General features: G+C 41.6%; 3 protein-coding genes across 13 annotated transcripts; 2 read left to right on the top strand and 1 right to left on the bottom strand.

Moving 5' to 3' along the window:
* Nucleotides 1-9,700: 9,700 nt before the first annotated feature.
* Nucleotides 9,701-49,124, top strand: LOC125452191 (guanine nucleotide-binding protein G(I)/G(S)/G(O) subunit gamma-4). Of its 5 annotated transcripts, none has more exons than XM_048530297.2 (4): nt 9,701-9,939; nt 18,546-18,627; nt 26,721-26,824; nt 39,861-49,124. In XM_048530297.2, the coding sequence occupies exons 3-4, from the start codon at nt 26,738-26,740 to the stop codon at nt 39,987-39,989; spliced, it is 216 nt and encodes a 71-aa protein (XP_048386254.1). In that variant the 5' UTR covers nt 9,701-9,939; nt 18,546-18,627; nt 26,721-26,737; the 3' UTR covers nt 39,990-49,124. The 5 variants fall into 5 exon arrangements, with proteins under 5 accessions (XP_048386254.1, XP_048386255.1, XP_048386256.1 ...); XM_048530298.2 differs by having other exon boundaries at nt 26,700-26,824; XM_048530300.2 differs by lacking the exon at nt 9,701-9,939 and adding an exon at nt 18,263-18,426.
* A 2,857-nt stretch (nt 49,125-51,981) lies between these two features.
* On the top strand, nt 51,982-86,297 carry b3galnt2 (beta-1,3-N-acetylgalactosaminyltransferase 2). Of its 4 annotated transcripts, XR_007247487.2 has the most exons (13): nt 51,982-52,385; nt 59,088-59,205; nt 63,058-63,158; nt 65,059-65,252; nt 66,370-66,465; nt 68,810-68,920; nt 69,296-69,386; nt 71,154-71,337; nt 72,092-72,214; nt 73,518-73,677; nt 76,192-76,248; nt 76,762-76,962; nt 83,993-86,297. XR_007247487.2 is itself a non-coding variant. In XM_048530295.2 (12 exons), the coding sequence occupies exons 1-11, from the start codon at nt 52,277-52,279 to the stop codon at nt 76,952-76,954; spliced, it is 1,377 nt and encodes a 458-aa protein (XP_048386252.1). In that variant the 5' UTR covers nt 51,982-52,276; the 3' UTR covers nt 76,955-76,962; nt 83,993-86,297. The 4 variants fall into 4 exon arrangements, 3 of the variants coding, with proteins under 3 accessions (XP_048386252.1, XP_048386250.1, XP_048386251.1); XM_048530295.2 differs by lacking the exon at nt 73,518-73,677; XM_048530293.2 differs by lacking the exon at nt 83,993-86,297 and having other exon boundaries at nt 76,762-83,986.
* tbce (tubulin folding cofactor E) lies at nt 79,746-141,826 on the bottom strand. Of its 4 annotated transcripts, none has more exons than XM_048530290.2 (17): nt 141,756-141,826; nt 122,135-122,277; nt 115,206-115,290; nt 113,662-113,844; nt 111,138-111,226; nt 107,805-107,904; nt 103,896-103,998; nt 103,745-103,821; nt 103,170-103,265; nt 100,668-100,732; nt 99,441-99,505; nt 93,340-93,492; nt 91,536-91,689; nt 85,444-85,512; nt 83,748-83,807; nt 82,875-82,966; nt 79,746-81,487 (listed from the first exon to the last, which is right to left on the bottom strand). In XM_048530290.2, exons 2-17 carry the CDS (start codon nt 122,238-122,240, stop codon nt 81,398-81,400), a joined length of 1,587 nt encoding a protein of 528 aa, XP_048386247.1. In that variant the 5' UTR covers nt 122,241-122,277; nt 141,756-141,826; the 3' UTR covers nt 79,746-81,397. The 4 variants fall into 4 exon arrangements, with proteins under 4 accessions (XP_048386247.1, XP_048386245.1, XP_048386246.1 ...); XM_048530288.2 differs by lacking the exon at nt 141,756-141,826 and adding an exon at nt 140,213-140,407; XM_048530289.2 differs by lacking the exon at nt 141,756-141,826 and adding an exon at nt 140,219-140,407.
* Nucleotides 141,827-144,179: the final 2,353 nt, after the last annotated feature.

Here is a 144,179-nt window from a genome sequence, read left to right as displayed (position 1 = left end):
GAATTGAGTTCCACCATCTGCCAAGACAGGATTTGAACTTGTGTGCCCAGAATATTACAGTCCAGCAATAATACTACTAGGCTGTCACCCTTCATCCATGGAAATGGCCTCAAACCCACAGCAGTGAGTTCATGTGGATTTTGCATAAACTGTAGAGGGACAGATGTTACTAGTGATCACTCCAAGTGGCCTGAGGTGGCAATCATAAAGTCAGTATCAAGGGAATCAATGACAGACCAAGTGGATAAAATGTTTAAAATACAAGGTGTAGAGCTGGATGAACACAGCAGGCCAAGCAGCATCAGAGGAGCAGGAAAGCTGATGTTTCAGGCCTAGCCCCTTCTTCAGAAATGGGGGAGCGAAAGGGGATTCTGAAATAAATAGGGAGAGAGGGGGAGGCAGATAGAAGATGGATAAAGGAGAAGATAGGTGGAGAGGAGATAGACAGGTCAAAGAGGCAGGGTTGGAGCCAGTGAAGGTGAATGTAGGTGGGGAGTTAGGGAGGGGATAGATCGGTCCAGGGAGGATAGACAGGTCAAGGTGGGATGAGGGTAGTGGGTAGGAGATGGGGTGGAGCTTGAGGTGGGAGGAATGGTTAGGGAGGTAGGGACTAGCTGGGCTGGTTTTGGGGTGCGGTCGGCGGAGGGGAGATTTTGAAGCTTGTGAAGTCCATATTGATACCTTTGGGCTGCAGGGTTCCCAAGCGAAATATGAGATGCTGTTCCTGCATCTTTTGGGTGGTGTCATTCTGGCACTGCAGGAGGCCCAGGATGGACATGTCATCCAAGGAGTGGGAGTGGGAGGGGGAGTTGAAATGGTTCATGACTGGGAGGTGCAGTTGTTTGTTGCGAACGAAGTGCAGGTGTTCTGCAATTCTGCACCGTGTTATCTCAGATTCTCCAGCATCAGCAGTTCCTACTATCTCTGGATGAAATAGTTGCCAGGTTTAGGAGCCCCAAACAAGTTGTAAATGTTAATGCTCCACAGTATTTGAGGAGTACCTGGGTAATCATGGAATCAAGATGTACAAAATCTGCTCCATGTCACCTGGAGACAAGTGGCCAGAGGGAGAGATTGTACTAACCTTTAAGCAAGTCTTGAAGGCCTCACAAGGGAACAGTTTGCTAGGATGGTGACTCAACAAGTTCCTCAATATGTATGGGAACATACTATACACAGTGATCCAGTGTTAATGTTCAGCCACCAGCTGAGAGCTATGTTTGACTTACTGCGGAAGGGTGGTGCAATGAAACCATAAGGACAGATGGTCAGAAGAGCAGGAATGTGCCGGTCGATGGCATTCCAAAGAGGAGCGAAATGGGGATAAATGGATCCCAATGGTGGTGGTGGCAGTGGTCACTCAAACAGGACTGTTGTCACATATGGTGTGGTTGTCGTTCAGAATACCGAACCAGTCCAGATGGGACCCAGGAATGTCGACAGGATCATGTGTTTTCAAGCCAGGGTTGGCCATACCCAGGGAGGAGACAACAGCAGCATCAGAGGGCAACCACAGCCAATCAGAGAGGAACCTACGTGCAAACAACAGGAGCTTCCTGAAGCCTGGGAGACTACGTAGAAAAAGTTCCTGAGATAAGGAAACAGGTCTTTGAGGATTCACCATCATCCTGGGAGACTGATCATGTCACTGTAAACTACAGAAGTGTCATTTCCTTCTTCCATTTTTTTGTATACATTCCTGATGTTAGCTACAATACTTGTATAATAGTTATAATTGTTGTACATAGAGCTGGTCAAGTGACCTCCAAGAACAGAGGTTGTTTAGAGTCTAGAAGTGACTGTAGAGATGTGAGCATCATCAGTAGAGTGTTCCTGTTTAGATTACTATTTGGCTACCTGGTACATAATTCCTAGTTCCAAAGGAAGCACCAACATAACATTTGAAGTTTATAAATATCACAGCTGTCACTTACATGAAGCATTTTAACAAGTTAAGGTATCAAAGTAATGCAATGTTTTCATCTTTTCTGTACTCATTTGAACTGGTGCCCACATATGGAAGGATAGAATCTTAAAACTCAGCAATCACTCAGCAACCAATTACCTGCCTGCTCATCTATGTAATGCTTGTGATCACTCACTAGCTCCTGGAAGATTAATAAAAGGTTATTTTTTAAGCTAACTGGAACTGGAGAAATGTTAATATGAAGAGATGAGCTTGAGTTTAGAGTAGTAGCCAAATCAACCACATGAGGACTGAGGGAAACAAAGTTATTTAAACCAGATGCCATTCCTCACTCTATCGACTGACTGAGAAAGAACTGGGCTGTCTACAACCCTATCTGTCTCCATCCCTGCTTCACCTTTCCCTCCATCCCTCCCACTTTCCATCACTCAGCTCCCTCTCAAATTCCCTCTCTCCCTCCATCCCTCCCTGTCACAGTCTCCAAACTTCAGTTCCTCTATTAATGCCACCCTTCTCGCCTTCCTTCCTCCCTCCCACTCACTTTCACTCCCTTCCATACTGTCTCTTACCTTCCTACTCTCCCTTCATCTCACCCTCTCTTCTTCTCTTATGTCCTCCTCCTCACCCCTTCTTCTCCTGTTTGCTTCTGCCTCTCTTCCAACCATCTGACATCCTCCCACTCTCCATCTTGCCTCCCTTACAGCAACTTTCCCTCCCTTTATCTCCCTTGTTCTCATTCTCCTTATTTCTGTCTCTTGTGGTCTCTTTGTTGGCCCATCCCTCACTCACTCTTACTCCCTCCCACTCTACTCGGTCCCTCCATTCTTCCCTTCTTCATTCCCTGCTTGACTCTTTTTCTCCCTCACTTACACTCACTCAGTTCAACTCTCACTCTCTCACGAACACACGCCCTACAATTCTCTCTACTCCTCTCCCACTCTCCTTTCTACTGTTTTACTCTCCCACTGTCCCATCTCCCTCCCACTCACCCTTCTCTCCTCCTTCCATTTCCACCTCACTCAATCTCCCTCAAACACTCCCTTCCCTGTCCCCATCTATGTTCCCCTCCCTCCTTCCAACTCTCACTGCTCCCTCCCCACTGTCCCCGCTTCCATATTCAACCTTCTCCAACACTGTCTTATGTGCAATTATTTCACAATTTCAATACTTGAGGGGTAGGCGATGGACACCATGGCAGATGGTGGAAATGGACTTTTAAAACAAAATTCTAGAATTAAGAATCTACTGATCAATTGTCGGAAAAGCCTATATAGTTCACTCTTGTCCTTCAGGGACGAAATATGCCACTCTCACCTGGTCTGGCCTACATGTGATTCCAGACCCATATCAATGTGGTTGACTCTCAACTTCCCTCTGAAATGGCCTAGCAAGACTCTCAGATGTGCCAATTGCTATAAAGACTCAAAAAAATGAAACTTGATGCATCACCCAGCATCGACCTAGATAGAAACAGCCCTGTTAACCATGCAATGTCCTCCTCACTAACATAGAACATAGAACATTACAGCACAGTACAGGCCCTTTGGCCCTCGATGTTGTGCCGACCTGTCAAGCCCATCTAACCTACATTATTCCATGTACGTCCGTATGCTTGTCCAATGACGACTTAAATGTACCTAAAGTTGGCGAATCTACTACCGTTGCAGGCAAAGCGTTCCATTCCCTTACTACTCTCTGAGTAAAGAAACTACCTCTGACATCTGTCCTATATCTTTCACCCCTCAATTTAAAGCTATGCCCCCTCGTGCTCGCCGTCACCGTCCTAGGAAAAAGGCTCTCCCTATCCACCCTATCTAACCCTCTGATTATTTTATATGTTTCAATTAAGTCACCTCTCAACCCTCTTCTCTCTAATGAAAACAGCCTCAAGTCCCTCAGCCTTGCCTCATAAGACCTTCCCTCCATACCAGGCAACAGCCTAGTAAATCTCCTCTGCACCCTTTCCAAAGCTTCCATATCCTTCTTATAATGCGGTGACCAGAACTGTACACAATACTCCAAGTGCGGCCGCACCAGAGTTTTGTACAGCTTCACCATAACCTCTTGGTTCCGGAACTCGATTCCTTTATTAATAAAAGCTAAAACACTGTATGTTTTCTTAACAGCCCTGTCAACCTGGGTGGCAACTTTCAAGTATCTGTGTACATGGACACCGAGATCTCTCTGCTCATCTACACTACTAAGAATCTTACCATTAGCCCAGTACTTTGCCTTCCGGTTACTCCTACCAAAGTGCATCACCTCACACTTGTCTGCATTAAACTCCATTTGCCACCTCTCTGCCCAGCTCTGCAGCTTATCTATGTCTCTCTGCAACCTACAGCATCCTTCATCACTGTCCACAACTCCACCGACCTTAGTGTCGTCTGCAAATTTACTAACCCATCCTTCTACGCCCTCATCCAGGTCATTTATAAAAATGACAAACAGCAGTGGACCCAACATCGACCCTTGCGGTACACCACTAGTAACTGGTCTCCAGGATGAACATTTCCCATCAAGCACCACCCTCTGTCTTCTTTCAGCAAGCCAAGTACCGATCCAAACTGCTATATCTCCCACAATTCCATTTCTCCGCATTTTGTACAATAGCCTATTGTGGGGAACGTTATCGAACGCCTTGCTGAAATCCATATACACCACATCAACCGGTTTACTCTCATCTACCTGTTTGGTCACCTTTTGGGGGCTGGTGCCAAAACTTGGAGAGCTGTCTTACAGACTAGCCAAGCAACAGCCTGACATAGTCATACTCATAGAATCATACCTTACACTGTCCCAGACACCACCATCACTATGCCTGGATATGTCCTGTCTCACCGGCAGGACAGACCCAGCAGATGGGGCAGCACAGTGATATACAGTCAGGAGGGTTTTGCTCTAGGAGTCCTCCACGTTGACTCCAGATGCTTCAAGTTAAACATGGGCAAGGAAATCTCCTGCTGATTACCATATACCGTCATCCCTCAGCTGATGAATCAGTACTTCTCAATGTTGAACACTTAGAGGAAGCACTGAGGATGACAAGGGCACAAAATGTACTCTGGGTGGGGGAATTTCAATGTCCACCACCAAGAGTGGCTTGGCAGCAGGACTACTGATCGAGCTGGTCGGGTCCTAAAGGACATAGCTGCTAGACTGGGTCTGCAGCAGGTGGTGAAGGAACCGACAAGAGGAAAACATACTTGGCCTCATCCTTACCAATCTATCTGCTGCAGTTGCATCTGTCCATGACAGTATCAGTAAGAGTAACCATTGCACAGTCCTGAGGAGACGAATTCCCGCCTTCACATTAAGATCAAACTCCATCATGTTGTGTGGTACTATCACTGTGCTAAACGGGACAGACTTCACACAGATCTAGCAACTCAAGACTGAGCATCCATGAGGCGCTATGGGCTATCAACAGCAGCAGATTTGCATTCCAACACAATCTGTAACCTCATGGACCGGCATATCCCCCATTCAACCATTACCATCAAGCTAGGGGATCAACCCTGGTTCAATGAAGAGTGCAGGCGGGCATGCCAGGAGCAACACCAGGTATACCTGAAGATGAGGTGTCAACCTGGTGAAGCCACCAAGCAGGACCTCTTGCATGCCAAATAGCGAAAGCATCAAGTGATAGACAGAGCTAAGCAATCCCACAACCAACAGATCAGATCTAAGCTCTGCAGTCCTGCCACATTGTGAACGGTGGTGGACAATTAAACAACTCACTGGAGGAAGAGGCTCCACAAATTTCCCCATCCTCAATGATGGAAGAGCCCAGCACATCAGTGCAAAAGATAAGGCTGAAGCAAATGTAGAAACCTTCAGCCAGAAGTGACAAGTGGACGATCCATCTCGGTCTCGTCCAGTGGTCCCCAGCATTACAGCCAATTTGATTCATTCCATGTGATATCAAGAAACGATTGGAGACACTGGATACAGCAAAGGCTATGGGCCCTGACCACATTCCAGCAATAGTATTGAAGACTTGTGCTCCAGAATTAGCCGCTCCCCTAGACAAGCTGTTCCAGTACAGTTACAGCATTGGTATCTACCCAACAATGTAGAAAATTGCCCAAGTATGTCCTGTACACAAAAAGGAGAACACCCGGCCAATTACCGCACCATCAGTCTACTCTTGATAATCAGTAAAGTGATGGAAGGTGTCATCAACAGTGTTATCAAGCAGGCCCTGCTCAGAAATAACCTGCTCAGTGATGCCAAGACCGCTCACCTCCTGGTCTCATTGCAACCTTGGTTCAAACATGGACAAAAGAGCTGAATTCCAGAGGTGGGGGGGAGAGTAACAGACCTTGATATCATGGCTGCATTCGACCGAGTGTGACATCAGGGAGCCTACCAAAACTGGAATTAATGGGTATTGGGGGGGCAAACGCTCCAGTGTTTGGAGTCGTACCTGACACATAGGAAGATGATTGTGGTTGTTGTTGGAGGTCAGTCATCTCAGTTCCAGGACATCTCTGCAGGAGTCCCTCAGGGTAGTGTCCTAGGCCCAACCATCTTCAGCTGTTTCATCAATGACCTTCCCTCCATCATAAGGTCAGAAATGGGGACATTCGCTGATGATTGCACAATGTCCAGCACCATCTGTGTCTCCTCAGATACTGAAGCAGTCCATGTTCACATGTAACAAGATCTGGACAATACATGGGCTTGAGCTGACAAGTGGCAAGTGACAGTTGCGCCACACAAATGCTAGGCTATGACCATCGCCAATAAGAGACAATCTAACCACTGTCCCTTGACATTCAATGGTGTTACCATCACTGAATCCCCACTATCAACATTCTGGAGGTTACCATTGACCAGAAACTCAACTGGACTCACCACATAAACACAGTGGCTACAAGAGAAAGCCAGAAGCTAGGAATACTGTGGCAAGTAACTCACTTCCTGACTCCTTGAAGCCAGTCCATCATCTACAAGGCACAAGTCAGGAGTGTGATGGAATACTCCCCACTTGCCTGGATGGGTGCAGCCCCATCAACACTCAAGAAGCTTGACACCATCCAGGACAAAGCAGCCCATTTGATAGGCACTACATCCAGAAGCATTCACTCCCCTCACCACCAATGCTCAGTAGCATCAGTGTGTACTATCTGCAAAATGCACTGCAGAAATTTACCAAAGATCCTCAGACAGCACCTTCCAAACCCACAATCACTTCCATCTAGAAGGACAAGGGCGACAGACATATGGGAACACCACCTCCTCCAAGTCACTCACCATCCTGACTTGGAAATATAATGCTGTCCCTTCACTGTCGTTGGGTGAAAATCTTGGAATTCCCTCCCTTATAGTATCGTGGGTCAACCCACAGCAGGACTGCCGCAGTTCAAGAAGGCAGCCACCCACCTTCTCAAGGGCAACTAGAGATTGGCAAGAAATGCTGGCCGGCCAGCGACACCCACATCCCACAGAAAATGAAAAACAAAACTTACAGGCCTGTTTTTATTTTATACACTCCGTAAACTTCAAAACCTTTAAATTCATCCAAATCTCTGCTGCCCATATCCTATTTTTTAAATAAAATTCTATTCATCCATCTGCCCTGTGTTCATATATCTGTATTGGCTCCTAGTCAAACATTGCCACCTCTTGAAAATTCTCATCCTTGTTTTCAAATCAATCAACTTCCTGCAGACCAACAGTCTTCAGAAGTTTCAACATTCCTTCAATTCTGGCAGCTTAAACATTTCTGCTTTTAATTGCTCTCCCATTGATGACCATCTCTTTGGTTGATGAAGCCCAGAGTTCTGGAGTGCCCTAATAAAACCATTCCTCCTCTCTGTCTCTGCTCCTTTAAACATTCAATAAAACCTACCCTGTTGACCAGCCTCTCTTAATCTGTATGTTTTTGAGTTATGTTCTTCTTTATTATTCCGTGAAGTGTTTGGGGATGTTTTACTACATTAAATACATTATATACATGTAGGTAGTTATTGAAATAAAGTTAGCAAAAACCTTGACTCTGAAGTTCAGAAGAGATTAAGTTCAGATACTTCTTCTTGATTGTCCTGGTAGGATCTCTTCTAGAGTTAGCCCAGGTGACCTTAGTTAATCATGCAGAATTACAAAACTTGCTATTTTCATGTATTGCAGTACTGATCCATTAACAAGTACAGAGTCATTGTTTATCAGTCCTATCCTCTTTGACCTACTTTGGCTATCTGTGCTCCAATACAAGTAAATTTAGTCTTAGGTTACAAATCGTTGAATGTTTCTGCCTATCCCAACTTTCCTCTATCTTTTTGTCCTCTCCTAATTCTTTTAATTCCCTAACTCTGAATTTTCTAAATTCACCCCACCTAACTCAGCTTTTCATCTGACAATTGGTAGCAGAGTCTTCTGCTATTTTCAGTGCCATTATCTCAAACAGACTTTCAGCTCCTTTGCTTCTTCTTTCTCCATCGTGCTTCAACCTTTCTTCATTTTTCGTTTTCTTTGTGGAAACCACCTTTGGAAGCTTTCTACATTAAAGATGTTACATGAAGTTATTGGCATCTTTCTAAATGCTGTCTTTTCCAAGTATTTCATCAAAGGTCTAATAAATAAGATAATGTATTTAAGAAGTAATTTGCCCCTCTGACTGATCTGTTCACCGAATTTAACAAAACATTGTAGAATTTTTGTATGATTAACAAGTAGTCAGTAATAACGAGTTGTACACTGACTAATATATTCCAGAGGGCGGATGGATGATTTCCATCGATTCCTATACTAGAACACTCTCATATGCCTTAAAGTGCCTGTGGGCGTGAAAAATGTTTATGTGTATGCATTTCTCAATGTAGAAAACATCAAAGCACAATATACAACTCGGCTAAGGAAAATAAATTTGTAGGTGTGAATTCGCCCGCATTCTCCCCACTGACCTCAGCTTGCTGCAATGTTCCAATGAAACTTGAGGAACGGCACCTTAGGCATTTAGGCACCTAACGATTAGGCATTTTATAACCTTCCAAGTCAATAATAAATTCAACAGTTCCGTTCTGTATAATTCTATGAATCTGTGATTTCAGACGGTAAACTCTGCCTTAAACTAATTTCCAGACTTTTCCCCCTGTTGTTTGAGAACGAAGAGCAGCTTCTTGGAGTCATTCATCAATGAATATGGTTGAGAATATGGCCAGAGGAGAATTAATATGGGGTACAATATTAGCAACAGCCAAGGAGGTTGGTCAAAACAAAACATCTTAATGTGCTAAAGATCTACGAGTATTCCAATAAGGTATAAGGTGGGAGTTGGGGTTTCACTCTGGCGAGGGTGTTACTACATTAACAGTGTGGAGCTCGAGTCTGCAGACAATCTATGCTGATTTGAGTCCTATGTGGCTTGAGTTGTGCAAAAGCGGTGGTTGAATTCACATCCGCTTCAAAACCGAGACCACAGAGCAGCCATGGTAATTTCTTTATCATACTTCATGGACCGAAGAAGGCAAAATCAGCCAGCTCACCCTTAGAAAAGGGAAAACTTAATTTTACAAAAAGTATTATATAATAATATGGATGGTTTTAGGAATGTATAAATAACTTGCAATAATCACCCATTATATATAAAACTGGAAAATAATTGAATGCAAGAACTGATATCACACCCTCGCTGTGTGAGTTTCCCCCTTTCTCCTGAAGCGTTTGGAACATCCTCAGATGTAGATTTCCCCTGTTTGACTTGTGAGGATCTTCCCCTTCATCACAAACTGACCGAGATTGGTCTTAAAATATCCTTCAGGAGGAGCCAATAAAAGCTCGGAGAGAAGACGACGCCGGACAGACGTTGTGTGTTTGCAGAGTAAAACGGAGCAGCATGTTGATGTGAGACACAAATGTATCCATGATCGTGTCTCGCAGAAACTGAGTGAATGGACCACGGTGACTCGTACTGTTAATGTTATTTGTTAAAGAACAACGCTACTTTGGGACTTGGATTTCGGTGCACGAAACGTCCGTGTGTGCAAGCAGAACCTGCGAGATAACAGGTAAGCCTTAACTGAACGGGAGAGCGAGTTATCCCAACATCTGTGTTTATTTGCTGGTCTTCGGGCTCCTCGATCGCACTCTGCTCTTCGTAACGTTTCAACTGTTTTTTTTCTGTCAGGCAATTAATTGAAATGTAGGAAGAAGCTGTTCACAAACCCGTAACTGAAATTCCTGCTACATTTCGCTCCCACATTTCATCCTTAACAGTGATGCTGAAGAAGCAATTCTATGATTTCATTTTTAAATGATCAATGAAAAGCTGGGGATTCCAGACAGATGTGGGGAGGTGGGGTTAATAAGTGGAAGAAATCTTCCACATGTAAAAGAAATGTGGATAACGATGGAGCTGCCAGGTCTTTTCGTGTGCATTTTATCTTGCTGAGCAACTTGTGTCCCTGTATTCCCAGATGCCGGACCTCCTACTCAGCATTTATTGCTGCCTACCTCAGCATTACAATCATTTATCTCCGACTATTACTGCCATATTTATTTCCAATTACAGAAATAGGCCACATAATAAGATTTCAGTTTTCTTTGGATAGCTAGCGCTTGGTTTGAAATGTTGTTTTAGATAAATTCTGTGAGAAATGGAATATTTGTGCACTTCTGTGGGCCAGTATCTCCATTAAGCAACCCCGGGTCGCGCATAGCACAGGCCTCCGCCAGAACACAGCTGTCTCCCCTGCTCCAACATTGAAATGATACTGAAGAGGTAATCTGTCCATTCCTCACATTAACTTGGATTAATGGCTTCTCGGGGCAAGTTACATTATTTTTGAACCAGTTTATTGCTGCAGAATGGATGATTCAGTGTTGTGAACCCGGACAGCCCCCACCCCCCACAGAATGATGTTTAACAGTGCTGAATTCTTTAGCCACGTTGTTTTCCACATTAAAATGTTACATTTTAACATGCTGGATCTTACTGCTGGGCTGATCTTATCATTTTCATTATCTCCTTCCCTCCCGCCTTCACTTAATTCCTAGAAAATAACTGTCTAACCATCGACATTTGAAGCACATCGACATTTGAAGAGACCATTTGGCCCATTATGTCTGTCTCAGCTATTAGCAATGTCCAGCTACATTCTTTCATTCATCTAACAAACCAGTTCTTCCCTTTTTAGAATATTTAAAAACATGATGGTACAACAATAAATTCGATAAAAATGATGAGTGGATGTGAGACAGAATAGAGTGAAAACAGGAGATGATACATATAGTCATAGTCATACAGCTTGAAAACACTCTTCGGTCCAACCAATCCATGCCAACCATGATCCCAAACTAATCCAAACCCATCTGCCCATTCTTGGCCTATGTCGCTCCTTACCTTTCTTATTCATGTACTTATCCAAATATCTTTTAAACATACTTTTGTCTGACATACTGTTTGAGAGGTGCCAGAACATCTGGAGGACAATCAACAGAGTAGGATTGAGGCAGCAAATGGCATACCTCCCCAACCCCAGCCTCATCCCATGACCAATCCTCCCTTCTCATCCCTGTCTGCTTGACCTGATGCACAACATGTCCATCTTCTCTCCCAACTATCCGCCCTCCCACCTGACTGACCAATCCCCATCACTCCCTATCTGCACTCACCTATCACCATGCTACCTACCATCCCCAGCCCCAACCCACCTCTTCATTAATTTCTGAGCTCTCTTACCCCTCCCCATTTCTGCGGTCCCAGAAGAGTCCCAACACGAAACGTCAACTTTCCTGCTCCTCTGATGCTGCCTAGCCTGCTGTGTTCCTCCAGCTCCATGCTGTGTTATCTGTGACTCCAGCGTCTACAGTTCTTATTGCCTCTGATGGCATAGTTATCTGTGGTGGTGTAGTGCACTACCATTACTAAATGTCTTTGTCATGATTTGTTAGATATTTCAGCTCATAAATAGTCTCAGTATCTTTAAAGAAACACTGGATAAATAAATGAGCAAGAAAGGTTGTAATACTATGCTGATATGGTGAGATGAAGATGCTTATCTGGAGCATAAACCGGTGAGTTAAATGGCCTGTTTCTGTGTTATATGTTCAGAGTAATTCCTTCTAAAAGCCACTGCAGACTATCTCTCTAATATGTCTATTCAGACACAACATTCCTGTGTGTTAAAACAAAGTCTCCTGGCTCTTCCTTCGTTCCTTTCAGTGATTACTTATAATTGATTTCCTCTAGATACCCAATCTGGAAACACTATTTTTTCTATTTTGGCTATCAACATCCTTCAAATTCAACAACTCAATTTATTTTTCTAAAAAACCTGCTTTCCAGCTTCTCCAAATCAACATTTCTTATTCATAGGCTTATAGTGAATATCAATGGCATCATTTACATTGAGAAAGGCACCTAAAACTGAATGCAATAATCAGCAACAGTCTGGCATTATTTATATCATTCGACTAAGGCAGTAAGGTGTCCCAAGATTCTTCATTTAAATATGACTATTGAACAAAATTTGATAATGAGACAATTGAGAGAATGGATGTTAGGACAAATGACCAAATGCATGATCAAAGAGGTAGCTTTCCAAGAGCATCTGAAAAGAATTGGAAACATGTAGAAAGGGAATTCTAAATTTGGGCTTAAGTACAGCCACCATCAATGGGAACTGGGGATGTGTAAGTGGTCGGAAAGTATAATCCTAAGGAGTGAATAGGGTATTGCATGTGTTAGGAGATTGGCAACAAGGTTTTGGATTAGCTGAAGTGTTTGGAGGGTGGAGACTGGGAGGCCTGAAATGAGAAAGCATTGTGTCTGGAAATAACAAAGTCCTTGACAAGGGTTTCAGTGACAAATGGGGTTAATGTGAAGTAAGCAAATTTAGTAATAGAGTAGGTATGTGGTTGGGAGCTCAGTGTAGGGCTAATGAAAACACTGAAGGTTCAAATAGTCTGTTCCAGCCTCAGAAGACATCTTAGGACAGTGATACAGTTGGTGGGTCAGAATCAAACACCATGCCTTCTGAGTGTGGCCTGACCAACATTTAATACCAGTTTAACGTGACCTTTGTTTTTTGTACTCTGCACCCCTATTTTCAACATTTCATTCCATGTTTCTCTCTTTATTACCTTGTCTTCCTACTTTTAGAGCATATCTGAAATCCAAAGTTTTCTCTGCTCTTATAACACTTTAAAAGTGTCATTTAACATTCATTTCCACACATTTTGTGATGAAAAATGAATCATCTCACGTGTCTTTATAATAAATTTTATACAGCATTTTCAGAACTTTCCAAGGTAATTCACTGCTAATTACTCAATTTTAATTTGTAAGTCTCTCATGTGTAGAAAATATGGCAACGAAAATGTACATAGTGAACCTCCACGATCAGTGCTGTGATGACGATTATGTTATCTGTTTTAGTAAAACTATTTGAGGTATTAAATATTGGCCGGACACTGGCAAATACTCCCCAGTTCACCTTTAAATGATGTCATGGAATCTTTTCATCCACTCTTGATTGTGCAGCACTTGAAATCAGCATACTGACACAGAAGTGAAAGTGTTTTCAACAGTTAAGGCTGATAAGGTAACAATTGCATTGATCTGCACTCCAAAGCCACCTTTGCATAATTGATTTTGACCTTTCGCCTCATTTTATAGTATTTATGTCAAATCTGATCAAAATATTCATAAAAATACAGAGCAAAGGGGATGTATAAATTGGATCTGAAATGAAGCAGGAAATAACGTGCAAACCCAAAAATGCCCTTGATCTCTGCTCAGAGCTGCTATTTGCACTCATCCATCTGCCATTCAATGGGTAATTCAGGAGAAACGTCTATTCCAAGAGGAAGTGGTTGAGGCAAATGGTCTAGATGCACTCAAGGCAAAGCTGGATAAGTACATGAGAGACAAACAAAGGATATGCTGAGAGGGTTAGATTAAGTAGGATGTGAGGAGACTCAGATAGAGCATAAATTCAGAACTGTACCAGCTTATTTCATTTATTCATGGAATTGTAGGTGTCATTAGCTTTTATTGCTGAGCCCTGGAGAAGGTGATGATGAGCAACCTCTAAAACCACTGCAATTTTTCTGGTGAAGATATTCCTGTAGTGCAATTTGGTTGACAGTGACCCAGCAGTAAAAAAGGATCAGCAATTATATTTCCAAGTCAGAATGATGAGTGACTTGGAAGGGAACTTGCAGGTGATCATGCTTCAGTGTACATTGTAGTGGGTATACATTACAGTCACAATGCTTGTTGCCTAAGGAGGGAGTGGTTGGAGAGCCAATCAAGCAGGCTGCTTTGTCATGACTGGTGTTGCATATGAACATACAAAGTTGTAAGCTATTTGTTGCCTCTGAGCCATTTCATAAGATCATTACTGATCTAAATATGGTCTCTACTTCCATTTCTACTTGCTATATACTTTGACTTGCTTATTAGCCAAGAACCAACCTACCTCTGCCTTGACAATAGTCTAAGACCCTGCTTCCACCTTCTCTCGGCACTTTCAAAGACTTCTGACCTTCATAGAAAAATAAGTTCTCCTTATTTTCACCTTAACTGAAAGATTGCCACCTTATTTTTAAAACTGTACCTTTTCTCAGTGCCCTGCCACAAGGGGAAATACCATTTTGCATCCTCTGTCAAGTACCCTCGGGATCTTTGTTTCAATAAGATACTTCTCAATTTTCTACATGTCAATGGACATCAACTCTATCTTTCATCCTCAGATGAGCCTTACTAAGAATCAGGTCAGTGAACCTCCTCTGCATTGCTTCTCATGCAGTTACATACTTTCACAAATGTACACAGTACTCCAGATGTGGTCTCATCAATCCCCTGTTCAAGTTTGGCAAAAAATCCTTATTTTCATAGCCTCCTTGCAATAAACAACATTCCATTTTGCTTCTAAATCACTTGTTGCACCTAATATTACTTTTATGATCAAGCTGTATTATGGAATTTTGCAATCTCTCACTTAAATAATGTACTGCTTTTCTATTCTTACTGACAAAATGTAGAAATTTCACATTTTCCCACATTATACTCGATTGGCCAAATGTCTACCTATTCACTTTATCTAAATGCTTTTGTGCGTTCTTGAAAACTTACTATTTTACCTATGTCATCAGCAAATTAAGTATGTACTCAGTTCCTTAATCCATGTCATTGATATTGATTGTAAATAGTCATGCATCTTGAATGTTGTTGGAGCTGCACTCATACAGGCAAGCGAAGAGTATTAATTCCATTGCATTGTTGATGTATGCTTTATAGATGGGGGAATGGCTGTATGAAGTTAGGACAGGAGATGAAGGCACTCTGTGCACAGTAACCCTAGCTCTTATTTGGTCTTCTAGCTACAGTATTTATGTGATTGGACCCTAAACCTCACCCTGTTGCTGTTAGTTTATGACCATTAGTCACCTTCAGCATGTTGATCAGGAGATTTGATTATGGTAATCATAGAACTGTTACTGAGCAGAAAAAGGCCATTCAGCCCACTGTCACCATTAGCTCTCTGAAAGTTTTAACTTGATAACAATCTCCTGTTTTTCCCCATAACTTTCATATTTTTCTGCTTAAACAGAGTGGATAGAGCTGCAGAGCATGGAAACAGATCCTTCAGTCCAACTCATTCATGTCAACTAGATATCCTAAATAAATCTAGTCCCATTTGCCAGCATTTGGCCTATATCCTTCTAAATCCTTGCTATTCATATACTCATCCAGATGTTGTATTTGTACCAGCCTCCACCACTTCCTCTGGCAGCTCATTCCATACATGAAAAAGTTGCCTTTAGGGTCCCTTTTAAATCTTTCCCTTCTCACCTTAAACCTATGTCATTTAGTTTTGGACTCCTCCGACCTGGAGAAAAGACCTTGGCTATTCACCATATCCACACCCACCATGATTTTATACACTTCTGTAAGGTCACCCCTCAGCCTCCAATGCTCCAGGGAAAATAGCTCCAGCCTATTCAGCCACTCCCTATAGCTCAAACCCTTCAAACCTGTCAACATCCTTGTAAATATTTAATGAATCCTGTCAAGTTTCACAACATCATTCTTGCAGGAGGGAGACCAGAATTACCTGCAGTGTTCCAAAACTGCCCTAACTGATGTCCTGTACAGCTGCAACATGACCGCCCAACTCCTATATTCAATACAGTGACCAATAAAGGTAAGCATACCAAATGCATTCCTCACTATCTTGCCTGGTACTCCACTTTCAAGAAACCATGAACCTGCAATCCAAGGTCTCTTTGTTCAGCAACACACCCCAGGACCTTACCAAGTGTATATGTCCAGCCCTGATTTGCTTTTCTGAAATGCAGCAACTCACATTTATCTAAATTAAACTCCATCTGCCACTCCTTGGCCCATTGGCCCGTATGCCCATCTGATCATGTCCCGTTGTACCCTGAGGTAATGTTCTTCGCTGTCCACTCCATCTCCAATTTTAGTGTCCTCTACAAACTTACTAAGCATACCTCCCATGTTCCTATCCAAATGATTTATATAAATGATGAAAAGCTGTGGACCTAGCACCAATCCTTATGGCACACTGCTGGTCACTGGCGTCCAGTCTGAAAAGCAATGCTCCACCACCACCCTCTGTCTTCTAACTTCAAGTCAGTTCTATATCCAAATGATTAGTTCTCCCTGTATTCCACGTGATCTAACCTTACTAAGCAGTCTACCATGAGGAATCTTGTTGACTGCCTTACTGAAATCCATATAGATCACGTCTGCCACTCTGCCCTCATCAATCCTCTTTGTTACTTCTTCAAAAATTATCCAATGTTGTCTTGAATGCCTCAACCAAACTTATCTCCACCTCAGTTCCAAGCTGTGCATTCCATACCTAACTACACACTTGCAAAAAAAGCTTTTTCTCAACTTGCATTTGCTTCTTTTGTAAAGCACTTTAAAACTGTGTTCTTTGGTTCTTGATCTATTTATGAATGTGAACAATTTCTCCCTACCCATGCTGTCTAGACCCCTCAGGATTTTGAAAGCTTCCACCAAATCTTCTTTTAGCTTTCTCCTCTCAGATAAAAACAGTCCCAACTTTTTCAAGTTTTCCACATAACCAGGTATCTTAATCCTGGAACTGTTCTTGTAAACATGTTCTGCATTCTGTCTAATGTATTCACATCTTTCCTATTACATGGTTATAGAACTGTACACAGTACTCCAGCCAGGTTTAAAATGATCTCCCTTTGCTTGTCCTGTACACCCCTATTTACGACGCCTACAATACAGTATGCTTTATTAACAGCTCTCACCACCTGTCCTGCCCCCTTTAATGACTTATGTACATATATACTCAGGTCTCTCAGCACCTACATATCTTTTACAATCATATTCTTTATTTTGTTTTATCTCTCCATGGTCATTGTACCAAAGTCGTCCCCTTGCACTTGTGCACATTTGAAATTATTCTGCCACCTAATTGCCCACTCCACCAATGTGTCAACGTCTTTTTGAAGTTCGACATTTACAATTCTCATGAATTTTGTGCAGTCTGCAAATTTTGGAATTGTCCTATGCATATCAAAATGCAGGTTCCACTACAATTTTTCCAGCCTGAAAAGTAGCTATTAACCATTCATCTTTTTCTCTTATCACTCAGTTAATTTTGTATCCATGTTGCTATAGCTCATTTTATTCCATGGCCAATAACTTTCCTTAACAGGTTTGTTGTGTGGCATTGAATCAAATACCTTTTGGAAGTCCATGTCCACCACATCAACAGCCTTCCCCTCATTAACCCTTTCCATTATCTTTTCAACAAAACTCCAAGTTAATCAAGCATAACTTTCCCTTTAAAAACAGTTCATGCAAGTTCTTCTGAAGCAATCTACATTTTTCCACATAACTGTTAATTCTATCCCAGATAACTGTTTCAAGAAATTTCCTTACCACCAAGTTAAACTGACTAGTCTGTAATTGCTGGTTCAATCTTTCTTTCCTTTCAAACATCAGTGTATTGCTCTAAAGGGAAGTGGTTAGACTCACTTGGTGAAAATTGTCATTCATTGGTTCATTTGCGTGTTGCAAATGTTACTTGACATTTATCGTCATTAATATTGTACAACTGCTGCTGCAAGAGGACAGGGACTGCTTCAATATTTGAGGTGTTGTGAGTGGAACTGAATGCTGCACAGATATCCTCGGTTTTCATTTTACGGTGGAGGAAGAAAATAAGGAAGATGGTTGGTCTTAGGAGACTGCTATGAAGAGCTCCTCCAGTAATGTTTCAGGACAGAAATGATTGACTTCTACCAACACAACCATCTTCCTTTGTACCGGGTACGATTTAAACCCATGGAGAACACTACCCCTATCCTGACCCCAATTTCCATTGGCTTCAATTTTACACGGTGTCCCTTATGCCACATTTGATTCAACAATGCCTTCTACAATGCCTTTGTGATTCGGTTGCTTTGCCCATGTTTGGACTAAGATTGTAAAGATAACTGGCGCCTAGTGGCTTCAGAAGATTGCAAAATGAGCACTGGTGAGTAGATTACTGTTAGGTAATTGTCAGTTGATAGCACTGGTGATATCTTCCATAATTTTGTTGATAATTGAATGGAATGATAATGAGCTGAATTTGATTCATCCTGTGTTTTGTAGACAGGACGTAGCTGGGCAATTTCCAACTTTTCGATTGGGTAGATGCCAGTGTTAAAGCTTTACTGCATCAGCTTGGCTGGAGGTAAGGTTAGTTCTGAAGCACAAGTCTTCAGCCATACAAAAAATGTCAAGTTAGCGCCCGTAATCATTGCTGCATTCAATGTACTCCTGCATTTCTCAATAACGTAGTGAATCAGATTGACGGAAGATGCTGATACAGGTTTCAGCCTTGCCTTTTTCTCTCACGTGCTCTGCCACATTGAGAATGATTTATTGGGAGAACCTTAAACACAATCATTCACAACTGGATGTTACTTGACTGCAAAGAATTGATCTTGTGTGTTGATAATGGGATTGGTTAACTATGGCCAGCACATGTCTTTGCTATCTAGCAAACATATAGCCCCGTGTTGTAACTTCATCAGTTTGAAATCTCACTTTATAATATATTTTGTTTTGCTCCTGGCATGTTGTCCTACATTATACATTATTCTCGACGTTATAGAATGGCTGATCTGTAGTTCAGTGGTAGATTGAGGAACGTGCCAAATTTGAGGCTGCAAATTGTGGTTGAATACAGTTCTGTTGCTTCAGATATTGCATAATGCCTCACTGATATCTAATATTGAGTTGCCAGATCTGTTCTGAATCTATCTTACTAGTCACAGTTGTAATGCCACAACATATTCTATGTGATTCTATTTACTAGTAACAGAAATTATTATTTATTACCACATTAAAGAACTGGAAGTAGAATTAATCTGAGGGTTATTTTGTACAGAGCAAGAGAGAATTGAGGGTCCTCAAGCTGATGGTAGTGACAAGCCTCCATCCAAAAAAGCAGGATCCATCAGAACTAATCTAAACCCACATTATCTGAAACCTTTTGGGCACTAGTTCTTGATGCATTGATAAAAGGTTATTTAAAAAGAATCAAAACTAATGGCAGACTCCAGCAGTGCTACACGCCCAGCAAGTGATTCTTCCCCCTCACATGCTGCTCTTCCCTGTGGTGTTAATTGCCTCTTCTGACTTTAACACAATTCAAGGCAGATGTTTCCTTTGAACATTTCTGATGCCCATTTTAAACTGACAGTAATTGAATCTGCAGATTTGATAATGTCCTGCAGGGGTTCTGAGGGGAGGTGAAGAGCCCAGGAAAGGGCACATTTACATACAAAGCAAACCCTGTGTCTGTCTGCTCAAATTAGACTTGCCATTTGTCTACAGATAAAATCATAAGTAAATGTAAAATGTACATACTGAAACCGGCCATTCAGCCCAACTGGTCCGCTTCAATGTCTATGCATCTTTCACCGTTCTCCATGTAACATCATCAATGGGTTGTATATTTCAAATACAACCAACAGATTAATAGCCAAATGAACTCAATAATACTTAAATTAAGTTTAAAATACAAGTTTTTAAAAGAATATCTTAATAGTGCCTGGAGGTAGGGGGAGAGAAGAGAGATGGTATAGAGAGGAAATAATTGTCACCAACCCAGATGGCTTACATACAAAGAGACATTAAACGGCAGTCAAGGAGTTGGCAATGACTAGAAATGCTTATCTGCTGAAGCATGCAATTATTTTTATTTACTTTCTCCCATGTTGCCAGCAATTTTGACTATGGAAAGGCTGTAAAAAAAGGCCTGAAATTTGACTATTTATTTTGCACTTTACTACTGTGGCATCCTTGAAATGGTTCATGGTTGAGAGTTCCAGCTCTACAATAACATCTGTATGTAGATTCTGAAGGGAGAAAAACCAGTTCAATGACTTACATCTTCTTTCTCGCCATCTCCAGAGAAAAAGATCACTCATATGTCATACTTCTGCAAGATGAGTCACATCAGCAATTAGCAGAATTACTTGATTGTATTATCAAAGTGAAAAATCTGTTCTGCATCTGACCTAGGCTTTGAAGATGAAGGGAAGCAGGTTCTTTGGTATTCTCTTCTCAGGAGGTCAGGAAACGTACAACCTCAACTTCACTGGGGCAGCACAGTGGCTCAGTTATTGGCATTGCTGTCTCACAGCACTAGGGACTTGGATTCGACTCCACCCTCAGGTCTCCAGGGATGTGCAGGCTGGATGGGCTGGCCATGGGAAATGTAAGGTTACAGGGTTGGGATTGGGAGGGATGCTCTTTGGACGATCAGTGTGGACTCGATGGGCTGAATGGTCTGCTTCCACACTATAGGAATTCTCTGGGTGCACCAACCATATAAAATAGGAGCAGGAGTGGGCCATTTGGTCTCTCAATACTCCTTACAAAATTCCTACCCAGTTTCATGTCATCAGCAAACTTGGAAATATTATATTTAGTCCCCACATCTAAATCATTGTGATTGGACTGTGAATAACTATGGCTGAAACATCCTTGGTGTATCCCACTAGTCATAGCTTGTCAACCTGAGAATGAGTCATTTATTCCCTATTAACTAATTCTTAGTCCATGCCAGGATGTCACGCAATCCTATGTGTACTAAAATCACTAAATCATGTTCTATGCGGGACATTAACAAAAACTTCTTAAAATCAAATATACCACATTTACTGAATCTCCCTTATCAATTTTGCTAGTAATATCCTCAAAAAAAGTCATTTTGTCAAACATGATTTCATTTTCATTTCTTCATGTTGGTTTCTGCCTTATTCTACCGTAATTTCAAAAGGTTTCAGTTGTCACATCTTTAATCATAGATGTGAGTATTATCCTTGCTACTGATGTAAGGCTAATGGGTCTATAGATCCCTGTTATCTTTCCCCCTTATTTTTTTAATTTAAATTGTGAGGTTACATTTGCTGCTTCTCAAACCACATGAACAATTCCAGAATTTGTAGAATGTTAAAGATGAACAAGATATCTAATTCTATAGCCACCTCTTTCAACACTCTGGAATATAGATCATCAGGTCCATGGTGACACGGTGTATCAGTGGTTAGCACTGCTGCCTCACAGCGCCAAGGACCCAGGCTTGATTCCACCTGTGGGTGACTGTCTGTGCGGAGTTTGCACATTCTCCCTGTGTCTGCGTGGGTTTCCTCCGGGTGCTCCGGTTTCCTCCCACAGCCCAAAAGATGTGCAGGTGAGGTGGATTGCCCATAGTGTTGAGGGATGTGTAGATTGGGGGGGCGGTGGGTCTGGGTGGGATGCTCTGAGAGTTGGTGTGGGACTTGTTGGGCTGAAAGGCCTGTTTCCAAACTGTAGGGATTCTATGATAGATCCAGGGGATTTGTCAAGTTTTAGTCCCATTAATTTCTTCAATACTTTTTTACAAATTTTTTTTCAATACTTCACGAGCCCATGGTTCTTCAATATTCCAGTGTGGTTATTTTAACTTGCTCATTGAAGACAGACACAATTTTCTTTAGTTTAGTTCTTTGATGGAGTAGATATGGAAAAGAGGTTTTCTATATTGGATATAAAGTACTAGGGTCACTGTTTAAAAATTGGGGTCTCTTATTTAAGACAGATTAGGCAAAGTTTTTTTCTGAAGGTCATAGGTTTTTGGAACTCTTTTCCTGAAAATATGGTGGAAGCATGGCCCTTGAATATATTTAAGGCAAAGGTCGGTAGATTCCTGTGAAGGAAGGGGGTGAAAGGCTGTCCAGAATAGGTGGGAAGATGGATTTTAGGTTGTAATCGGATCAGCAGTGTTCTTATTGAATGGTGGTTTTGGTTTGGGGGAAAAAGCAACCAACTCCTGCTCTTAATTCATATGTTTGTATACTCATTATGATAAGAGTTCCTTACTTCTTTCATCTTGTTGCCTTCACAACCTCTAGCCTTATTTGCTGGCACATTCTTATATTCTGCCCATTCCTGCCACATTCAAACATTAATATTTTTGTTACTTCTTGTTATCTTGCACTCGTTTTGTCCTTTCTCAAATTTATCACATCTTTCTTCACTTTGTCCCTTTCCTCTGACTAGTTTTGCAGCAGTCGTGTGACTGCCAGCCTAGTTCTGTGACTCACCTGAACACTTGTCCTACCACAGTTCAGATGAAGAAATGCTACAGGTCCCACTGTCACCATTACTCTTGCCAGTGGTTCATGAATCAAAATGCTTTTCTCCCACACAAATATCTGAGCCATGCATTTAATTCTCATATTGGGTATTTTTAATCAACCTGTCCAGGGATGTTATGAACTGCCTGTGGAGTAGGTGAGATTTCAACCAGCAGCTCCTCGTTCCTGTTTGCTTGTGGATCAGGTAATAATGTAGAGATTGTTACCTCTGAGGTTTTGTTATCTTAATCTAGTCCATAGCTATGCATGCTTTTTAAGCAGAACCTCTTTCCTAGTCCTTCATACCTCATTGGCACCTACGACGGACTACAACAAGTGGATTCCTATCCTCCCACTGTATGTTTCTCTCAAGCCCAGAGCAGAGAACCTAAACCCTGACACCAAGCAGGCAGAACCACCTTCTATACCCTTGTTCTCAGTTATGAAGTTTATCTTCCTGATTATACTGGCCCCTAATATCACTACATTTGGATTAACTCCCTCTGATTGAGTGGTTTCCTGAGCCATGGCAAGTTCTTTGATACTCCCTGCAGACCCTGCTTTCATCCACATAGGCTGCAAGAAACTTGAACTGGTGGTCAAATGAAAAAGGCCTTTCAGCCCATTGTCTACATGTTTGATTTATTTTCCAAGAAATCTAAATCTGACCTAAAAATTCTTTGTCCAGTGCCTTGCTGTTTTTCACCGTTAAATATCTATTTACTTTCCCCTTCAAAAATGCATTGGCCTATGTCACAAATATTCATTGTGGTAAACAATGTTTGCTGCATCCTTCCCAGGTCAAAAAATTTTCCTGTTACCCTGACCTAAGAAAATATTCTTCTGCAATGCATCCTGTCAAAATCCTACAGAATAATAACTTTCTTTCTAATCTCACAAATCATTGCTGCTTCAGTAGAAACAACCCCAATACATGGTATATCATGTATTTTCCTCCTTAATTTTCCATCTGAGGCATGTTCTTGTACGTTTGTGTCAGCATTCATATCTTTTCTATAGCCAGTCTAAAAAGTGCAGACAATTTATCTTAAAAATTGGTACGTAGATATACTTCTTTAATTTTGCACTTTATGCTCCTATTCATAGTGTAACAGTTTATTTCACTGGACTCTAATCTAGAGAGCGGAGTTTAAATCCAAACCTTGTATTAAATTTACATGATAATTTTATACTTGTGTTAATACGTACCACTATAGGTCAAGCATAATTATTGCAATCTAGTATTTTTTCTGGTTAGCCATGTATGTAGCTTAACCATTCTTTCAGCAAAGTTCAACAATGGAACAGGAGCAAACTTGAAGGAAATTTTTGCAAGTTTTGCGGTGACCCCCAAAGTAGAATTGCACTGCTGTAAAATTCAAGCTGATTATAATGATGCTATTCTTCTCTGAATGTAATATGTAAAGAAACAGTAAAATTGTTTAATACTGTTGACAATTTTGTATCTTCACCCTTCCCTTGAAAATTGCTGCAAAATATTTAGGATTCACATACTTATAAGTCTGACATACTGACATTCTGACATACCTTACACTTGATTAATCCAATTGATATAGACTTCTGAAAAGCACTCTGTTTTATGCATTTTCACCAACTGTATGATCACAGCAGAGAGGTGAACCACACCTAGTGAACATGAAAAATCTTGTTGGTTGTCAATACACAATTCAGAACGTGAGCTTCAGTTTACACTCACCAGGATCCCTGAGGAGGAAATGAACCACACACCTTCGGATTCAGCAGAAGTGGGAGACTTTGAGACAATCACTTTGAAAACTGGGCCTGGGGATGAAAGCACAGTGCAATAATCCAGCCCATCAGCTAATCCCTGATCCAACATGATTTTGCTTATGAAAACTGTAAGCTAAATAACACGCTGCACTTGTAAAACTCACAGCACAGTCTTAATATTAAATGTCATTCTGCAATGGGACAACATTTGTTGCATAATCCTGAATGTGCAAGGAATTATGCTGACAACGAATTTAACATTCTCAATCAGTGTAGTACCCTTTTGTAAGCTACATACATTAATACACTAAACCCTGTTCTTTGCTGACAGAAAGAACATGTGCAGGCATTGCACCTGTGTCAACTTAACAAAATAAATGACAGATTCTCACTGGCTTTGTTCTTAGCAATAATACCCCGACCAATTAGTCAACCTGCCTGTTTTAAAATTAAACAAAGCTTGGCTGTTAACTTTAAATTTTTGGCAAAGATCTGTAGCTCCTTAGTGTCTGTTTGATGTATTGTTTGTGGCAATCCTTGCATGGTATTTTGTAAACCATGTTGGTTCTGTATGTTGTGGGAATGGGGTCTTTAATCTTTGTAAGTGTTTGTTGTAAAGTGACTGTGGCCTTGTGAGCTACCATGATTCCTAGTGGTCTTAGGAGGCTTGTTGTCAGTTCCGATATGTTCTCGATGTAGGACAGTGTGGCCAGTGTGTTAGGGTGTACTGTGTCCTCCTGTTGTTGTCTGTTTTGTAGGAATCTGCAGATGAAGTTGCGGGGATATCTGTTCATAGCAAAGATTTTGTATAGGTACTCTTCTTCTTTCCTCCATAGTTCTGGAGTGTTGCAGTGAGGTGTGACCCATTTAAATAGTGTCCTAGTCCAGCTTTGTTTTACGATGGTTGATGTGGAAGTTGAGGATTTGATCAGTGTGGGTTGCTTTTCTGTATGCTGAGCTTTGGAACTCCCTGTCAGTCATACGCACAACTTTAACAACCAGAAACGGAAGCTGATTGTTGTATTCTTCTTCCCTTGTGAACTTGATCCCTGCAAATATGCTGTGGATGAGTTCCCCCGCGTTAAACCTAAATTGTGGATCCAGTACGTAGAACGATATATCTTTTGTTATTAAACGCAACAAATTAGATGAGACCTAACACCTCATCAACAGTGTGTCCTCAGGGATTAAATTCAGAAGAGAAGAAGAAAACAACAATCAGCTTCCGTTTCTGGATGTTAGAGTTGTGCGTATGATCGACAGGGAGTTCCAAACCTCAGTATACAGAAAGGCACCCCATGCTGATTAAATCCTCAACTTCCACAGCAACCACCCTAACATCCACAAACAAAGCTGCATTAGAACACTGTTTAAATGGACCAGTACACACTGCAACACCGCGGACCAACACAAGAAAGAGGAAGAGCACCTTGCTATGAATGGATATCCCTGCAACTTCATCCACAGATACCTCCAAAACAGGAGGACACAGTACACCCTAACACACTGGCCACACTGCCCTATCTCAAGAACATATCGGGACTGACAACAAGACTCCTAAGACCACTAGGAATCATGGTAGCCCACAGTCATTCTACCACAAACACTTACAAGAATTAAAGACCCCATTCCCACAGCATGCAGAACCAACATGGTTTACAAAATACCATGCAACGGCTGCCACAAGCATTATATCAGACAGATAGGAAGGAGACTAGCCATCAGAATACATGAACATCAACTAGCAGCAAAACGGCACAGCAAACTCTCCTTAATGTCAGTACACTCAAACAATGAAAGCCATCAGTTTACCTGGGACAAGGTAATCATAGTAGCCCAAGCCAAACATAGCCACACCCGGGAATTCCTACAGGCATGGTTCTCTACCCTAATGCAATCAACAAACATACAGAATTGGACCCCATATACAAACCAATACAGATCAAAACCGGAAATGACACTACTCACCATAATGGACCAGACAGTATAAATTCCAAGTGGAATAAAATAATATTGCTTCATCGTAGGCTCCCATGATGATGTCACCTTGCATGGCAATGAAACGTCTGAACGAGATCAAGCCAGTTCAGCAAGCAAATCAACAACCTTAGCTGTTAACTGTCAATTAGCATTAATCTGTGCCTTCTCCATGGCAATACTTCTGTCAATCAGTCAACTTGCACTCTCCTTTCTCATGCATCATAAGAATTCTTGCAAAACATCATGATGAGTGCAAGACAGAAAGCATTAAAATGTTATTTTTCAGCAATATTTAAGGTCTGTGCTACTAAATATAAATAACAGTATTCACTTTCATATGGTATTATCTTAAAGAATGCAATTTAGATTGACATCTCAATACTTTACATCCCTTGAACTTCAGGACATGTGATTTGATTTGAAGGTTTACAGTGACAGGAAATGTCGAACAACAGCACAGCCAGTATTTCTCAGGCCAGAAAAGCAGTAGAACAGCTGAAGATGGAAGCCTGCATGGAAAGAATGAAGGTAAGTGGTACTTCCTGAAGTTCATATTTGGCCAATTTTAGAAAGGTAGCAGTTCTGAGGCCTTTTGAAGGTAAAAGGGAGCATCACCCTTATTTCATTTGCTTCAGATGAATGATATGTGGGATCGTTATACCAGAGTTGATTGCAAAGATAACCCTGAAGGAATAAACACTAAATGACACATAGTGGTTTTATTTTCTTCAAAATGGAGCTGCAGGATGATTAGTATGTTCATTTCCAAAGAATATTCTTTAACTTTTGTTTCACTTCCGAGAATCAGGATTAAAAGGTTTTTCTTCACTTCCAAAACTTACCATGGCCTTGCTGTTTCAGTATGATCTCTTCCAGCTACATATACAAACCAAGAACTTTGAGAATCGGACTTATTTTTAACTAGGGTGGGGATTGGATTACACCAAAGGAGAATACTAGAGGGTCCAAACCATGTACAATGTAATCTCCTGGACTAATCTCAGTCACCTAGAGGGTTTGAAGAGGAAGGTTTCAGATTTGTTGCTCATAAGTGCCTGGAGTTTCTGAATTGCTTTTTCAGTGCTCCCATTAGAAACATAGAAGCAGGAAGGGCCATTCAGTCAATCAAGCCTACTCTATCATTCAACATTGCCATACCTATTCCTCGAGTTTGTTCCTGATCTCGACCTATAACCCTTGACACACTTAGCCTCTAGAAATCTATCTGATTATTTTTCAACCATATTCAATGACTTCATCTCCACAGCCTTCGGTGGCAGAGAATTCCATTTCTTGCTACCCTGTGAACGAAAAACACCTCTCCTGATTGCAGTCTGAAATGGCCTATCCCATATGCTGAGACAGTGACTCCATGTTCTGTACTGCCCAGCCAAGGGAAATATCATTCCTGCATTCAATGTGTCCAGCCCAATCAAAATTTTATTTGTTTCAATTAGATGCCCTCTCATTTTTTCTAAACTTCAATCAATACAGGACAAATTAACTCAATGTATTCTCACATAACAATTCTGCCAGGTCAAACATCAATCTCGTGAACATTTGTTAAACACTCTCAATGGCAATTGTATCTTTTCTTTGGTCAGGAGACCAAATGTGCACACTTTACTATGGGTGTGGTTTCACCAAGGACATATACAGCTGCAGTCAGACCCATTCTTATATTCAACCCTCTTGTAGCACACCATTTGCCTTTCCAACTGTTTCCTGTACTTGCACGTTTGCTTTCAGTGACCAGTGTACAAGGACTCCCAGGAGGGAATCTTATGACATAGCAGGAGTTTCCCTACCTTTTGAATTAGAAGGCCCGGATTTAAGTCCCACCTGCTCCAGAGGTCTCTCATAACACCTATGAATAGGCTGTTAAAAAGTGCCCATAAAGTCAGTGAGGTCCCTTTATACATAAACCTTTCCCACACTACTACCACTTAAATAATCCTGTGGTCCGTGAACAACTTAACACTTATCAACATTTTATTGTACACAATGCATTTGCTTGCTCACTCAATATTCTAAATCACTTTGAAGTCACTTTACATTGTTCTCACCACTCTCAATCCCATCCAGTCTTCTGTCATCAACAAACTTGAAAATATTACATTTGATTGCCTTATCCAGTTGTTGATATTGTAAATACTTGGGGAATCAAGCACTGATCCCTGCAGTACCCAACTTGTCACTGCCTTCTACTCAGAGAAAGACTCACTTACTCTTCGTTTCTGCTTCCTGTATGCTTTCTAATTTTGAAGCCACACCAATGTATTACCATCAATCAACTGTGCTTTGATTTTGCACATTAACCTCCCCTCTAGATCTTTATCACAAGTTTTCTGAAAATCCAAATACACCACATCTACTGGTTTTCCTTAATCTATTTTACTAGTTATATCCTCAAGAAACTGCAGGCTTATTTGGCATGGTTTCCCTTTCATAAATCTACATTGAATTTGTGAAATGTTGTTGGTATATTCTGTGTGCAATATGACATATTTTACAATAGCATCAGCATTTTCCCATTACTGATGTTAGGCCAATTAGTCTATAACTGCCTATTTTCTTGCTTGCTTTCTTTTAAAAATGGTGGTGTTCCATCTTCCTATCTGCTGGAACTGTTCCAGAATCTACAGAATTCTCAAATCTCTTGAAACTGTTAATGAGATATCAGTTTGGACAGGCTGCTTGAAACAGCTAGTCTTTTCCTGTTTGACATTTTTTGCATGTTAAGATGTACCTACACAAATCTTTCATTCATCCACTTTAATTCTTGCTTCTCATCATCAGCAGTTCTTCGTTGCTATATTGCACCCATCCATTCTGATCTTGACCAATGAAATTTCCTTCCTTATCACCATCTCCCAGCTTCTGGAAACATGCCAATTCCCATTGCACTCTTTTTCTACATCCTCAGCTTCCTACTTAGAGCATAATGTCCAAGAAATCAGTTCGAATTGAGAGCAAATTCTTGTTAATATCAAGAATTACCAGTTAAATCTCTTTAAACCAAGGGTAAACATTGACATCAACCCAAGCTGATGTCATTCCTGAAGATTTTATCACACGACTTTCTGTACTCAACTGCTCTCTGAAGTGTCTTTGTGCCCTCCATCTCCAGTAAAGCTACAACTAAAAGAAATAATATTCAATGGAAAATTGAAAGCAACTTTCAGGATACCAATATTAGTTTTCTCCTTTTTGTTAAGTATCCAACAGGTTAATGTTTAACTACAGGACAATCCTGGAGGGTTGGCAACTCAACACAGGTAGAGAAAAAAAATACTAGATTGCAAAGCAGAAGAGTACCACTGAATCATAAAGTCTTTCCATGTCTCATTTGGGTGATAATGACACAGCATTTAATGATATATTACTGTATTCTTTAACACTATATGTCTTACACTAAGCTATGGTTGAATACAGACATTTTAATATAATGGTACACCCACCAGGCACTGAAAAGCGAGAGAAAATAATTTCATAAAATCCAAACCGCTTCAACACACTTTTTTTTTGCCTCATTAACCTCCCTGGTTGTATGAAAATGACTGTCTTTTAGTTCTTATGGCTAAATAAAGAGATTATACAGCCATTGCTTGTCTTTACAATTTTGAAACTCCCCAAAACGAGCACTAAACATCTTAATTAGATGCTTTTGCACTGCCAGAATTCTACATTGTCTGTGATAGTTTTTTACTTGCATGTTTGACACGTCCTTCAATATTCTGGCTGCGTTTGATTTGCTCTCACTAGGAGTTGACAGACTTATCATCAGATGACAGTAGGGAACAGAACAGGGTAGTTGCATATAGACACTTAGAACATGCAACACACAAAGCTGCATCTTTTCAGGGAAATTATGGTTTTGATGAGAAGGTTTTCCTACCATCACAGAAGCTTCCAGCATAATTATAGGGAAGCTCCCAGGATTTCACACAGGCTTTTTAAATCAACAATTCCCAATCTTTCCCAACTATGAGTACTCTGACAGCTCATCAACAAATCATATTTATCATAGCCTGTATTTTTCTTAATGTTGTAGTGAAAACAAAATCATTTTTTTGTAAATGATGCCCTACAAATAGCTAATTCTACCTGACACTGACTAGCTTATCACCATCTTTTCAAGGTAGGATGGGCAAGAAGTGCTGGTCCAACCAGTGCTGCCCACATCCTGTGAATGAATAAAGAACCTGATGCTATCAGTGTGGCATTTTTACAAATTGACATTGATGTAACAATGCCTGAAATGTGAAATGTTGTCCTTGTGTTCAAATCTATGCACAGCCTTGCCCCTTCCTAATTCTGCGACTGCCTTCGTTCACTCCAACTTTCCAAGATTTTGCATGACCCCGATTTCCACAAATTGTACCCTTGCATTTGGCTACCACTGCTAAGATGCCCAAATTCTGGAATTCCTTCCTTAAATTCCTCTGTTTATCTCTCCTGCCTTGAGGCAATCTGAAGCTTTTTACAATCTTTTGATCAGCTGTTCAAATATCTCCTTCTGAGGTTTCATCTCAATTTGCATCTAATTATGTTTCTGCATAGCCATGCTTTAAAGATGCTACATAACATTGTTTATCCTGCTAATCAGCAGTGATTTTTGACTTTCAAAAATGGGGAATATTTACATGTTGATTGCTAAAAAGACGCAGAAAGAATTGCCAGACTGTCAATGTAGTTTGGATTGCTTCATATATTTTGAGCTATAAAAGTAAGAAAGTTATACTAAATATTCGTAAATTGTTGATCAGGCCTTAGCTGGTGTATTCCATTCAATCTGGCAACACTGCTTCATGAAGGCTGTCAACGCCAAGATGAAACTGTGGAGTCTGTATTAACCAGGGAATGGATTGTGTCTGAGATAATGGGAACTGCAGATGCTGGAGATTCCAAGATAATAAAATGTGAGGCTGGATGAACACAGCAGGCCAAGCAGCATCTCAGGAGCACAAAAGCTGACGTTTCGGGCCTAGACCCTTCATCAGAGAGGGGGATGGGGGGAGGGAACTGGAATAAATAGGGAGAGAGGGGGAGGCGGACCGAAGATGGAGAGTAAAGAAGATAGGTGGAGAGGGTGTAGGTGGGGAGGTAGGGAGGGGATAGGTCAGTCCAGGGAAGACGGACAGGTCAAGGAGGTGGGATGAGGTTAGTAGGTAGCTGGGGGTGCGGCTTGGGGTGGGAGGAAGGGATGGGTGAGAGGAAGAACCGGTTAGGGAGGCAGAGACAGGTTGGACTGGTTTTGGGATGCAGTGGGTGGGGGGGAAGAGCTGGGCTGGTTGTGTGGTGCAGTGGGGGGAGGGGATGAACTGGGCTGGTTTAGGGATGCAGTGGGGGAAGGGGAGATTTTGAAACTGGTGAAGTCCACATTGATACCATATGGCTGCAGGGTTCCCAGGCGGAATATGAGTTGCTGTTCCTGCAACCTTCGGGTGGCATCATTGTGGCAGTGCAGGAGGCCCATGATGGACATGTCATCAAGAGAATGGGAGGGGGAGTGGAAATGGTTTGCGACTGGGAGGTGCAGTTGTTTGTTGCGAACTGAGCGGAGGTGTTCTGCAAAGCGGTCCCCAAGCCTCCGCTTGGTTTCCCCAATGTAGAGAAAGCCGCACCGGGTACAGTGGATACAGTATACCACATTGGCAGATGTGCAGGTGAACCTCTGCTTAATGTGGAATGTCATCTTGGGGCCTGGGATGGGGGTGAGGGAGGAGGTGTGGGGACAAGTGTAGCATTTCCTGCGGTTGCAGGGGAAGGTGCCGGGTGTGGTGGGGTTGGAGGGCAGTGTGGAGCCCTATTCCCAATTCCTCCGCCTCCGCCGCATCTGCTCCCACGATAAGACATTCCACTCCCGCACATCCCAGATGTCCAAGTTCTTTAAGGACCGCAACTTCCCCCCCACGGTGATTGAGAACGCCCTTGACCGCGTCTCCCGCATTTCCCGCGACACATCCCTCACACCCCGCCCCCGCCACAACCGCCCCAAGAGGATCCCCCTCGTTCTCACACACCACCCTACCAACGTCCGGATACAACGCATTATCCTCCGACACTTCCGCCATTTACAATCCGACCCCACCACCCAAGACATTTTTCCATCCCCACCCCTGTCTGCTTTCCGGAGAGACCACTCTCTCCGTGACTCCCTTGTTCGCTCCACACTGCCCTCCAACCCCACCACACCCGGCACCTTCCCCTGCAACCGCAGGAAATGCTACACTTGTCCCCACACCTCCTCCCTCACCCCCATCCCAGGCCCCAAGATGACATTCCACATTAAGCAGAGGTTCACCTGCACATCTGCCAATGTGGTATACTGTATCCACTGTACCCGGTGCGGCTTTCTCTACATTGGGGAAACCAAGCGGAGGCTTGGGGACCGCTTTGCAGAACACCTCCGCTCAGTTCGCAACAAACAACTGCACCTCCCAGTCGCAAACCATTTCCACTCCCCCTCCCATTCTCTTGATGACATGTCCATCATGGGCCTCCTGCACTGCCACAATGATGCCACCCGAAGGTTGCAGGAACAGCAACTCATATTCCGCCTGGGAACCCTGCAGCCATATGGTATCAATGTGGACTTCACCAGTTTCAAAATCTCCCCTTCCCCCACTGCATCCCTAAACCAGCCCAGTTCATCCCCTCCCCCCACTGCACCACACAACCAGCCCAGCTCTTCCCCCCCACCCACTGCATCCCAAAACCAGTCCAACCTGTCTCTGCCTCCCTAACCGGTTCTTCCTCTCACCCATCCCTTCCTCCCACCCCAAGCCGCACCCCCAGCTACCTACTAACCTCATCCCACCTCCTTGACCTGTCCGTCTTCCCTGGACTGACCTATCCCCTCCCTACCTCCCCACCTACACCCTCTCCACCTATCTTCTTTACTCTCCATCTTCGGTCCGCCTCCCCCTCTCTCCCTATTTATTCCAGTTCCCTCCCCCCATCCCCCTCTCTGATGAAGGGTCTAGGCCCGAAACGTCAGCTTTTGTGCTCCTGAGATGCTGCTTGGCCTGCTGTGTTCATCCAGCCTCACATTTTATTATCATGGATTGTGTCTGCTCTGATTTGAGAGACTGATGTCAGCTTTTTGCTAATTTGTGCACCCCGTATTCCCATTGAGGTTGGGAGGAACTGATATCTCAGCTGCAAAAATGGTTGATTTAGTCTTAAGGGCTTGTGTGTGGCTGGACATCTGTTGAACAGCTAATCAGAGAGCTTCCACATCAATGAGGAAAGGAAGCATGCAACATGAGAGGTGTTTAGCTCTTCATCCCTTCTTGACACATGGAAAGAGTTATCCAGTTAGTTGCATTCTGTTTTTAATCTTACATAGCCATGCAATTATTTCTCCTTAATTGTTCTTCTAATTCCGTTTTGAACATTATGCTTAAATTCTGCTTTTATCACCCTCTCAGGAATTACATTCTAGAACTTCACAATTTGATGTACAAATATTATATATTTTCCCCATTCACCTCTGTTTCTTTATGAAATACCTTGAATTTGTGTACCATTGTGTTCCCTCTACTTTCTCACCCAAAGACCCTTCAATTTTGAATTTTATTTTTGATTGTCCCTTGAGATTCTTTGTTTCAAGTAAAATGACTCTCGTTACTCCATATAATTTATTCTCTCATTACTAGCTACCAATGTCTTAGATACCTACTGCACCTTCTCCAAGACCTTCATATCCTTCCTAAAGTGTGATACTCAGATTGGACAAAATATGCCAGCTGAGAAAATAATTGATCAAAATTCAGTATCACTTTCTAACTTATCTAACCCATGCCTCTATTTATAAATCTTAAGATCCTCTATGGTTTTTAACTTTCAACGTTTCAACTTTCCTCTTCAAAGAGGTATTTGAACTCTCAGGTTTCCATGTTCATGCACCCAGTTTGAAATTGTACAATTTTGTTTGTATTGTCTCTTGTCTATTTTCTCCTAAAATATATAACTTGACACTTCTCTCCATTAAATTTTATCAGCACTATATATTTCCATTTAACCATCTACGTCCACCTAATATTTGTTACTATGTGCTTCACTGGATTTCCACAAACGTTTGTGTGAAGAAGTGCTTTCTGACAATGCCCTAAATAACCTGGCTTCAAGTTTAAGTTTGTGCCCCCTGTTATGGATTCTCCATCAGAGAGATCAGTTCCTATTAAATCCTATTATGCTTCAGACACTCACTATGATCACTTTGATATGCAAGAGAATGCAGCCAAATAGCAACCTGTTCTGATAATTTACCCTTTTGAGTATTGTTCCAGTTACATAAATGCAGGCTGTAGTGTGCCGTCCATCTCCTAACTTATCTCCTGTCTGGGTGATGCCTGTCCATACTGAACATCACTTGGGAGAAGTACTATGAGCAATAAAGCCACAAAATGTATTCTAGTTGGAGATCTTCAATTTTTCTCAACAAGAGTGGCTCAGCAGCACCAGTACTGACCATACTGGTTGAGTCCTTCAAGATTGGTGGTGAGTGAACCAGTAAGAGTGAGAAAAAACTACAAGTCTCAATCTCAACAATCTAGCAGTCAGAAACTCATCTGTCCCTGCAGTAATGGTGGAAATGCCCATGAAGTCTTGAACACAGAAGACATCCTCAATTGTTTTGCAGTGCAATACTTCTAAATGAGACAGATTGGAGACAAATGTGACGGCTTAAATATGGCATCCATGACATGCTACAGACCATCAATAGCAGATTTGTATTAAAACAAAACCTGCAACCTCCTGATCCAGCATAAGCCAGGACCAACACTGCATTAATGAGGCATGTTGAAGAGCACACCAAAAGCAGCATTATGCATGTCTAAAAATGAGATGCCAACCTGACAAAGCCACAACATAGACTTGCATAAACGTGAAGCAACAAAAATAGACCTGCACGGATGCAAAACAGCATGTTACAGCAATGGCTAAGTGATCCCATATAAGCAGATGAGGTCAAAGCTCTGCAGTGCTCCCATATTCAGTTAAGAATGGCAATGGACAATCAACAGGAGAAGGGACCCCACAAACATCTCCAGTCCAACAAATTAGGCAAAAGATGAGGCTGTAGTTTTTGCAACAATCTTCAATTAGAAGTGCCAAGTGGCTGATCCATCTTAGCCTCTTCTTGAGGTCCCCACCGTCCCAGTTAATTTGATTGCAAGATCAAGAAATGGTTGAATGCCCAGGATACTGCAATGATTATGAACCCTGATGATATTCTGGCTGCAGTATTAAAGACTGTGTGCTACAGAACTAGCTTAGCTCAGAGCCAAACTACAATGTATTGCTGTAATATTGGCATGAACAGGCAATATAGAAAGTTACCCACGTATGACTTGTCCACAAAATGAGACAAGTGCAATTCAGCATCATAACTTGTTCATCATTCTGCAAGGATCATTTGGCATTTGACCTCTTCACAGTCTTGACCTAAATGTGGGCAGAAGAGATAGACTCGAGATGAGGCAAGACTGGCTGTTCTTGACGTCAAGATAGTTTCTGACCAACTGTTGTATCCATGTGACCATTTGTGGCATCAAGAAGCCCCAGTAATCTTTTAATCTCATAATAAGAGAGCTAGGAAATGATGATAGTACAATTGAATTCAATACTAATGAAAAATGACATGCTGAAATCTCAAACAAGAATCTTAAATGTAAATATAGCCAATTAAGTAGATATGAAGTAAGCGCTAGGTAAGATTCATTGAGTGAATAAACTAAATGGTACAGTACCGAAAAAACAGTATGCAACAATTCATGTTTAATAAAAATATAGCAAGAGAGATCCATCTGTGATCTACTAAGGCAATTAAGTGTGGTGCCATGAGGAGCTTGAACAACTCATCAACTTTGCTAACACTTTTCATCCCAACCTCAGGTTAACCTGGACCATCTCGGATACCTCCCTCTCCTTCCTGGACCTATCTGTCTCCATCTCTGGTCACCGCCTCAAAGCTGACATCTATTTCAAGCCCACCAACTCCCAAAGTTACTTAGACTACACCTCCTCTCACCCACCTTCCTGCAAGACTGCGATCCCCTACTCACAATTTCTCTGCCTCCACTACATCTGCCACTGAGATGGGGCGTTCCACCCTGAACATCTCAGATGTCTCTTATTTCAAGGACTGCAACTTTCCCCCTTCGGTGGTTGAAAATGCTGTTGACAACATTCCTTGCGTTTCCCACACGTCTGCCCTCACATCCCCTCCCTGCAACAAAAACAAAGGGAGAACCTCCCTCATGTATCACCCCACTAACCTCCGTATCCCACATATCAGTTTCCGACACTTCCACCAGCTGAATCTGACGCCACGACCAAAGATATATTTCCCTCCCCACCCCATCTGCTTTCCATAGGGACTGCTCCCTCCTTGACTCCCTCATCCACTCCACACTCCCCACTAGCCCCACCACCCGAGGCACCATTCCCTGCAACAGTGAGAAGTGCTACATCTGCCCCCACACCACCCCCTCACCTCCATCCAAGGCACCAAACGAACCTTTCACATCAGAGGTTCACCTGCACATCCGTCAATGTGGTCTACTCCATCTGCTCCTCCTGATGTGGCCTCCCCTACATCAGTGAGACCAACTGGAGGTTCGGAGACCGCTTTGTAGAGCACCTGTCCTCTACTTGTGACAAACGACAATGCCTTCTGGTTGCAAACCATTTCAACTCCCTCTCCCACTGTCTGGGCGCCATGTCCAGCCTGGGCCTCCTCACAATGACGCCACCCAGAAACTGGAGGAGCAACACCTCATATTCCGCCTTGGAATCCTACAACCTAATGGTCTCAATGTGGACTTTACCAGTTTCAAAATCTCCCACCCCTGGCCTCATCCTATGACCAACCCTCCCTCTCATCCCCACCTCCTTGGCCTGATACAACCTCTCCATCTTCTTTCCCACCTATCCGTCCCTCCCACCTCACTGACAAATTCCCCCCACAGCCTATCTGCACTTACCTAACATCACTCCACCTACCTTCCCCAGCCCCACCCCTCCTCTATTTATTTTGGAGCTCCCTTCCCTCTCCCCCATTTCTGAAGAAGAGACCTGACCTGAAACATCAACTTCCCTGCTCCTCTGATGCTGCCTGGCCTGCTGTCCTCCTCCAGCTCCACACTGTGTTATCTCTGACTCCAGTATTGGCAGTTCTTACTATCTCTAAGTGTGGTATTATATTTTAAGTATCGTATATAATGTTGGAAAGAATAGTGGGAAGTCTGAGGACTTGGGAGTGTTTTAGAATCCAGAAAAGTTGATATAAAGGGAAAATACAGAATATGAGATTAGGCAGGAATATGAAGACAGACGGTAATAAAGAATAGCTAATATTTGTTATGAATTGTCATGGGAATAAGGAAATGGCAGAGACATTCAACTAATATTTTGAGTCTGTCTTTACAGTAGGCAATAAAAGTAATATCCCAGTGTATATGGTTACAGAGAGACAAACTAAGGGACTAAAAGGAGTGAGAAATCCTTGGTTATTACTATACAGAAGTGCTGGAGAAACATGGGAGACTAAAGTCTGAAAAATCCACAGGACCTCATTCCCCAAGGTCTACATCCCAGAATTCTACAATATATTGTTGCAAAGATGATGACTGTATAGGCTATGAACTTACATAATTCTCTACATTCTAGAACAATCTCAGCAGATCTTTTTAGGAAAGCAGAGTGTGAGAAGGCAGAAAACTATAGGCCAGTTAGCCTGACGACATCTTCTAGAAAGTGCTGGAAGCTAATATTAAGAGAGTCTTAACAATGCATAAAGAATAATATGATGAGAACAAGTCAATACGATTTTTTAAAACAAAACTCCTGTTTGGGAAATTTGTTTGAGTTTCTTAGAGGATGTAATAATTAGGATACATGCCAAATAACTTAGAATTACAAAACAAAAACAGAAATAGCTGGAGAAACTCAGTAGGTCTGGCAGCATCTGTAGAGAGAAAACAGTGTCAACATTTCAGGTCCAGTGACCCTTCCTCAGAACCCTTCTCCAGCTATTTCTGTTTTTGTTCCAGATCTCCAGTGTTCATTTTTTCTTTTTGGACCAGTAATTGCAGTATACTTGGATTTCCAAAAAAAATTAAAATGCCACATGAAATGTTAATTTAGAAAATAAGGTCTCATGGAACTGAGGGTGATAGATAACCATGAATGGAGGATTGGTGAATGAATGGTCCAGAAGCAGAAAGTAGAAATAACCAAAGTATTTTCAATTTCAGTTCAACTAGTGGAACGTCACAAGGAGCAGAGTTAATGTTCTAGATATTACAAATGAAAGTAACATCTCAGATGAAAAAAACCAAGAGTGATGCATTCAGGTTTGCTGATGACACAAAGTTAGGTAGAAATATAAGCTGCAAGGAAGACTTAGTAACTGCAAATGTATATATTGACAGGGTGAGTGACTGGGCAGCATGGTAATAGATGGTGTATAATATAGTGAAGTGTGAGGTTACACAATTTGGTAGTAAGAATAGAAAATCAGAATGTACTTTTAAAGGCATGATACTTCTAAATGTCAATTTTCAGAAGGTCATTAGTGCACCTGTACAAGGGAGACAAAATTAACATGGAGCTACAGCAAGAAATTTAAAAAGGCAAATAGCATGTTAGCTTTGATTGCAAGGGGACTGGAATACAAGAATAAATTACTAAACTATATAGAGTTTTGGCGAGACCATATCTGAAGTAGTATCAGGATGTTGTGATCTCTCTAAGAAAACTTATACTTGCCTAGGAGGCATGACAGCCAAATGTTCCCCAGATTGATTCCTGAAGTTAAAGGGTTGCCTGTGATGAGGCTGAATAAAATGGACCTTAAAAGTTTAGAGAAATGAGAGAAGATCTTATTAAACCATGCAAGATTCTGAACAAAGTAGCAGAGTCTCAGAATAAGGAGCTAATTATTCAGGACTGATATGAAGTGAAATTTCTTTATCAACAGATCATTAACCTTTCAAATAATCTACCTCAGAGCGTTGTGGTGTTCTAATTACCCAGATGCCAGTCCACAGTAAACTACATTGATGTGGGTCTGGAGTCACATGTAGGCCAGACCAGGTAAGGACAATAAATTTCCTCACATTTAGGAAATTAGTGAGCTAGATAGGATTTCATGTGAATAAACAATGGTTGTATGTTGTAATTAGGCTAGTTCTCCATTGTAGGTGGTGTTTATTATTTTCAAATTTTGCCATCAGCCATTGTGAGATTCAATTCTATGTGCCCAGAACATTTGCCTGGGATTTTGGATTGCTAGTCCACTGACATTACCACTACACCACCAACTCCTCTGGAATTCATTCAAAGGAAGATGGGCATACCTATACCAGATGGACTCCAGCAGTTTAAATTTAAGTAGGCCATTCTCAATGGCCCAGCAAAGGTTTATATACCAAGAACAAATAAAAGAAAAACTACGATAATGACAGCAGTTCAGCCAGAATCTTTTCTCCCCAGCACATCACTCAGGCAAAACCATTTCTAACACTGGTCTTTCTTTGACATGTTCTAGGTATCAAAGGCATCAGCTGACCTGATGGCTTACTGTGATGCTCACCTTAGGGATGATCCACTTATCGCCCCACTGCCAGCTTCTGAAAACCCATTCAGAGAGAAGAAGTTCTTCTGCGTCATCCTCTGATAGATATCAGTTGGATTTGGGGAGAACAGGGTGGGGGGTTTGGAGTGAAGCAAGAACTACTGTGTCTAAACAGAAGATCACAGGTGTTGGGATTGTCACATGTGCATGCTGTAATTATTTGTTCCAGTTCTAGGGGAATGAACCTTACTGAGTGTTTTACGTTTACTATAGTTGTGCCAACACAGACTTGTTTCAATTGCACAATCATAAAGGATTTAACAGTAACTTCACTTTTTAAAAGAAGCATAAGTATTTAGATGACTTTTTCTAACTAGAGTGTTTCTTGTTTTGTATGTTAAATATAAAACGTTAAAAGCACAATTGCCCGGTGGCAGCAAGTACTGGCTTTAGAGGGAAGCTACGTATGTCCATTTTATTTTTACAGATTATACAGTGGAGACTGAACAACAGTATTAAATGTGCATGCAAAGAGAAAAAGTACACAAGGCATATGTTCAAAAATATTTACTATGAAGTTGGACTATCATTCAGTAACAAAAGTAACATTTTAGGGGAAAAATGCTCTTAAGGATAAACCTAATACATTTCAGCTAATCTGAACATGTTATTGACATGCTTCCTAGTCTAACATTGCCGTAACTAAAACAGAATAAATGCAAATATTAAATAAGCTAGGGCATGAATGCATGTCTGTAACTTAATATTTGTAGTACAGAATTAGATCATTGAACCCAATTAGTTCGTATTTGTGTTTATGTTCCTAGTAGGCCCCCTCCCATTTTACTTCACCTGTCAGCATTTCCATCTGCTCCTCTTTCCCTCATGTACTCTTGCAGATTCTACTTACATGTATCTACATTATTCACATCAGAAAGTCCTTGATAGTTTGTTTTACATTCAAACTCCTCTTAGCTAAAGCCATTTCTTCTGAATTCTCAAGTAGATCTATTAGTGATAATCTTAAATTCAGTCGACAGTTTCAGTCTTCTCTATGTCTATCTGACGAATCTTCTGATTATTTTGGATACTTATTATCAGGTGGGCTCACTTCCCTAGAGAAGAGAACTCCAACCTGTTCAGCCTTTCCCCAGAGTTAGAATTAGACAATTTCAAGCTTGAAATTGAATCAGGCTGATGGAAGCTTGGTGTCACATCTGATCCGGAGATGACCCTCTGGCCGCCATGACTAAGACTACCAGTCTTATTCTATTGCCCAACTCACTCCCGTTTCATTTGCTGCTGAAATCCGCAGCTATGCTTCTGTCACTCTAGGCTTAATTATTTGAAAACTCTCCTATCTGTACTCTGACTTTGAACCCTTCATAAATTTGAGGTTGTGCGACGTTTTTGCTGTGCCTTCACTTGCCACAGATCCTGCTTAGCTATTTGGCCTTTGCTGACTGACCTGTGTTGACTGTTGATTGATATTAAAATTCACATCCTTGTTTTAAAGTCCTTCCATGGTTTCACTCTTACCAGTGTAATTTCCTCCAACTTCACAATCCTCCAAGATTCTTACCTTGCTCCAATTCTGGTCACATAAGCATTCCTGATTTTAACTGTTCCATAATTTATGTATAATGCATTCAGCTAATAGGACCCCAGCCTCTGGATATTATTCCATAATCTCTCTTACACTCTTTCTTTTAATACAGTACATTTCTTGAAATCAGGTTTTGGTCACCTGGCCTAATATCCCCTACATATTAAATTCTATTTGCAAACTCTCCTGTAAAGTGCCTTGCAACATTTTACTACAAACTGTTGTTGATACACATTGTCTCAACTGGGGATTGAACTCAGATAAGCTTTGTCACTCAAATGGATGAGGCTCACCTTTGGATGAGATTGTTATGATCATGTGAGAAAGAGTTCACTTCTGGTTTGAGACATCCCAGCATATCAGTGTTTAGAAATTCTGCAATTGCTTAAATTCCTTCTATTACATTGGGGAGACAGTTTCTAATAATTTCTGTCCAGTACATCCTTTATAGTTATGGTACACTAAAGCAGGGTGGGAGCTTTGTGATAAGGAAATTGTTCCAGGAGTGAGTGAAGACTAAATTCAGGAATATTGAAATTGAGGATCAGTTATTTCAGTTTTCCTCAATGAAGTGACCAATACAATTCAGATACATTACAAATATCATGAGAATTTACTTAAATGTGAATTTGTGTTGACCATTTTACAATGGAGAATTTTTTGCGAGGAGCTGCCCCTTAAAAACGCTAACATTTAATAGAATACATTTCAAAACTGCCAACAAACAACACACCATTGTAAAACAATCCCAGTGCACAAAACAAATAATTGCTGTACATTCTGAAGTGGTACAATACTTAACTTAAGGATATCATGATGTGAGCAGGCCACTCAGGCTTTTAAGATTGTACAGAGAGGAGCAGCAGAACCTTGGCATTTTAAGATAATGAAATCATCTTAAATGATTTTCAAATGATTCATGTTCATACAGGAAAGTGCTCACCATATCTCACTTTATAATTACATTTTGAATCAGTCCTGATGCTATGTTATATAAGAATTAATTAAGAATGGTGGCCAAGTCTTGGGTCAAAGTAGGTTTTAAGGAGCATTTTAGTTAGGCAGGCAGACAGAAAGTTTTAAGAAACAAATTGTGAACCTTAGGGCCTGGACATCTGAAAGCATGACTGCCACTAAGGCCAGATTCATAGGAATGCTGAGTTCACTAGGTTATTGGGATTCAGGCTACAGTGACGAAGGAGTGATGAGGCCAAGAATTTAAACGTTTGAATAAGAATTTTAAATCCAAAATAAAAGAAAAAACTGTGGATCTTAAGGAAAAACAGACATTGTTGGAGAAACGCAGCAGGCCTGGTATTCTGAAAAGGGGTCACTGGACTGGAAGTGTCAACTCTGATTTTTATCCACAGATGCTGCCACACCTACTGAGTTTCTCAAGCAATTCCTGTTTTCGTTTTTGTTTTAAATCCAAGGTCCAAGGTTGTGAAGGACGGATATAGGGCAAGATGTTCATAGTGAGACTATAAGGTATAGGAGCAGAACTAGGCCATCGTTAAATCAAGTCTGCTCCACTATTCAGCCGTCGCTGATGATACTTCTCATCCCCATTCTCCTGCCTTCTCTTTGTACCCTTTAATCCCCATGGTTAATCAATAACCTATCTATCTCTGTCTTAAGTACACTCCATGATTTGGCCTCCAGAACCTTCTATAGCTAGAGTTCCACAGATTGACCTCCCTCTGGCTGAAGAAATTCCTCATCATCTCAATTCTAAAGCATTCTCTCTTCACTTTGAGGTTGTGCGCCTAGGTTATAATATTTCTTACTCATGGAAACATCTTTTCCATGTCCACTGTATTTAGGCCGCCTAGTATTCTGTAAGTTTCAATGAAATCCCTCTCATCCTTCTAAACGCCGTTGAGTACAGACCCAGAGTTTTCAACTGCTCTTCAAGTCCTTCACTCTTGGGATCATTCTTGTCAACCTCTGGACCCATCCATGACCCGAATATTGTTGCTTAGATACAGAGTTCAAAACTGCTCAGAATGTCCCAAATCCAGTCTGATGAGAGATTTTTATACATTTTCAGTGGCACATCACTGCTCTTGTATCTAGCCCTCTTGAAACGAATGCCAACACTATATTTACATTTCTACTGTCAACTGAACCTGCATCTGAACCTTAAGAATCCTTGTTCAGGATTCTCTTGAGTCTCTTTGTGCTCCGGATTTCCAAAGCCTTTCCCCTTTTAGAAAGTAGTCTATACCTCTATTCTTCCTACCAAAGTGCACACACTCACACTTTCCTACACTGTATTCCATCTGGCATTTCACTCATCTCCTATCCTGTATAAGTTCTTCTGCAGTCTCCTGCCTCTTCAACACTACATGTCCCTCACCCTATCTTTGTGTCATCCGAAAACTTAGCAACAATGCCTTCAGTCCCTTCATCCAGATCGTTAATGTATATTAAGAATAGTTGTGGTTCCAACACTGGCCCCTGCGGAACTCCATCAGGTGCCATCCTCTAAAATATCCCTGCATCTCCACTCTCTAACTTCTGCCAATGAGCCAAGCCTCAATTCATGCCAGTATCCTGCCTCTAACACCATGGGATCTTATCTTACTGAGCAGCCGTCTGTATAGCACCTCGTCAGAGGTCTTCTGAATATCCAAATAGATCACATCCACTGGTTCTCTTTTGCCTAAATTGCTCATTACGTCCTCAAAGAATTCTGACTGGTTGGTCAGGCATGACCTCCCCTTGAGAAAGCTATGCTGTTTTAGCCCCAATTTACTACACCTTTCCAAGTACTTTGCAGTCTCATCCTTAATCATGGATTCTCTGAAATCTTACCAACAACCAAGGTCAGGCTAACTGGCCTATAACTTCCTGATTTCCTCCCCTGTCCCTTCTTAAACAGGGATGTTACATTGCCATTTTCTAGTACTCTATTAATCTCCCTGATTCCATTAATTCCTGAAAGATCACCACCAAAGCCCCCACAATCTCCTCAGCTATCTTCTTCAGAACTCTGGGGTGTAGTCCATCTGGTCCGTGTGAAATAGAGTCATAGAGATGGACAGCATGGAAACAGACCTTACAGTCCAACTCGTTCATGCTGACAGATGTCCTAAATTAATTGAGTCCCATTTTCCAGAATTTGGCCCATTTCCCTCTAAACCCTTCCTATTCATATACACATTTGTATGTCTTTTAAATGTGGTAATTGTACCAGCCTCCACCACCTCCTCTGGCAGCTCATTCCATACATGCACCACCCTCTGCACGAAAAGATTTCCCCTTAGGTCCATTTTAAATCTTTCCTGTCTCACCTTAAACGTATGCCATCTAACATAGAACACAGAATTGTATACTGCAGGAACAGACCCTTCAGTCAATGAGGTTGTGCGAAACATGATGCCAAATTAAACCGATCCCTTCTGCCTGCCCTTGGTCGATATCCTTCCAATGATCGCATATTCATGTGCTTATCTAAAAGTCCCTTAAACGCCCCTATCCACCACACCAGGCAGCATATTCCAGACTCCTACCACTCTCCATGTTAAACTTGCCCTTCACATCTCCTTTGAACTTTCCCCCTCTCACCTTAAATGCATGCTCCCAAGTTTTAGAGATATCAACTCTGGGTAAAAGATTCTGACCATCAACCCCATCTATGCATCTCATAAATTTACTGACTTCTTATCCTCTCAGCTTCTGCCACTCCAGAGAAAACAACCCCAGTTTTTCTAGCATCTCCTTACAGCTAATACATTCTATTTCAGGCAGCATCCTGTTCTGCACCCTTTCCAAAGTCTCCACATCCTTCTTGTAATGTAGCAATCAGAACTGAACACAACTGAATGCTAGTTTTGAACTCCCCTCCCCTGGGGAAATCACCTGGGCTATTCACCCTATCCATGTCTCCCATCATTTTATAAACTTCCATAAGGTTACCTCTTAGCCTCTGACGATCCAGGGAAAACAGCTCCAGTCTATTCAGCCTCTCCCTAAAGCTCAAATCCTCCTACCCGCGCAACGTCCTTATAAATCTCTTCCTAACCCTTTCAGGTTTAACAAGAGCTTTCCCACAGCAAGGAGTCCAGGATAGAATGCAGTATTCCAAAAGTGGCCTAAAACAATGTTCTGTGTAGGCACACATGGCCTCCCAATTCCTTGAGTCACTGCACTGACCAATAGAGGTAAGCATACCAAATGCCTTCTTTACTACCTTTCTACCTGCAATTTCACTTTCAAGGAACTGTGAATCTGCACCCAAGGTCTCTTTGTTGGCATCACTTTTCCAGGACCTTACCATTAAGTATATAAGTCCTGCCTGATTTGCCTTTCCAAAGTGCAGCACCTCACATTTATCCAAATTAAACTCCATCTGTCACTCTGACCGGTCCATCTGATCACAGTCTCATTGTATTCAGATGTAACCTTCTTTGCTATCCATTTCACCACCAATTTTGGTGTCACCTGCAAACTTACTAACTATGCCTCCTATATTCACATCTAAATCATTTACATAAATGACAAACAAAAGTGGACGCAGATTGAACCTTGCAACACTTGTCGTGGGCCTTCTGAATCCAAAATGTAACCCTCTACCACCAATCTCTGTTTCCCACCTTGACTAGTTCTCCCTGTATTCCATATGATCTAACCTTGCTAATCAGTCTACTACATGTAACTTCATCAAACACCTTGCTGAAGTCCATCTAGACAATACTCACTGTCTGCCTTCATCGATTTTCTTTGTCACTTCTTCAAAAAACTCAATCAAGTTAGTAAGATACAATTTCCCACACACAAAGCTGTTGACTATCCCCGATCAATTCTTCCCTTTCCAAATATATGTAAATCCCTCAGAACGCGCTGCAACAATTTATCCAACACCGATGTCAGGCTCACCGGTCTATAGTTCCCTGGATTTTCCTTACCACCTTTGTTAATAATGGCACCACTTTTGCCAATCACCAGTGTTCTGGCACCTCACCCGTGGCTATTAATGATACAAATATCTCAGCATGAGTCCCAGAAGTCACTTTCCTACCTTCCCACAAAGTTCTAGGGTACACCTGATCAGGTCCCAAAGATTTACCCACCTTTACATGTTTTAAGGCATCCAGCTCCTCCTCTAATGTAATATGGACACTTATCAAGATAGCAGTATTTATCCATTTTCAGACCTTTCCGCTTCCCCAGCACTTTCTCCTCAGTAATGGCCACTATACTCACACATGTCCGCTCATTCTGTTGTTCTGGTGTGTTGTTATCTTCCACTGTTACAACTGATGCAAAGTAACAATTCAGTTCCTCCACCATTTCTTAGTTCCTCATTACTACTTCTCCAGCCTAATTTTCCAGAGGTACAATGTTCACTCTTGCCTCACTCTTACCTTTTATATATCTAAAAAAAACTCTTGCTAGCTTTTTATTTACTAGTTACCTCAGCCTCATATTTCATCTTCTTCCCCCATTGCATTTTTACTTATCCTCTGATGTTCTTTAAGGATTCCCAGTAATCTTCACCACATTGTATGCTTTCTTGTTCACTTTTATGCTGTCCCTGATTTGCCTTGTCAGCCATGGTTGCCTCTTTTAAGATAAAGGGTAGCAGATCTAAAACAGATACGAAGTCACTTCTCTCAAGAGGTCATGAATCTGTTGAATTCATTAACTTAGAATATGATGGATTCCAGGACATTGATTATGATGGTAAAGCAGCTCAGTGGTTTAGCACTACTGCCTCACAGCACCAGAGACCTGGATTTAATTCCAATCTTGTGCAACTGTCTGCGTGGCATATATACGTTCTACCCCTGTCAGTGTGGCTTTTCTCCAGATACTCTGGCTTCCTCGCAGAGACCAAAGATGTGGATTGGCCATGGAGTCCAGAGATGTGGAGGTTAGGTGGATTAGCCATGGGAAATGCAGGGTTACAGTGATAGGGTAAGGACTGGGTCTGGATGTGATGCTCTTCGGAGGGTTGGTGTGGCCTCAATGGATCGAATGGCCTGCTTCATAAGGTTAAGGAGGAGATGGATAGATTTTTAATTATTAATGGATTGAAGTGTTATTGGGAGTGGGCAGGAACATGGAGTTGAGGCCCAAATGAGATCAGGCATGATCATATTTAAAGGGGATAAATTATCTAACCCTGCTCCCTAAGTTTTTAAATAGTTCATTTACATGGAGGATAATCTGCAGCTGGAGCAAGATGAGGTCAGAATGCTGGACATGGTCTAATGAATTTGCAACAAGGAGATACATTGGCGTATGTTCTGGAAACAGAAAATCTAATGGAATATGGGACCTCCTTCCACCATCTGAGATCTTTTTGATCTAAAATCAACAGGAATAAATACATAATATTCAGTAATACATGTCTTTCAGTTCTTCAACACAACCACACTGCGTCTGGATGCTAAATATAAATTGATTAAAAATTAATTTCACTGTTTAACTTTTGATCTGGTGATCATGCATTCAGATAACCGTGTGTCCAGTACTCAGCAAGTCTCACATGATACAAACCCAATTGACTCGCTATCCCTTTGATATATTACAGCTTTGTTTTACACCATTTCTTTCAACCTTTCAAAAAAACATCTTTTTTGAAGATCTACTTAGAAGTCTTTGCACCTGTTCTTGTTTATAACAGAGACATGTATCTTTACAATACTGTGTTTGTTGACCACTGACCATATTTGTATGTACTTAGTGCTCCAAACAGCCCAGAAACAGACATTTGAAGAAGGATGGGGAAATTCTTTTTGAAGGAAAAATACTGATTCACCAACCTTCTAGTATTGTCTTGGATTCTTTAAGAATGAAAATTTAATGTCTTGTGCACTGCTGTGAGCCATTGCAGGCCACTTAAAAAGAATTGTGTTTTAATTGTTTGACATTGATTGTAGAGACAGGAAACAGATTGTTTGAATGAATGGGGTGGTTAGAATTGGAAGATTCTGTAATGAATTCTGCAGGAATATGTTCAGTTGGAGATGTTAAGCCCTTGCACTGAAACTTTGAAATATGCTCATTCTGAAAATTGTCAGTGGATTATTGGTTATTAAGAAAACACAATTGTCTTTTGTTCTTCATTAAAATTGAAGCACTTGTGTAAAACTAGTCAGATTATTAATTTCTGGATTTTGCCTTCAATTCATTGTTCTCCACTTTGGACCAGTCTATCTTGATCTGGCTGTTTCCCATTGGTTCATCTGATTAGTTTTTAAATGATTCTAGGACATTCTGTCCACAGTCCGCCAGGAGTTCATTCCAGGTCTTGCTCACTCTGTGTGTAAAAGAATTTCCAGATGGTGGACAGAAAATGATCTTTTCCTAATCTGAGTTTATGCTCTTTTGTCCTATTCTGTTAGGTTTAAAGATCTACCATTTTCGTTCCCTTATATCTTCGCATATGATTACCTCACAGGTGTTTCTTATGGACCATCCCTACACTGACTTCAGCCTATCAATGTTCTAGCTATTTCTCAGGGTCAGAATAGAATTTGGACCAGGGGCCCAAGATGTGGTCCACTGACAGCATTATACATGATTGGTGACAAACTCCCGACGTAATTGAAAGCTTCAGAAAAAAAAAGACCTGACAGGAAATGTTTAATACCAAACTACTTCTAACCAGAAATTTGAAAAAAAAAGTAATGAGAAGTGACATATTCTTGTCTGATTGTGTACATCTCCCTATTTATCAATCTCTATTTCTAATGTTCATAATTATATAATTCTTAACTTTAATTTGTTTTAAAATTGGTTCTGCTTCCATTCCTAAATTTCGTGTTTACATTTCTAAAGTGCATTTTTTATTAAATGGCCGGAGATTCAATATCCATTTTGTGCTACCTTACAAGCAATGTTTTTTCTATGCTGCACAGGAACTCGAAAATTCCAACAGGCCTTGCACAAGCTAGCCCCTTTAAATTACCAATGCAAAAAAAATTCAAGGGGTCAAGCACTTATGACTAAACAACTGCATGGAATGGAAAAATAAGATGAGTGTATGTTGGTCCCAAAACAAATTTCCACCTCACAGTCTGTTTACCAAATAGAAAATTCACCTTACTGTGACCAGGCAGAGAAGACCCAATAGGGTAACTTGCTTATCCTTAACCTGTAAGACACTGATTAGGGTGGATTTTCAATATCTTTACCAGTTTCCAACTGTCAGCCTAATATCCAATTAAAAATATTCAGAACCATTCAAGTAAGGCCTAGAATGGAATGCACCTCCTGTCCCAATTGAATGGCAGCCATTTGGAGTTGTTAGTCAGGACACCTACAGCTGTCTGCACGCTAAACATTAAATACTCTTCATCATCGTATTTGGGGACGACATTACCTTTCATGTAAAGTAAACCTACTACCTGTATCCAATGCACCTAAACTCACACTGTTCATCCATAATTCCTGTGCTGACTGACCCCTGTTGGTGACCTGCCTTCTTTGAACCACTTCAGTTTCCATTGTGCTGTTGGGAAGAGAATTTCAGGATTTTAACCTAGTTACCTGCATAATGAAGGAGTGGCAACAGTTCTAAATCAGGACTATTTGTGTCTTGGGAGAAACTTTGTAGGTGTTGGTATTTTTATGCACCCACTGCACTTATCTTTATAAATGGTGAAGGTGTTGCCATAGAAGGCCTGGTAAAGTTACAGTGCACCCTGTGGATAAAACGGACCCACCAGTGGTGCAGGGAATGATTGTTACATAACATGGGTGTAGGGGAAAAGGACAGAATTGAACATGCCTCAATAGTTTCTGTAAGTGAATAGTCTTAGTAGGTCCACGGTCATTGAAAAGTGGCCACTTGAACAGCAAACTTGTGATGACAATGCTTCCTGTGAAAATAAATCCCTCTCTTTTGGCAGAAATAGATATTGCTAGATAAGCTCAGCAGGTCTGGCAGCATTTGTGGAGAGAAATCAGAAATAATGTTTCACGTCGAGTGACCCTTCCTCAGAATTGATAGTAGCTAGAAAAATGTTGATTTTATATGCAGAAGATTGGATGGGGGAGTGGTGAAGGAATAAACAATAGATGGGGATAGAGCACAAACAGAGAGAAGAGCAGTTGGACAGACAGAAGAGTAGATAGCAATCTGGCTAGGAGAATGGATAGCTATTAATGAGGACTGTTAGTGTGGCTAACAATGGGTCACGTGTATTATCAGACGACACGATTAAAAGGCCTGGTGTGGGAGGGTTGGGGTAAGGAAATGTTAAAGCTCAAGCCCTAAAGTTGATGAACTCAATATGGAGTCCAGAAGGCTGCAGGACTCCAAGCAGAAAATAAGGTGTATTCTTCCAGCTTGCATTGAGCTTCGCTGGAGCACTGCAGCAAGCCTGAGACAGAGACGTTGGCCTCTCTGTTTCTGATTTACTGCAGGAAGAGGAGGAAGGGGAGGAAACTGGCAAAGGGAAAAAGATGCACAATGAGTTGTAGCTATGTAAACAAATTAGTATGTGTTGACTGATCTATTTTTAGAGCTGTATAGTAGGAACTAATGTACTTTCAGAGACCTTGATCACGGTTCCTTGGGAGAAGTACACAAAATGAATCTCGACTCGTACTTCACTGACTTTGGGTGCAGCTGTAACCATAACCATATATTTTGTAAGACTGAAGTTTATTTCGCAGGCATTAATTGCAAAACAGGAGGTTAGGTCTAAAACTTAACTTGCTTTATCATGAGAATTGATTGATTGTTTCATTCATTTACTGCGTGGTACTTAGTAAGAATCGTGAAGCTATTAAAATATATTTATTTATCAAACGTGTATGGTTTTTATTCACCATCCCTGCCGAAAGGAAGTTCTTGTATAGCACAAAACTTCAAAATTCTTCAAAGCTCCCCTGCTGTTGCAACGTTTTATAGCAAATGGAGCACGCAAAGTGCACATCTGTCCTATTTTATGAAGCCTGCCTGCACGTTCCCACAAACAGTGAAGAGATTACACCTGATAGTACTTTTCTGACGATTGAGAGATGACTACTGAACGCGATACGAATAACGCCAATATTCGTAAAGGGATTGGATCATTTATGTATTTAAAAAAACCACTTAAAACAATGTTAGCACATTATCAATAGCGTCAACATAAATTTCGTGCTCAGGATACTGGAGCTGGGCTTAAAACGGCAACATACGACTTACAGGAAAGTGTCATCCTGTAAACTGGGGCTTCTATCTTTAGTTTCCAGCCTCAAACGCAGCAACTTCCTAATAGGGGATAACAAAGTGGGGAGCTGGATGAACGCAGCAGAGGAGCACAAAAGCTGTCGTTTCGGGCCTAGACTCTTCTTCAGAAAAAAAAATGAAGAAGGGTCTAGACGCGAAACGTCACCTTCCCTATTCCTCTGATGCAACTTGCCCTGCTGCGTTCATCCAGCTTCACACCATGTTATCTCCAAAAAGGGAAGTAGCTGCTTTCGTCTCACGTGACCTTCCACGCAGAACTAGACGTTATCACGCTCGACAATTTGTGACGCAACAAGCAAATTCCTAAGATAATAAAATGTGAGGCTGGATGAACACAGCAGGCCAAGGAGCATCTCAGGAGCACAAAAGCTGACGTTTCGGGCCTAGACCCTTCATCAGAAATTCCTAAGACAGGCGAACTACAACTCCCATAGAGTATAGCGCAAAGCGCGTCTGCGCTATACAGGGATAGGTCGGCTCCCCAAGTCAACCGTTAGGGGTGGGGTCCTACGGCCAAGAGGTGGAGGCGACGAATCAGCCATTAACTGGCAGGTGGACCTCTTAGAAGTAAAGCTTTCGTGACAATCAATGCGGAACCTGACTGCGCTGGCGGCGGCCTGTTTTTGTGTCCTCGCCATTATTATCGCTTTCGGACTGAAGCCTGGCCGAAGTCCCGGTGGCCTGCTTCACTTTCGAGGTAATGGAGAATTTAACCGTCATTCTCGCTCGCAGCTGCAGGGGTTCGTGACGTCACGGTGGCAGCACCGCGTTTGCGTGACTTCGGGCGAGGTGACGCCACAGCGACCGCCGCGCCCCATGTTGTACTGCGCCTGCGCCTTTTATTGACCACTTTACACACATTAAAGTGCTGCATTCAAAGCATGTGGTTATTTAGCATGGTGTTGTTTAATGGTGTCTGACAATTTGTTCGTATTTCTCAATAGACAACATTTTCAGTAGCTACGAACTCCTTGCCATTTATTTTGTTTTCCTGAATGAAAACATTCGAATTGAAATTAAGGTAGAAGGTGCTGTTAAGATTTTCATGTTGATTGAAGGCTGATAAAGTTGACCCCAATGTCAGTATCACCAGTTAGAAGACTCCAGTCCACTTCATTGACTTAAGTCGGAAACTATTTACATAGAATCCCCACAGTACAGAAAGAGGCCATTTGGACCATTGACTGTGCACCAGCCCTCCGAAGATCATCCTACCCAGACAATTCCTGTAACCCCTCATTTACCATGGCTAACCTACCTAGCCAGCACATCTCTGGACACTAATGGGCAATTTAGCATGGATGGTCCACTGAACTTGCACATCATTAATCTGTGGTTGGAAACCGGAACACCCAGAGGAAAGCCATGCAAACACATGAAGAATGTGCAACTTCTAACAAACAGTCACCCAAAATAGAAATCAAACCTGGGTCCCTAACGCTGTGAGGCAGCAGTGCTAACCATGTGGGAAAAAAACTGCAGAAAGCTGCAGCACAGTGGGCTTTGGGGATCTTGGTGCATTAACCACAAAGTACTAGCATACAAATTAATGGGTAAAAGGGCAGACAGATTGACTGAGATAATGGGAACTGCAGATGCTGGAGAATCCAAGATAACAAAGTGTGGAGCTGGATGAACACAGCAGGCCAAGCAGCATCTTAGGAGCACAAAAGCTGACGTTTTGGGCCTCGACCCTTCATCAGAATTAGGCCAGAAATGTCAGCTTTTGTGCTCCTAAGATGCTGCTTGGCCTGCTGTGTTCACCCAGCTCCACACTTTGTTATCTCAGATTCTCCAGCATCTACAGTTCCTATTATCGCTGAGGGACTTGAGGCTGTTTTTGTTAAAGAGAAGAAGGTTAAGAGGTGACTTCATAGAGATTTACAAGATGATTATAGGATTAGATAGGGTAGACAGCGAGAGCCTTTTTCGTCGGATGGTGATGGCTAGCATGAGGAGACATAGCTTTAAATTGAGGGGTGATTGATATAGGACAGAAGACAGAGGTGGGTTGTTTACTCAGAATAGTAAGGGTGTGGAATTCCCTACCTGCAACAGTAGTAGACTCGCCAACTTTAAGGGCATTTAAATGGCCATTGGATAAACATATGGATAATAATGGAATAGTGTAGGTTAGATGGGCTTCAGATTGGTTTCACAGGTCAGCGCAAAGGCCCTTTACTGCGCTGCTATGTTCTATGTTCTATGGGTAACATCCTCAGTGCAGCCTCCGATGAAGCGTTAGTGTGTTTTCCTGCCTGGTTTTTAAACTCTGAAATCTGTTGAGCTGGATCACTCACTCATCTCAATCCACATGGACAAGGAGAACCCACCAGTTCGACTGGGACAACACCAAAATCCTGGGACAAGTGAAGCAGAGACAGGCACGAGGACTCCTAGAAGCTTGGCACTCCACGAAGCATGCTATTAATAAACACATTGAACTCGAACCCATATACACTCCACTGCGAAAGAAAACTGGAATCCAGCTCAACAGACTCTAGAGTTTTAAAAACGAGGTAGGAAAACACACTGACCTTCATCAGAGGCTGCACTGAGGATGTTACCCAGCATGGTAACGAAACGTCTGCGAAACAACAAGCCAGGTCGGCGAGCCAACCAACCTCAATACCCACAACCTGAGCTACAAATCTACTCCAAAACCTTAGGAAACAGAGTTAATGTTTCAAGTTTAATATGTTTCTGCTTCAGAACTGAAGCAGTCATGCTAGGGCTCAAAACATTAACACTATTTCTCACCCAACAGCAGCTGCCAGACCTGTTGAGTTTCTCCAGCATTTCACATTTCCAGCATCGGCAGTATTTTGCTTTGATAAAAGTGGGGAAGTCTAGCTAGACCACAGCTGGATTACTGTAGGCAGTTTTGGTCCCCTTTTATCGAAAGAAGGATGTACTGGCATTGGAGGCAGGCAGGAGAGTGTTCACTATGTTGATTCTGGGTATGGAGGGATTTTCTCACGAGACAATTAGGGTGGACTTATGATCATTGGAGTTTAGAATAATGAGCGGTGACTTTAATGAAACATGAAATGTACCTGTGAGCATTTATGCAAAAGGATGTTTCTTTCCCCTTGTGGCAAAGTCTTAGAGTAAGGCATGAGCTATTTTAGGCAGAGATGAGGAGGAATTTCTTCTTTGAGGGTAGTGAATCTGTGACATTCTTTGACAACTGTTTATGCTGTGTCAGTAAGTAAGGGATAGAAGGTCAGGATAGAAGAACTTTTAGACAGTAAGGGAATCAAGGGTGTGGGTGAGGATCAGGCAGAAAAGTGGAATTGAGGAGTATCAGGTAAGGCATGATCTCATTGAAAGGCAGATTGAGCTCAATCTGCCAAATGGCCTCCTGCTTCTCTATCTCGTAGAGTCATAAAATCATACAGCACAGAAACAGACTGTTCAGTCAAACAAGTCCGTGTTGAGCATAATCCCAAACTAAACTAGTCCCACCTTCCTACTCTTGGCTGATATCTCTCCAAACATGTTTTATTCATGTAGTTATCTGAATGTGTTTTAAACATTGTAACTGTACCCACATCTGCCACTCTCTGTTTAGAAAAGTTGCCTCTTATGTCCTTTTTATATCTTTCTCCTCTCACCTTAAAAATATGGCCTCTAGTCTTGAAATCCTCCACCATAAGGAAAAGACATCTGCCATTTGCCTTATTTATACTCTTCATGATTTTAAAGACCTCTATAAAGTCACTTCTCGAACTCCCATGCTCCAGTGAAAAAAGGTCCCAGCCTATCCAGCCTCCCCTTGTAACCCCAGCCTTCCATTCCCAGAAACACCCTGCTAAATTTTTTTGCACCATCTCCGGCTTGATAATATTCTTCCTCTAGCAGGGGTACCAGAACTGGACACAGTACTTCAGAAGAGGCCTCACTACCATGCTGTACAAACTTAGCATGACTTCCCAACTCCTATACTTAAAGGTCTGAGCAATGAAGGCACGCATGCTGAACGCATTCTTAATCACCCTGTCTACATGTGACACAAACTTCAAAGAATCATATATCTAAATCCCTAGTTCTGTCTGGTCAAAAATACCACCCAAGGTCTAACTTTCAATTGTATAAGTCCTGCACTTGTTTGTTTTAACAAAATGCAATACCTCATGTTTATTCAAATTAAACTCCATCTGCCACTCCTCAGCCCATTGGACCAATCAGTCAAGATCTCTTTGTAATCTGAGATAACCTTCTTCACTGTCTACTACACCACCAATTTTAATGTCATCCGTAAACTTACTAACCATGTTTTCTATATTCTCATCTAAACCATTTATATGAATGACAAACAAAGGCGGACCCAGCACTGATCAAAAAGGTTAACTCTGATTCTCTCCAAGATGCTGCCAGACCTGCTGAACTTTTCCAGCAATTTTCGCTCTACCACTGTCAAGCCAAATTTGTATCCAATTGACAAGCTCACCCAGAATGCAAGATGATCTAACTTTACCAATTCGTCCACCGTGCAGAACCTTGTCAAAGGCTTTATTATAGTCCAAATAAATACATCTTATGGTATTATGGAGTCTCATAATCCTAGTAGACTGACACTAAGAGTGTCAGAAACAGGAAGTGCTGCAGCATTGGAAGGGCTGTTTTTCAACAAATTATCAAACCAAAGCTCTGTCTGTACTCTCAGGTGAATGTAAAACATTCCATTACACCAATCACAGAAAGGGATAATTTTCTCTAATGTTCTGGCCCAGAATATCAGCTAGTTGCTGACAGAGTGTTGGGAACAATATAAGAGGATATTATGGTGATGTGTTGATGGGATGAAGTCTTAGGAAACTGTCATCTTTAAGAAAGCTATTGTTCTTTATTCTTCCACAACCTGGGCACTCCCTCGAGAGTACTGTAGAGGATGAGACAGCATATGACAAACACCTTTTTACAGAGCCATTGAAGGACTGTTATTTCCCTGAGCTTTTCTCATTTATAAGTTTTATCAAATTTCCTTCTGAAAGTTAGTATTGAATCAGCTTCTGCCACTTTTTCAGGTAGTGCATTCCAGATGGCTCTTTTGTCAGAGAAAGTAGGATCGCTCTTTTGTCATGTGACTTTATGCCCACAAAACAGTTTGCTGACAGATTTGTGAGAAGGCAAGGTCAAGAATTGCCTCCAAGCTTAGTCTTCTTTAGAACTCGATTGCATATTAATACTAAATATTATTAAATGCACTAAACTATTGTTATGTTATGAAAGACTATTTTCTACATGTTCTCTCTCTATTAATCTCTCACTTCTCTAATTAGTTCTGCCTACACTGTGCCAGTTACACCCACTAAAGAAGAATTCTGTGACATCATCACAACTTTGCTTCAGGGTCCTAAAGCCCTTACACAACAAGCATAACAAGCCACTTGTGTAAAAGGAATTAGTCTCATTTCCCCCTACTTTGACCTTTTTGCAAATTGACTTAAGTCAGTTGAGTCCTTGGTTTTTGACTGTACAGACATTGGAAACAATTTGTCCTCATTTATTCTTTCAGGACTACATAACACTTATTAAATCTTTCCTTACTCTTCCCTACTCTAATGAGAACAGCACCCCAGTTTTACCTAGGCATCCCAGGCAGCAAGAAATTTAGACATTTATGCAAATGATTGTTGAAGCTCTGATCCTATTGGAAGAGGAAGAGTATCTCATATTGTGGGTTCTACTTCACACCAAACTGTGCTATGATTAGCCTGTAACTTTGTTGTTTGAAGAATGTACTGACATATTTTGCTGACGAATAGCCTGTGTTTGCTGCATTGTGTAGATATTCTCTAATTTGACAATAAAATTGACTTTGTTTGCTGTAAGCCCGAGTCTCCCTCCTCCAACTTATTAGCTGACAGAATAATGTCGATGAACTCTCCCAGGGCAAATCTTGTTACTTTGTGCAAGCCTTTGCTAATGGCCATAAAATGTATACTTGAGAATGCAGTACACCCAGTTCATGAGGCATCCTATAAAAGTTAATGGAAATTGTTTTGACTTCACTTGTGTGTTTTCATTACATTTCTCTTCATACATCAGTTGGTTTTTAGTCACTTATCCAAATGTGACTTGGTGTAATATTTTGTTCAATAATATCTCATTAATTGTTACATTAAAAACAATAAATAAATGTGACGTAGTTCCAGTATGAGATAATGGGGTCTTTGACCTTTCACTGTAATTCAGTACATTCAGTTTTGCCCGCACATAGCATCTGCTTTAAGATGGCTAAATTATCTGAAAATATTGTTGATTTTACAAGATTATCAAGAAAACTGCTAATACAAATTTGTTGAATGATTCATAAATCCATAGAATTCCTATGGTTGGAAACAGGCCATTCAGCTCAACTACCCTCCAAAAGCCTCCCACCCAGATCCATCTTCCTACTCTATCCTTGTGACCCTGCATGGCTGATCATGTCCCTGAAATCTATGGGTAATTTAGCTTGGCCAATCCACCTAACTTGCTCATCTTTGGACTGTGGGAGGAAACCAGAGCACCGGACGGAAACCCAGACAGACATGGGGAGAATGTGCAAATTTCACCCACACAGTCCCCCGAAGGTGGAATCCAACCCGAGTCCCTGGTGCTGTGAGGTGGCAGTGCTAATCACGGCGCCACTGTGCCACCCAATCATTACAATAACTCAGAATGTGCATTAATGTTTGGGGAAGCTGCCACAATAGGTCAATGAGAAAGGTCTATGTATTGTGCCCTCCTGCCATAGGTAATGGGATTATGGAAATAGTGGAGAATGCCTTCGGCTGTACTTTTGACTTAGAACTAAAATTTGTATGTACAAGGGTTATGGAGAGAAAGCAAGAGAATGGGTTTGAGAAACATATCAGCCATGATGAAATGGCAGAGTAGACTTGATGGGCTGAATGGCCTAATTCTGCTCCTATATCTTATGATCTTATGACCTCATTTTAAGTGAAGTGAGGCGCCTCATAGTGCTACGTAATGTTTTGAAAATATCTGTGATAATTTTGTAATGTTAAATTTGAATTATTCCATAAGGTATCTTTACAAATTTAATGAATAGAGCATATTTCGCAGGAAGAAACTTATGATGTTCTTTTGATTTAAGGCCAACACAGAGATTGTGTGTTCAAGTCCTACTTCAGAGATTCGAGGCTATGATCAAGGCTGACTGTTCCAGTGCAGTACTCAGGAAACCATTTTCAGATTAGACTTTAAATTGAGTCTTCCATTGCCCTCTCAAGTGGATCTAAGATTATTACCTAAAGAACAACAAAAGATTTTTCGGAAGTGTTTCATTGGCTGTAAAGTGCTTTGGTTCTCCAAATGTACTGAAAGGCACTATATAAATATAAGTTCTTTCTATTTCTTCTCTTGAATGTTGACTTTACTTTGCCAGAGTGGACAACAGATCAGTTCGATATTGTGATAGGTATACTGTCAGCTCGACACCACTATGAGTTACGCAATGCCCTCAGAAATACCTGGCTGGGGCATCTACAGCATCTAAACCAGCGGTGAGTCACAAGTTATTAAAGCATTTAAATTATTTTTCTCTTTCTGAACAGTTTTTAGATTAGAAAACAGCTGAGAAGAGTGCACAATGATATGAAAAATGGTTACTTAGTGCAAAAGGTTCAGGGCTTCTGCAGAGTAAGTGGAAAAAATGGTTGCAATGCTTAAGGCATTCTAAAATCTTACAGCATGGCATAAGACCATTCCCAACAACCCCACCTCCACTCTAGCTCTTTAAGAAAGCCACCTATAAGCTCACCTCTTTTCTCTTTCCCCATGGCCAGGCAAGCGTTTCTTTTTAAATATTTATGTCCAAAATTAGCAACTATGCATAAATAACTGAGAGACAAAAACCTTCAAAATTTCAAATAAAGCATTGTTCCCTGTTATTTAACTGACTTCATCAGAAGGTGATAAAGGTAACTGGTGATTTTTTTCTGAAGTATTGTAGTCGATAGAAGAATAGCAGGGATGCTGTGACCTAAAATGCACTTCCTAGCTATGTGGGACCTCCAGGATACTTTCTGTATCTTTCATAATCTTTTATACAGGAAATGTTGTCAGTGGCAGCAGCTTGAGCTCCAGCTTTTAGAATTTGACTAGTGGCTGGCATTGCTGAGGCTGAGAACTTAATGGTGGGTGGCATGTGTATAGGTGTGGTCAATATGCAAGCTTATGCAGGAAGGGAGGAAATGGGTGATCACAAGACAGTCAGTAAGAAACAGGTATGTGGTGCAGTATTATCTTGAATGCATTTCACTCTCCAACCAGTTCTGAATACTGATGAAAATGATTGTCCATCTGGGTGGTGTAGCCAGAAACATGTCCATGAAACATGGTTATCTCAGTTGTACAGGGGAGAACAGATTACAAGAATAGTAGTGATAGGAAATTCAATAATTAAGGGAAAAGACTTTGTTTAAATTTAACTTATTTTTCTAACCAACCAGTTCAGAGATGTTATTACACACCTTTGGAGCAGATGGGACTTGAACCTGTTCCTCCCAGACCAGGGGTAGGGACACTAGCACTGCACCAAAAGAGGGCCAGACTGAACCTTTCACATTTAGCCTGGTTCTCAGCTACATTACTCATACAACATCTGTGTTACAAAGTCGGGTAGTGTATTCATGAATTGGAAAGTAGGAAGTTAGAATAGTTGGTAAAAAGTGATGGTGGGGAGAAAGAATGCTTGGTCCCTTTCAGAGATTGTGCTTTGTCTGTGCCTGGAAGTTTACAAGTACTGTGCACAGAAAGTGCCCGAATTGAAACATTTTGTATCAGGCAGCCAAGCTGCAGTTTTACCAAGACAACAAATTTGAATCTGGCCAATAAGTTTAAACCAAGCGTTCAGCGATTTAAAGCCAATTGAATTTAAAAACTGATGGTATTGACAACATTGAACCAATCCCACTGAAAGCACCATCTAATTAAAATGGTACTGCGGCATTTCTAGGTAAAAGACCTCAGAGAAGCATTACAGAGAAAAACATCTCTGACAGCAGAATCAGCAGCAGAAACATATTTATGATGTAACAGTGACAGAAGAAAGGCTGGAGAAAGCAGAGTGTTCCAGAAGACAGTCTGTGTGAACTTGGAGAGATTAAGTTTTAATTTATTGTTTTCTTATTAATTGGGTTTATATAAGTAGAACTTGTGTTTATTTGAACAACATTCTAGTAGAATTTAGTTCAGTTAGGGAGTAGTTAGTAATCTAGGGGAAATTGGTTTGTTAGTAATTCTATTAATTTGTTCATTGTTAGAGTCAAATAAATAAATTGTTTATTGTTACTTGTAAAGTGGAGATCAGGGATTTTTTTTTCTTTTAACCATTCTTTTAACAGATTACATAGAGTAAGGTGAGCTTCTCTGGGTGTTTTGGGGATCATTGTAAGAAGGGAACTTTGACTCCCATCAACAGATTGGGGCTGTGTTTTGGCACTTATCAGAGGGGTTTGCCATTCCCCCCTGTAACAATCTGTCATAAGCAGACTTTTTCTTCTTCATTTTTATTTTTGTATCATTTGTAATCTATGGAACGTTAAATCTGTTTGCTCTAACTTTCCCTTTGACGGGAATACTCTTTGTCTCAACCTGAACACACTCTTCTTTAAAGGCAGTCCATTGTTTAGCTGCAGTCCTGCCTGATGTTCTTTGATTCCAATTTGTTGGGGTCAGGTCCATTCTTACCTGATTGAAGTTGGTTTTGCCATGGTTAATTAACCTTAATCTAGATTGTTACTTGTCCTTTTCCAGAACCGACCTAAACCTTATGGTACAATGATCACTGTCCTCTAAATGCTCTCTTATTGACACTTGATCCACCTGGTAAACCTCATTTCACATTGTCAAGTTTGGAAATGCCTCCTTTCTCATTCCACTGGAAGCATACTGATACAGAAAATTTCCAGATGATACATAGATTAAGATGAAACAGAAAATGTCTGCTTATGATAGGTATTGTGTGAATAACATAGCTGCGAGCCAGGCTAGATGTGGAAGGCTCAGTTCTAGGTGCTACACTTTAGATAGAATGTGAAAGCATCAGACAGGAGAGGTGCAGAAGTATGGTTCCAAGGACAGAGAACTTCAGTCACTTTGAGAATTGAAACAGTTGAGACTATTTTGTTTGGAGAAGAAATGTTTGAGAAAAGATTTAATAGAAATATTAAAATCATGAGCTGTCTAGACAGGGTTGATAAGGAAGAACTATTCCCACCAGTGGAAAGATCAAGAACAAGAGTCTCCAGTTTAAACGTAATTGGCAAAAAAAACAATGGCAATGTGAGTAATAACATCTCCATATCGCCAGTGGTTATAATCTAGAATGCTTGCTTGAGAGGCATTCAAGAGGGAATTAAATGTTCAGAAAAGGGCCTCGGTGAGTAACATTAGGTGAACTATTCCTTCAGTGAGCTAACACACACATCATATGCCGAATGGCCTCCTTTTGCACTGGAACCATTCTGTGACGAGTGTAAAGTACATAACACATATTAAAGTAATATGTTCATTAAGTACACTGGTGTCAACAGAACAACAGCAGAACCATTACCACTGCTCCTGTTAAAAAATATCGGAACATTGAACAAGATCTAAAACATTTTGTTTATTCATAGGATGTGGGCATTTCTAGCTGGGCTAAAGTTTATTGCCCATCTGTAATTCACCTGAGATGGTGATGATCAGCTGCCTTCTTGAGCTACTGCAGTTCTTCACTGTGTAAGGACATTGTTGAATATGATGTTGATTTTAGCGTATATCTTTAGTGTATGACGTGCAGACTTCTCACAGTCTGACCTTTTAATTGTGGTCATTGTAGCAGGGTGAGAGTGAGGGGAATGTCGGATTGCCTTGAAAGGTTGTGGCTGAGTCCAAATGTGGCCCAGTTGGATAAACCAGGGATTTTGTGCTGTCCCTTTGTGCTTGGGTGCATTCTGCACCAAAAATCTGTTCCCTCCATTCACTGTGCCTATAGTCCCTCCTCATTGCCTTGAGTCTCCCTTTCCCCACCCTGCACCTAGCTTCACAGGGTCTAACCAGTGCACTGGATCTGTCTCCCTGCCACTCTGGCACCCTTCTTCTATTCCTTCCTTTCCAACTGTGGCTTTTCCCGACTTTACTATGGGACTGTGTCCAAGTAATTATCTCTAATGCCTTGGTCAGTATTTATCCCTCAATCAACATCATTAAACTGATTATCTGGTCATTATCACATTTCTGTTTATGGGCAGCTTTCTGCATGCAAATTGGCTGCTGTATTAATTACACTGTCTACTCCAAACTTACTTTGTTGGTTGTAAACCAAATTAGATGATGAAATGCACTGTAATTTTTTTTTGTGTCTCTGGCAGTGTCCTTGCAAAGTTTATAATTGGTACTTTTGGCTGTGACATTCCTGATGAGGACAGAGAGGATCCCTATTCCTGTCAGCTGCTCAACTTTACAAATCCAGGTCAGACTTGCTGGAGATTATTGAAATGCTGTACTCATGTATTTGAGAAGGGAGGACATAATATACTCAAACATACTGGAAATCTGAAAGTATGCACAGTGAATCTTGTAGTTAGATCAGGCGGGAATTCAACAACCTCCTACCGTTACCTTATAGGGTTGAAGGTCCTGGTGCCATATTTAAAGGGCACCTAGACAGTCATTCACTCCTCACTAGTCTGGAACAGCACTCAGACTTCAGGAGTGGACAGCTGCAGCAAAACATTCAAGATGCCACTTGCTCGCAGTCAACTCTTTCTCTATCTCCAGGCACCCTGCTCTTTTCATTCCCAGTTTGGCCTGCACCCACCATTCCCACGATAACAGAGTTTAAACAAATATAGGAGTCAAAGTAAGCAAGCGTCTACCCCCTAGATTGTAACCCCATTTCCTGGAGCTCCATGTGCAACTTAGAAACATGGCAACATTGAAAATAGAAGCAAGAATAGACCATTTGGCACTTTGAGCCTGTTCCGCCATTCAATATGATAATATCTGATCATCCAACTCAGTGTCCTGTCGCTGCTTTTTCCTCATGCCCATTGATCTGTTTAGCCCCTAAAAACCATATCTAATTCCTTCTTGACAACATTCAATGTTTTAGCCTCGGCCACTCGCTGTGGCAGAGAATTCCGCAGGCTCACCGTTCTCTGGGTGAAGAAATTTCTCCTCATCTGACTCCTAAATGGCCTACCCCATATCTTAGATCTGGTTCAGGAAATAATTTATTTCTAGCAACAACTTGTTATAATCTGGAGATCCCTGAAGGAATGGTGGAAGGAGTTTCAATAGTATCAAAGATTAATTTGTGGTTTGGGGAAAAATATAAGATGAATGGGAGTAATTTAGTAGTTTTTTCAGTCAGCTGGTGCAGTGGCCCAAGAGGCTTACTGTGCTGACTTTCTTGTTTTGTTTGTTCACGGGATGAAGACATTGCTGGCATTAGCAGCATTTATTGCCCATCCATAATTGCTCAGAGAGCAGTTAAGACTCGACTACATTGCTGTGGGTCTACAGTCACACGTAGGCCAGACCAGACCAGTTAAAGATGGCAGTTTCTTTCCCTGAAGAGCATTGGTGAACCAGATGTGTTTTTCCTGACAATCGACAATGGATTCATGCTTATCATTAGACTCTTAATTTCAGATATTTACTGAATTCAAGTTCCACTGTCTGCTGTGGCAGGATTCGAACCCAGGTTCCCAGAATATTATCTGGGGCTCTGGATTAACAGTGCAGCAACTATACCACTAGGCCATCACCTCCCTGATTCTGTGTGAAGCAGGTAAGGTTAATTTATAATGAAGCCAATAATTTAATAAAGATATAAATCATTAAGTTCTCCATGTTTCAATATTCCAATACAAAGAAACATTTATTAGTTAAGGGTGTGAATTTGATTCTGCCCTGTATATTAACCTAACTGTATCACCAAGTTTTGTCAGCCATGAATTAGTAAACAACATTTGTACCTATGGGCCAGAACTTTGTGGTTCCAAATCTTACTTATGATGAGGCTGCAATCTCGGCCAGTACTCATTACGGAGGGAGTACTGCACTGCTGGAGATGCTGTCCTGCAGATTAGATGTTAAACTGAAGCCCTATCCACCCTTTTAATCAGATGTGAAAATCTTTCCTTTGAAGATAAGCATTGTCCCCAGTGTTTTCCCTCAGCTGGTATTTATTTCCCATCAGTATCACTCAGGTTGATGATCCAGTTATTACTGTATAGCTTGCTGTATGAGAGTGGTGTGGATCCTATATTACAACAGTGATATCACTGCAAATGTACCTATGGGCTGTAAAGTACATTACTCTGAAAGATGCAATAGAAATGTAAATCTTCTTTTTCTTTTTCCAGTTATAGGCCAGGAAGTTGAAGCTGTCAGTCTGTTTGGAACTACTGCTTCAACATTGCTGGGGAGCAAGGTTTCAAAGATTGACTTCCGAGTTCTCCATCCCATCATTATTACAAGACTTGGGGTATTCCATGATCAGAGAGGAACAGGTTTTCATCAGAATCTCACTGTCCGACTCTACCAAACCACATTGGAGGTAAATCTCCCCACTCAGTCATGACATCCTATTAATCCCTGAGCTAAGCTTCCAACTTCCTATCTTCTCCATCACTTAGACCACCTTTGTCTATGTCCATAATCTCACTCATCTCAGTTCTTGTCTCAGCATGTCTGTTGCTCAAAGTCTCATCAATGCATTAGCTACTTCCAGCTTCAAATATTCCAATGTACTCTTGGCCACCCTACTATCCTGCACCCACCATAAGCTTCAGCAGATCCAAAATTATGCAGCATAACTCAGACCAAATTTAATTTCTTCCTCAGCTCTGTGTTTGCTCTCTTAAGTTGGTTCCACAGCTAGCAGTGCTCAAACATGAAATCCTCAATGTTCAAATAACTCGAAAAGCCTCACGTTCTCCATCTCCTTGTAATCTGCACAGGCTCTACCACGATCCCTCTCTCTGTAACCTTCTCCACACTCTACAGCCCTCCTCTCCTCCACAACCTCCTCCAGCTCCTGCAACCCCCCCCCCCATTTCTCTCTCTTTCTCTCTCTTCCCCCACAACCACCTCCAGCCCCTACAACATTTCCTCTCTCTGTAACCTCCACTAGCGCCTTCAACCCACTCTCTCTCTGTAACCACCTCCAATCCATACAACCTTCCCTTTCTCTGTAACCTCCTCCAGTTCCTGTTTTCCTCCCCCTCTCTGTAACCTCCACCGGCCCCTACAACACTCCCTCTCTTTGTAACCACCTCAGCCCTACAACATTCTGTCTGTCTGTAAACTCCTCCAGCTCCTAAAACCCTCCCTTTCTCTGTAACTGCCTCCAGCCCCTACAATACTGCCCCTTTCTGTAATCACCTCCAGCACTGTGATGCTCATTTTAGACTTGGGCTAAAATCAGAACAGGTCTCAATCCATTATTGATTGATTTTTTTAAAAGGCATTTATGTGTCGTTAGCATTGCTGTCACTGACCCCTTATCACTGTTCCTTGAGAAGGCTGTGTTGCTTGAGGTAACCAAATGATTAGCTGGCACATTGCATGGGAAATGGATTGAACTGTAACAACTTGTTGGAACCCTAGCCTGTTGTTTATAAACGCTCCTAGTGGTAAGTTGTTGCTGTATTATTGTGTGACTATTTTACCAGGAGGTGATTGCCAGTGCCCGCTTCAGTCCACTCAGCTCTGGAGTACAAGTGAACCAACTGTGGTATAAACCAGTGGAAAGATTCCTTTTACCTAAGGTACAAGCAAAGGTTTAAGAATAGTTTTATTCTTTCTTTTTATGTGTTGTTCATGCTGAGTAACCTTTAGAAAATCCAATCTATATTGTGTGCTGCAGTCCTTCAGTGATATTTCTTCTCCTCGGTCTATTCAGGTTTTGCAATGAAGTACTCTGTTCAGACCTCTGGAAAGCTACTGATAACCTGCCCATTAAGAAATGGATGATCGCAACCTTGGGTGACTCCCAATGTTTTTCTCCTATTTCCTAAAGGAAAGCACCAGGTTCCTAGAGTAGTTTGCTCCTAGTGTGGACCTCACGCTTGATGTCCAGTGGGTTCTCACTCTGAGCTCATGTATTAGCTGGTGTCTGTCATCTGTTGGGGATATCAATGTGTGGCTTCATCAGCCATTCCGTCACATTGCTCACTGCCCAGTGAGTTAGAAATATGACATCAGCCCAATGTATTAAGATTTATTTTGCTTTATTACAAAGTCCAACCTAGCCTACCCATTTTCTTCAATAATCCTCCAATCACTTAACTTCCCTTTGATCTTCAAGATACTTAAACCTGTTATCATCTCCCTTAGTCCAGCTCCATGTCCATCTCTTCAGAAGATTATGTTTTGCTGTCTTCAGTCTGAAGTCCACTGTGCCCACAATGCCAAAATCTCAAATGGAGTATCTGTGGCTGTGGCCACTGTGTGTTAACCCTCAATCCCTCCATTAATGTTTCTTCAGTGTACATAGTGATATTTATTGTACCCTATTAAACCCTATCTCAAATATTGGTATGTGCTTTCCTTCATTCACTTAATCTCTAGTGGTTTCTACGGCATCACAGCCTTCACAGAGTGCACAAATAGTTCCAGAATTTTTTAAAAACTGGAAGAACTGCGGATGTTGTAAATCAGGAACAAAAACAGAAGTTGCTGGGAAAGCTCAGCAGGTCTGGCAGATCTGTGAAGAAAAAATCAGAGTGAACATTTTGGGTCTGGTGACCCTTCCTCAGAGGTTTAGATCTAAGTGTACAGAGTGCAGGTTGGTGGGGCGGGGTCAGAGAAATTGAGTTGACCACATTGACAGTTCTCAATGAACAGATCGAATGCAACAAAAGGCTAGAGGGAGGGCTCCAGGTGGTGGGAGAGTGTTGGAACTGGTCAAAGGGATCTGTGGGACGGGGAGAGGTCTCTTATCCAAAGAAATGGGCACAGAGGCGAAGACAACGGAGGAAGAGTTTGACGTCATGTTGTGCCTGAGATTTGTTAAGGCGGGCATGCCGAGGAATAAAGCTGAAGCCTTTGCCGAGTACAGAATATTCAGCATCGGAGTGCGGAAAGTTAGGTGGAATGATAAATACCTTTATAGGGGGTGGGGTTGGGAGACAGGATGGAGTCAGAGGGAAAGGGAGGGGAGGAACGTTCCAGAGGGCCGTGGGTATCTTTGAATTGTTGCATCTTGTGGGCCTTGATGCCTGAAAGGAAAAGAAAACGTTTCTTGTTAGCATGACAAATGGGCCGGAGGATGGAGTGGAACTGCGGAGTGATACAGCCCTGAGCCAGTGTGTTGTGATGCTGCTTGACGGAAGGATCGAGAGTGTGCATGTGACACTGCATGGCACTGATTGTGGATCTCAGGATACGGTGAGAACAGCTATCTGTGGAATGTTGAACATCAAACATCACAGAGGTATCTGTGATCCTGGGAGGATTCAAAACATGAGGGATGAAACTTCAGTTGGAATCCACGTGGGATGAGTCTGAGCCGGAGGCAGTTGCTTAGGATGTGATGTGACTGTCGAAATGAATTTTAGCAAATACTCGGTCAAACACCAGGAGTGACAGTGAAATTAATGTTGGTGGGCAAGAAGAAAGATTGGAATGGAAATCCCATCGGAAAGATGAGCAGAACTTCTTCAATGTGGGCATGCTTGGAAGAGATATGGCAGTGAGTTAAATATGATATAAAAATCGCAAGAAAATAATGTCACTGGACTCATTACTGAAGTTCATACTGTAGGTGCATGGGTTCAAATCTCATCATTACATTTAATTATATTTAAATAAATAAGTCGTTCTGGAACAAAAACAGAAGCTGCTGGGAAAGCTCAGCAGGTCTGATAGCATCTGTGAAGAAAAAGTCAGAGCTGTTTCTGCACTGTTGTTGGATCATCATCCTGGAACTCCCTTTCTAATGACATTGTGAACATAGCAAATGGACCACCAGTGTTTCAAGAATGTAGTTACCCTTTCTTTACAAGGGTAGTTAGAGATGGGCAATCAACAATGATCCACACATTCCATGAGTAAATTAAGAAAAGTGTATAAAATTTCAAATCAGGAAATTCAAAATATCTGTCTTGACAGGGCTTTGAAGGCACCATTGCCTGGGAGTGCCAAGACTCTGAATACCTCGTTACCACAAACCTCACTGATGTTGTGCTTGACAGTGGAGGAGGTGTTCTCAGATTCTCTGCAGTAAGTTAATCTTTATGCTACAATACGTTAACTAGTCAGGAATATTACCGGAAACTGATTAGGATCACAAGATTCTCTCTTGGGAAGAAATTGGAGAATGGCTATTGTTAGAGGGACAGTGCTGGGAGTGTCTTGTACTGTTGTGGGAATCATGCTGAGGGAGCACTGCAAGCAGCAATATTCTGGGAATGTTACATGGCTTTTTCAATGAAATGTGCAGGAATGCGACTGATCAGTGTAAAAGGAAAGTTAGCTGTGTTTAAAACATTATACTGGATATTGATTTTTAAGTGCATGTGTTTGTATACATTATTTGGATGGACATTTTTCCTTTCTGGTTTCCTCCTAATTTCACACTGTGGCTGTTGTATATAGGCTCAGCTTCAGGCAGAGAAGCAGGTGATCCAGGATGGATTTGGACAGAATGTGGCTGCAGTGGCTGGGGGCTTTACCTACACCATCCATGGTAGGTCAGTCAAAGACCAAGCTGCAACGCTTTAATCCCTTAAGTTTGAAAAGATGTTGCTGAAACAGCAATGTAGGGAAATGACTGCCAAGGATTTAAACGCCCTTAAAGATTCAGTAGCCTAAGCTTTGCAAGAGACAATGTAAAAGCTCTTATAGTGTGAGATAACAAGTTGTAAAAATTATTATGAAACTGTCAAAATCCAACTAGTGCATCAATGTCCCAACAGAAGGAAAATTGCTGTCTTACCCGGTTAGGGCCTATATGTGTGTCTACTCTCCACCTATCTTCTTCTCTATCCATCTTCGATCCGCCTCCCCCCCCCCACTGCCTATTTATTTCAGAACTCTCTCCCCATCCCCCTTTTCTGATGAAGGGTCTTGGCCCGAAACGTCAGCTTTTGCGCTCCTAAGATGCTGCTTGGCCAGCTGTGTTCATCCAGCTCTACACTTTGTTATCTCACACCTAGAATATTGTATGCAATTCTGGCCTCCATATTCCATGGGAGGCAGTAGATCAAAAGTTCTTAAGATTGGACCATGGAAAGAGATATTTATGCTCTGGAGAGGTCAGAAATCACATGACACCAGGTTGTATTCCAACAGGTTTATTTCAGAACACCAGCTTTTGGAGTGTAACCCCTGTTTTCAGGTGAAGCGAGAAAGAAGCACACAGAACACAGAATGTAAAAGGAAAAGATCAAAGAGTCACACAACCGATAAGAATGTATTAAATAAACCTAAGATGCTTTTAAATCTTTAATCAGTTAGAAGGTTTTAATTGATTAATATGTATATGAAAATCTCTGAATTTCTTTCATGTGCTGCCCTGAGAGAATAAGAAGCTTTTTCAGAGTAAAGAAGAGGTGAGAATTTAGGTCAGACAGTGCAAGTTAGGTGCTAGGCCTCATTTAGAATCCTTTAGAGTTTTGGTTTGGTGTCAGAAATAACGAAGTGTGGAGCTGGATGAACACATCAGGCCAAACAGCATCTTAGGAGCACAAAAGCTGATGTTTCAGGCCTAGACCCTTCATCAGAAAAGGGGGAGGGGGCGAGGGTTCCGAAATAAATAGGGACGGGGGGAGGCGGATCGAAGCAGTGGAAGAGAGATCTCCTGAGGTTTGACCAGAGGGAGGAGGGTAACTTCTTCAGGTTAGGCATCCGAGAAGAGGCTTTGCAGTGAGATTAAAATTGTATCAGAGATAATGGGAACTGCAGATGCTGGAGACTCCGAGATAACAAAGCGGAGAGAAGGGTCTTGGCCCGAAACGTCAGCTTTTGTGCTCCTGAGATGCTGCTTGGCCTGCTGTGTTCATCCAGCTCCACACTTTTTTATCTCGGATTCTCCAGCATCTGCAGTTCCCATTATCCTTGGTTTGGAGTCAGACAGGTTTTAATTTGAAAGTAAGAATTTATAAAAAAGCCAATATTAACTAACTGTCTATAAATTTTGTGCTTTTTAAATACATTGTATCGGCAAATACAAATTAATCCCATAGATGTGTGTGTGTGCGTGTGTGTGTGCGTGTGTGTGTGCGTGTTTGTGTGCGTGTTTGTGTGTGTGTGTGTGTGTTTGTGTGGTGTCCATGCATGTATGGGACAGTGTGTGCGCGCGTGGGAGAAAGTGTGCGTGTCTGTGCATGGGAGAGTGTTTATTTGAGTTTTCTGACACTGTAACACCCCATTCCCCATGTTAACTTGCTTTAAATTTAATGACACGATGATTTCTACAAGAGATTCATCATGGCACTATACTCATCTTTTTTAGATGGTGCTACTCTCCTGGAAAGCCTCGCCACTAGGCCCAAGCGCCTTCAAAACCACAAAAATAAACTCAGGGAAGAAGATGCTAACTTACAAAAAGAAAGCCAAACCTACCAGGATATTGTTTTTGTGGATGTGATAGACACATACAGAAATGTGCCGCACAAGCTGCTACAGTTTTATCAGTGGTAAGAGATATTCTTCATCTTTGTTCACAGTTTGTGTCACTTGCGGTTCAGAGGGACACACTCCTACCTCTGCATCTGGAAATCATGGCTTCAAGCCCCAATTCTGAGACCTGAGCACAAAATCCAGTTTGACACTCCCAATGCCAGTACTGAGGGAATGCATACTATTGGAGGTGCCAGTGTTTAGATGTGACTTCAAACTCCTCTCTCAGGCAGATAAGTAATATCACATGGCACCGTATGGAATAAAAACAGGGAATTTCTCCCCAGAAACTTTACCAATTTTTACCCCTCAACCAACATCTAGAAACAATATCTGATCAATTATTGAATGGCTGTTTGTGGAAACCTGTAAGCCAATTGCCTCCGGTGTTTTCCATATTCTAACAGAACCTACACCAAAGGAAGCACTTCATTTGCAAGGGCTTTGAGGCATCTTGAGGGCATGGTCCGGACCCGAAATGTCAGCTTTCCTGCTCCTCTGATGTTGCTTGGCCTGCTGTGTTCATCCAGCTCTACACCTTGTTATCACAGAAGTTGAAGTCTTTGTTTTTAATGATGTTACTGTGATTGAGCTTTTCTTTGGGTAATTTAAGCGCTTGAAACTTGGAATTTGAGCATGTGGTTTAGGAGCTTCTGTTGAATATATATACATACTCACACCACACACAGACACCACACAAACACACGCACCCTACTGAATAGTTGTTTGGTAATGTCAAGAATTCTGATCTTGCTTTTATTTCACAAACAGGTCTGTGGAGTCATCGAGCTTCAAGCTCCTATTAAAAACGGATGATGACTGTTATGTCGATGTGGAGGCGGTACTAGAGAGAGCAGGAGAGAGACTGGGAGCTACGAATGTGTGGTGGGGAAAGTCAGTATCTGTGTATTTATGACAGCTTCATAAAAGCAGTTCATCTGTCATTCCAAAGGAGCAATTTGCAGGACTACGTGGCACTAGTGTTGGGTCTATTTGAAAGACCCATTTGAAGAGCAGTAATGAAAATGATAGGCTGAGTGGCCTTTTGCACTGCATACAATTGTTATATAATTTGACTCTGTATAGCTATTATTGAAGATCTGGCTGCCTGCATGTTGAAGTCACTGCATTTTCTATTTGTTTATTTGAATTACTAGATAACTTGCCTGATGAGCCACTTTTTCTCACCACAAGTTCCTGGGACTTATTTTGCATATGTCACATTTATTTAGCTCAGACATTTCCTTAAATGTGATCTCTCCCTTGTTCCCTTCTCCTCAGCTAGGCACTAAATTCTTTTGAATCTGCAGATTAACTTCACTTGTTTCACTCAAGTGCTGTTGCTGCTTTCTTTTATTTGTCATGCTATCCCTCCCTACCTAAGCGGTTTCACGTCTAAAGACAGCTTTGACAGATCTCGATATGAAATGTCAGAGGACAGAGGACAGATTTCAGTGGAGTGTGTTTCCTGAGAATTTGAGAAGTACCAAACGGAAAACCAGTCGAATATGATGTGATACGTTAATCGCCTTAACACAAAATGTGTGGTGCTTTGGAGTAATAATGACGAAATAAGTTAATAGAAGCATGAAATGCTGGAAGCACTGAGCAAGTGAGGCAATGTCCAGAGAGAGGGAGAAAAACAGATTTAATGCTTCAGGTCAATTACTTTTTCAGAACTGGACAGATGTTAGAAATGTAATAGCTTTTAACCAAATACAGGGCAGAGGAATGGATCGGAAAAGATTAAAAGGGAAGGAGTTTGATATGGTGTAAGGCAGGAGGAATTAAAAGGCAAAAATAATGGATGCAAGAGAAGAGTAAATGATAATTAAAGATGTATCTGAGGGAGATGTTACAGAATGGGTACAGAATGTCCAAGTTGAAGCAGGCAATAGAGCTCTAATAACTAAATTCATACAGCAAGGCTGAAAGGCTTATATAAAAGTGCCTGACTTGCTGTTTCTCAAGTTTGTATTAAACTTAGAAGTTGTTAATCAGCAGTATCTTCCCAATTGTGTGGGTAACTCATTGGACTGAAGCATTAAGCGTGTTTCTCTCTCCACCATTGCATACTTCAAGTATTTTCTGTTTCCATTGCAGATTTACAGCATTATTTTGCAGTATTTTGCAGCTGTGTTCTTAACTTGTTCAGAAAAACCCTATATTCATTTATTTCCATGAATGATTTCCTCAGTTTCAGGCAGAATTGGGCAGTGGATGGTAGCGGGAAGTGGATGGAGCTAGAGTACCCAAGTCTGGTCTATCCGGATTTTGCATGTGGTTCTGGTTATGTCGTCTCTCACAACTTAATTCAGTGGCTAGCAGAGAACGCCAACACACTAAAAGTCTATCAGGTATTGGGCACTTTGTGGGTTTTAACTGAGTTATGGATATTGTTTTTGGTTACTTTGCATCCATTTTACTAATATAGCCAAATTTTGTTTTAGCAATTCCTAAGGTCCATGTAGTTCCTCTGCTGGTTGCATAATATAAGTTGTTAACTGAACACAGGAAGGAAGCTCTATCATGTGCTCTACAACTAACCTAGGTAGGATAGAACTAGTTAAAAGCTATGGGAACCAGAGGTTCAAAGTCATATAATCCTTCTTAGCAGGCCACATAAGAAATATGAGCTGGAGTGGTCTGTATTATGTAGTGAATTCCACTAAGCAATAAGATGATGGTTGATCTTCTCCCTCAACTCCATTTTCCAAGCCTGTTTCCAAGGGGAGTGAGACTAATTGGATAAGCCTTTCAAAAAGCTATGGATGGCATTTTTCAAATTCATGGACTCCTATGCTGCTTCCTAAAAAGCAATTTCCAAGAAGTTTGAAAGTTTTTGTTATCAGTCTGGGAGACCTCACTTCCCAAGCAGAATGATCAACCTGCATTTTTTCTAATGTTAGCTTTCTGCCTGAGTAAATGGCGGATAGACTTGCCAAGTTCATGAGTACCCCAACCCCACTGTGGGGTTTAGGACATAAAGGAGCAATCCGCTGGGTATGACCCTACCCTGACAAAAAACCATTTTCACAATTTGTAAGGATACATTTGCTCAATTACACAAAACCTTGTTTCTACAAAGCAATATTGTACTGCGCAGAAGTAGTTCAGCAGAAGTAAGATTCAGTGTTGCTTCTAAGCTTCTGACAGTGTTATATTCCAAATTCAGCATAAATGCCTGTGTAATTCCAATATTTACAAAATCAGATTACAAATTTACTGAAGGAGAGATTACCAGTGCGTTTTTTGTGTTGAATGTTCTATACCTGTTGTATTATTGATGAACTAGAATCTCCTCTTACCAGCTCCAGTAACTGAGTACTCTGCAAACCGCTCATTATATGAAGAAAACAAGGAAATTCAGCTTCTTGAGCCTATTTTTGTGACTGTATTGATCTGCATCTTAACTCCATCAATATCTGCCTTAGTTCTGTAGCTTCTAATGCCCTTGTCCATCAAAATCTAGCAATCTCAATTTTGAAAATTTAAAATGACCAGTTCATTTCGTCCTCCCCAACCTCAACATGTTTTTGGCAGATGTTCAGATCTTTTTGTATGAAGAAATGTTTCTTAACATTACCTCTGAATGACCCAACTTGAATTATAGTTTTAGTTCCCTTGTTCTAGAGTCTCCTATCAGAGAAATTGGTTTCTCGCTAACTAACTACCTAATCAACTCCAGATCTTGGTGCCGGTGTATTGCAACTCACTTGGATTATGGCAATATGCACTTTTACATGTATGTTGCCAACTATGAATAGGGTAGATGGGAGAGTCTCTAATGCTTTTACCAACAAATGACTGATCAGGAATATCTCCTGCTCATGCCACCTGCCAGTGGTGTATTGAACGGATTTGCACATTAATACTTAACCTATTTGGCTACAACATGAACACACCTTCCTTGGCCATCACGCCATGGATGGGGTCTCAAACCTGGAGATTCTGAGCTCAGAGGTAGGGATGCTACTTGCTATATTAAAATATCTTCCTGCAGACCACATCTCAGTATCACAATAAGAAAAATCAAATGTGTTAAAATGATAAAGAGAACTTTGAATTGAAAGAATGATGTCTGAATATTTTAATAGTACAACAAAAACCTTGATGTTGCTGCATTTCTTGCATGGTAGATGGGAATGAGCAACATCCCTTAATTCTTACCTTTTCAGACCAAAAATCTGAGGAACATTGTTCTTTATAGACAGCTTTTCTTTTGGCTAAGATCTAACCTCTCTGGCTTTTGCATTCATGGCATCTAAAGATATGGGTAAAGGCAGGATTTGTTGTCCATCTGCAGTTGCCCTTGAGAAGTGAGTACTGATCTTTCTTAACCTGTTGCAGAACATGGAGTAATTACACTTGTAAGATAATAAAATGTGAGGCTGGATGAACACAGCAGGCCCAGCAGCATCTCAGGAGCACGTGATGAAGGGTCTAGGCCCGAAACGTCAGCTTTTGTGCTCCTGAGATGCTGCTGGGCCTGCTGTGTTCATCCAGCCTCACATTTTATTATCTTGGATTCTCCAGCATCTGCAGTTCCCATTATCAGTAATTACACTTGTGGTGTTTTTAGATCCAAAGTGTTTTTGACTCAATATTGATGGAGGAAAAGGGATATATTTCCAAGGCAGAATGGGTGAGTTAGAGGTAATGGTGTCATATACAGTACCTGGCCTTGTCCTTCTAGGAATGTTTCAAAGATTGTTCTGAAGGATCGTCTCCACTATTAACATTTGTTGATATTGTCCGAAACTTTCTAGGCGTAGAATTGCTGAATGAATTGTGTAATTCACATAGTAAGCAATTACATATAGAAAGTACTGGATATGTGAGGAACACTTTGGTCTGTATTGTAACTGCAGGGTGAAGACGTCAGCATGGGCATTTGGATGGCTGCAGTTGGACCACAACGACATCAGGTGATTGAACTATATTCAACATGTCCATTGTTGTTTATTCTGAGTCTACAGTTTCACTATATGTATGGACATGAGTGCCTTTCCAAAAGAAGCAGAATTAGGCATTTGAGACAGATTTTTGCAGTATATGTTGCTTTGCAATTTTATAATCAGCTGTTCATTGCAAATGATATACAACATAGCAATAGGCCTTTGAGCCCAATTGATCTATACTAATGTTAATGCTTCTTCTTGCTTTCTTCATGTGCTCAGTATCTGCTTAAATCCATCAATTGTAGTTGCCTATTATTGCAGTAGTAGTAAGTTCCATATTCTAATCCCTGTGAAAAGAGAAGTGTCCTGAATTCCTTATTGGATGTACCGATGACACTCTTATTTATGGACCCTCAAGTGTATCCTTCTCTCTCACAAAAGCCTTTCCTGTCACTTCTTTAATCTTGACTTTGAATCTATTGTATGTTATTATAGTTGTACTAAAATGTCAACTTTTTCCTCCACCATCCTGCTGATAAGGATCCTCGCTGGCTGTGTGAAAAAAAGTGTCTACACGGTGCTCTATCATCCCCACAGTACTCTCCAAAGGAGTTGCTTGAGTTGTGGAAGAACAAGGAGGAGTGTGGAAACCCCTGCCACTGTCAAAAATGAGATTGCCAGTGAATTTTCAGCAAGTCACAGCAAATGTCAAAAATCTTTTTGGCTCGGGTAATCTTCATTGTGAGTCAGCACATCACATTTTACTTCACTTGTCCATCTACAGTCTGTCCTTTAATGAAAGATGAGGAATCAATCTTGATAAACTGGCTAACAGTTGAACTGAAACTGTGTTCATAAAAGGAGCCATCTATCTTATCTTCCAACTCCACTAGCCCCATGGGTTTTTAACTGTTACTGAGCTCGCACCATTTTCAGGTTGATTCTGAACTGGCACTGTATCATCAGTGTCATCGGCTGTACACAGCCTTCCTGAGTGTTTCAACACAAGACGTTAACAGAAGATCAATCAAACAAAAGGTAGAAAAACCTACATATTTTTGTAAGTGAGGGAAAATGTTTTCCAAATCATTTTCTATCCTCCCACCACACCAAACTACACCACATTAATTAGAATCAAGAAAAGGAACAGAAAATAAATGATACTTCAAGAGGTAAGGAGTGGAAAATGTTTTAAGCAATAAATGTAGTGAACTGGATAAAGTACAAAACAGAAAGGAGTTAATGGGTGTACACCCAAATTGATGGTATTCCTCAGGGGCCTTAGTTTTTTTGTATTGTGGTTACCAATGACATAAATGAAAAGAGACTCAGATATTCAAGTATGCTGATAACATTAAATTAGGTAGCAGAGCTCGGTAGTGTAGAATGCACCCCATTTGTAACTTTAAGATTGCAGTTTGGAAAAACTGGCAGATGGGAGCTCATGGTGGGCAAGTGATGAAAAAGGCAAATAGGTGGTAATGGTGATAGGTTCGGAAGGTACTGCCAAAGAAATTTCAAATTCCTGCAATGCGATTTGTAGATTTCATCGCTACTGCCACTGTGGTGAAGTGAGTGAATACTGGTTGTGGATGTGGTGGCAATCAAATGCCTCCTTAGTACTGGATTATGTCAAGCTTCGGTATTGTTGGAGCTGCAATTATCAATGTAAGTAGGGAATATTCCATCATACTTCCAAGATGTGTCTTTTAGATGGTCGGCATGTAGTGGGGAATCAAGATATGAATTAATCACCACAAAATTCCTAGCTTCTGATCTCTGTATTTAGTCAAACTTGATTGATTGAATTTTTTGAGAACATGCCAAAAAGACTGAAAACAGTGATAGATGTTGTCTACATAGACTTTTGAAGGCCTTTACTATATAGTCTACTATGTGGAATGTTGTCAGATCACATGGAATTCAGGGAGAGTTTGCCAATTGAATACAAAATTGGCTTGCCGATAGGAGACAGGGGGTGGTGGAGAGTTGTTTTTTGGACTGGAGCCTGTGACCCAGTGGTGTTCCGCAGGGATTGGTGCTGGGTCTACTGTTGTTTGTCATTTATATAAACAATTCAGATGAGAATTTAGGAGGCATGGTTAGTAAGTTTGTAGATGACACCAAAACTGACATTATAGTCAGCTGTGAAGGTTTTCTGAGGTTACGAAGGGGTCTTGATCAATTGGGCCTATTGGCTGAGGAGTGGCAGATGGAGTTTAATTTGGATAATTATGAGGTATTGCATTTGGTAAAACAAACAAGGGCAGGACTTATTCAGTTAATCGTAGGGCTCTGGGTAGTGGTCCACAACAGACAGACCTAGTGGTTCAGGTATATAGTTCTTTGAAAGTTGTATCACAGGTAGACAGGGTGGTTAAGAAAGTGTTTAACATGTTTGCTTTCAATGTTCAGACCTTTGAGTACTGGAGTCGAAACACCATGTTGTGGTCATATAGGATGTTGGTGAAGCCACTTTGAGTACTCTGTACAGTTTTGGTCGCCCTGCTACAGGAAGGATATTATTAAATTGGAGAGTGTTCAGAAAAGATTTAGATGTTGCTGTGACTGCAGGGTTTGAATTATAAGGATTGGCTGGGGCTTTTTTTTCACCGAAGTGACGGAGGTTGGGGAGTGACCTTTAAAGAGGTTTATAAAATCATGAGAGGCATTGATAAGGTGAATAGCGAGGGTCTTTCCCCCTTGGTGGTATGTTTTTAAGGTGACAGAAGAAAGATTTAGAAAGGACATGACTGTTTTTAAAACAGAGAATGGTTCATACGTGGAATGATCTGGCAGAGGAAGTGGTAGATGCAGGTACAGACACAACATTTTTAAAAGACATTTGGATAGGTACAGGGATAGGAAGGGTTTAAGAGGGATATGGACCATTGCAGTCAAGTGGGACAAGTTTAGTTTGGAAAATTTGGGAGTTGGACCAAAGGGTCTGTTTCCGTGCTTTATGACTGTATGGGTTTAACTCAAGTAGCTAATTAGTGAACCAGGTACCATGTTGACAGGCAACTGAGATTGGGACAGCTAACCCTTGCTGAAAGGGTCTGGATGTTTACGTAGTACGTAGGATAGTTCAGAAGTGATCTTATTGAAGATTTAGAATCTTCTTGGGAAATATTAAAGTTAAATATTAGCACAAGTCAATAGGAGAAAAAATTTAAGCTAAGACAAAAAGTGCCTACAAAATTAAAATTAACGTTTACCAGTTTCATGCTGTGAGTGGTAATATATAATAATGTTCCCAACTATGAGGGGAAGAGCAGGATGCTGGTGGCAGAAGCTGTTGTAAATCATGTTTGTTGGGAAGTGGGTCAGAGGCTGGATAGTCCATCAAGACGATGATCAACCACCTTGCTACAGATTATCATACAAACACAACCATTAAACATGCAATAGGACTGCTTTTGTCCGATGTAAATTGGGCACTAAGTAAAACCAGCCCTCAATGCAATGCCACCGAATTACAGTTCCTGAACAGTAACACTAAATAAAGGAATGAAAACATGACAGCAGCAAAAACCTTTTATTATATTTGCATAGGTTCCTCATACAAATATGCAACAATGTCAAATGTAATCCGAACTCTTGTAATCCACAACTTTTTACATAAAACACCTTTAAAGATGTAGGAGACTCTACTTTCCAGACAGAAAGCTTTAAATGAGAGTAATATTCTACACATTCTGAGATATTATGAACCCTGGAGGTGACATACTCAAAATGGTGGAATCTGCAAAGACAGAAGTTAATGTTTCTGATCCAACTAACCTACCTTGGAGTTTAGGCCACACGTACTTAGTTTATAAGGTCTGAGGCAACAGGCATGCTACAAAAAGGGACAGGGGTAGGAAGATCAGTTTTCAACTGTCACTTTTACTGTTTCAAGATGTAAATAGTTTATTGGTTTTATTTTTCAATCTTTCAAATGTCTGTCTCAACATCACACAAGGAAATTGAGAAGCATAGTACAGCCCAGCCTCTGGTGACATATTCTACTGTTAGGAAACACTCTTAACAGTTCATACAAAACTCCAGCACGTTCCCACATTACAACAACCCTCAAAAGTGAACTGTCGTCTAGTCTCTATTCAAGGGCAAAGTCTAGAATTGGATTATGTGGTCACATTGTAGGTGTGGATATATAGATGTTAAAAAAAACTAATACTAGTCTATTTAATTAACTTAAAACAATGCAGGATATATACAATGTAAAAATTATACTTTATGGCAGGAATGACCATAAACTGAAATATGCATTATTCCCAACAGCTTCCACTTTCTGATAGAGTGCTATTTGATGCAGGATTTATAAATATATCTTCCCCAATAATACGTAGAACATTATTCTCTTTTTAAAGCTTTATCACTCCTTCAACATTTTCCTCTGCTCTGTGCAATATAGCTGGGAGGACAAGATGCTTTCAGCATGAGTCCATTCTACAGTCACTACCAAGACAGTTCCAGTTTAAGCACTACAGGTTCATATTGTAGGGGCAAGGAGGAATTTTGGGTGTGTAAGTGTATTCAGCTAAGAATTATCTAAACTCATGTACAGAAGGTAGCTGGAGTTAAAATGCTTATTAAGCGTATGAATCAGAGTCCGATCCATTAACATTAAGGCCAAATGCCAGAACTACCAAAAGACACAACGTTGAACCTTTCAAATCATTTCAAATTATAGTGGTTTGGAACCATTACTGTACAAACATTGCTGGAGTATGAGGTTAACCACTGAAAGAGTGCATTAGAATAATCAGTAAATATTTGGTGCCATCGCTAAATAGAACATGTTAATTTTAGAACTGTTATAAACCACATCTTCCAGACGGTTTATCCTGTAACGATAAATCTTATTTTTTTTACCAAAAACAATTAAATACAAAGTTGAGAGTTTTGATACAGGTGCAAATTATAATGTGGACATTGTAAACTCCATATCACATTCTGTAGCTTCAAGGCTGGCACAAAACGAAATCGCTGTCCACTGACAGGCAACTAGCCAGCATTATTTTAAGTTCAGACATAAAGAAGTAATGCCTCCAAAGTTGCATGTATGGGATCACATTCTTGAATAGTGCTGGGACCGTGTTAAAAATACCTTCACTCAAGGTTCTGTGTTACGGTTCCTTTCCTTTATATATAACCTGCTAAGTCAATGCAGCTACCATCGCACTAATATGCAGTCTCCACTTTCTATGGAGTAGTATGAAAGAGGCTTTAGGTCATTATCCATATCTATTTCCATGTCCATCTAAGAAAAAAAAAGTTAAAAGATTAGTTGTAGAATTATTAATTACAGAATATACCACATATACTTGTGTAAAGTCAATTCCTGAGATCAAATTTTCACTCAAAAAGTAGATAGTTGACTTAATAGTTTAATATTTTTGAGGGATTAAAATCCAGCTTCTGCTATTGTCTCACTACCCAACTCTTTATGGCAGTACATCAGTCGGATGTTCCCAGGTCAAAAACTGTTCTCACCAATCGACCCTCAAAAAGAGCTAGAAAATATTTTTATTATTCTGCACAGACATAAGGAGCTGAACAGTCATCTTTGAATGAGCAGGTTTGGACAAGGGCCAGTTTGAATTCAATTGGCAAGTGGTGATGAGTAGAAGAATTGGATTTTTCAGGGATTGACTTTTAGAAAACATCAACAATTACTTGAGTTTATACAGTATACTGATCTTTATTAAAAGAACAATGTACCCTCATTGAGTTCTCATCGAGAATTCAGTTTATTTCTTCAATAATAATCTTCAACTTTCTATTGCTGTATGATTGCCAGAATCTATAATGTTTAAAAGTGAAATACAAAAAATATTTTATACCAGTATTGCAAAGTGTTGCTTCAGTCTTGACATTGCCTAAATGAGGCATATTAAAGCAATCCTGTTCCTGGTTAAGAATCTGGCTGCTACTGCTGCATTGGTAGAGACCGCTCAATCATCCCCACCTTTTCCTTAACGATCAGCTCTCCACTATCTTCATCTACAAACAATATTGTCTAGTGGGTAAGCCACTAGATAGGAACTGGGTGGCAGTTTGCAAAAATACTGCAGTGTGTGTGAGCATAATACTTCACAATACTGTACAGCAGCTCTTTCACAATGGAGGCCTTCACTCCAAGTAACCTATGGCTGCATAGTCACAGTTTAGATTTTACAGGCTGGAAACGGACAATTACAAGGTCAATGTAAAACAAAATTGTGTGGTGTCCAGTTGTGATGCCAATTACACTACTTGAATGATTTTGCTCTGCCTCCCAAGTTGCATTTTACTCCTGAGTTACAAGTTTATTCTCTTCTACTTCCTTCTAAATATAAGCTACAAGAACTGCAAAGTGCTGAAAAGGCATAGAACTGCCCTACTTGTGACACTGAGTGAATAGAGACAAGAACTGTCCCTTTCCTAACCCAGTCTGTTTGAGAACCTGTTTGAAATCAACTACTTTGGCAAATTCCCAAAATCAATTCCTGCCCTTGAATGGCTCAACAAATCAGAGTGATATCATTCTACGATGGATCAATTTTTGATGTTCATCTTACTCATTATGAGTTTGAGTTTCATTGTAAATCAGATTATGATTAAAACAACAGTGAAATACGCTGACATTTTAACATGGCATGTCTCACCTTTGAGCTGATGTACGTCAACTTTAGTTCTGTACCCGGAACTTTGAGCAATCGATGGAGCAGCCCCCTCACTTTCTGAATGGTCATGGAGTCTACATCAGCCAGTAGAACACAAAGTTCAGTTTATTAGCAAATGGTTCCAAAGCTTTAGACTCTAAGGCTTAGAGTCAATAACAGCTTAGACTTAAACAGACGTACAATGTTGTATAAGTTCTAAAGTGCTTCACAGAGCAACAAACTGATAAATTTTGGTTTAAGAAATATTAGGACAGAACTTGATCAAAGAGGTAGATTTTAGGAATGCATTAAATTAAGACAGTACTATTGAGATATTTAGAGAGAAGATTCCAATGCTTAGGACCTTAAATAGCTAGAGCCAAGAACACCACTGATGCAACAATTAAAATTGTGGATGGAGAAGAGGTTGAAATTGAAGCAATTCAAATATCATTGTCAATGATAGGACAGGAGGAGATTAGAACTTGAGAGAGGGTTGTAGGGCTGGATGAAGTTATGTAGAGGGGGAAGGTTGTAGGGGCTGGATGAAATTACAGACAGATGAAGAGTTATAGGTGCCAGAGGGGGGTACAGTGACAGAGGGTTTATGGTCTGAAGGAAGTAAGAAAGAGGGAGGGAAGGCTGTATGGCCTACAGGAAGTTAGGGAGAGATGTAGGTTTTGGAGGAGGTTAGAGTGAGGGATGCTTGAGGGGCTCAAGGGGTTATGGAAGGAGGGTTGTAACAGTTGGAGGAGATTAGACAGAGTGGCAAGGCTGTAGGAAGTTACAGATGAGAGTAAAAAAATGGCACATTGTAAGGAGGTGTAATTAGTTTGCTTTTATTTTGGCATGGTAGATTAGAAATTTATTTCTCACCTGGCAGTTTCTTCTCTAACAGTTTTTGATCTGGGCTGTCTGGACACCTAATAGTCAAAGCTGTTGAGGCAAATTAATAAACAATTTTCTTGAATCTGTCTTACCACTCACTTCACCTGTTTCCTCTTTGAGGGCTACACTGAGCACAAGAAAGAAACAAGTTCCTAAAATGCTTTCACTTCAGTCAGGTGGAACTTTTTCTTCCCAGAACAAAACAAAATCTAGTTTTTCTGGATTTTTTTCAGGTGATTATATTGTCGTCTGACACTGATCACAATAGCCATGGTAACCAGTGACATCAGCAAATGTGACTGAAAACATTCGGCACTGCCTCAGAGTGGACAAGAAACTTTACCCTTGAGCATGTGAGAAAGAGCAACGGACAAATTCACAGAGTAGGTACAGCACAGAAACAGGTCATTTGACCCATTTGTTATTGTTCAGGCTTCACAAGAGTCTCTTCTTACATCTATTCATCTAGCCTTATCATTTTTTCTAGCATTCCTTTCCCCATCATCTCTTTGACTAGTTTCCCCTGAAATGCATCCTTGTTATTCATCTCACCCCAAACTGTTAGTGAGTTCCATATTCTAACCACTCTCTGGATTAAAAATTTGCCTATATTCCTTGTTGAGTTTATCAGTGACTATTGTATATATAGAAGTCTTATGGCACATTTAGTAATGTTCCAATTTGAGCCAGAAAGTTTAAATTTGACTCTCTCCCCAGGATGGAATGGTATGTTCATATGCTGTCACACAAGCAGAGTACCAATCTGCAAATCCTTCTAATGGTAACTGTGGGAGAGATTCCTGGTCAGCCATTTGCTGGAAAGAGTAGTGGAATCTCTAATGTCACTATCCATTGCTCCAGACAACATCATGCAAGTAAAAGTGCCTGTTGCCACAACAACTCAAACTCCCTGAATGAACTACAACACTGCATCACCACCATCCTATACATATGGCCACTAGTTTTAGATGTTGTTTCTGCTTCTCTACGCTTACCACATCAAACTGCTTTATAAATTTATTCAGCCACTCTTCAACCTTTTTTTTCATGGGAAAAGTTCTCTAATCTGTTGAAGACTTCCCTGAGAGTTACAACCTTTTAGTTATGGTATTACCTTTACAGGCAGTCTCTCAGTTGTGAACGGGTTCTGTTCTGGAGTCTGTTTGCACATATAGGAAATCTGCATCGCATCTTTAAAATTAAACCCCTGTCTGGTACCAAATTATTAAGTATGAGTGTTTGTTAAGTCAGATGTTTGTAAATTGGGGATCTCCTGGGTCTTTTTTTGCACATTCTGCAGTGTGTCCGTATTCTTTTTGTAATATGGAAACCAGAACTCTGCATACTACTGAAAGTGTCCTTTAATTTTTGATTCAACATAAGATTAACACAACTTCTCGAATTTTGTTCTGTTCCTGCAAGAAATGAATCTTGTGTCCCTTTTAACTGCCTTATGAACCTGCATCACTACTTTAACAACTTGTGCATTTATATTCCAGATATCTCTATAAATTACCCCATTCAGATCTTTATTTTCTCAAGGAGTACCCTTATTCATCAAAAAATGTATTAACTCATAATGCAACTAGCTTCCAAAGTCAGTAACACAAAAGGAACTGATTGTTTTATACCAAAGAAGCTTTCTGAAACAGCTCAAGTCTCAATGTAAAGAATGTGTTCTCACCTAATAGCTGGTCCTTTAGGGCAAACAACTTCTGTTGCTCCATTTCAGAAACTTCAGGTGCTCCATACTCTGTCCAGGAAGAAGAAACAAGAAAACATTGTATGCTTGTGCTCACTTCAACATTAAACTATAACAATTAGCCCAATTTTTGACAATTGTTTCACAACTATTTGCATTCTTCGTGCTGAAGCAAAAGTTTGGTTAATTTGGTTTGGTCTGTCTTATTCCCTGGATGTTCAGTGATGCAGAACCAGTGTGAAATGAAGCGAGTATCGATGCCACCTTGCCAGCTAGTCAGCTGGAGGCTGGCTGTGACAAGAACAAGACTTACATGACAAACCTTATAAATAGATAGTTTGCTGGGTAGATAAACAAACAAAGTCTCAATTAGAATTTCAAGATCAGTCCCAGTCACTGACAGCAATGTGGGCTCTTAGCTTGATTGGTGAGAGAATTACCCAATCACCTATTTGTAATTAGCTCCAAAATGGAACGAAGTTCGTTTGGCACATTCAGATGCTTCAGCCACATGAACTCCTTCACCCAAATAATACGCTTCCTGTAATTTTTATAGATGACAACAGCTCATACTGATCCTATTCAAACGATCCAAAATTCAGTAATCAGACTTTAGATTGAAGCAACATAAGTTTTAGAGCTATTCAAAAGGGATACATTGTTAGATCCTAAAATTCTGTCTAAATTCTCCCATTCTAGCCCTTCTTCAAATTCTATAACTATTCTCAAATGATCAAAATTAAGCACACGACTATGTGCGGTCTCATTCACTCAGTTAGACTTAATCTAGATAACACAGTGTGGAGCTGGAGGAACACAGCAGACCAGGCAGCATCAGAGGATTTGGAAAGCTGACATTTCGGGTCAGGACCCTTCTTCAGAAACGTCCCCGTTTTCTGAAGAACAGTCCCGACCCGAAATGTCCCCATTTCTGAAGAAGGGTCCTGACCCAAAACATCAGCTTTCCTGCTCCTCTGATGCTGCATGGCCTGCTGTGTTCCTCCAGCTCCACACTGTGTTAGCTCAGACTCCAGCACTGGCAGTTCTTACTATCTCTGAGTAGACTTAATCTAGAACTCTTTTTACTGCATTAGCATTACCTTGGCCACTGGAAAATGTTGTGCTTTTTTTTATTCATCTTGAAATGTAGATATCATTAGAACTTTCCATCTGTCTTTAGATGAACAATAAAGGTAGTGGTTTAGGTACTAATAGTATGCTATCAGCTAGGGACAGTCTAGATTTTTTGACCCGGTGATGATGACAATAATACAATATGTTCTCAAATCAGGAAGATGGGTGACTTGGAGGAGAACCTCGAAGTGATGGTGTTCTCATGTACCTCCTTCCAGAATTTTATGACACAGAAAGTGAAGATTCAAACCAGAGAATGCTATCCTGAAAGGACAGCCTTCACTTCAAACAACATGGTGTCATAATCCTTGCAAAAATGGGTAATAAATGGCAGTGCGTGGTTGATTCAGAGTAATGGTTGGAGATTGAGGACTCAAACTATAGGGGGAGAGTGATTTTAATAAAATGCCAGTGTGCTTCACTGAACAGCATTCTCACTTCTGAGAACCAATTTGTGGAGTCATGTCCCACTTTAGATCACCAAATGTGTGTTTTAGGCTGAAATTCCAATGCAGAATGTTGTAACGTCTCATCGCACTTCAAAGTCCCAAAGTAGGACAGGCAGTTTCTGAAGTTGTTCTATCGCTTTAAGTCTTCAGACCATCAATCCTTCGGACAAAATATGCAAAAAGTAAATGCGCTTCACTGTTAAATATTTAATTAGCAGTCCTTAGAACAAAGTCAATACTCTATATCCCCAAAATAACTTCAGTAACAATTCAGGTACCTTTAGAACTGAGACAGAATGCATAAGTGAAAAAGCTTCACATTAGCCAGCAGCTTTCTGCAGTAAAACTTTACTTCCAACTGGAGAGTTAAAATGCAGTCTGATAGCAAGGATGGGATAAATGAAATGGGGGCATTCTCATCAACACAGCTCAACTGCCATAAAGCACAGCTGACTGAATGTAAAACTTGTACAAATGGGCATTCCAAAAAATAGACACTGATTGGAAGACCCAAATAACTCACATCGTAAAATATACCACAGTCATTTTGAAATCACAAACAGCAAATTACAAACTGTGAACTGCCATCAATGCAGCAAGCTCATTTACAACTTAAAGCAGTGGGCACACAGGTCAGTAAAAGGCAACAAGTTGCATTTAGAAACCTACAAACAGCACTCAGTATTGCACTGCACACTGTTGTACTGAAGTCTCTCTTTTGGGGAGGTGATGACCAAGTGGGATTGGTCTAGTAAACCAGGGTTCCAATCCGATCAGGGCAGAATACAGTTAAATAAATCTGTAATTAAAAGTCAGATGATGACAATGAAATCAATGACGATTGTCTTAAGAACCCATTTGGTTTAATAACATCCTTTAGGGAAGGAAATATCGACCTAAATAACACAGTGTGGAACTGGAGGAACACAGCAGGCCAGGCAGCATCAGAGGTGCAGGAAAGTTCCAGGCAGTATCAGAGGAGGAAAGTTTCCTGCTCCTCTGATGCTGCCTGGCCTGCTGTGTTCTTCCAGCTCCACACTGTTATCTCTGACTCCAGCATTGCAGTTCTTATTATCTCTGAAATATAGACCTAGTCTGGTCTATATGTGGCTTCAGACATACAGCGATGATTCCTGATTACCCTCTGAAATGGTTCATAATTGCATCAAACCATGCAAAAGAAGTCTCAAAGGAGTGAAACTAGATCCGTCTTGGCCTTCTCTAAAAGTACTTAACATCAGAGATGTCAGTCTTCAGCCAATTTGATTCTTTCAATAATATCAGCAGGGTAGCTGGTGACCTGTGGAGTTCTGCAGAAATCAGTGTTGCGGCCACAACTATTCATGTTATGCAATAATGATTTGGACAAAGGAACTGTTGCTAAGCTTGCAGATGATACAAAGGTAGGGGGACAGGTAATATTGAGGAAACAGGGAGGCTGAAAAAGGATTTGGACAAGGTAGGAGAGTTGACAAAGAAGTAGAAGATGGACAACAATGTGGGATATACATTTTAGTAAGAAGAGGAGAGGCATAGGCCAGTTTCTAAATGGAGAAAAACTACAGAAATCTGAATGACAAAGTGTTTTAAGAGTCCTAGTTCAGGGTTTTCCGAAGGTTAAAATGCAGGCTTAGTTGGCAATTAAGAAAGCAAATGCAATGTTTGCATTAATTTCAAGAGCAGTAGAATATAACAGCAGGGATGTACTGTTGGTACTCTATAAAGGTCTGGTCAGATTGCATTTGGAATATTGTGTGCAGTTTTAGGCCCTGTATCTAATGATGGAAGTGCTGGCCTTGGAGGGGGTCCACAGGACGTTTACAAGAATGATAATCAGAATGAAGGGTTTGCCATGTGAGGAACACTTAAGGAATCTGGGTCTGTACTTGATGGAGTTTAGAAGCTTGAGGGGGGCATCTGATTGAAACTTACAGGCCTGGATAGGGTGGACAAGAATATGGTTCAACTATTAGGATCAACCAGGATCCGAGGACACAGCCTCAGACTTTAGAACTGAGATAAGTAATTTCTTTAGTCAGAGGGTGGCGAATTTGTGGGACTCATTTCCTCAGAGGGCTATGGAGGCAAAGTCATTAATTGTATTTAAGACAGAGATGAATAGGTTCTTGCTTTGTAAGTGGATTAGGGGTTATGGGGAAAAGCCATATGAGCCATGACTGAATGGTGGAGCAGACTCAAAGGGCCAATGGCCTAATTGTGCTCCTACATGTTATGGTCATATCAAGAAATGACTGATAACATTGGACGTTGCAAAGACAATGGGCTCTGATAATGTTCAGGCAATAATGGTAAAAACTTGTGCTCCAGAACTTAACAGGCCCCTAACCAAGCTGTTCCATTACAGCTACAACAACCAGCAATAGGGAAAACTGCCCAGGTGTTCTGTACATAAAAAGCAGGACAAATCCAAACCAGCCAATTTATGCCTCATTGGTCTACTCTCGATCAGTAAAGTGATTGAAGGTGTCATCCACATTGCTATCAAGCAGCACCTGCCCAGTGTTGCCCAGTTTGGGTTCTACCAGAGCCACTCAGCTCCTGACCTCAATGCAGCCTTGGTTCAAACAAGGAGAGGAGAGCTGGATTTCAGAGGTATGGTGGTATGGTCAGAGTGACTGCCTTGACATCAAGTCTGCTTTTCTCCAAACATGAGATCACAAAGCCCCAGCAAAACTGGAGTCAACAGGAATTGGGAGAAAACTCTGTGGTTGGAGTCATACCTCAGGCAGTGTCCTTGGCCCAAACACCATCAGCTACTTCATCAATGACCTTCCCTCCATCATAACGTCAGAAGTGGGGTTGTTCACTGGTTTGCAAAATATTCAACACTATTCATGATTCCTTAGAAACTGAAGCAGTCTCTATCCAAATGTACTTTGACTGAAAACATCCAGGATTGGACTGACAAGTGGCAAGTAACACTTGCCCTGCAAAATGTCGGGTAACAACCAACTCCAACAAGGCAGAATCTAATACCCCTCGACAGTCAATGGCATCATCGTTCCTGGCTCCTCTACTACTAAACCTGGGGGGGGTTACATTGGTTAGAAGCTGAGCTGGACTGACCGTATAAACACTGAGTACAAGAGCAGGTCAGAATCTGTGAATCCTGCAGTAAATAATTCATCTCCTGACTATCTAAAGTCTATCCACCATCTATAAGGTACAAGTCAGGAATGTGCTAGAATACTCTCCACTTGTTTGGTTGGGTAAAGCTCCAAGAGAACTCCCAAGAAGCTTGACACTGTCCAGGACAAAGCAGTATGCTTAAGGTTCCTGAGTAGATTTATAGCTTGGGTCGTGAATACTGTGGTTGGTTGGCTCACCGAGCTGGTTCGTTACTTCGCAGACATTTCATTACCCTTCTGGGTAACATCATCAGTGCAGCCTCCGATGAAGTGCTGTTGTGTTTTCCTGCCTGTTATTTAAACTCAGGGGTCCACTGGAGTTGATTACCTAATTTCTGGCTTTCCTTCACAGTAGTGTACATGTAGGGTCTAATTTGACAGGTTTATTGATGGACATCTTAGTGGAAAACCAGGCCTGCTTGATTGGGACCTTACTCACATACATCCACTCCCATGACCAGTAGCAGCTCAATAGCAGCAGTATGCACCAACTACAAGATGCACTGCAGAATGTTACCAATACTCCTTAGACAGCACCTTCCAAACCCAAGAAGACCACCATCTAGAAGGACAGGGGTAGCCAAGATGTGAAAATTCCCCTCCAAGTCATTCACCTTCTTGAATTGTAAGTATATCGCTGATACTCATCTGTCACCAGGTCAAAATCCAGGAATTCCCTCCCCAGGAGTACTGTGGGTCTATCTACAGTACATGAACTGCAGCAGTTCAAGAAGGCAGCTCACCACCACCTTCTCAAGGACCACTAGAGATGGGCAATAAATACTGGCCCAGCCAGTAACACCCTTGTCCCATTAGTGAATAAGAAAAAGCTGTTTGATAGCACTCACTCCTCTAACCCATTCCAAACTGTGACAATTCTGGACAAATCAGACCCTTGGGCAAAAGAATACATTCATTACACATAAAATCATGTCTCAGTGGTAATCAAGACTAAACCTTTTCTAATTAAAACAGTAAGATCAAACATCTGCACATTTTCCTAATGCTGAACAGCCATTTACTGTCTAAAGATAGAAAGACCTGATTTCCTCAAACACTAAATTACCCAGGAACAGGAGTGGCCATTCAGTATTCCAGTCTGTTCTGCCAGTCAGCACCGCAAGTCTTTTATGGTTTATCATTTTTAAAAAATCTCCTAATGAGTAGAAATCAAGTTCAACTTTGAAATTTTCTATTCACTCGCACAACTCCTTTGTTTGCAACTTTAACAGCTTTTTGGAAAAGTCATGCTCCAAATCAAAGCTGAAGCTTGTTGATTAAAGGTAGTTAGGAAACATCAGAAAGTGATACACAAGAACACATTATCTAACTATTTACTCACTCTCAATGAGCAACTGATATCTAGGATGCTCAGCACAGAATTCCTTATTAGGCCTGTTTTTCTCAGGATCCTGGTGCCCTCCAGCCTTCAGCCAGTCCTTCCCAAATTTCTTGCGATAGTCTAGCTCTGCACCCTTCCTTTCATCAGCCGAAATCTACGTCAACAGTTGAATGTAAACAAAGGAACAGAGAACAGGAGCGAAAAGAAACAACACCAACACATGTAACAAATGGACCCACATGCCTTGAACAGTTAATTGGAGGCTTTACACATTCGAGATTACAAGAGGATAAAAGGTTTTCTCAATGACTTTCAGTCATCAAGCTTCATTCAGTTTTTTTTCAAAATACAAGTGGTCTCATTTTGCAACCAGATGGTCACTGGCCTGGGAAAACTATGCCAACACAGGGCAGAAATCTAATGGCTAAAACCATGTAAATGGGAAATTGCGTTCACCAAGTGTGTTGAGGCAGGAGAGAGTCCGTACCAACTTCTAAGCAGAACATGGGATGGGGAGCAAGTTTTTGTTTGTAGTGAATCATGTTTCAACAATTCCTCTCGACCACATCTGGGATTAATTTTATGGAGTCTCTTCCTCTCAGATACATGTTGGGAAAGTCATGATGTAAGAAGCTTTAATGTTCTGAACTGCAAAGATTTTTTAAAAAATATTGTTTTTATATCCATATCCATAGAACTCCAAAATAAAGTATATTGGCTTAATCCTTTGACTGGCAGTTAACAGCATGTGGCATCTATGGGACTGTCTGGTTGCTGACAGCCTTCACATTTTAGCAAGAGACCTTATTTCAACTTAACTGACATAACCTAGTCTTCAAGTACCTGTTAATAAACAATCTGATTATTGTACATAGTTTTAAATACTGGGGTTGTAGTAGCCTGAAGATATTTGAAAACACAGACCTTGCAAGGTGCAAGGTATATCCTTCAACCTCAATCTCATAATCTTACTAACGCAAAATCATTTTACACAGGAGGTGGTCATCCAGCCCATGTTGCCAATGACAGTCTTTTGGGATAATCTGTTCTGTTCTCATTATCTTGTTAATTGTTCCCTTTATGTATTTATCCAATTCTAAATGTTATTATTGTATCTGCTTTCATCATCCTTGCAGACAATAAACTCCAGGTCACAACACCTCACTGTGTAGGAATAAATGTTTCCTCATGTCGCCTTCGGTTGTCTGTCATTCGTCTTAATTCCATGTCCCCGGGCTACTGATCCTCCTAACATTGGAAACAGTTTCTCTTTATGTGATCTATCAAAGCCATTCAGAATTTTAATCACCTTCTTTATAGGCTGTAGCATTGTGTGAGAGGGACAAACATGTCCTAGGCTACATAATGCAAGGTCATGACTCAGAGTTAACGATGAATTGAATGACATCAGGTATGCTTTAAAAAAACAACTAATACACTGCATTAAGAACACTAATTAATGAAATTTCTGTAAGAATAACAAACACTAACACTTCTAAATATGCAAATTCCCTTCCAGGTACAGAACACAAAAAGCTGTCAACGCCACATATTCAAAATTGAATCAGACTACGTTGATACTTAAACATAGCACACATGTTCCAAATGATCATAACAAAATTCAATTTAATCTAGATAAACACACAAGGGAGGAAGGAACAGGAGGATACACTGAGACAAGGGATGAAAAAGGCTGGGAGTAGACTCTTGTGGAACATCAACATCTGCATAAACACTGACAGTTGTGCGAAGAGGTCTGTTTCTATGCTGTACAGTCATATAATTTTATATTAAAGACACTTACTTCTGTTCTGTTTAATACATTCAGCTGTCCTAGCTTTGCAATGATAAGCTGCCGCACAGTCTTTGCGTTCTTCTCACGCTCCACCATCGCGTAGTCACTAAATTTCAGCTGTTCTAAACTCCATAGCTTGTTTAATTCATTCACAGTTGAAAACTTGAGAATACAAAAGGAAGACAGTGCTCCCTGTAAAGTTTAGGTAATTACACTTTCCTCCAGCAAAACAGTGCACAATAACTGAGAACAGTATAGCCTTCTGGGAAAAATAAGAACAGATTTCTCTGAGCCTGACTGCCAGCATTTGCAAAGAAATTGGTTATTAGTAAATTTCTCAATTTAATTCTCAGTTACTCAAAGCATACAGTGTTTATTAAGATATTGTCTATTGCAACTATAAGTCAAATTTAAAATTCAAACTTAATATAAACTGTTGCAAAACAGTACTTTCCAATGATGATAGAAAAATGAATTACTTGTAATAAATCAGTGAGAATACACCACTACCTGCAAAATTTGCCTCTCAAACACTAACTATCCTGACCTGGAAATATATCACTGTTTCTTCAGTGTTGCTGTGTTAAAATCCCGGAATTCCCTCCCTAAGGGCATCGTGGGTTTACCTACACTAAACAGACTGCAGCAGTTCAAGTTGGCACCTCACCACCACATTCTCAAGGGCAACTAGAGACAGCCAGTGACACCCATGTCTCACAAGAGAGAAAAGAAGTACAAGTATAACGTCTGTATTGGGGGTAGAGTGAAGATTGTGGACAGAAATTTACATTGTCATGATAGGATAGGGAAGGAGGTTGAAGCAAATGGAATAGACTTTGGACAAAGTCAATATCTGTGCGGCATGGCGTAAATGTGAGTTTCAAGCAGCAAGGATCGGTTGGATAATGTCACAAGACCTTTCTGTCCTTTCACAACTGCTACTCTCACTATTCCCCTGAGAAAATACAAATCTCGATTGCTGTGTCCCAGACGTGTCAGAAAGACTGGGACCCGAGAACAAAAAGCACAAATGAAGATATTCAAGACGAGAACAAAACAGTTGCATAAAATTATGTAGTAATTAACAATTTTGGCCTTTATTTTGTGAGCAACTTCTGTCTTTTGATTAACTGGCAAGAAAGAAACATAGAAGGTTTTCCGAGAAAATTCAAAAGAAACCTCTCTACTGAGGGAGCGATAAGAATGTTGATCTCACTACCACATGGGGTAGTTGATGTGGATAGAATTAAGGAGAGCTAGGTAAGTACATTGGATAGAAAGGAATTGAAGAGTGTTGTGAAAGGTGAAATGCAATAGGACGGGAGAAAGTTCAGTCACAGCAGAAATCCCAATGTGCTCCGACTGGTTGCAATGGTGCTGTTAATTCTACTACATTTTATGTACTGAGTTGACTAGTTTTCTTTGTTGTGAGTTGTCAGAGAGAAAAGTTTAGGCCAACAAAACAATCTCATACAATGGTGGTAAGAGGAAATGAGCTATCTTAAGAACAGAAATTGACCCCATCATGCTCTTCTCCTCATTATCTATGGCCCTTGACATGGTCAAGGGCTGAAGATATATAGAAGAAATATGATACCACATGCAGCATAATGTATGATTCTGTGGCTAAACCATACTTGTGTGTTCCCTTTTAGATCTACATGCTGTCTATTGTATAATGTTCTTGAAATTAACGATGGAGTCAATTCCCAGTGAGGTTACAGTTAGAGTGGTAGCTATTAATTATCATGTGGAAGTTGTTAATCAGGCAGTATTAGGAGAGAATGTACCAAATTTAAACAAGGTAAATAACTGTAATAGATGATATACAGTGTTAAGTGTAGCACAGTGTTAAGAACATAGCTCCAGGTAACATGGTTACATGAGGTCACTTTGACGATCAATTGTTAAACAAGCTACTCTCTGTAAACCATATTTAAAACACCAGATGTGGACTAAGGTCTCTTGAACATTGTCTTAATGCTCACTGTGTTGTAATGATCAAAGCTAGATGGATATTTTGGGCTTTTCAACCGTGCTCTCTTCGTTTAAGTGACTCTTTAAAATCTGACTGTTTTAAAATGTCACTCTTAGGCTTAATAACAAATATTTTTTATTGTCATGTGAACATTTCAGTGTGTTAGGGTACAAGTTGTCATAATAGATGTGCCATAAACCTGATATGAGCTCAACTTATTATCTCTAACTGACGGAATTCAAAATTGTTAGAAGTCTATCAATGAAATCATTAACATTCAGTCATGTTAAAGCAGCATGGCTAAAATTCAGCTTTGCATTTTGACATGATTGTAGTTGGTAAATGGCCCTACTGCACTATTCACAGTGCTCTTTGCTGTATGCATACAGCTTGTATATCTTCAGGCAGCTAGAAGTGCCCGTTGAAGAAACTGAAAAACATAGCGATCAGTCTACTGCAGAACCTTCTGGAAAACTTGACTGGCAGGTCTAGGATTAGCTCAGAATGTTCTGCTAAGCAATACAATTGCAGCTTGGTGCATTTTGTACAGGCAAGGCCAGACTGAGCCAAGTGGAGAGGGGGAGAGGTCAACTTTAGTAAATTAGTGGTAGACCTCTAGACTCTGATTAACAAACCATACCTTTCCCACCTACCACCCCATCAAATTTGTACTTTCCCTGACGAACCATTTCTGTGAGGCTGTCACAGTGCATACAGGGCAATGACAGGTGTCAAGTACTTTCAGAAAGGTATCATTAAGCCAACAAACAAGATCTCAAAAGAGTAAATGACTTCAACTAAGTGAAGCAAGCTGCCAAGAATTCTGATTGATGTCTCTGCAGGACACAGAAGCAAGCTGATAGCTCAATTATCAACTCTACAGATGAAGCACAATAAACTTCCAAGTTTCTATTATAAACATTCTAGCTATTCAACATTAATAAGTTAGTTACAAGTAGTACTGCTGTAGGGCTGTCTGCAGTGAACAAAGATACTGTGCTGGAATAGCTGACTGGCTGAAAGAATAAAAAAGAATAAAAGGACAAAGATAATAAAATGTGAGGCTGGATGAACACAGCAGGCCAAGCAGCATCTCAGGAGCACAAAAGCTGACGTTTCGGGCCTAGACCCTTCATCAGAGAGGGGGATGGGGGGAGGGAACTGGAATAAATAGGGAGAGAGGGGGAGGCGGACCGAAGATGGAGAGGAAAGAAGATAGGTGGAGAGAGTGTAGGTGGGGAGGTAGGGAGGGGATAGGTCAGTCCAGGGAAGACGGACAGGTCAAGGAGGTGGGATGAGGTTAGTAGGTAGCGGGGGGTGCGGCTTGGGGTGGGAGGAAGGGATGGGTGAGAGGAAGAACCGGTTAGAGAGGCAGAGACAGGTTGGACTGGTTTTGGGATGCAGTGGGTGGGGCATCATTGTGGCAGTGCAGGAGGCCCATGATGGACATGTCATCAAGAGAATGGGAGGGGGAGTGGAAATGGTTTGCGACTGGGAGGTGCAGTTGTTTTTTGCGAACTGAGCGGAGGTGTTCTGCAAAGCGGTCCCCAAGCCTCCGCTTGGTTTCCCCAATGTAGAGGAAGCCGCACCGGGTACAGTGGATGCAGTATACCACATTGGCAGATGTGCAGGTGAACCTCTGCTTGATGTGGAATGTCATCTTGGGGCCTGGGATGGGGGTGAGGGAGGAGGTGTGGGGACAAGTGTAGCATTTCCTGCGGTTGCAGGGGAAGGTGCCGGGTGTGGTGGGGTTGGAGGGCAGTGTGGAGCGAACAAGGGAGTCACGGAGAGAGTGGTCTCTCCGGAAAGCAGACAGGGGAGGGGATGGAAAAATGTCTTGGGTGGTGGGGTCGGATTGTAAATGGCGGAAGTGTCGGAGGATAATGCGTTGTATCCGGAGGTTGGTAGGGTGGTGTGTGAGAACGAGGGGGATCCTCTTGGGGCGGTTGTGGCGGGGGCGGGGTGTGAGGGATGTGTCGCGGGAAATGCGGGAGACGCGGTCAAGGGCGTTCTCGATCACCGTGGGGGGAAAGTTGCGGTCCTTAAAGAACTTGGACATCTGGGATGTGCGGGAGTGGAATGTCTTGTCGTGGGAGCCTCCGCCGCATCTGCTCCCACGACAAGACATTCCACTCCCGCACATCCCAGATGTCCAAGTTCTTCAAGGACCGCAACTTTCCCCCCACGGTGATCGAGAACGCCCTTGACCGCGTCTCCCGCATTTCCCGCGACACATCCCTCACACCCCGCCCCCGCCACAACCGCCCCAAGAGGATCCCCCTCGTTCTCACACACCACCCTACCAACCTCCGGATACAACGCATTATCCTCCGACACTTCCGCCATTTACAATCCGACCCCACCACCCAAGACATTTTTCCATCCCCTCCCCTGTCTGCTTTCCGGAGAGACCACTCTCTCCGTGACTCCCTTGTTCGCTCCACACTGCCCTCCAACCCCACCACACCCGGCACCTTCCCCTGCAACCGCAGGAAATGCTACACTTGTCCCCACACCTCCTCCCTCACCCCCATCCCAGGCCCCAAGATGACATTCCACATCAAGAAGAGGTTCACCTGCACATCTGCCAATGTGGTATACTGCATCCACTGTACCCGGTGCGGCTTCCTCTACATTGGGGAAACCAAGCGGAGGCTTGGGGACCGCTTTGCAGAACACCTCCGCTCAGTTCGCAAAAAACAACTGCACCTCCCAGTCGCAAACCATTTCCACTCCCCCTCCCATTCTCTTGATGACATGTCCATCATGGGCCTCCTGCACTGCCACAATGATGCCACCCGAAGGTTGCAGGAACAGCAACTCATATTCCGCCTGGGAACCCTGCAGCCATATGGTATCAATGTGGACTTCACCAGTTTCAAAATCTCCCCTTCCCCTACTGCATCCCTCAACCAGCCCAGTTCGTCCCCTCCCCCCACTGCACCACACAACCAGCCCAGCTCTTCCCCCCCACCCACTGCATCCCAAAACCAGTCCAACCTGTCTCTGCCTCCCTAACCGGTTCTTTCTCTCACCCATCCCTTCCTCCCACCCCAAGCCGCACCCCCCGCTACCTACTAACCTCATCCCACCTCCTTGACCTGTCCGTCTTCCCTGGACTGACCTATCCCCTCCCTACCTCCCCACCTACACTCTCTCCACCTATCTTCTTTACTCTCCATCTTCGGTCCGCCTCCCCCTCTCTCCCTATTTATTCCAGTTCCCTCTCCCCATCCCCCTCTCTGATGAAGGGTCTAGGCCCGAAACGTCAGCTTTTGTGCTCCTGAGATGCTGCTTGGCCTGCTGTGTTCATCCAGCCTCACATTTTATTATCTTGGAATCTCCAGCATCTGCAGTTCCCATTATCTCTGATAAAAGGACAAACTTGCATTTATATGGCACTGTTCAAAACCATCAGATATCCCTAAATTCATTAGATACAATGAAGTTCTGTACTTTTAAAGTTTGGTGTTGCAACTAGGAAGTATGGCAGCCAATTTGTACTGAAAAACATGCTCCCACAAAAGTGCACTGCGGTAAGACTAGGTCCTTTCCTTCAGCGATGCTGATTGAGGGAAGAGGAGAGCCAGGAGAAATCACCTATGCATTTTCAAAATAGCAGCCAAAGAGTCTTTTACATCCATTGCAGAGGACAGACTTGGCCTTCCATTAAAATCTCATCTGAAAGACATCTGACAGTGCGGCACTCAAAACTTCCGACTGATGTGTAATCAGTTCTACCCACTGAATCACAGCCGAATATGGAGACACTGTATGTTTAGTTGGATTGTCCTAAGGAATTGAAGTAAAACAAACACAGACTCAAACAGATATATATTTGAAAAAGTGGATACATGGTCTAACCTTAGAAGGCTATATTACACAGGGAATGGTCACTTGAAGGGAAGAAATGGAAAAGGTGAGAAACAATTTAACAAACATCACTAGTCATCATGCATTTCTGTTGATTACTAACTATTTTTGAAAACATCTTTCAAGTGAACTGGACAAACATTGTAAAGAAAACTGAACAGCAACTAAAGCAAAATAGCAGCATTAGTGTGAATACAAGCATATTTACTTCCATTCCTCATATTGTTTGATGGAACTAAATTCCTAGAAATAGATTTACCTCTGAGATTCGGTTCTTGTCAATTGCTAGGAATTTTAGTTTTGGAAACATTGCTGTTTTACCATCTGGAAGAGAATAAACAAAATTGTGAACATTAAGGAAATAACGTACTTCACACTAGTCAACTAAGAAAACTCGAACTAAATTATGGCAAGCTCATGGCCCACTGCACTCTCTGTGTACCTACAAGGCACCAAGCTGCAGTTTATAAGGAGTTATCTTGTTTTGGATTCCATGCCAACTCAATGAAGGATGAATATCTGGACTGTTCTCCTTCTGGCATTCCTAGATTGAGCATTAGCAAGCTGCAGAAGTGGTTCTCAATAGATTTGAAACACCTGACGCTGCTGCATCAAATGTCAAACCATTCCTCAACTCATCCCACGAGTAGAGTATGGGGAAGAGAGTACTGCAATGAAATAATTGGGCATGGGCATTCTATTACTGATAATCAGGCAGTGATAGATAGCACTGAAGCCTAAACTTTATAAACCCTGCCTCTTTACAAATGAATACATCACTACCATTGTAAAGGTCAATAAAACCTTTCTGCCACAGAGAATTAAGTAACCTGTACTGTGGTTTAAAGACGGCTATAGTTGTGAAAGGGGCATTTAAATTGTAGCCTGTCAGATTGTTCATTAGTTGGCAAGTTCTTCCACTACTTCACAAGAGGGAATATTAAAACAACTACAGGTCAAGTTTAAAACCATCAGATTTAGAAGCTTCGATTTAAGAACAACATATCCACAATAACCCTTGAACCAATTCTCTGCAGAAATTTATAAACTTCTGCAATTTGGGCATGCTTCTCTGCAACAGAAATGATGTAATCTTCAGTATACCCGCAAGTAGGTTACAGCAAGCTTGAGTCCCATTGAACTCAGTGTAATTGCATGGCAAAGTTATAACAGATCAACAAGAGATGGCTCTCCAAATATCAATGCAGACGGCAAAGTAACTAGAAAGGGTACACAGCACAGTGGAAGGTCATGCTGAGTAGAAAATAATCCAACGCATGAATTAACCTGAAGCTTCCCAGTGATTTGATTAGGAAATACGCTACAAAGTGTGATAATCACCCATACAAGATAAGATTTGATAATATTCTTGCTTTTAACCATTATCTGGTACCACATAGGCTGCTAGCTCGCAATGTGATGGCCAGAGAAGGAAGGAAAATGGGATAAAACCATATATAGGTTGTTTTCATTAAGATTCATATACCTTGTTGAACATCATCAAAATGCAGTGAAGTTAACCCAGTGTTTGACAATATAAGCTGCTCCAATCTGAAATGGAAATGACAAAGAAAACTGAGAATGATAAATTAAGTTGTAGCACAAATGCAGATATCATTAAAGCAAGATTGTGATTATTAAAATAAGAGGGACATGAATAAGAATTAGAGTGTATGGGTTCCACGGTGCAAGCAGAACTTTAACTATTACAGGTAAGTACCACCAGTCCCCACATATTGAGGTGAAGAGATTGCTATACCCCTACCCCTAAAAGATAGTCACCTGGATAGGTCACTGTTGGTCAGCATGAACTGCCTCAGGTTTTAAGGGACACTTTGCTTTTTGCCTGCAGGAGACAGCACTCAGCACAACTCCAAGCAAATGCAAGAGGTTTGAATATTTTTACATGCAGCCAGATATTAGAACAAAGTGTATGCAGAATAGGGATCTACTAAGGGAACAAAAGGAAGAAAATGCAAAAATGAATTGGAGAAAAAGGAAAGAAAATAATTTACATTTCTACAGTACCACTTTAGACTGCAACATGTTATAAAGTACTTTTGACGTGTAGTCAGTACTGTAGTGTAAAGTCACACATAATTTACATTTCTACAGTACCACTTTAGACTGCAACATGTTATAAAGTACTTTTGACGTGTAGTCAGTACTGTAGTGTAAAAGTCACACAACAGCAAATTTGCCCAGACAATATCTATGAGCATTTGAAAGTGCCATTGGAAACTATCATGGAAATATAATTCAAATGATTTTTCTATTCATTCATGACATGAGGGCATCAATGGTGAGGCTAGCATTTAATGCCATCCATAATTACCTTTCAGAAGGTGAGGTGGCTTTTTGAACACTATAGTTCTTGTAAGTAATTAGAAAAGCCAATAGAAAACTATTATTCATCGTGAGGGGAACTGAGGACAAAAGTTGGGGATTTACGTTTCAGTTACACAGGGCACGTGAGAGACCACATCTGGAGTACTTTGGTGCACACTATCGGTCACCTTATTTCAGGGAGGATGTAAATGCATTGGGTGCAATTCAGAGAAGAGTTACTATAGTAATCTGTGGAGAATGCATGCATTGCTTTGAGAAAGATTGGACAGTCCCTTGACTGGCTCAAAGCTACAATTTAGTCAATGGTAACCCCCCAGGATGTCAGTAGTGGAACTAAGTACAAAGAACAAAACAGCACAGGAACAGGCCCTTTAGCCCTTCAACCTGTGCCAATACATTTTGCCCTTCCATACTAAAACAGTCTTCACTTACAGGATCCGTATCAGTCTTGAAACTTCCTATTCATGTATTCATCCAGGTGTTTCTGATTGCTGCTATTGTGTCCATGCTTTGTGTGAAAAGCGTGCTTAGCACATCTCTTTTAGACTCCCTTCCGCCCACACCTGTATCCCCTAGTAATTGACCCCTTTGCCCTGGGGAAAAAAGCCTCACTATCCACGCTATCCATGCCAGTCACAATCTTTTCAATGTCTAATAGGTCGCCCCTCAATGTCCTGCGTTCCAGTGAAAACAAACCCAGTCTATCCGACCTTTCTTCATAGCCAAAATCTCCCAGATCAGGCAACATCCTAATAAACCCTTTTTGTACCCTCTCCAAACTTCCCCATCCTTTGAATAGTGAACTGTACACAATATTCCATGTGTGTCCTCACTGAAGTTCTATAAAGCTGCAGCATAACTTGCCCATTCTTATACTCAATGCCCTTCCAATGAAGGCATGCATGCCACAGGCCTTTTTTACTACCTTATCTATCTGCACTGCCACCTTCAGTGATCTGTGGACTTGCACACCCAGATCCCTCTGCATATCAATACTCCTAAAAGTTCTGCCATTCACAGTACTTGACCTTCCAAAAGGTATAACCTCTCTGATGAAGGGTCTGGGCCCGAAACGTCAGCTTTTGTGCTCCTGAGATGCTGCTTGGCCTGCTGTGTTCATCCAGCCTCACATTTTATTATCTTGGAATTCTCCAGCATCTGCAGTTCCCATTATCTCTAACCTCACCCTTGTCCAGTTTAAACTCCATCTGCCATTATTCTGCCCATGATCTATATTCTTCTGCTCACTATCCACAACTCTACCAATCTTTGAGTTGTCTGAGGATTCAGCAATGCTAATGCCATTAAATGTTAAAGGCCTACAGAGTTAGATTCTCTTTTGAAGGAGATGGTCATTGGCCGGCAGTTAGTTACACAAATGTTACTTGCCACTTTTCCAGATTTTTCTGCATATGGACACATATTGCTTTAGCACTTGACATGAGACATAATAGAGTTACACACAGCTCTTTAGATTAATAGTATCAAATGCAGGTAGTTTACTTTTAAAAAAAACCTCTTTTATGCATTGCTAGTGAAAAAAAAATGAATAGACGGTCCAATGCAAGTAATACTAAAGTTGGGTTATATGTTACTATTTGATTGTGAATTTCAACACAAAGAAAGGATGTCAACTAACCTTGGCAAGTAAGCAATGTGCACCAATTGATTCTCATCAGCCAGTGGATTGGAGCTGAGATCGAGTAACGTCAAAGATTGAAGAACACCAACAGGCCTACAAACAAGGCAAAGTGTTGATGTCTCAATAAATGGGAAGGGAATAAATATGCAAACAGTAAAAAAAATATACATATCAGTTGCAGACAAAACTGGCAGCAATATACAAAGGTTTTCTGCTTTGGATTCAATTCTTAGATTCAATAGCTGAAATGTTAAGATTTAGACACAGGGTGATAAATATATCAAAAGAAAATTATGAACCAGAATCTATTGTTAACAGAGACAAAAAAGCTCAAAGTCCAGTCTAAAGTGATTGGTTTGGTCAGAGCATCATACTCCCATTTTGTCCAATCACCTGCACTTTTACTAACACCCAGTCAACTCAAAGGAGGTAAGATGAGAAAAAAACCAAAAGCAGTTGAGCTGAGTTAGTTAGGTAATGGACTGCTTGTGCCTGGTTACACGTATCACTGTCAGGTATTTCAAGGTGTCAATCTTGGTGCATGTTGAAAGTGGATTAATAATTAGCCTTACCTTTCTAACTCAGAAATGGCATTAGATGAGAAGTGGGCCCTTTCGAGCACAGGCCACATTGGGGCACATTCCAGGACCTGCAAAGAGAACAGAGTCAGACCTATGCCACGTCACGTCATTTTGTCACAGAAAAAGAGAATGCCTGTATTACCTGGGCCCACGTCAGTCCATTGTGTTGAATGGCTAATGCCTTCAGGTTGGCAAATGCATCAGACAGGGAGACTGGATTGGAAATAATTGCCAATTTGTTTTGACTGGTGAAACAAGACAGACAGAAAATTACATACGAGAAGGTAGAAAAACAATTGCCACTGGAAGCTCTTTCAGGAATCCTAACAACTCAAGGTAAGGAAAGCTGGATCACTGAGCTGGCAACAACAGTCATCAAGCTAAGGACATGTATGTTCAGTTGATAGAATGCCAGTTACTTAATCCTCATTACCCATACTGTCTAATCACATCTAATCACAAGACCATTCTTTACATCTGCACCCAAATGACAAGAAGAGCTCAATATGCAAAGGTATTGTCCATGAATCACGTGAGATAGCAGTGAATGTGAGAGCAGCCTCCTTCATTAAGCATTCCCACATTCTATGACTGCTGTCCAATTCCATGTAGAAAAATGGTCAAATCCTGGATAGATCGACGACCAGACTTGCAGTTTTGTCTCTTAAGGAAAATGCACTTCTGAGGGACTGCACAAACCTAATCTGCCTCATTACAGTGTTCTAGACAATGTCTGACACAGAATATAACTCACTGGCACAGGGAATTCGGCCCAACCAGTTAACACTGGCCTTCTCACAATCCTCTTTCCACTTCTCATCCCATAACCATATCCCTTTATACACTGATCCCATCGGAGTTCACCCAGTCTTCCTACAAATATGTCTATTCAATTCACCTCAAATACTCCAGCTGTAGCAGCTACCTTATGGGCCCTGGTTTGGACTCTTCGACCTCTATCCTGGTAAATCCCATCATAATGTTAAAAACCTCAGTCAACTTTAATCATCTCCCCACTAAATAAAAGACCATCAGCCTGGTCAATTTTTACTGGCAAGTATTCAACTGTAAGCAAAAAGAATTGTTGAATGAGATATTACAGTAAGCAGTTCAAACTCCACCTTTAATGAAGGGATATAGAGACAGACTGCAAGGGGGCATAAATGTGTTATAGAGTCATACAGCATGGAAATATACCATTTGGTCTAACTTGTCCACACTGACCATGATCCCAAACTAAACTAGTCCCAACTGCCTGCCTGTGTTTTGCCCATATCCTTCCAAACCCCTCCTATTCATGAACTTACCCAAATGTCTTTTAAATGTTGTAAATGTAACTGCATCCACCACTTCCCCTGCAACTCATTTCCACACACTATCCACTCTCGGCATAAAAATGTTGCCCCTGTCATTTATTATTTTTTTCTCCTCTCACCTTAAGAATGGCCCCCTAGTCTTGAAATCCCCCACCCTAAGGAAAAGACCTTTGCTTTTCAACCTATCTACGCTCCTCATAATTTAATAAACCTCTATAAGAGTTGGAAAAAAAAGACCAAAAGGCAGAGAACTCTGGCATTCAGTCAGGCACCTTGTGTGAGCAGAGTTTGAAAATCACAGGGCAGCTTGGATCACTGCGGCACCAACTCATCCGTCACCCTGAGCACCCAGGTCACCATAAAAGCATGTACTATTGCAGCTTACTGCACTGCAAATGCCATCCAGACAAACAGGTGCTTTTCCCTTTGCCAGCAGGCTTTTAGGTTAATAGTCTGGGGAGAAAAACTTTCTAAGCAGGACATGAAAATCATTATCTAATCCAAAATTGGTTATGAATCTGTCTTAAAGCTAGAAATAAAACCAACCGCTTTTCCAAGTATGAATGAAAATATATTGATACAACTTCTGACTTAACATTGCAAAGCCTCGGCTGCTGAAACAGAGAATGAGTATCCTTTTAACAGCCACAATTACATATCCGTTACAAATATAGAATTTATAATTTTATGATTAAATTAGATTCAATTAGATTCCCTACAGTGTGGAAACAGGCCCTTCGGCCCAACAAGTCCACACCGCCCTTTGAAGTGTCCCACTCAGACCCATCCCACTATAACCCACACCCCTGTACACTACGGGCAACTGATCACGGCCAATCCACCTAACCTGCACATCTTTGGACCGTGGGAGGAAACCGGAGCACCCGGATAAAACCCACGCAGACACGGGGAGAATATGCAAACTCCACACAGTCGGTCGCCCGAGGCTAATTGCTGTTGTTTTGGGGATTTCTGTTTAAGGTGAAATTGTAAGCTAACAGGGTAATAGTAATGTTCATTTGAGAGGACTCAGGACCATGGTTTAAAGTCTCACCAGAAACACCACCAACAAAGCAGTCCTCCCTGAATACTACACAGGGGAGTGTCACCTCAGGTTACACACTCAGGATTCTGCACTGCGGTTTAACCACACCATTTTTTGATTATCAAACAGACTAAACTGATTGCTCACAGCTCACATGAGTGTAGCCATAACCATGGAATTGTTTCATAAAATAGATTTCAATGCACATGTATATTAGTTTCATAAAATTTGAAAGTACCTTTATCAGAACCAAATAGAATGAATTACAATCCCATGATGCTGTTAAATCATTTATGTTCATGGCTGAAAATGTTTATATGGTCACTGGGCAGAAAGACCACTGAACACATTAGTTATCCTGATAAGGTTGTTGTGTCTTACGCTGATGATGGACAAAAGTTTGGACAGCCCTCAATAAACAGCATTTGATTAATAATAATATTGGAACAGGAATAGAGTCTTCAGGACTTCAAGTCTGTCCTATCATTCAATTAGATTATAGCTGATCTGTGTATTAATTGGATTAATCCACCCGGGCTCCATAAACCTTCATACCCTTGTCTCACATAAAAACCTTACAATCTTCAACAGCTTTTGGGGGTAATCAGAGTGCGTTAAATTTCCACTATCCTTTGCCTGAGGAAATGTTTCTGGATGCAGTATTGGGTGGCCTAGCTTGAATTTAGAATAGAACAGAATCTTAAGGTCATTTCTCCTCTCATGATCAATCATACAAGCACTTGTGAACATTTGGAACTTTAAATTCCAAAATGTGATTTTTGAAATACGACTGCTCCAACTAAAAGATATAAATTGACTGACTATTTGGAAAAGTTTCAAGAACACGCAGTAAAATTGACTCTAAGCCCTGGTCTGTGTGTTAACAGCCTGATGTACTAGTTGTAGATAAGTGTGTAGTGAAGGTCACAGTTTGAGAACAGCCATTAAACACCCCTACACTGTGGCGAAAGAAAGAGATAAAACTCATTTGCTCTGAGTGTTGCCAGTCAGCTACTATTGAGAGGAGCCAGGACTAAAAAAATCTCAATCAACCTGAAAAGTCAAGAATTTGAAACTAACCCTCAACCACCAATATCAACACTACTTGTACCATCCAATGTAAAGGCCACAATGTTGTTCTATCTACTCTTGTTGAGCAACTCAGAGACTTACCATATATCTTTATTTTAATTTTTATCTTTTCTGGACTCACTTCTTAGCACTAGTCTGTGTGTTTTCTTATTAATTTTTCTCTTGTTTAGTAACTAATCAACTCACTCTTTTATTCATTCAAGAAAGCCTGGTTAAATTGGCTCCTTTTTAAAATTAAGTTCATTTGGTTCTGAGAAGGGTATCCACAAGGGAACGGATCCATTTTTAAACTGACCTTGTTGTGACCAACTGAGGGGGTGGGTGAATGAACAGCAGTCCATCTATTCCTCCCACACCTGGGGAACCTAACAATTTGGGATATCCTGTCTGGAACCGTAACAGACTGGGGACAGCTGCCACAGACAGTTATGACATCTTAACCAGATGAATTTCACTTGGAACTGAATAATGCTTTATTTTCCTGCACCTAATGCCTTGCTTTGATTACAGACTGTCTCCCCAGCCAAAATGAAATCGGTTTTATAAATAAGAAGTTGCTGAAATTACCAGCCTTCAGTCACCTACGCAGATTCCATACCTGAGATCAAGGTGTTCAAGTTTCCTCAACTGTCGAGTAATTTGTGCAACCTTATCCCAGGAAGCCAGCAGGTTTTTGGCTAAATCCAGCTCTATAATATCTGAAAGAACATGGTGAAGGCAAAGATTTGATAAACCTGCCTTAGCTGCAGTCAAGGCATGATTCCACAGTTCTGCAATAACTATGCTGGGACCATGAACTCATCTCCTGTGAAGCAATATTAAGTTGATCAACTAACCTCTTTAAGATAGGTATGAAGTGTGCCTGAGGGAAATAAAGAAATAAGGTAAGAGCTTGTATTTTCCTTTAAGAAAATTAACCTCAGGGCTATCAAACTACATCAGAGCCAGTAGACAACTTTTTGAAGTGTGGTCACTGTTGTAATGTAGGGAACATGGTATCCAGTTTGCATGTGGTAAGATCCCAAAATCAGCAACAGAATTTGAAATTGAAAAGGTAATCGATCTTCACAAGAAAATGATCAAAGCAGTTACATCCAAGATCCCAGATAGCTTCCGTGCTTTTTACAGTGATTAGCTGACCATGCCAGCCTAGGAAGGCCCCAAATTAACTGCTCTCAGCCAGAGTAGCATTGGGCCTACTGCAGAACAAAGACAAGCATCATATCCAATTGATCCATCTGTTGGTTGAAAAAGTAAGTCCCCTTCAACATGTGTACACATTCTTCTCTCCACCTACTTTTCGCTGTCTTTCTGTGAGCACCACGTCTCATAAGGTCTCACTAAGCAACTGCTGACTCCACTGATGGCTTGACAGTGAACCATTTGGATTAGTTCCCATAAAGCTGATGCAACTTGGAAGTTAGGTGCAATTTCTGAGAAGTGCCTAAGATGGAGCTCTAACCATTGGTTGTGAGTAAACAAAGAAAATGAAGTATCAAGTATAACAAAGCGTGGGGCTGGATGAACACAGCTGGCCAAGCAGCAGCTCAGGAGCACAAAAGCTGACATTTTGAGCTTAGACCCTTCATCAGAAAAGGGGGATGAGGAGAGGGTTCAGAAATAAATAGGGAGAGAGTGGGAGGCAGACTGAAGATGGATAGAGGAGAAGACAGGTGGAGAAGAGAGTATAGGTGGGGAGGTAGGGAGGGGATAGGTCAGTCAGGGGAGGATGGACAGGTCAAGGAGGTGGGATGAGGTTAGTAGGTAGGAAATGGAGGTGCAGCTTGAGCTGGGAGGAGGAGATAGGTGAGAGGAAGAACAGGTTAGGGAGGTGGGGACGAGCTGGGCTGGTTTTGGGATACAGTTGGTGGTGGGGGGGGGGGGGGGGGGGGGGAGATTTTGAAGCTTGTGAAGTCCACATTTATACCATTAGGCTGCAGGGTTCCCAAGCGGAATACGAGTTGCTGTTACTGCAACCTTCGGGTGGCATCATTATGGCACTGCACGAGGCCCAGGATGGACAAGTCATCTAAGGAATGGGAGGGTGAGTTAAAATGGTTCGCGATTGGGAGGTGCAGTTGTTTATTGTGAACCGAGCGTAGGTGTTCTGCAAAGCGGTCCTCAACATCAAGTAGTCTCAATTTGGTTGAGTGAAGACTTTCCAATGTCTTTAAAACCTATGAAGATTTAATTATAGAATCATAGAGTTATACAGCACAGAAACAGATCTTCAGTCCAATTCGTCTATGCTGACCAGATATCCTAAATTAATCTAATCCCATTTGCCAGCATTTCACCCATATTCCTCTAAACCCTTCCTATTTATGTATATCCATCCAGATGCCTTTTAAACATCATAATTGAACCAGCCTCCACCACCTTCTCCAGCAGCTCATTCCATACATGCACCACCCTCTGAGTGAAAAAGATGACCTTTAGGTCCCTTTGAAATCTTTCCCCACTCACCTTGACCTCCCAGCTCCAATATTCAATGCACTGACTAATAAAGACAATCATAGCAAACACCTTCTTCACTATCCAAACTACCTACGACTCCACCTTCATTAGACACAAAGAAACCCTATTCTGAAACAAGCCATGGCCATACTTTCAATCTCCTAGGTCTTACACTCTGGAATTCCCTCCTATGCCTCTCTACCTTTCCACTTCTTCCTGAACTTATACCTTAAAAATCTAAAAATCTGAGACCAAGCTTTTGATCAGGTATGCAAGTATCTTGATGGGTGTCTCAGTGTCAAATTTTGTCTGAGAATACTCCTGTAAAACACCTTGGGACATTTTATTACGTTAAGGTTTATAATAATGCAATCTATAACTGTTTAATGATGATAAAATTCGTTAATTTAGGGTATAATAAAGTTTATGGATTTTTCTGCAATTTTAATGCATTTGCCATAAATGAAGCTCTAGCTCTTCTCTCAGCTATTGCTGGCTGCATGTCCTATTCAAATGAACATCAGCAGCTCTCTCTCTCTCTCGCTCGACCCATCCTTAGTTCAATGAGTTGATTTGAGATATTATTGATAATAGCCCACAACTATATGTACAGAGTCAAACAGGAGAAATCCTCCAAAACTTTGAACCCCATTTGTGCTCTACTGCCATCAACACTTCACCATATAACTTAGGCACCATTTAGGAGGAAAGCACATTGTGAGATTCTACCAATTGTACAATATGATGAGTTGGACCAAGCCTTCATCTCAATTATTGACAAGTCGGCACAACATTGTGGGCTGAAGGGCCTGTTCTGTGCTGTACTGTTCTATGTTCTAATATTCCAGTCCACTTGAAGACTTCATACGCTATGCATCACATATGCTGCATATCAAGATGCTATAGCACAAGAGCTTGCAATAACTAAAGAACACATTTTCTGAAAAGCTGTTACATAGAACATAAAGTGCAGAAATAGACATTTGGTTCAACAGGTCCATGCTACATGCAAGCCTTTCCCCAACCTACTTTATCCAACACTATCAACACAACATTCTGTGTCTTTATCCTTCATGAGTTTATCCAGATTCCTGATAAATGCATTTATGCTATTCATTCCATGAATTTCACATTTCAATCATTCTCTTGGGAAAGACATTTTTGCTGAATTCTTAATTAACTGGATTTCTGATGACTCTGTTATAGTTATGGCCCATGGGTTTGGAGTCCTGTCCAAACAAAATAATCTTTTCTTCATTTATCTATCAAACTCTTCCATAAAAACCTCTATCAAATCAAAATCAAACAGAAGAAAAGTCATGTGTATTCAGTCATGAAACTCCAGCCAAGTTGATACAAACCAAAGACTCTATAAGTGGCTCAGAAATATACTTTTGCTTTTGCATGTTTCTTTTTCTAACAGACAATATGTACAGCGTTCCTTTAAATCAGCATATGAATATTGTAAGGATACTTGGGCAGACGTCAGAGATCTCCTCCTCTTCACTGACATGGCTCACTTGACACCCACTGACTGAAACAATCAATAGCGCATCAAACCACCTGTATATCAGACAGACAGAAAAGATTGGATATGGTTGGAACTTCTGCTGACCTACAACAGGGCAGCTCTTGTTTAAAGACATTTGCTTTCAATTAAATGATATTTAACCATGTGAGAAGCAGTTTAAAATATCTCACATTTCTCATCACTTTGGTTTCCTGGTGTGGACAGAGATGATTTATGTTCAGAGTACATGTAATGTGACTATGAAGTATAACTTCACCTATGCACATCTATTTAATGGTTAACTTCTATGACGAGACTGGTCTGCTTTCAGAGCCTGGCTCTAAAAATATTGTCAGGTTTTCTTTGATACAACTGGGTATTCCTAGTGACAGATTATTCTTAATATTACAGCAAATGGTTTGGACCTAGACATGACAATACTGCAGCTCTGTGGTTCGGAGTACAGTTAGGCCTATTCTCATTCATTCTCTCACTCAAAATATAGTGCAGGGAAAACCATGGACATACAGTCAGTAATGGACAGAAAATCCAGCCTGACCCACACAACAGCGTAACAGTACAAACACTCCAATTAGTCACTGAGTCACAGAGATATACAGCACAGAAACAGACAAACTTGTCCAAGCCAACCGATATCCTATATAAATCTAGTCCCACTTGCCAGCATTTGGCCCTTATCCTTCTAAACCCTTCCTATTCATATACCTTTCCAGAGCCTTTAAAGTGTTGTAATCGTACCAGCCTCCACCACTTCCTCCAGCAGTTTCTTTCATATACACACCACCCTCTGCGTGAAAAAATTGCCCCTTAGGTCCCTTTTATATCTTTTCCCTCTCACCCTAAACATATTCCCTCTAGTTTTGAACTCTCCCACGCCGGGTAAAGAACTTGCCTATTTACCCTATCCATACCTCTTTGACTGCCAGGTAAGGTGGAAATATAGATTAATAATCCAGGCCACTTAATGAGAAAGAAAATCTCATTGTGCATTTAGCGTCTTTTCCAAAAACTGATATGCTTCAACCCCAGTTAGATATCGGGCAACAGATTCTGCAGCCTATCCCCTACAGATGGACCTATGATCCGAGCCTGTTTAGAACAGCAAGGTTGCTGGAGGAAGGCGGAATACAATCCCTTATGGTTTAATATAGGAGGAAGCAAACTGGGTCTGATTCCGACCTGGTAGTTCAGCATGGGATAACACCAATCTCATGTATTCCATAAGAAAGAGTGGAATGGATGACCAACTTCTGGTCATCCTCATGGGAAAGGAGGGTGGGTGCCCAGCTCAGAAAATCTGCTAGGGATGAGAAGACCTAAAGAAATAGGAACAGGAGTAGGCTGTTTGGCCCCTCGGGGCTGCTTTACCAATCAATAGGATCGTAGATGATCCAACATTCTTCATGTTCACTTTCCTAACCCTTGATTCCCACACTCATTAAGAATCTACGTACCTCAGCCGTAAGTATGCACAAGGATCCTAACTCCACAGCTCTGTGGTGAGGAGTCTTAAAGACTCACAACCCTCTGTGAGAAGAAATTTCTCCTCATCTTGGTCTTTAATTGGTGCCCCTTTATTCCGAGCCTATGCCCTCTGGTCCAAAGATGGGAAGTGCTCTCTCAGTATTTACCCTGTCAAACTCCTTAAGAATCCTATATGTTTCAGTGAGATCACCTCATTCTTCTAGAGTTCCTATCTATCTACCCTTTGTTCATAAGACAATCCTTCCATACCAGGGAGCATACCTGTGACAGTTCCTCTGAACAGCCTCCAATGAAATGATTCCATTAGCTTTCCTGGTTACATGCTGCACCTATGTGCTAGCTTTGAGTGTTTCATGTTCAACTACCCCCAAGTCCCGCTGTGTTGAAACTTCCTGCAACTTTTCTTCATTTAAATAATACTGTTCTTATATGCTCTGCCAAAATGAACAACTTCACATCTTCCCACAGCACATTCTAACTTTTTGCCCACTTACGTAACCTATCAAAATCTCTCTGCAAACCTTGTATCCCTCTTGCGACCTGCTTTTCCACCTATTTTTGTGTCACCTGCAATTTTGGTTACTGTACATTCACTTTCTTCCTCCAGTCTGTAGTATATATATATATATATTGCAAACAGTTGTTTACTGATCCCTGTGCAAGTATTATTTATATTACTTATGGAAGGAGCATTTCCAACATGACCGTGCACCTCAGAACACACTGAATCACCATCACTCGTCTGCTTCAACAATACAAGGCCCTAAGTTGTTCCATTCTGCCATAGCAGTAGCTGAAATAATTTGTTATTATGTTTGGTTCATTTGGTCTCGGTTTCCAGATTCAGTGCAGCAACTGTATTTGTGAATGTTTTTCCTTCTTATGTGCATGGTACATCCTGTGTTTTGAAGAATGGTGAGTCTTTCAAAGAGCCATGATAAAACGCGTGGCCTCCCCCTGCTCTGTGCCATTCTGCAATTACCTTTGTTTAACGTCTTGGCTTCCCAAGAATTCAATAGGTTTCTTGCCCCAGCGAAGTGGATTGCCCCGGCAGTCCTGTATTCCTTGATTGCCCTCCTGGCCATAGCGGTCCCTCACTGCTGTGAGAAAATCAACTCCAAAGTTTGCCTTTTGAGGGCGAATGAACGAGCCACCTGTGGGGTGACTGAGACAAAAAGTTTATCTCTCAGTCATTGCTCTCCTTCTAAATCAGGACCCAGAGATCACTCCAATTCTGAGCAATTCCCCAGTTTCCCTCCTCCCCTTCCTTTCCTGTTCCTAAAAAAACAGAGAGAAAGCAGTCAGGATCTAGAAGTTTTGCTCACCAGCAGGTCAGGAGATGACAACACAGATGGGTGGCAAGCTGGGAAACAACAAGATTATGTACAGGAGAGGGAAAGAAGAAAGTATCTCTGTTTTAATGTGAATACTAAGGAAAAGATTGTTATTAATAATCTGTTAAGGAATGGTAACATCATTGCTTTACTTATAGTAATCAAGAAAACAGGAATTCAAGCCCCACCATGAACAGCATGAAAATTTGACTTCATTTTAAAACCTGGAAATATAAAGTTGGTCTTGCTAAAAGAGTTTGTGAAGCTGTTGCATTTTTTCATAAAACTCAGCTGATTCATCAATGTTCCTTAGGTAAGGAAAGTTGCGCTGCCTTTATTGGTCTGGACCTATATCTAACTTCAAATTCAACATCCACACACACCAATACCACCCCCACCGCACCAAGTAAGCACAGCAGACTCAGCTGACATATTATCAGAGAAAAACCTGAAAGAACTGCGGGTGCTGTAAATCAGGGACAACAACAAAGTTGCTGGAAAAGCTCAGCAGGTCTGCCAGCATCAATGAAGGAAAAAACAGAGTTAACGTTTCGAGTCTGGTGACCCTTCCTCAGAACGGAGAAGCCTTCATACCAGACAGTCCCAGTCTCCAGATATCTAGTATCAATACAGTGACAGTGTAACATGAGATCACCCTTTGGAAAAATTGATGTAATCCTACAAGCTGCCTTGTCAGAATGCAAACCATGAACAGGCTGCGTATCCATTGTGACTTCTACAACAAAGCGCTACATACCCGCACACCACAAATTTCCTGCAATATTTTTGAAATTAATTTATCAACTATTATTATTACCAGAGAGGTTTGGAACCTGATGGTTTATAACATAGTACAAGTTAATGTCTTATGTTATGAATGCAAGTGGATCCTCTGGTTCAATCCTCATAAGATTAGTTCCTTTGGGCATTAAGGAGAGGTAAAACGTGCAGAGTATTAAAGCGGACTGGACCTAAGGGATGTGCAGACATGTATAAGCCAATGCTTAGGTGTTGTAAAAGATGCTGAAACTCTCAGATCAGAGGAACAGGTGTGACAAAGGTCAGAATTCCAGTCACCTTCCCACTATCTAGTTGTTGGGGCATGAGATGGAGATTGAAAATTGGAAAGGATAAATGGATGCAGCTCACATAATTGTGAAAGAAATTAGACAGAGAGAAGAAATTCAAATACCTGCATTGGAAATACTGCACTCCTTCATGTGTCCCATTGTGCTTTCCTCGTTCAGGATTGTCCCATTCCACTCCAAGCCAGACTCCTAACAAACAAATGATGCATTTCTATGACTTGAATTTATTGCACACTTCACCTGCTTATCAAACCTTGTTACACGGATATTCTAACGCTTGTCACATCATTTAGAACTGTCACCTGTCCCAGAATTACTTCAGCTGTCTCAGCATGCACAATCAGTACTTCTGCCTAATTCAAACAGAAAATGCTGGAAAAACTCAGCAGGTCTGGCAGCATCTGTGGAGAGAGAAACAGTTGACATCGAGTCCTGTATGACATTTCTTTAGAATTGAAAGGGGCTGGAAATTGTGCTTTCCATCTTATTGCTGAGAGGGAATGGGAGTGGGAGAGGAGGAGGAGGAGAGTGAGAACAAACAGAACAGACAGCAACGGTGCCCAGAGCAGAAGAAAGAAAGAGTGGTGCTAATATTTGTAAAGGAAAGATAAGAATGCAAAATAGGTGTAAAATGATAGGAAACAATGGGCCCACTTTCCGACTACTATTTCCTCTATTTTCATCATTGATCTCTTTTTCAGAAAAAGTGAATTCCCTCTCCTTTGACCCCATTATATTTCTCTTTTCTGGTCTTCCAGACCAGTGTACAAATTCATTTCAGCAGCATGACCCTCAAGGTTTCCTCAGGTTTTAACCAGATTGAAACAGTACCGTGACAACCTAAATTGTGAAGATTGTCTATCACAAGCATTGTGGCAGTCTCAGCTGCATTTTGAACTGAAACGGTAAGCCACACGGGCTGAATGGCTTAAATTTGACCTCAACTTTCAATATTCACATGACTTCAGATTCCTTATCAGATTTCCTGCCAATACAGTGCGGAGCTGGAGGAACACAACAGGCCAGGCAGCTTCAGAGGAGCAGGAAAGCTGATGTTTCAGGTCAGGAATCTTCTTCAGAAATAGGGAGGGGGAAGGAAGCTGGGAAATAAATAGAGGAGGGGTGGGGCTGGGGAAGGTAGGTGGGATAGTGAAAGGTGAATGCAGGTAGGGAGTAGTGGGGATTGGTCAGTGGGATGGGTGAGACGCATAGGTGGGAGAGAAGATGGACAGGTTGCGTAAGGAAGCAGGCAGGGATGAGAGGGAGGGTTGGAAATTCTACATTTAAGTCATCGGGCTGCAGGCTCCCGAGGCGGAATATGAAGTGTTGTTCCTCCAGTTTGTGGGTGGTGTCGTTACAATTGTTGACGACTGGAAGGTGTTGTCATTTGTTGTGTAGAGTGTAGGCGGTCTATGAAATGTTCTCAGAGTCTATGCTTGGTCTCACCGATGCAGAGGAGGCCATATCGGGAGCAGCGGGTACAGTAGACCAAGTTGGAGGATGTACTGGTGAACCCTTGTCGGATATGAAAGGTTTGTTTTGGCCCTTGGATGGAGGTGAAGGGGGAGGTGTAGGGGCAGGTGTAGCGTTTCCTGCGGTTGCAGGGAAAGGTTCCGGCGGGGGGGGGTGGTGGGTTTCGTGAGGAGTGTGGAGTGGATGACAGAGCCTGTGAGAGTAGAAATAGGAGGATGGAGCAGGCAAATGCATGGTTGAGGAGCAGATGCTGGGGAGAAAGATTCACATTTTTGGATCATTGGAATGTCTTCTGGAGTAGAAGTGACCTGCATAAGGATGAAATCCACCGGAATCGGAAGGGGACTAATATACCGGTGGAGAGATTTGCTAGAGCTGCTTGGGAGGATTTAAACTAGTAAGGGGATGGGGGTTGGGACTCAGGGAGATACTGAGGAAAGACAGGAGACGGAGACTGGTGCAGTTGGGAAAAGGAGATCAGTCAGGGCAGGCAGGAACAAAGCAAAGCAGAGAATGAGGAAGGACTGATAAATTAAACAGCATTTATTTCAATGCAAGAGGCCTTACAGGTAAGGCACATGAACTTAGGACATGGGCGGGAACATGGGACTGGAGTATCATAGCAATTGCAGAGACGTGGCGCAGGGATGGACAGGTCTGGCAGCATAATGTTCCAGAGTATAGCTGCTATAGGAGGCATCAGAGGAGGCAGGGGTGCAGGGCAACACAGGAGGCGGAGTGTCATTTTTGACGAGGGAAGACATTATGGCTGTACTTAGGGAGAATATTTCTGGGAATACATTCAGGGAAGTTATTTTAGTGCAACTGAGAAATAAGAAAGGGATGATTACCTTAGAGGGGTACTACTATAGATCCCCAATAGCAGATAACAGAAAAAAAAACTTGTAAGGAGATCTGTTATCTGTAAGAATAATAGGGTGGTTATGGGTAAGGGACTTTAACTTTCCACAGAGACTGGGACTGTCGCTGCCATAGTGTAAAAGGCTTAAATGGAGAGGAATTTGTTAAAGTGTGTATAAGAAAATGTTCTGGTTCAGTAGGTGGATGTATCTATTAGAGAAGGTGCAAAATTTGCCCTACTCTTGGACGATAAGGCAGGGCAGGTAACTGAGGTGTCAGTGGGGGAGCACTTCGGGGCCAGTGACCATAATTCTATTAGTTTAAAATAGTGATGGAAAAAGATAGGCCAGATCTAAAAGTTAAAGTTCTAAATTGGAACAAGGCCAATTTTGATGGTATTAGGCAAGAACATACAAAAGTTGATTGGGGTCAGATGTTTGTAGGTAAAGGGACAGCTAGAAAATGGGAAGACTTCAAAAATGAGATAGAGAGTCCAGAGACAGTGTGTTCTTCTTTGGGTGAAGGGCAAGGCTGGTAGGTATAAGGAATGCTGGATGACTAGAGAAATTGAAGTTTTGGTCTAGAAAATGAAGAAAACGTATTTCAGGTATAGACAGCAGGGGGTCTAGTGAATCCTGAGAGGAGGACAAGGGCAGCAGGAGTAAATTTAACAGAGAAGTCAGGAGGGCAAAAAGGGATGCCAAGATAGCTTTGGCAAATAGGATTAAGGAGAATTCAAAGTGGTTTTATAAATACATTAAGGACGAAAGAGTAACCAGGGAGAGAATAGGGCCCCTCAAAAATCAGCAAGGCCTCTTATGTGTGGAAGCGCAGCAGATGGGGAGAGATGCCAAACAAGTATAAACCAATAGCATCAGTGTTTACTGTGGAGAAGAATATGGTAGCTAGAGAACTTAGGGAAATAGATGGCAACATCTTGAAAAAAATGTCCACACTACACAGATGGTGGTGCTGGATGGCTTAAAATGCATGAAGGTGGATAACTCCCAGGGACCTGATCAGGTGTACCCTAGAACTCTATGAGAAGTGAGGAAAGTGATTGTTGAGCCTCTTGCTGAGATACTTGTATCATCGATTGCCACAGATGAGGTGCTGGAAAACTGGAGGATGGCTAACATGGTGCCAATATTTAAGAAAGGCGGTAAGGAAAAGCCAAGGAACTATGAACTAGTGTGCCTGACATTGGTGGAGGGCAAGTTGTTTGAGGGAATCCTGTTGGACAGGATTTACACATATTTGGAAAGGCAAGAACTGATTAGGGATAGTCAGCGTGGCTTTATGCATGGGAAATGTGTTTCACAAACTTGACTGAGTTCTTTGAAGAAGTAATGATGAGGACTGTCTAGTAAGGCTTTCAACAAGGTTTCTTGTGGTAGACTGATTAGCAAGGTTAGACCACATGGAATACCAGAAGAACTAGTCATTTGGATACAGCATTGGCTTGAAGGTAGAAGGCACAGGATGGTGGTGAAGAGTTGCTTTGCAGACTGGAGGCCTGTGACCAGTGGTGTGCCATAAGGATTAATGCTGGATCCACTGCTTTTTGTTATTTATATAAATTATTTGGATCGGAACATAGGAGGTATGATTAGTAAGTATGCACCAAAACTGGAGGTATAGTGGACAGTCAGAGTAAAACGGGATCTTGATCAGATGGGCCAATAGACCAAGGAGTGGCAGTTGGTGTTTAATTTAGATAAATGTGAGGTGCTGCATTTTGGAAAGGCAAATCAGGGCAGGACTTGTACACTTAATGATAAGATCCTGGGGAGTCGTACTGAACAAAGAGACCTTGAAGTGCAGGTTCATGTTTCCTTGACAGTGGAGTACCAGGTAGACAGGATAGTGAGGAACGCATTTGATATGCTTGCCTTTATCAGTCAGAGCATTGAGTTTAGGATTTTGGAGGCCACGTTGCAGCTGTACAGGTCATTGGTTAGGCTACTTTTGGAATACTATGTGCAATTCTGGTCTCCCTGCTATAGGAAGGATGTTGCAAAACTTGAAAGGCTTCACAGTGGCTTTACAAAATTGTTGCCAGGCTTGGCGGGTTTGAGCTATAGGGAGAGGCTAAATAGGCTGGGGCCGTTTTCCCTGGGTTGGAGGCTGAGGGGTGACCTTATAGAGGTGTATAAAATCAAATGGGCATGGATAGGGTAAATAGACCTGGGGTGGGCAAGTCCAAAACTAGATGGCATAGGTTTAAGGTGAGAGGGGAAAGATTTTAAAGGGACCTAGGGGGCAACTTTTTACACACAGAGGGTGGCGCATGTACAGAATGAGTTGCCTGAAGAAGCAGTGGGAGCTGGTACAGTGACAACATTTAAAAGGCATCTGGATGGGTATATGAATAGGAAGGGTTTAGAGGGATATGGGCCAAGTACTGGCAAATGGGACTAGATTTATCTAGGATATCTGATTGGCATGGACGAATTGGACCAAAGGGTTTATTTCCATGCTGTACATCTCTATGACTCCAAGCTCAATACTTCCCGTGTCCAACATTCAAGATCCTATATCTGAATTGGACTCTAAGGTTTTACAGTAGATTTGTAGCTCTGGTTGTGGATGTTGTGGTTGGTTGGCGGGCCGAGCTTGTTCGTTGTTCCGTACATGTTTCATTACCCCATTGGGTAACATCATCAGTGCAGCTTCTGATGGAGCGCCGTGTGTTTTCCCAATGGACTCCGGAGTCCGTTGAGCTGGATTACCTCACTTCCGGTTTTCCATCGCAGTGGAGTACCAGGATTGGACCAAGCTTCATGTGTTTGTTGATGGCTTTCTTCGTGGAGTACCAGGCCTCTAGGAATTCCCATGCTTGTCTCTGCTTTGCTTGTCCCAGGATCTTGGTGTTGTCCCAATTGAATTGGTGGTTCTCCTTATCCATGTGGATAGGGATGAGTGAGTATTGGTCATGTCTTTTGGTAGTCAATTGATGTTCATGTACCCTTGTTGTTAATTTTCTTCCTGTTTGTCCAATGTAGTGTTTGTCACAGTCTCTGCACGGAATCTTGTATGTGACCCTGGTCCTGTCCATTGTGGGTAGTGGGTCTTTGGGTCATGTGAGCATTGGTCATAGGGTTGATGTGGCTTTGTGTGTTACTCTGATGCCCAGTGGTTGTAGGAGTCTTGTGGTCAGTTCAGATGTGCTCCTGATGTAAGGTAGCGTGATGAGTGTGTCAGGGCATGTAGTGTCTTCCCGTTGTCACGTGTGTGATAGGCATTTTCTGACCCTGTTTCTTGGAAATCCATCGTACTTGAACACCTGGAAGAGGTACTCTTCTCCTTTTTGGCGTAGCTGTGTGCTGCTGAAATGCGTTGTTGCCGTTTAAATAATGTTCCCATGCAACTTCCTTTGTGTGTGTTAGTGTGGTTGCTGTTGAAATTCAGTACTTGGTCAGAGTGTGTGGCTTTCCTGTGTACCTTTGTTAGGAATTTCCCATTGGCCCTGCGTTCCACCATGACGTCCAGGAATGGGAGCTGTTTGTTCTTCTCCTCTTCTCTGGTGGGTACACAATTTGTACACAACGGTGCTAAATCGGAAGCTGCACTGATGATGTTATCCAGCAGGCTAACGAAACATCTGCAGAACAACGAATCAGCTCAGCGAGTGAACCAAGCACTGAATGGGCCAACTAATACAGCCCTGTGAATACTATCTCTCCTTGTCTAATAACAGATAGCAGGACATACAGTCTATCGAAACTCCATCTCCGTGTGTGTGTGTCTGTGTGTTTAAAAAAACAACACAATCCATCCAAAGCATTTTTAAAAAATATCACCACCATTGTTCTCTACATCAAAATGAATGTTCGAAACAAAATAGCTATGTACATCAGATCAGTTAATAATGGAAAACTGAAATAATATTAACTTATATTGGTAACTAGCTTCAAAGTATAAAAAGAAAGCACATACATTTCTATACCATCTTTCATGATCCCAGGGTATCCCAAAGTGCCTTAGAGTCAGTGAACTACCTTTTGTAGTGTGGTCACTGTTGTAATGTAAAAGATATAGTAGCCAATTTGTACACAGCAAGTTCCCACAATGCATTGTGCTGATGAACAAGTAGTCTGTTTAAATTGGGTAGTTGAAGGATAAATATTAGCAAGTACATGGTGGAGAACTCTTATGCTCTTCTTCAAAAGTAATGCTATGAGTTCTTCTACTTCCAGGGCAGACAGAGTCTCCATTCAACATATCAGCTGCAGAACTGCACTTTTCACAATACAGCTTACTACTGCACCATCAGAATGGATCTCTTGTTCATTTCCCTTGAGTTGAACTTGAGCTCACAATCTTGTGTCTCCAAGATGGGAGTGTTACCCACAGTGCTACAGCTGACAGGGATAATGTACAAACTGCACACTAATCTTACGTCAAATAGGACTAGCGTGGGGAGTATTCTCACCACACAGACTGCTGCAATTCCAGAAGGAGACTCACCACCAACTTCTCGGGGTAATTAGAAATGGGCAACAGATACTGGCCTTGTCAATGATACCCATGTCCTATTAATGAAGAAAGAAATCTACACTAATTCTCAAAATTCCTGTGGTAATATCCAGAAACTCCTCCTTCCAGTCACTGAATAATACAAACAGAACCTTCTTTTAACCTGAGAATTACCTCAACAAGCAAGAACAGAATCAGAAAAGTTGCAATTTAACTATACCAGGCGCTGATGCGACTGTTCCTACAAAGCGCACAGTCCCGTATTCGTCCCGATACATGATTCTTCTGCCCACAGCATCACAAGGTACACTGTCACTCTGTGTCATCTTCGAAATATTTCAGTCTCTGATGGTTCATCCAAATCTAAACAAAAATTGAAGACAAATATGTCAGATTTTTCACCCCCACAATATATGACTGTGCAAAGCTGCTTCTGATAAAATTGGCAGGTTTCTGCACACTTAATCCTCTCTACTAACTCCTTCAACTCCCTTTAATGTAACTTAGGCTCAAAGAATCATGTTAAGGAGGGCATTCTGTCCATAACACCTGTGTTGGCTCTGTGAAAAAGTTATCCAAAGAGGAACATGGAAATAGGAGTAGTCCATTTAGTCCCTCATACCTATTCCACCACTCATTGAGATCATAGCTGAATTGTGACCCAAATGCAGATATCTATCTTAATGCCTTTTCCCCTAATACTAATACAAGAAGCTCATTTTGAAATTTTAAACTAATTGAGCTGCCATCAATTGTTTTATAGGAGGGAATTTCAAACATTTACAACATATGAGTGTTTCTTAATTTCACTCTGAAAGGCTCGAACTTGCAGACTGTGTCCCTTGTCCTTGATGCCCCAGCCAGCAGAAACAGTCTCTGTCCATCTATCCAATTTATTCCCCCCAAAACTTGAAAATGATTAAAAATCTTCCTTGAAGTTTCTAAATTTAAGACAGCACAGGAAAGTAGGGACATTCAGCCTCTCACACCTTTTCTGCCATTCAATGAGATTACGTCTGATCTTTGGCCTAACTCTATCTACCTGCCTTTGGCCCCTACCCTTTAAAATTTTGCTTAACAAAAATGTATCTATCTCAAATTTAAAATTAACAACTGATGCAGCATCCACTGCCATTTGTGGAAGAGTTCTAAACATCTTTGATTTGATTTGATTTGGTTTGATTTATTTGATTTGATTTCTTATTGTCACACGTTTCTAGGTACAATGAGAAGTTCTGTTTTGCGTGCAGTACAGGCAGATCATACCATACAATGTGCATGGGGATAATAGAACACAGCAAGAAATGCAATGTCACAGCTGCAGAGAAGGTGCACAAAGGTAAAGGTCAACATTAAATTTAAAATGTGAGAGTCCATTCATAAGTCTGATAACAGCGTAGAAGCTGCTGTTCTTGAATCTGTTGGTACTGTGTTTAAGCTTTTGCATCTTCTGCCCAATAAAAGATGTCAGAAGAGATTATAACTGGGCTGGGAGAGGTCTTTGATTATGTTGGCTACCTTCCCGAGGCAGCAGGAACTATAGAAGGAATCAATGGACGGAAGGTTGGCTTGTTTGTCCGACTGGGCTGTGTTCACAACTCTCTGTAGTTTCTTGTCATCCTGGGCAGAAACAGTTGCCATACCAGGCAGTGTTGCATCTGGATTGAATGCTTTCTATGGTGCATCCATCAAAATTGGTAGAAGTCTTTATGGGTCTGCCGCCTTTTGTGTGTAGAAATGCTTCCTAACATCTTTCCTGAATGGTCGATCCCTAATTCTCAGATTATGTCCCCTAGTACTAGAATTCCCAATGAGTGGAAATAATTTATCTTGATCTATCCTGTCTTATCCTGCTAATATCTAGAAGATTTCAATCAGATCAACCCTTAGCCTTCTGAACTCTAAAGGAAACAATCTCTCCTCAAACTTAACCTCTGAAGTCCAGATATCATTCTTGTAAACCTTTGTTGTACTCCCCCCAAGTTTAATATATCCTTCATAACAATACAACTGTAGTTTTTATGTAATTAGTCCTATTCCCTGATCTTTCCTTATAACACTGTGATTTACCTCTCGCCTTGACCAATCAGAGTCATAGAGTTGTACAGCATAGAAACGGACCCTTCGGTTCAACGTGTCCATGCAGACCAGATATCCTAGATAAATCTAGTCTTATTTGCCAGCATTTGGCCCCCAAAACCCAAAATGACGAAAAGCAATGACCCCAGCAACAATCTTTGTGGCACACCACTGGTCACACGCCTCTAGTCTAAAGAGCAACCCTCCACCACCACCCCCTGTCATCTACTTTCGAGCCAGTTCTGTATCAAAATGGCTAGTTCTCCCTGTATTCTGTGTGATCTAACCTTGCTAACCAGTCTACCATGAGGAATAGAACATAGAACATAGAACATTACAGCACAGTACAGGCCCTTCGGCCCTCGATGTTGTGCCAACCCGTCATACCGATCTCAAGCCCATCTAACCTACACTATTCCATGTACATCCATATGCTTGTCCAATGACGACTTAAATGTACCTAAAGTTGGCGAATCTACTACCGTTGCAAAGCGTTCCATTCCCTTACTACTCTGAGTAAAGAAACTACCTCTGACATCTGTCCTATATCTTTCACCCCTCAATTTAAAGCTGTGCCCCCTCATGCTCGCCGTCACCATCCTAGAAAAAAGGCTCTCCCCATCCACCCTATCTAACCCTCTGATTATTTTATATGTTTCAATTAAGTCACCTCTCAACCTTCTTCTCTCTAATGAAAACAACCTCAAGTCCCTCAGCCTTTCCTTGTAAAACCTTCCCTCCATACCAGGCAACATCCTAGTAAATCTCCTCTGCACCCTTTCCAAAGCTTCCACATCCTTCTTATAATGCGGTGACCAGAACTGTACACAATACTCCAAGTGTGGCCGCACCAGAGTTTTGTACAGCTTCACCATAACCTCTTGGCTCCGGAACTCGATCCCTCTATTAATAAAAGCTAAAACACTGTATGCCTTCTTAACAGCCCTGTCAACCTGGGTGGCAACTTTCAAGGATCTGTGTACATGGGCACCGAGATCTCTCTGCTCATCTATACTGCTAAGAATCTTACCATTAGCCCTGTACTTTGCCTTCCGGTTACTCCTACCAAAGTGCAGCACCTCACACTTGTGTGCATTAAACTCCATTTTCCACCTCTCAGCCCAGCTCTGCAGCTTATCTATGTCTCTCTGCAACCTACAGCATCCTTCGTCACTATCCACAACTCCACCGACCTTACTGTCGTCTGCAAATTTACTAACCCATCCTTCCACATCCTCATCCAGGTCATTTATAAAAATGACAAACAGCAGGGGACCCAACACCGACCCTTGCTGTACACCACTAGTAACTGGTCTCCAGGATGAACATTTCCCATCAACTACCACCCTCTGTCTTCTTTCGGCAAGCCAATTTCCGATCCAAACTGCTGTATCTCCCACAATTCCATTCCTCCGCATTTTGTACACAGCCTACTGTGGGGAACCTTATCGAAAGCCTTGCTGAAATCCATATACACCACATCAACCGGTTTACTCTCATCTACCTGTTTGGTCACCTTCTCAAAGAACTCAATAAGGTTTGTGAGGCACGACCTTCCCTTCACAAAACCGTGCTGACTATCCCTAAGCAATTTATTCTTTTCTAGATGATTATAAATCCTATCCCTTATAACCTTTTCCAACAACTGCGGTAAGGTCTATAATTACCAGGGTTGTCTCTACTCCCCTTCTTGAACAGGGGAACTGCATTTGCTATCCTCCAGTCATCTGGCACTATTCCTGTAGACAATGACGAGTTAAAGATCAATGCCAAAGGCTCGACAATCTCCTCCCTGGATTCCCAGAGGATCCGAGGATAAATCCCATCCGGCCCAGGGGACTTATCTATCTTCACCTTCTGAAGGATTTCTAATACCTTTTCCGTGTGAACCTCAGTCCTACCTAGTCTAGTAGCCTGTATCTCAGTATTCTCCTCGACAACATTGTCGTTTTCTAGAGTGAATACTGTTGAAAAATATTCATTTAGCGCTTCCCCTATCTCATCTGACTCCACACACAACTTACCACTACTATCCTTGATTGGGCCTAATCTTACTTTTGTCCCTTGATTAGGCTTAATCTTACTTTTGTAATATGCAGGAATTTCAAAGAGACTGGCCACAGAATTCATCCTGACTGTTCAGAGATCAGAATTCTGAAAATCTTATTTCTTTCAACAATGAAGTTGATCTTGTAAATAATAGAAGGTAAATCCCAAAAGTTAAATTAAATTGCAAAACAGACCGCAAGTTTTCAGGCAGAAACTAGTAAAAGGCAAACTTAGGACTGGTAAAAAATAACCTCCATTCTTGTGTTGTAAGTTATCAATATACAGAACAGATGACTGGACAGATCAGAAGCAAATACATCAATCTTTTCCAGACCTAATGGTTGCCATAATTGGAGAGACTTCAGGGACATACAAGGTAGGGAAATGAAAGTGGGTCAAATGACCACTTTCTGATGTTGCCCTGACACAATGAAATAACAGAGTTATCAGAATTATTTCTCACACTAAAATTAGCTCTGATACAAAACTGTAAATCTCACCTCCTAATTTATTCAGCACTCTGGTCACAGCGTTAGAGCAGCCTTCACATGTCATGTCGATCTTGTTGAACACCTTCCAATAACCTTTTGAAAGTTCTACTGAATTTGCCTTCTTACTCTATCTGGCAGCGTATTTGAGATTTTAATAATACAATACATCAGTAGGTTTGTCTTAAATCTCCTGGCCATCATTTTGCTAATTATCTTAACTCCTCTGTTTTCTGATTACAGACTGTCCCACAGGGAAACACTTTCCCCCTATCTACTACTCTCAATTTGGGACATAAAATTTTTGCTTAATCTTCTCATAAAATCATTACAATACTGGCCTTATTAAGTTCATGCCTTCTAATGAGAACAACCCTGATTTCCCCACTTTCTTCTCTGCATCCACTCTAATACCTTGACACATAGTCATACAGTCATCTTTCCTAAAGTGTGATGACCAGAACTGAAAACAGTACACCAGCTAGGACATTAACTAAAAAAGTTAAAGATAATATCAACTTTAAAAAGAGAAAAACATATAATTATGCAATTATGGGTGGCAGGTCTAAAAGCTGTATAGATCAAAAACTACAAAGTTTCATTGAAACTTAATAAGGAGGGAAAATTAGAATATGAGAGAACCCTAACTAGAAACACATCTGTCATAGGAAATATATTAGAAGCTTCTATTGAAGATGTTATAGCAGGGCACTTAGATAAGTTCAAGGCAATTGTACAGAATCAACATGGGTTTGTGAAAGGGAAATCACATGTAAACAACTTAATGGAATTCTTTGAGAAAGATGGGCTGGAAATAAAAGGGAACATGTGGATGTACAAATGTGAAATGGTATTTAATAGGGTACTGTAAAAATTATTGTAGAAAATACAGAATATAGAGTAGACATAAATGGGGCATTTTATGTTAGTGAGAAGTAACAAATGGTGGGCCATTGTTCTGCTGAGGCCTCAACATTTTTCAATTTACACAAGCACTTACTAAATTTGCAGGTGACACAGAGATAGGTAGGAAATTAATTTGTGAAGAAATAAAGGAGGCTGCAAAGTGATTGAAATAGATTAAATGAGTAGGCATAGAATTGGTAAATGGAGTATAATGTAGGAAAATACAAAACTGTGCATCTTGACAATAAAAAAAAAGTTTTTATCAAATTGGTAAAACATTGCTCTGCATTTCAGAGGTGTGCAATCTGTTCCAGTACATGACTGGGAAGAAGATCTGCAGATACAGCACCTAATTAGGAGAATTAATACAAAGCTTTTGTTTATTACAAAATAAATTGAGTACAAAATTAGGGACGTTATGCTTCAGTTGTACAGGACATTGCTGAATTTAAGTTTTGTTTTTATGCGTTTGCGGGACATGAGCATCACCATTTATTGCAGTTCCTAGCTGACCTTGTGATAGTGAGCTTCCTTCTTGAACTGCTGTAGTCTTTGTGCTGTAGGTAGACCTAGAATGCCATTAAGGATGGAATTGCAAGAGTTTTACCCACCGACAATGAAAGAATTTGGAGCACTCTGTAGGGTACTGGTTACCTTATTTAAGGAAGGATTTAAAAGCATTAGAACAGTTCACAGAAGGTTTACTAGACTAATACCTGGAACAAGCAAATTATCTTATGAGGAAAGGTTGGACAAGCTGGGTTTATATCTGTGGAATTTAGAAGGTTAAGAAGCGACTTGATTGAGGCATACAAGATGCTGAGGGGTCTTGACAGTAGATGTGGAGAGAATGTTACATCTTATGACAGAATCAAAAACTAGAGGTCTCTACTTCAAAACACAGGGTCCCACATTTAAGATAGTGAGGTGGAGAATTTTTTTTTCCTCAGAGGGTCGTGAGTCTTTGGAACTCGTCTTCAAAAGGCAATGGAATGAGAATATGTTTTAATGGAGGCAGATAATTCTTAGTAAGCTAACGGGTGAAGGGCTTCGAGGGCAGACAGGGTGTGGAATAATTAGATCAGCTGTCGCAGAGCCAACACAAATAGCTAAATGCTCCCACTTTGTACATTCATGTATAATCATTTTTTTGAGAGGGGTGAGGGCTTGAGGCACAGTAGCGGGTCCCTACTTTGGGGCCAACAGACCCAGGTTCATGTACCACCTGCTCCAGAGGTGTGTGTAAGAAAATATTTGAACAGGTTGATTAGAAAATGTCTATGATCATATTGGGCTACTGGGAACATAGGAATTGCTAGATAAAAAGGTTAATGATTATCCGCTTTTGCATTTTCACCCTGATGGTCACACAATAAATTAATAATATCATGACAACCAATCATCCAGCCTGTAACAGTTGTCCAAATATAAAGTGAGGGAAACCCAGTGAAGGGAAGCTTAGGGAATAAGAGGTTCAACATCACTTGTTTCTCCCAACATGAACAATACCTCATGTCTCATGTCTCACGAGTCATATAGTGAATCCCAAAATATTATTTCCTGAAAAGAACTCTGTTAGATATGCATGTGATCAAATCAATACCAACTTTTTCATCATCTGCCTAAAGCAGTCTGTTCTCCAGATTGAAGATTTACTGACTGAATTTATCTCACATTTACCCCATTCAAATTCAGACCATATTCTCCGATTTTGTTGTTCTGGACAAGGTGAAATTACCTTGCGATGGTCAACATTATCTAGTTACTTTAGAATCCCAAAACAAAAAATAAATTGCATTTATACAGCACCTTTAATGCAGTTAAACATCCCAAAGTGGTTTACAGGAGCACAAATGGTCAAAATCGGATGCCATGCCCCATAAGGAAGTATTACTAAAGGTAATAACCAAAAGTCAAAGGGGGCTGTTTTAACAAAAAGAGTGAGGCACAATGTAAGACTGGATCATTTTACACCCAGTCATCTGATGACAGGCATCTTGGTGAGACGAAGAATGTCAGAGATCAGGAATAGGCCAGAACTGGAGAAATGCAGAGCTCAGAAGGTTACAGAACAGGGTTTTAAGTGATAAAACTTTACTTTTCCTCTAATAATCAGTTACAATTTGTACAATACTGAAAACAACAATTAGTCTTCCCAGCGTTATGACAATATTCGCCGATGAGAGCTACATTTTGGGACTAACATTAACATTCAGTTCTGTTTCAACTTTAAACAAAAATAACGGGCAAATAATAAATTATATGCATCTGGACAGTTTATAAAAGTAAAGCTCACAATTATCAAATGTAAAGTCAACTTGGAAGTCCTCGAACAAAATTGGAGCCTGACTGTAGGGAGGAATTCAATAAACATGAAAAGATTTTCTGTGGCATCGCTCAGAGTAAAACAGATTACACAGTTGAGAGAGGATACTAGAGTGTAGGAGTGAGAGAGGGCTCGAAATCTTGACTGAAGTAATTTGGAAAGTAATCTGGATGAGGCTTTCTCAGAAGCAGCAAAGGTTTTTATTTACGTAACCCTGGCATGCATTCAGGTCTCTAAATTGGGAGCTATATTACATGAGCACCAATGTATGAGAGTGCGAGGGCAGACACTTGGCAGTACAGAGGGTGCTAGGGAGCGGAGCAATGATTGTGGGGTGAGTCATAGTCCAGGGGTTCACAAACTGGGGTCTGAACACCTCTCACGATCTGCAGAGTAATGTGGAAGTGATAATGAGACTGTTTTGGTGAAGCTGGGAGGCTGCAGTGCAGTGAGATAAATAACATACTGAGGCCAGATCACCCCCACAGTGAGAGCAGGTTCCATTCATCTCTGATATCTGTAATTAAAGACCTGTTTTCGTAAAAGCATTATTAAAACATCCTGTAGATTTAAAAAAAATATTTCCTGGGATGTAAGAGTCTTTGGTAATGCTACCATATTTTTCCAAATTCAAACTGTCCTTGAACCGAGTAGCTTGCTAAGTATTTCAAACGGCAGTAGGTCTGGAGTCACATATACAGCATGTTCACATTAGAAGTATTATATAGAATTATAACTTCATAGAGTTCATGGAATAAGCTCCTGGAGTTTGGGAGCCATTGGGTGAAAATATAGGTTATCAGGAAGATCAACTTCAGCAACTTCTTCGTTATATATGAACACTTATTGGGAGATTTGTTCTGCACCACTTATTAGTTATAACACTAAGCCTAGAGTAGAGCGGAGGATAAGAAATGCAGTACTGTAAATTAACTATGAGAGTAGAGGAGATTACGAGTTGTGGTTATATTAATAATCTGTTAGGAACAATTGGGGTTTTAAAAGCTACAGAGCACCTGTGAGCACTTAAGACATTAATAGGTATGCAGAGCAAATGATAACAGCTAACCCTGCATACGCACAAGTTAATATTTTAACACCAAATACACAGACCATAACAACATTTCATCTTGTAATTAAACCTATAAAAGATAAAACGTATTGGAATTTTGAGGCAACTTTGAGCTCACTTTGCTAAAGGTTGCCTAAGTGGCCAGGAGACACGTGATTCCCTAAGTATGAGTTATAACTGGCACCAGTGCAAAGCACTTTACCTTCTGTTTTATCTTATCAACCTGAATGAACAAAATGTTTGTGTTTTGCTGGTCCTTGAGATAAAACATGCATGGTAGTATTACAGTAAAGAACAATATATGGCAGTATCATAAAACATAACAGTGGTATTCTCAGGTATGGCAGCACTGCAGGGAGATGTCAGTATTAGGAATGGCACAGTAGATACTAGGATGGCAGGTTCAGTTGTAGGAGTAATGAGGCTTGAATATGTTGACAAACATAATTGCATAAAACACTGGCATACTCTGTGGTCTGGAAAATTCACAACAAAATCAGCAAGTTGGGCAGGTAATGGGTACAGCATGAACAGGGAACAGCATAAAGATAGGCCAGTGAGTGGCAGACATTAAAATCCAAATCAATTACTGAGATTAGATCTCCTGACAAAGGTTACAGCCTGGAAATGGAAAAATCGTAACTGGGAAGTCAATTTCTCATGTCTGATCAGTTCTAACAACTTCTCCAAATGAGAGACAGGAAATGTACAGACCTTCATTATTGTTCAATTTGATTGCTGGAAACCCAATAACTGGATGAGAATTAAACTGTGGGATTTATACAGTTATAGAGTCACAGAGCATGGAAACAGACCCTTCAGTCCAACTAGTCCATCCCGACCATAATCCCTAACTAAACTAGTGCTACTTGCCTGCGTTTTGCCCATATCATAAAACATAGAACATAGAACATTACAGCACAGTACAGGCCCTTTGGCCCTCGATGTTGTGCCGACCTGTCATACCGATCTCAAGCCCATCTAACCTACACTATTCCATGTACGTCCGTATGCTTGTCCAATGACGACTTAAATGTACCTAAAGTTGGCGAATCTACTACCATTGCAGGCAAAGCGTTCCATTCCCTTACTACTCTCTGAAGAAAGAAACTACCTCTGACATCTGTCCTATATCTTTCACCCCTCAATTTAAAGCTATGCCCCCTCATGCTCGCCATCACCAACCTAGGAAAAAGGCTCTCCCTATCCACCCTACCTAACCCACTGATTATTTTATATGTTTCAATTAAGTCACCTCTCAACCTTCTTCTCTCTAATGAAAACAGCCTCAAGTCCCTCAGCCTTTCCTCATAAGAACTTCCCTCCATACCAGGCAACGTCCTAGTAAGTCTCCTCTGCACCCTTTCCAAAGCTTCCACATCCTTCTTATAATGCGGTGACCAGAACTGTACGCAATTCTGCAAGTGCGGCCGCACCAGAGTTTTGTACAGCTTCACCATAACCTCTTGGTTCCGGAACTCGATCCCTCTATTAATAAAAGCTAAAACACTGTATGCCTTCTTAACAGCCCTGTCAACCTGGGTGGCAACTTTCAAGGATCTGTGTACATGGACACCGAGATCTCTCTGCTCATCTACACTACTAAGAATCTTACCATTAGCCCTGTACTTTGCCTTCCGGTTACTCCTACCAAAGTGCAGCACCTCACACTTGTCTGCATTAAACTCCATTTGCTACCTCTCAGCCCAGCTCTGCAGCTTATCCATGTCTCTCTGCAACCTACAGCATCCTTCATCACTATCCACAACTCCACCGACCTTACTGTCGTCTGCAAATTTACTAACCCATCCTTCTACGCCCTCATCCAGGTCATTTATAAAAATGACAAACAGCAGTGGACCCAACACTGACCCTTGCGGTACACCACTAGTAACTGCTCTCCAGGATGAACATTTCCCATCAACTACCACCCTCTGTCTTCTTTCAGCAAGCCAATTTCTGATCCAAACTGCTATATCTCCCACAATTCCATTCCTCCGCATTCTGTACAATAGCCTATTGTGGGGAACCTTATCGAATGCCTTGCTGAAATCCATATACACCACATCAACCGGTTTACTCTCATCTACCTGTTTGGTCACCTTCTCAAAGAACTCAATAAGGTTTGTGAGGCACGACCTTCCCTTCACAAAACCATGCTGACTATCCCTAATCAATTTATTCTTTTCTAGATGATTATAAATCCTATCCCTTATAACCTTTTCCAACAATTTACCAACAACTGAGGTAAGGCTCGCTGGTCTATAATTACCAGGGTTGTCTCTACTCCCCTTCTTGAACAGGGGAACCACATTTGCTATCCTCCAGTCATCTGGCACCATTCCTGTAGACAATGATGAGTTAAAGATCAATGCCGAAGGCTTGGCAATCTCCTCCCTGGCTTCCCAGAGGATCCGAGGATAAATCCCATCTGGCCCAGAGGACTTATCTATCTTCACCTTCTGAAGGATTTCTAATACCTCTTCCTTGTGAACCTCAATCCCACCTAGTCTAGTAGCCTGTATCTCAGTATTCTCCTCGACAACAATGTCGTTTTCTAGAGTGAATACTGTTGAAAAATATTCATTTAGTGCTTGCCCTATCTCATCTGACTCCACACACAACTTACCACTACTATCCTTGATTGGGCCTAATTTTACTTCCGTCATTCTTTTATTTCTTAAATACCTATTGAAAGCCTTAGGGTTTACCCTGATCCTATCCGCCAACAACTTCTCATGTCTCCTCCTGGCTCTTCTGAGCTTTCTCTTTAGGTCTTTCCTGGCTACCTCGTAGCCCTCAAGTGCCCTAACTGAGCCTTCACATCTCATCCTAACATAAGCCTTCTTCTTCCTCTTGACCAGAGATTCTACCTCCTTCGTAAAGCACGGCTCCCGCACTCTACAGCTTCCTCCCTGCCTGACAGGTACATATTTATCTAGGACACACAGGAGCTTTTCCTTGAATAAGCTCCACATTTTTAATGTGCCCATCCCCTGCAGTTTCCTTCCCCATTCTATGCTCCCTAAATCTTGCCTAATCTCATCGTAATTGCCTTTCCCCCAGCTATAACTCTTGCCCAGTGGTATACACCTATCCCTTTCCACCACTAAAGTAAACATAACAGAATTGTGATCGCTATCACCAAAGTGCTCACCTACTTCCAAATCTAACACCTGGCCGGGCTCATTACCCAGTACCAATTCTAATGTGGCTTCGCCCCTTGTTGGCCTATCTACATACTGTGTCAGGAAGCCCTCCAGCACACTCTGGACAAAAACTGACCCATCTATAGTACTCAAACTATAGTGTTCCCAGTCAAACATTTCCCATTCATGTATTTGTCCAAATGTCTTTTAAAGATTGGATCTGCATCCACCACTTCTGCCTGTTTACCTGTGATGCAAATTTCAAAAATTTACGCACCTGAACCCTGATGTCTCTGCTCTACAACACTACCCAGGGCCCTAGCATTAATACAATTAAGTGCTGCCTTTCTTTGTTTTACCAAAATGCAATACCTTACATTTATCCAATTTAAATTCCACTGCTACTCCTCAGCCCATTGACCTAATTAATCAGGATCTCTTTGTAATCTTAGACAACTTTCTTCACTGATGACTATATCACCAATTTTGCTGTCGTCCCCGAACTTACTAACAAAGCCTCCTATATTCTCATCCAGATCATTAATATAAATGACAAAGGTGAAGCCAGTACCAATCCCTGTGGAACACTGCTGCTCAAAGGCCTCCAGACTGAAAAACAACTCTCCACCACCTTCTGTTTGCTACCTAAAGCTAATTTTGTATCCACCTGGCAAATTCACCATGAAACCCATGTGATCTAACTTTACTAATTAGTTGACAATGTGGAACCTTATCAAAGGCTTTAATAAAGTCCAAGTAAACAACATCTACAACTCTGTCCTCAATCATTTTGGTTACTTCCTCAAAAAAACTCAAGCAAGTTTGTCAGACAAGTTTTCCCCTCGCACAAAACCATGGTGACTAACCTTAATCATTCTTTGCCTCTCCAAATGCTTGTAAATTCTATCTTTCAGAATCAGCTCCAACAACTTCCCACACTGCCAATGTGAGAACCACAGGTGTATAGCTCCCAGGGTTGTCCTTATAGCCTTTCTTAAATAAAGGCACAACATCAGACATCCTCCAGTCGTACAGCACCTCATCCATAGTTATATAGGATTCAAATATTTCTGCTATAGCCCCCACTATTTTCTCCCTAACTTCTCAAGTACCCTGGGTCACAATTGATCAGGTCCTGGAAATTTATCCACCTTTATGTTTTCTAAGACTTCCAGCGCTTCCTCTTTTGTAATGTGAATTGTTTCAAAACATTGATATTTAATTTCCTGAGTTCTCCAGCCTTCATTTCTTTCTCCACAGTAAAAGCTGATGCATTAATATTTATTTAATATTTCTCCCATCTCCTGAAGTTCAACACAAAGATGGCCTCATTGATCTTTAAGAGGCCCTACTCTCTCTCTCTCTCGAGTTGTTCTTGTGCTCTGAATGCATTTGTAGAATCTCTTTGGATTATTCTCACCATATCTGCCAAGGCTATTTCATATCCTCTCTTTGCACTCCTGATCACCTTCTCAAGAATGTCCCTAGAGTCTTTATATTGTTCAAGAGATTCATTTGATTCCAGCTTACAAAGTGTAGAGCTGGATGAACACAGCAGGCCAAGCTGCAAGATCCCAGTTGTCCATATGTAACGTATGATTCTTCTTTATTTTTGACTAGAACCTCAACTATATTTTTTCATCGATTGTTCCCTAATTTTATCAGTCTTAGCTTTCACTGTAACAGAAACATAATGCCACTGAACTCTCATTATCACACTTTTGAAAGTCTCCCACTTGTCAGTTTTTCCTTTAGCTGTGAACTATGTGACCCAATCAACTTTTGAAAGTTCTTGTTCCATGCTATTAAAATTTGCCTTCCTCCAAGTAAGAACTTTAACTTTTATGGAACACCAATGCTTTTTACAGCTATTTTAAAACAAATAGAATTATGATCGCTAATCCTGAAGTGTTCCCCAACTAAAACTTCAGTCACCTGCCCAGCCACATTACCCAAGAGAAGGTCAAGTTTTGCTACTTCTCCAGTAGGAACATTTACACATTGATAAAGAAAATTTTCTTGGAACACATTTAACAAATTCTTAACCATAAACTTTTAACCCTATGGCATTCCCATAATGAGAAAATAATTTTGGCAGTGTTTTTCAGTAATTAATTTGATTATGGCATTTTTAAAGAGATAGAAAATACCAGTGTAATGACTGATAAATGATTTTAATCAAAATTTAAGTTTTGGGGTAAAGGTGAGTGAAAAATAATTAAAGAGGAAAGCAGAGAGTTGAGAGTGCATGGAATAGTTTGCCAGTGGTAGTCGTGGAAGCAGAGTCATTAGTGACATTTAAGCGACTGCTGGACATGCACATGGACATCAGTGAATTGAGGGGAATGCAGGTTAGGTTATTTTATTTTTGGATTAGGAATATTCCACGGCACAACATCGTGGGCCGCAGGGCCTGTACTGGGCTGTACTTTTCTATGTTCTATGTAATATGAGTGAAGAATGTTAAATTAAGAGGCGACTTGTATTCATCGCACTCCTTTCTAGACCTTAGGACATAGTCAAGGCTATGAAGTCATTGACATACAGTATGACAATCAATTTGCCACAGAATGTTCCCACAAGTGCAGAGGACAGCAAGCCCTCTTGGGGAAAAAACCTGGCTTGGAGTGTCTGCAGGCCCATGCCTTAAGAAAGGACTATAATGTTTGACCTTTTAAACTTCATTTATTTATTTTTCTGCTTGTGTAACTAAGATTTGTACCTAGGTACCTTCTACCTAAGATGGCACTGTGTGTTTATTTTTCCTATTCATTTTCGCTGGCTAGCCAGCATTTCTTGCCCATCCCTAGTTGCCCTTGAGAAGGTGGTGGTGAGCTGCCTCCTTGAACTGCAGAGGGAATTCCAAGATTTTGACCCAGCGTCAGTAAAGGAATGGTGATATACTTCCAAGTCAAGATGGTGAGCAACTTGGAGGGGAACCTGGAGGTGGTAGTGTTCCCATATATCTGATGCCCTTGTCCTTCTAGACAGAAGTGGTCGTTGGTTTGGAAGGTGCTGTCTGAGGATCTTTGGTGAATTTCTGCAGTGCATCTTGTAGATAGTACACACTGCTGCTACTGAGCATTGGTGGTGGGAATGAATGCTTGTGCATGTAGTGCCAATCAAGCGGGCTGCTTTATCCTGGATGGTGTCAAGCTTCTTGACTGTTGTTGGGGCTGCATTCGTCCAGTTAAGTGGGGAGTATTCATCGCACTCCTGATTTGTGCCTTGTTGATAGCAGACAGGCTTTGAGGAGTCAGAAGGAGAGTCAGGAGGTGTAGTGACATTGTACACTTTTCACTGCACTCTTCTACCCACCCTTGAGTACATGTGACAATAAAACCAATTCCTAGATGTAAACAGCAACTAACCTGTTTAATGATCTTGGCTGAAGCAATGATATTGGTCAGAATATGGCAAGAACTCTTCCTTCAGTACTTGCTTTTTAAGACTATTAGAAAGGGTGGCCAAGAACTTGAATTAACATGTCAACCAAAAGATGGCACTCCCTCTCCGCTGCATTGGAATGTTGGATCATGTGCTCAAGGTCTCTAGAGTGGAGCTTGAAATCACAAACTTCCGATTCAGAGGCAAACGAATACAGGATTACAACAGATTAGAAAGGAGAGTATTAGATTTGTGTGTTAAAGATATACTTGGGGAAGACAGAAATGAGAACTGAACAGAGGAAAATGATGAAATGCTGGTTTAAAACAATAAAGAGTAAGCATAAAAGGCAATGTTGGGCACCGCTGCACCAAGAAGTTTAATATAGAAAAGAACAGGGGTAGTCCCAATCAGATAAGAAAAACTCAAATTACAGCAAGGGTAAAGAACAAGGAAGAATCAATATTAATTTAAGCAGTGTTTATTTGGAATTTTGCAGATGATCAATGTGTGTGCACTGCTGAACTGGGAGAAGGGTAACTAGTACCCTTCTAGTGGAGTGCCACTGGAATCAGTGCTGGGATAACAGCTATTTACATATGTATTATTGACTGAGACAAGGGAAATGCATCTGCTATAGCGAAGTTTACAAATAAGACAAAAGTAGGTATGAAGACAAGTGGTGAGAATGACACAAACAGTCTGACGATAGAACAGCTGAAAAGGAAGAAACCTGACAGATAGAATATAATGTGTGAAAATGTGTGCTTATGCATTTTGGCTGGAAGAACAAAGGAGGAGAATGTTGTTTAAATGGAGAAAGACTGCAGAAAGCCAGAGAACAGAGGAATTGGGAGTCCTTCTGCATAAATCAGAAAAAGGTAACACACAAGTTCATCAGATATTAAGGATGGCAAATGGAATGTTGGATTTTATTTCAAAGAGAATGGAGAATAAAATAAAAAGATCTTGCTAAAACTGTACAAGGCATTAGTGAGACCACTCCTGGAATACTGTGAACAGTTTTGGTTCTCTTACTTAGGTAAAGGTATACAGCTATTGTAGCCAGTCTAAAGATGGTTCACTAGTTTGATCCTGGATATCAGGAGGGGGAACTGTCTAATGAAGAGTGTTAAATAGGTTGGGCCTACAACTCACTGGAGTTTAGCAGAACAAGACATGTCATTAATGAAACATAGAAGCTTCTTGGAGGACTTCACAGGTGGATTTGGAAGGGTTGTTTCCCCTTTGAGAACCTAGGATCATACAGCATAATTTGAGAATAAGGGCTCACCCGTTTAAGACAGAAATGAGAAGGAATTTCTTCTCTGAGGGTGGTGAATTTGTGGAATTCTTTATCACAGAGGTCTGTAGAGGCTGGGTTATTAAGTATATTCAAGGTTGAAATAAGGGAATTTTGAACCAGTAAGAGAATCAAGGGTTATGAAGAAACTGCAGGAAAGTGGAGGGGCAGTACGGTGGCTCAGTGGTTAGCACTGGCTGCCTCACTGCACCAGGGACCAGAGTTCGATTTTTCGGGTGACTGTGTGCAGTTTGCATGTTCTCCCTGTGTCTCCTTGGGTTTCCACCCACAGTCCAAAGATGCGCAGGCCAGGTGGGTTGGCTGTGTTAAATTGTCCATAGTTTTCAGGGATGTGTCAATTCGGCGGGGTGTAGAGAAATGGGTTTGCGTGGGATGCTCTGAGGGTTGGTGTGGACTGGTTGGGCCGAACGGTCTGTTTCCACACTGGAGGGATTCTATGGTAAGATTACTGGAATAGATTTGATTGGGTGAATAGCCTACGTCTGCAGCCATGTCTTATGTTCTTTAAGTCAAAAGTGTGCGATGATCCAAGGGTGGAGGTGGTGCAAAATACAGACTTGTAAGATTTGACAGGATGACTGTTGGGGAAACACTGGGGTCACAGGGACACTCAGCCCATTCCCATCACAGAAATTGAACACGGGTGGCCTATATCTCAACTTCATTGACTTCCCTTAGTTCCCTAATATTTAGTCCTCATCCTGAGGAAAAACCCAAAAATCCAAAATTTGAAACCATTAAAACAAACAGCCAGCCTGCATACCAAACTGTGTAGGAAATAGCATGCAAAAGAGATGTACCACAATGTTACTTGAGCTGGAGTAATTTAGCAACGAAGAGAGACTAGATACGCTCGGGTTGTTTTCCTTGAAGGGGTGAAGGCTGAGGTGATGTGACTGAAGTGTAAAAAAGGATGTGAGGCAGAGAGAGTAGGTAGGAAGACAATTCTCCAGTGTACAGGGGGTCAATAAGTAGGGGGCACGGTTTTAAGTTAAGGGGCAAGAGAATTAGATGGGATTTGAGGATTTTTGTTTGCACCCAGAGGGTGGTGGGTATATGGAACTCACTGCCTGTAGGGTGGTAAAGGAAGGAACCCTCACAACATGTATGAACTAGTTGGATGAGCACCTAAAGTCAGACACAGCACACAAGGTAACGGACCAAGGGCTGGAAAATGGAAGGATGTTTGATGATGGGCGAGAACCCGAAAAGGTTCGTTTCCCAAATGTAAAAAGAAAAGCTCTTGGACAGTTGTAGATTCCCACCTGCCCTTTTGTGTATATGTGAACCTTCGTGTCATCCCCAACAGTCTACCCTCTTTAATGGTTAGGTCTGTTCTGGACTGATCTCAGCAGAGGGGATCTCCACAGCTGATGATAGTCCAAGTCTTGTACCTCTCCCACCGCCCGAGGAGTGACATTTGTGTTTATTAATTTCCAACCGCTTTTCCTAGGGCCCGGGCCCTTAACATGGGGACATGCCTGACTTAGGCCCTTCTGCCGCCACCGTTAAACCCACCGTGACCTTGCTGGTGAGGGCCGGACCCTCCCTTCTTCCTCCTCTCCGCTTTGCCGCTGACAAGAACCTTGTCACCTTCTTCCGGGCCGCCACCCTCGTGGGTCACCCCGCGGGTTCCGTCACGAGGGTAACCTGCGTCCGGAACTCCTGTCGGGGCGCAGCGGTTTCCGTAACGGAGGCATACCAGGAGGCGACCGACCGTACGTCACTTCCTGGGCAGCCGCCCGATCCTCTCGGCCCCTGCCGGTTGGAGGAATGCAGCGACAAAAGGGCGGTGGCCCCCTCCTCCAAATGCACCCCATCGTGCCCGAACACGTTTGTTATCTTTAATAGCAGTATCATCTCTGATGAAGGGTCTAGGCCCGAAACGTCAGCTTTTGTGCTCCTGAGATGCTGCTGGGCCTGCTGTGTTCATCCAGCTTCACATTTTATTATAAGATAATAACCCTGCAGCCATATGGTATCAATGTGGACTTCACCAGTTTCAACTAGACGACATGTCCATCATGGGCCTCCTGCAGTGCCACAATGATGCCACCTGAAGGTTGCAGGAACAGCAACTCATATTCCGCCTGGGAACCCTGCAGCCTAATGGTATCAATGTGGACTTCACCAGTTTCAAAATCTCCCCTTCCCCTACTGCATCCCTCAACCAGCCCAATTCGTCCCCTCCCCCCACTGCACCACACAACCAGCCCAGCTCTTCCCCCCCACCCACTGCATCCCAAAACCAGTCCAACCTGTCTCTGCCTCCCTAACCGGTTCTTCCTCTCACCCATCCCTTCCTCCCACCCGAAGCCGCACCCCCAGCTACCTACTAACCTCATCCCACCTCCTTGACCTGTCCGTCTTCCCTGGACTGCCCTATCCCCTCCCTACCTCCCCACCTACACCCTCTCCACCTATCTTCTTTTCTCTCCATCTTCGGTCCGCCTCCCCCTCTCTCCCTATTTATTCCAGTTCCCTCTCCCCATCCCCCTCTCTGATGTAGGGTCTAGGCCCGAAACGTCAGCTTTTGTGCTCCTGAGATGCTGCTTGGCCTGCTGTGTTCATCCAGCCTCACATTTTATTATCTTGGAATTCTCCAGCATCTGCAGTTCCCATTATCTCTCACATTTTATTATCTTGGAATTCTCCAGCATCTGCAGTTCCCATTATCACTGATTAAATTTATAGTTAGTAGGTATTATTTACTCTTCTAGATGGGAAGTGTGAACGGAAAGTCCCCCCGACATCTGCACAACCAGCTCCCGGGCAGGAACAGCACAGGGTTCAGTAAAGAGGGAAGTGACCCACCCCCCAGCACGGGGTTCAGTACAGAGGGAGGTGATACCCCCTCCTCTCCCCCCCCCCTCCCCCCACAACCAGCACGCGGTTCAGTACAGAGGGAGGTGATACCTTCATCCCACACTGAAATAAAAATAAAACTTAAAGTCCTCTGCTCACACAGTCCCAGGTCAGGGACAACACGCGGGTTAATACAGAGGTTCACGGAGCACAGTACCAAATCAAACACAAACCATAAAGTCGAATGGAAACTCACCAAATCACAATAACATCAGCTGGGTCGATGAAGTAGCCCAGGGCCCTGCGGTGACCACCTTCTCAAAAGGCCTCGCCCCTGTCAAAAGCAGCACATGCTGTCTCCAGCCGAGCTCAGACTCTCAGGACGGACACGGCCCACTGTCTGGACCTGCTGATGGTCAGCTTGTCCAGGCCCTGAACTGGGTTCAAATAACCTGGTTACGGAGGTTATTACACAGCTGGAGTAGCTGGAATTTGAACCTTAGCTTACTGGCTCAGAGGTAAGGACACTACCAGTGAGCCACAAGAGCCCTAGTGATATGTATAGTATAACTTTTCTAACAGCCAACTAACATCAAATGCAGAAACTGTATCAACACTTCTATTATCGACCAAGGCCCTGGTCAATCACTTCTAAGGTGATCCAGTTGAGAACCAGACATTTTCTAATCCAGCTGTTCACATTATTACACACCGCTGGAGAGGTAGAACCTGAACCCTGGGCTCCGGGTGCAGGAATAGGCACAAGTGGGCCCTATATGGTAACAAAAGCAAGGGGGACGGGGGGGGGGGAAGGAGAGTCACCACGTGTGATCTAACTTATTAACAGAATGACCTACTATTCCCAGACTCCTGAAGGAAGGGAATCAAGCTGACATTTTAAACTCCTCTTCTGGTCACAAGGGCTGCCTGACCTGCTGAGGCTTTCCGCCAGTTCCTATTTCTTTGTGGTCATTCCGGTGCATAGGCAATAACTAACCCACGCAGCAGATGACAGTAAGTTAATACTCAGGCAAGATAGTGGCTGAGTAAAATGCTCCTGCCAGAGCTCTGCTGCACCTGTTTTTTTTAAAAACCCTCTTCTTTCTTTCCTTAGCCCTGGAGGGGAATCCTGCAGTGGCGAGTCCCAGAGAAGCGCTGGGTAGTAGCCCCAAAGCAGCCCAGAGGCAGTGAGGCCCAGGTGGAGCAGTTGAGCACCAGTACAGAGAGAAAAGTGGAAGCTTGGTGCAGAGCAGGAATAGCTATTGGATTGGGGTCTGGCACGTGGGAGTCAGACCACATGCAGAGGCCCTACACTGCCAGTGTAGTATTTATTTGAAATTTTTAGCCTTACTTTTAATGTCCATCCTTTAACAGTGTCTTATTTCTAATTTATTTTTTAAAACGCTGAAGTAATGCAATTACTTCCTATTCCTCTGTTGCATCCAAGATTTGTACTTGAACCTATGATGTCATTGTAAGAGGCAAACAGTGTAAAAGCTTTTCACTGTACTCATACAATAGATTACAGCTGCCAACAAAGAACATTCTATTCTAGACAGTTCCAGCTCCTGTAGGTTTCAACGTGTCTGGTTTGTGTAGGCTTGCAGCAAAGTAAAGGACCTTTAATACTTCCCTCCCCCCACAGGGTCCAGACATGAAACGTCAGCTTTCCTGCTCCTCTGATGCTGCTTGGCCTGCTGTGTTCATCCAGCTTTACACCTTGTCGTCTCAGATGCTCGAGCATCGGCAGTTCCTACTACTCCGTCCTCTAATGCTGCCATTTTTGATTTTGCGACAGGCTCCACTGAATGAAAATTCACCAGGAAAAAAAAGCAATAACTGTGCAAAGTAATCCATATCCATACTTGTTTTTGCATGAGATAATACAAGTCAGTGACAAAATGAAAAAAAAATCCTCTAGGAGCTGTCAGAGCGCTGCCTGAAGGCAGAAATGCAGGCAGGGGAAGACGAGAAAAGCAAAACAATTGACACCAAAACAGAGTGAGGATATGGAAGGATTAAATACAGGCAGAAACAAGCTATTCAACTACAAGTTCATGTCAGAGTTTATAATCTCACCCTGTCAGAACATCGTTCCTGGTGTATATGTATGCATTGTAACGATATGGGAAAAGAGGTCACAGCCAGCAACCCGAGGAGACAGCCACCTGAGCCTTGCCGAGTTTTCACCATCCCTCTTCACACCCCCACCAGATGGAAGGCAAACGGTCAGTCCTCAGCAAGAGACTCGCCTTTGTCCCCCTCCACCCACACATCGAATACCAAACAGTTTTTGCACCTCCACGCTTACTTCAACTGTGAGCCTAACCCTCCCTCCACTGACCCCTTCACCCACCTCCAACCCAAGTCGTCCTCCTAGACACCAGCCCCAGGCCTCCTACCCTCCCTTGACCTCTCCATCTCCAACTGCCATCGAGACATCAAACGCCTCAACCTCTCCACCCCTCTCAGCCACTCCAACCTCTCTCCTGCAGAACATATAGCCCTCCACTCCAATCCCAACTTCACCAAACCTATAGACAAGGGCGATGCAGTTGTAGTAGGGCGCGATGCAGTTGTAGTAGGGCACACTGCCCTCTACATCGGAGGCCAGATGCAAACCCAGACCCCTGCTCCTACTGCCCCCTTGATCATGACCCCACCCCAAGCACCAAACCAA

The sequence above is a fragment of the Stegostoma tigrinum genome, chromosome 4, assembly GCF_030684315.1.
Source record: "Stegostoma tigrinum isolate sSteTig4 chromosome 4, sSteTig4.hap1, whole genome shotgun sequence".
In the NCBI taxonomy this organism is placed as follows: domain Eukaryota; kingdom Metazoa; phylum Chordata; class Chondrichthyes; order Orectolobiformes; family Stegostomatidae; genus Stegostoma; species Stegostoma tigrinum.
This window is presented reverse-complemented; position numbering and strand designations above follow the sequence as displayed.

Bases quoted from the DNA above. Each gene is read 5' to 3' on its own strand.
- LOC125452191 (XM_048530299.2), top strand. From the start codon at position 26,738: ATGTCGAACAACAGCACAGCCAGTATTTCTCAGGCCAGAAAAGCAGTA. The intron at 26,825-39,860 runs GTAAGTGGTACT...GACATGTTCTAG, and splicing joins CCTGCATGGAAAGAATGAAG to GTATCAAAGGCATCAGCTGA.
- b3galnt2 (XM_048530293.2), top strand. From the start codon at position 52,277: ATGCGGAACCTGACTGCGCTGGCGGCGGCCTGTTTTTGTGTCCTCGCC. The intron at 66,466-68,809 runs GTACAAGCAAAG...CTGTCTTGACAG, and splicing joins AAAGATTCCTTTTACCTAAG to GGCTTTGAAGGCACCATTGC. The intron at 73,678-76,191 runs GTATTGGGCACT...TTGTAACTGCAG, and splicing joins ACACACTAAAAGTCTATCAG to GGTGAAGACGTCAGCATGGG.
- tbce (XM_048530290.2), bottom strand. From the start codon at position 122,240: ATGACACAGAGTGACAGTGTACCTTGTGATGCTGTGGGCAGAAGAATC. The intron at 99,506-100,667 runs GTATATGAATCT...ATTCTCTTCCAG, and splicing joins TTTTGATGATGTTCAACAAG to ATGGTAAAACAGCAATGTTT. The intron at 83,808-85,443 runs GTGAGAACACAT...TTGCCTCAACAG, and splicing joins CCTAAAGGACCAGCTATTAG to CTTTGACTATTAGGTGTCCA.